Source organism: Lepisma saccharinum, chromosome 17 (assembly GCF_977018435.1).
Source record: "Lepisma saccharinum chromosome 17, izLepSacc3.1, whole genome shotgun sequence".
Lineage (NCBI taxonomy): Eukaryota > Metazoa > Arthropoda > Insecta > Zygentoma > Lepismatidae > Lepisma > Lepisma saccharinum.
Genome location: NC_139245.1, coordinates 8,807,454 through 8,923,431, shown reverse-complemented (window position 1 = coordinate 8,923,431; position 115,978 = coordinate 8,807,454). Strand labels below are relative to the sequence as shown.

The window sequence follows — 115,978 nt, the reverse complement described above, 5'->3', positions numbered from 1 at the left end:
AGGAAGAGGGTATTAGTGTGTGAGTAGTAAAAAACTCAAACATAAGTGACCGTGGAAATACCCATATGAGTAACTGTAAATATAATTTAGTTACTGTTTAGCAAAATATGTGTAAGTCAATTTTTTTTTAAAAAAACTAAATTTTCATTCACTGGGTTACAGTAATAAAAAAAGCAGCAATTTCACCAAATGAGGAAGAAATTAAGTTAAACACATCCTAGTTCAGCTTCTTCCACGCAGAAGACAAACACACTAAACCTAATAATGGAATATCTACTTCACATGCAAAGGTAATAACGAGAAGGGAAACTCGACAGCAATTGACTGTTGGATATGGGGAGGGAAGCAAGTATCAGGGGTGAGTTTTTATGTGATACTTGACTTGATCATTGACTAATGATTATAAAAGAATTATTTTCAAATATAATCATAAATTACTGCATAAATAATACATAATTATAGTACAATTTAATAACACACAAATTGTTCCCAATAACTATCAACTGGACACTAAAGTAGCAACAAGAAATGGTAAATTCCCATAGCCACCAATTGTAGTAGATTTCTACATGAAAATAGTTCAAATTTTACTGTAAGAACTGGCAATGGCCAGTATATTAAACCGAAGTATAGTTTGTCAACAAGTTTTAAATTTCTTGCTTGTCCTTTCTATGTTCAAGAGTCTACTTTTAGTGCACTACGAAGTGTTAGCATTAGTTCAAGGGGGTATCATATCAACCCCAAAGTTTCCGTTTCCAAAGTTCTTCTCAATATCTATAAAATTTTTACATACTTTTAAGAAAATGCTTTAAAAATAACATTGTTCACTCTGTTGTTTTCAGGCAAACTTATGTTGCGCAATATCCCACCAGGATATATGAAGAACAGTTCATTTCACAACTTGAAATTCTAGTCAGCAACAAGCCAGTCAGGTTCATCAAAATTGTTTTTTTATGAATGCATAGTTTTCATCTAATGCAATGCTCATAACTGATTCACTGATTTGTAATGCTACAAAGAATTAATTTGAAACAGACTGTTTGAAGTGAAGCTTCATCTTCATTGTGTGGACATTGCAAAATCTTCCTTACAATTAATGTCCAATTTTCTCAATAATAGTGTACTATTTAAATGTCACCATACACATAGCTGCGAGAAGAATCTTTTCCCATTTACAGGTGTCCAATGGAAAGATATTTTAGCGATTGTTATGCAGGAACTTTAGTTTCAAAATTTTGAAAGGCCCCTGTTGAGTATGAGCTCACAATGTTGCCTTTTGAAGAGATTAATATGAAAACTCCATTGTGCAGTACGTAAAATATTGTTAATATTTCCAATGTTGAATGCATAATTTTTTTGTTTGCATATACCGGGTGGCCAGAATTAAAGTTACCCAACTCAGAGCCCTCTGTAGCCTGTTTGAGGCATCGTAGAACTCTGAAATTTGGTGAATCCACTATGCAGACCATGGGGAAGAGGATGGCGATAAAAAACAATTTTCTGTACTTCCATGATGGGTTGTACAAATAATCACGTTAAGTGATTTAGCTGAGTTATTAATTAGAAAGACATTTGTTAGTGGCTGGAAGTTGGAGAAAATAATCTCTCGTTTATTGCAAGGTAAAGGCAAATTCATAACCAATTGGAGCAGTTTACGTCATTACAACCCATCACGAAATTAGAGCTCCACATTTCAACCTGGTGGCGGAAAATTGAACTATTTTTTTTTTATCATCATCCTCTTCCCCATGGTGTGCATAGTGGATTTACCAAATTTCAGAGTTCTATGATGCCTCAAACAGGTTACAGAGGGCTCTGAGTTGGGTAACTTTAATTCTGTCCACCCGGTATAACAGAAGGAACTCCGTGAAGCTGTTTTCCAAATTGTCAGTTCTAAATTGTGAATTAGATATGTTAATTTTCAATTAAAAACTTTTCTGCATGTGGTTAATATCCCTATTTTATATCTCAGAATTATAATTTTGTTATTACTTACCTACAATTCTGATGCGTGTATATTGCATTGTGTGCTGTTTATGTGCACTTGATAAATTGAAAATTGTAAATAGGGTTTTAATCTTGATTATATCTAGAACAATAAAATCTAAAAGTTAGTATAAAAAATTCCTAAAAGCAGTTACATTGCTGCTTTCAAATGACATATATTTTTTTTAAAAAAAAAGTGCTTGAGAAAGGATAGTAAAAATATTTGCTTACGAAGGAAATAGGAAAAAAATACTTGCAAAATGAAGATGTCATGTTCCAGGGAGTTGGTGCATATTCAGTTATTGTCATAGATTCCATCATAGTGGAAAATGAAATATAGTGGTCTTCAGCTGGTTGCTTTCAGTGGGAAGTGGTTGGGATTTTTCCCCCACGAGAAGGCATATATTGAGACAGCAGTGTTGAGATTGGAAGGTAGATTTGTAGATTTACCAGTATGGAGTTATAAGAAGAGAAGTAGTAGTAATATTGATGAAATGTAGTTTAATATGTATTCATCTTAATTTACATACTTCGATATGTAAGTTGAAATTTTTCTGCAGTGCTTATTCTTCAGAGACAAGGAATACTGAAACAGGTTGAAAGCTGAGAATGTCCAGAAGGGGCTAATGTCTCCTATCAGGACTAATATTGTAATGTGGGTGTTTTGCTGCAGGATTGTGCTAAGTGGTATTCCTGCAAATTGTCACATTATTTTCCTGAAATATCCTTTTTCTTCATGAAACATTTTTCCAAGTTTAAAATTTAAATTTGCAACATTAGAAAGTTCGTCTGTATGATATTGTCATTCATGTTTTACATAGTTATAAATAAAGATTTCTTCACATTGTTCACTATGAATACCACAAATGAAACCAGTGATCTGCCACAAGTAGTAAAAAGTTTCACCATCAGAATATAGGTAACTGTGCTAGCTTTTATGCAAGCTTGAAATTTACTACAAGATTTGTTCTATGGTAATTGCAAAAAGTGTCACTTTGAACTTTAATCTTTTTGTTTGAGTACATATTTCACCTATGTTGTGTTGCCACAGTAAATTGAAACCTTGGCCAAGTTTTGCCATTGAACGTTTTTCATTTGACTCTTGCACCCTCTTCAATTTTATTTGTCCTAGTTTTCATCTTTAGTTAGAGATGAGGAAAAAGTGACACTAACAAAGATCTAAATTTCTTCTTTGTAGTAGTTAAGAATGCAAAATTGTAATAAAGTCTGTCAGCTTCTGTGGCTTCGATGCAAGAGGTCGTGGGTTCAAAATTGACTTGTACACAACATTTTTTAATCTACCCCCAGTGATAAAAATTTCAGGGGGTTTTGGTTTCTTAGGTTGAACACTTCCCGTCTCCTCAAATTTAGTATTCAGAGAGTGGATTGTTTGACGACAAGGAACTTTTACACCTGCGAATCTGGTTTCAAATCACCTTTGAACTTCATGTGCTGATTGAGTTAACACACACGAATCATAAATAAATACATGCTGTACAGTAGAAAACATTTGCCACACAGTATAAAACAAGGACCCTTATCACTTCACAGTCTTGTGTCTACTTTCAGGACCTCCATAAAAACCGGTTTCCATCCCCCCTCGCCAGCTTGCATTAGTGAGTGTCTTAATAAAGATGTATCAAAATGTGTGAGCATTGAAGGTGACTACTTTGAACACCTTCTTTTATAAATGTGGTAAGTAAATCACTTTTTTAAAATAATTATGGAAACTGTTGTCCACTTGCCTCATTGACATACTACAATGCCGACGAATGGCCTCAAGTGCCTCACTTGCCGATAAGGCAAACACCAACATGGTGACCTACACTTCAATGGATTGATTTGTACAATGTAGTTGCAAAAGTATGGTTATAATGCAGTAACAAATGACATACAAGAATAATAGTGCCAAGTTAGAGAATTTCACTTATACTCTTTATATACTCAATCCTCGGAGCCTAATGTTGATAAAATTTGGTACACTCCACATTCAGTGTAGTGATGACAAGCCTGATCCAAAATTGATTCTCTGCAAATTCCTCTTCTATTCCTCCTCCTGCTGTCAATGGTGAATTATGATTTCTTCAGTCCTTGTCCTTGCCTATTTGTTCATTCTTAATTCCATATTCATATTTTCTGCAGATCTATTTGTACGCATCCATTCCACTCACCTGACACTTTGATTTCTCCTTATTGTCACCTATTAGAGTGCTGCATGGGACCATTTTCTCTCGCACAACTCATTTGAGTCTCCCGCATTCGTAGTGGAATGATTAGCAACGTCCCATGTTTCAGAGCCTAATTAACCACTGCCAGCCTAAAATGCATACATGGAAGGAAACCACTGTATGCAATTACAATTCTAAATAATAAATCCGTATATTATGATGTAAGACTCAAATACAATATGGTAAGGATGTCGAATCAACCCTTCTTAATAGAAATATATTTGATACATCGTTGGAAAGGGTATGAATGAAGGATTCCAGAAATGTAAAATATAAGGTGAGGAAATAATTGGAAGTGGAAGAAAAGTAGTATTAATTGCGTAACGAACCTCAGAAGTATTGTCCACCACTGTTTAGGCATTTATCCCATTGTGACACCAGTCGCAAAATGGCATGCTCGTACAACTACTTTGGCTGCTGTTGGAACCAATTGCGCACGTACTCCTTGACGTCATCGTTTGATTGAAATTGTTGTCCCCGCAGTGCTTTTTTGAGCTCACCGAAGATGTGGAAGTCGCACGGGGACAGATCTGGTCTATAGGGGGAAGGGTGGCTCAGGACTTCCCACTTGAATTTTTTCAGACATTCCTTTGTTGCGTTGGCTGTTTGTGGTTTAGCGTTGTCGTGCAATAGTTGGATACCACGAGGAAGGTGACCAGGACGATTCGATTTGATTGCCTTCCCGAGATTTATTAATGTTTCACAATACCACTGGGCATTGACCATAGCTCCATGCTCCAGGAATTCGACGAGGAGCAGTCCCTTGCGATCGAAGAACAAAGGCATGACCTTGCCGTTGACCGGCACTAGTGTGGAGAGTCTTGAACTTTTTTGGTGGAGGGAAATCTGACTGGACACGGCTGCTGCTCGGTTTGCAGCCTTTGCACATACCTTGCCAGACGTGTAATGCCATCTAGCGGGAAAATGCACGCGAATCAGTTTCGTCACCTCCATTTCGGGCCCGTTGACCCATTTCTAACTACCATAGTTTTGGTGTAATATCCTCTGCCTCGTTATTTGTTCACCGAGCCTCATATAATCAACAAACCTTGGCAAGGTTGTAGGAACCTAAGAGTACTACTTTCTAAGATTTTTTTTATATTCAGAGTAGTATGTATATTATGGATGTTACAGGGGCTTTTCAAGTAAGATTTTTTTTGTAAAATTTAAATTTTCTTCTGCTTTTTCATTTTTTCCCCTTTCTTTTGGGAACAGAATACCACTTTTCCCCTTCCCACAAGAGTGCAATACTTGGAGGAAAAAAACAAAATGAACTGTCTACGGTAAATAGTTTACCTTCCATGATTTTTTTTATACATCACAGCAGTACATTTGAAAAGCATGCACTTGAAAACCATTCATCCTGCAACACTTACAAGTTGGAAACGCTCCTGTCCAATAGGTGTGAACATTTCGTCCTTGGCACATTCAGTGAATCTGGTGTTTATTTTATTGGGTGTCAAAGAATGGAACCTTTCATGTACCAAAGAATGATAAAAATGACTACCTTCATGCATGGCTGATCCGTAGAGGCAGTTGTTACAGTGCGAAGGTCGTGGCTTCATTCTCCCGTGGAAAATTTTATTTTCTATACTTTGTTTTTATCGCCTTACAATACAATTATGTTGAAACAAATGTTTTGTCTGTCACACATGAAACTGCAAAAATAAAATTCATCAGTGTTTGGCACAAAATTTGAAAATAAGTACTACAGTATGAAAACTTAATTATATCAAGTTAATTATGGTAGAAACATGAATCATACCTCATGTTTTAATATTGATCCAGCTATAAGGTCATTTCATGAAAGTGAACCCGAACTGAGCTTCAGTATATTTCTGAGGGCCGGTTTTTCAATGTCTCTTCAACTTTTTGGTCGGCCAACCACCAGTTTGAGTTATCCAAAGATTTGCTGCACGTAACAATTGTGAGTTGGCAATGCGTGCGATCACACTGCAATCTAGATGTCTAAATTCAAATCACATTCGCCTGGTGTGAAAAGGTAAAACTACAGTTAAGGCACATGGATTTGTTGAAACTCATTGTTTATGTTGTAAATACAGAACCTAACGTATTGAGTTGCTCCAAAGAAATACATATGAGGAGAAAACACCACAGCTTTTTCGTGAAATAGATCGACTTCACAAAACACAAAATTTTAATATGATATAAATAATTATTATATAATTATTCTTTCTCTTATGGAGCGAAAGAGACATCAAATGCAAATAACTAGCTATAACAACATCAGCAGCAGGACTCGAACTCGCGACATAAAACGGAACACCCACTCCAAGCTACTGCCCTTATCCACTACACCAACTTGCCACTTCGGAACTGGCTTCACAATAGGACAGATGTCTTCAGTGTGTGTACACAAATCAAAGTCTGGCGACCATTTTCTTTTCTTTGTTTTACCTGTTACTACGCACTTATTCGAACTCTGCCAAGAACAACAAGTTTATTTTTACACCAATGTAACTTTTTTATTGAATTATTTCTCGTCCAATGTGCCTGAGAAATCGTCTGGTGAAGATCGATGAGGCAGAGGCAGCCATTTTTGTTCCAAACTACCAGTCATCTTGCTGACCACTGGATGAAGCACGGATCAATTTCAGTGCAACTTAACCTTCAGTTGAGGAGCTGACCACAGATGGAAAAAAACAAATTGCAGTAACCCCTAGTTATTTGCCAACACAAACTTTAATCGTACATTGAAAAACCAGCCCTAAGTTGCATATTAAATGTCAACATTTATGGCCAAAAGTATGATCACTAAAATAGTTACTTGTAAATTTTTTTGCCTGTGTATGTTGATTTTGATTAGTATGAATGGTGAATAGGTGAAATTGATGAAACATTTGCAAAAGAATTTCAAGGTCAGGGTTTGAACCTAGGAACTAAAAATGTCTATTATTTGTAATGATTGTTGGGTTTTCATGAGGTTATTACTGTGTATGTTATTTTAAAAAAATAACTATTGCCGCAGCAATCTATTACGAAACTGTTTTTGTGTGGCTGCCAGGGGCGGATCCAGCATTCAGTTTTTTTTTTTTTTTTTGGGGGGGGCAACAATTTCCAAAAGTGTCCACATAAATACTAATGAAGATTACAGTACTACTTTAAATTAAAGTTTACCATGGTGAAACAAGTCTTTTATACTTTAATATTTCCTTAAGTACCAATTCCAGTCATCTGTACATGTGGCCAAGTTATTAAGAACAAATAAATTTAAAAATTACATTGTAAAAAAAAAACACAATATATTAACAATAGCGTATTCCTCGCGAACACAGAAAGGCACAAGTTACAGAAGTATTTTCATATTATAAACAGTCTGTTTTACTTCATTTCTTAATTCTTTTTTGCTTTATAATTAATTTAATGTATCACCTGAGTCATTTTCAGTAACATGCATGATACATGATAAAGCTGCTAGTAATTTGGACACCAGTTTAACTTTTCAATCGTCAAATAATTGGAACTACTAAAGACATTTACCTCACCCTACAAATACTGTAGCAAGTTTTCGTAAATGTTTCCTTGCAAATATGTCAATAACCTCCTTCGGTTTCACTTGGTATTTGTCTTTATGGATGTTCAGGAGAGCCAACCATTCAATCTTTTCATTACCCATTGTAGCTCTAAGGTAGGTCTTGATTTTTCGCAGATTGGAGAATGAACGCTCAGCTGTAGCCGTTGTGACTGGAATCACACACAGCAGGTGAAGCTAACTTCTAATGTTGGGATACAAGGAAGAAAATTTGTATGCCTCTGATGGATTATCTGGGGTAGATTTTTCCAATAACCAGAATTGTCTCCTTAACTTGAGTTCCCCTTCTAATGCTAAAATAGACTGCACATCGTCTTCATAAAATTTAGCTGCCTCAATTATATCTTTAGCTGGATCATCATCTTCAAAATGAATTTCGGAATTACTTTCTGTAGAGTGCTTAAGGCTTCAATCTGGATCGCACCACCTGCATATAGTGTTGGGTAGGATAATGTGCTTTAAACCTTACTTTCACGGCCTTTGATTCTTTCATGACGGAACAAAGAACAGGGAGAAACTTTCTTTACAAATGATTTATGAAAGAAACATAGTCGATGTTCGAGAGGCACCAACTTTCAATGATGTTCGGGGACATCAACTTCCAATGGTGTATGGGGCGGCACCAACTTTCAACATTGCACAGGTGGCACCTGTTCGGCACTCAGCAATTTTTAACGATATACGGGGTGCACCCCTTTTCAAAAGTACACACAATTAATATTTTTTTTTATTAATTTTGTAAATTACATATTACGAGTATAATTTGCTCGAGCATTTGGGGGGGTTACGTGCCCATGTACTCCCCTCTGGATCTGCCACTTGTGGCTGTCATTCTTAACATGTATTTGAGTGAATGCCCACCAGGAGGCAGTTTTCACCAAATGACAGTGGTAGTGGGAAGGCATTTTAGGTCTTGCATTTCACAAAACTAAGCAGTTTAGTGGCACTTTCATGCATGCAAAGTGAGGAGGCACCTTGAGACAACTCTATAGGGTGACGTTATTCTTATTTTCATTGCATGAGAAGTCTGTGTAAGGGGAAAAGCAGTGGCCGACCCTTACTTTTGGTGGATTGGACACAGAAACGATGACAGAATCTATCCTGAACCTTGTAACCCTGTAACCACACCAGTGGTAACTTTAGGTTTCTTGTTACATTTTTTTTTTAAATAACAGTATCAGTAATAACTTCATCAAACCCCAATAATCATTTTGGAAAGCCCTGTATGATCCGACAGACTACTGAAAAACTTTTAAAGAGAATTTCCCACTGCAGGTAACCACACCGTTTCAATCACAATATTTGAACCATGCAAACAGTAGTTGGGTATTGTGATTTTAACATATATGTTGACTAGGGCATTCTATGACATTTTGTAGAAGTTTACAGATTGAAAGAACATCTTTATGGAAAGGTAACAAGGCAGGCATTTGAAGTTTAGATTTGGTACATGCATCTAGAGCAACACATTATCAGGAAATGTGACACCCACAGTGCGAAATCATTGAAGACTAGTGGACATTTATTATGTTATTCCATATAAAAGTAAATCGCTGAATATTAAAAAAAATATACAGTGTATAAGAGAATTAATATGCCACTTTCATATATACAGGGTGTATCAGAATTCCCTACCACCCCTTGTAAAATCCGCAGTGATGCATTTACATGGAATTTGATATGGGCGATACAAAATAGGCTTAGGAGAACACCTTTTGGAGTATGTCACGCACGGTGACGGCCGCCATCTTGAATTCAACTTTTTTTTATTTAAAATGATAGGTGGGTCATGTGATACATGACCACAGGCTAAAATTTCGTCAGGATGTCAAATCTGAAATCAGATTTCATGTAACTTCATTTGGTGAAAAGTTATTGGCAACTGAAAGTGATGTTTACCTGTTACAGAATGTGCTCCACATGTTCTCTGTGCTGGGCAATGCACGTGTGCAGACGCTTCTCCCAATGTCTGTGAATGCTGAAAAAGGTATCGGGTGAAATTTGCTTCAAGGCAGCCAAGATACGTTGTTCTAGATGACGAAGATCACAAATTTTCACACCATACACCATAGCCTTAACGTGTCCCCAAAGGTAGAAGTCCATTGGAGTTAGGTCTGGTGATCGAGCAGGCCATTCAAGTGGCCCACGTCAACCAATTCATGCCCCAGGAAATTGTTCATCCAGGTACTGACGCACCTGGATGCCATAATGGGGAGGCACACCATCTTGTTGAAGGAACCTGGGAAATGTACATCTTCCAACATCAGAGCTGGCAGTATCCCTAGGTATCGTTCTGCATTTAAATTTCCTTGTGTGAAAAAAGGACTAATTATCCGTGATCCCCATATGCCTGCCCACACCATAATTTTGCCTGCACCGGTCATTTTGGAGGGATCTGTCCATGTGGGGTTGTCATGTGACCAATAGCGCATGTTTTTTCTTTTCACCTCCCCATTTACGTAGAAGTTGGTATCATCGGAATGGAGTATCTGCATAGCAACGTATGGATTTAGCCGTAATTTCGCGATAGGCCATTCGCAAAACTGCACGCAGCGATCTGGATCGTCCTCGGAGAGGTGTTGTTGCATTTACACCTTATACGGATGCCACTTGTGCCTCTGTAGCACCCTGTTCACTGAACTGTGATTCATAGCACATTGCATTGCTATACGGCGTGTGCTTCTTTGCGGTGATGTCGAGAAGGAGGCCAACACTGCCGTAGCTGTTACTTCATCTGTCACTGTCCGTGGTCTGTCCAAGACCGTGCCCGTCTCCTCGAATTTAGTTAATAACTGTGCCACTGCAACATGTGACACAGGGTGACATTCTGGATGATGCAGGTTGAAATCCGCAGCCACTGCTCGGTCACTTCTCCCATCCCACAGTTTGACGATCTGGATGCGTTCCTCAGTTGTTAACAGCATGGTTCAGCACCTGCAACAAACAGGTAAACATCACTTTCAGTTGCCAATAACTTTTCACCAAATGAAGTTACATGAAATATGATTTCAGATTTGACATCCTGACGAAATTCTAGCCTATGGTCATGTATCACATGACCCACCTCTCATTTTAAATAAAAAAGTCGAATTCAAGATGGCAGCTATCACCGTGACATACTCCAAAAGGTGTCCCTAGGCCTATTTTGTATCGCCCATATCAAATTCCATGAAAATACATCACTGCGGATTTTACAAGGGGTGGTAAGGGACTTCTGATACACCCTGTACATTGAAGTGTGGCTCGGTTTAATTAGCTTTGGGATCGTTGAGTCACAAGGGATGTAGCAAATTATGCAATGCGATAGATTTTCATTAAATAACTTAATTTGGCCTATTCTGTCAAGAAGAGGAATACCGGAGCGAAGATCTCACCATACTTACCTAACCTGGCCGTGATGAAGATCGATGTAAAGTCCTGGGTTCGAGGTGCAACTTACTGAGCCATCTCGCACCTTAAGTTATACGCCACCTCGAACTGTCACACTTCCGTACTTGCTATACTTGATGAATTCTTACTAACAATTGAGCCCCAGTTTTACCCTTTAGGATGTTTATACAGCTCTCGTCTCAACATCCTTTGTTTCTGACCCCTCAACGAGAGGTTAAAGCCTCTATCTTCCATGGAAAGTCCCCAGAGGAAGTGAGACCGGGATTACATACTCGGTGGTATGCGGTTAAAAGAATAATCCTATTCTCTGTGGTATGCAGCATTGTCCTTGAATGAGCAGGTTGTTGGTCAGTGTGAAGAGGTGGAAAAGTAGAGCTTTTCCAGATTTTGTTCGGTATCACTCTTCAATATATATATCAGATATTTGGAAATCAGTAAACTAATTCCTTGACCAACTGGTTAGAATATCAATAAATTACAAAATACTTGAAATTATTATTGGTGTAGATCTGTTAATGGTAGAGAGAGCGATTAAGACATTATCTTTCAGCATTTTCTGTACATGTTGCCCTTAGTGAAGTATATTTGAAGTTTAAAGCTACCCTCCCCTGGAAATTTTTAATGGGGTTAGATCCCCTTAACCTGCAGGGCTTTCCACCCTGGGGACCCCTATGTTTTAACTACCTTTCTCACTATAAGACGGTCACGAAAAGTAGAGCTTTCAGATCCTGTGCAATATGGAGAATCTTATCTCTCCCCTTGAGCAGTTAGTATGTTACAGCACCAGTCCTGAGCCACTATTTTCTCCTTCCTCACTGTTGCTAGGTATCCACTCCAAGGGTTGTTTGGAAGCCTTTCCTGTGCTCCTTCGAAATGGTTTTGTTTTATGGTGCAGTTGTCCTGTAACATTACTGAAAATCCTCACCAGTATCTGGCAAAGGATAATTTTCACTCGTCAAAATCCAGATCTGCAGGTTCTTCCAATGTCTGTGGAGAAAGCTATTTGGCAGAGCAAAGCAGTGTGCCTCAAACAGCTGATTGATGCACTTGCTTCCCCTCTCACAAGTTCATTAGTCAAGCCCTCTTGAGTCGCTACTTGCACAGAGACTTGTTTTCGCGTGCTCACTCCAGAGATTCCAGGGACAGAGTATAGTTGACCTCTTCCACCACAAATAAAAATGTTCTATACAGGGTCACACTTGTAAAAGATCAAATGACCGAGCTCCCAAAGAGTTATAGCCTCATTTTAGGTATGTAATTGTACATCACTATACATGAAATTTATTCCCAAATGGCAAATATTTCCTTTAATTCTTAGGTACTATTTTTATGTCTGTATATTTTTGTTGCTCTCTGCATCAACACAATGATACCTGGGCTATGTTAGTTAAAATTTTATTAATAGGTATATGGTGGTATTACTGTTATTTTAAAATAGAAAGCTGTCTCCCCCAACTTCAATAGTCAGCTCTGCACCATAACCCAAATCAAGTGTGAACAATTAACATTAGATGTTTGAAAAAAAAAGACTAGTTCCAGTACACAAGATTATTTTTTAAGAAAATATTTTTTAATGTTCATAAAAGAACTGAAATAACATTTTAATTGCTCTTACATAGTACAGTGGGATCCATGAGTATTACCATGCAAATTGTCCATCATCATGTCCATGCACTTTATTTGACCCAATAAGAGCTTCAAGAATTAAAAGAAAACTCAAAACCAGCTGTTGACAACTTTTGCACCAGCATACATAGAAATCCATTGCTTAAAAACACACAGGATGTAAGAGAAAAAATAATGAAAATAGTTGTGGACAAATTGCTAAGCAATACTAGTGGATCCCCCTGTACAGTGGGATCCATGAGTATTATCGTGCAAATTGTCCATGACTATTTTCATTAAAATTTCTCTTACATCCTATATGTTTTTAAGCGATGGATTTTTATGTATGATGTTGCAGAAGTTGTCAACAGCTTGTTTTGAGTTTTCTTTTAATTCTTGAAGCTCTTATTAGGTCAAATAAAGTGCGTGAACATAGTGATGGACAATTTGCAGGGTAATACTCATGGATCCCACTGTACCATTATATGCATATGTATTGGCCATCCAATATAGGTTAATGTAAAGACACATAATTAAGAAATTGCAACCTCTGTCTGTGGGCAACCATGTAACTTAACAGTTGCTAATTTTTTACTACGTTTCTTTTTACCCTTTTATTATATTTTACTCTATTTTACAATGTGCTTTTAACTTCTTTCCCACTCCTGAGGGGGAAAACATAGCTTTTGAAAATTTTAAGCTTGACTTTATTAGGTGTGTGTCTGTTTAGTTCAAGAATGGATGATACTCAACTTGATGTCATCATGCAGTGCATTGTGGGAATAAATATGCATGATATCCAGCAAACAGATTTACATGTGTTAAGGAAAGTGTATGAGAAGCCTTTTTGCAGAGAGAAATTTGCAATATTTTACATATTCCTCATGATCATGATAATCATACTTTCAATTGCTTCTGCAAAGACCTTTGCATCATTATAGGATTTAGTGCACATTCTATATTTTTGTTCTTATGTAATTGTATTTATTACAATACTTTTTTTTTTTTTTTTTGCACAAACCGTAAATTAAATTCACCTTGTCTAAGTATTCTGCATTATGAGGATGATTAATGTAGAGATGTAAAATTCTTTGTAGCTAAGTGTGTATTTGGATTTAGGTAGAAATCCTTTGATTCTTCCATCTACAGGAGCAATGTCCCTTTTCAAAAGAAGTTATAGTTATCCATCACATGTGGCAACCTGTCCCAAGGATGATTTTCATTCAGTAAGTAAGGACTATGAGTAAGCATTCAAATGCCTTGCATTCTAAGTGAAAATATAATTACTTGAAGTCAGCTGTGTAAAGTTATATATAGCCTATGTTGTAACTTTCATTGAACTGTCAGTACAATTAATTTTCTTTGTCACAGGCCAAATATACGTGGAACACTCCTGCATGAACTAGCTGACACTTCTGTAGATGCAAGGATGAAAGAATAGGTAAGGTTTGGATGAGTTTCAAATAAAAAATTGTTTAAGAAATTGAAGACATTTCTTCCTGTGTGTCAATATGCACACACACAAAGGAAATAGGTAAATGAATTAAGGCTATGAGGGACAATTTCGCACCAGGTCAAAATGTGAACTGCTACTGAAAAAAACGATTGAGGCAAAAGAGAGCATGAAATTTCCCCGATATTGGAACTGGAAGCTGTTTTTTAAGTTAATTATTAAGCCAGATACGATCTGTAAAAAATATGACAAATAAGTACAATTGAACCTGAGTTATATGTATGTCAAGATGAAGAGTAAATAATACATATAACTGAGAATTACTTACAAATAAGATTTAGATATCATGTCATATCATTATTAAAATACTGTAATTGTTTGCATTCTGAGGGACAAGATATATGTCATAAAGTGGTAAATTTATGAATCTAAAAGTTAGATTCTTAAGTTTTATGTGGATTAGTGTCCACTTCCTGTATAAATTTTACTTTACGGTCAAGTGTGTAACATTTCCTCTCTGTTTTCCATGGCCGTCCAGTAGCAACTGAAAATGTTCACTGAAAGAACCGCTGTTCTGTTTTAATTGTGGAACACTACAAACGTCAACTATAGGCATCTTTATAACGTGTGTACTTTTGTATCCAATTATGTACAAAAGAAAATGTGTCTCATGTTCTGAACAACTGCGGCAAATCTTTCTCCTCTTATTTCATGCCTGTCCTTGCCTTCTCTGTAACACCGCCATGCCGCACTCATCTTTCTCGCAACTCGAGACCAACTGCTGGAATGCCCTCCTATCAACACCGAATTACATATAAATGAATTACGTACAAATAACGTTTAAGATACAAGTTTTTAAATTATATTTTGCCAGAACCTACAGTAATTTACATATAAAACAGGATTACGCAGAACTGAGTTACGTATAAAGCAGTCTCAACTGTATTTACAGGATTCCTTATAGAGAGGAAATTTCAAATTAAGTCTAATCAAATGGACATTTCAACTTTGCCACTGGTGACAAAATCTTGAGCCTGCTCTCTTTCCGTACATATGTTTTTTTCTTGTAATCGGAAGTTTTGATATTCCCAAGAGAACAAATAAAATAATACTCCCATAAGCATAATGTATTTCTCTGGCACACATCTCCTCTGCCAAACATGATGCACATAAAAAAAACATGAATTACACTTTAAATGGAGTTAAAACTGACTTTCAAAAAGCTAGATTTTCGAAGGTGTACCTCCTAGGGTAATGTTAGTGGGGGGGGGGGGGGTTGCTGCTATTACCATTAACTTTAAAAAGATGACAATTTGTTGTTAGTTTTCAACGTCTAGATCTCGTGGCATTACCCATCTCACCACCACCGATGGTCATATGAAATCGAAAATAAAGTATTCCTGGATAACAATATTATGACATCTTCCATGAGCCATGGCACTATAAAAAAGTAGTTGAGGAGGTAAGAGGGTGTGGGGTGATGCAGCCAACAGATAATATCACATGCAAAATGTATATTTTATGGCAAAAGTTGGTCTATTTGGGCCAGAGTCAGTGATTGCATCATAGTGGGTGACAATTCACAGCCAAATGAGTGCACAAAAGCCAGATCTGGCTCCAAAAGAGTTAAGTTGGCAATAGTGCTCACAGCTACCATGGAGAGGAGAGCCTCGCAGAAACCCTCCCTCATGCCCTTAAGAGGTACAATAATCTTTCTTTTGCTTTAGGAAATGTAGATTATGCAGAAACTTATGCTCAGGATGAAGACAAAATTCGAGTTCTATTTTACAAGTGTACCCTCCTCTCATTTCTCGTGTTAGGAATATGCAACTTACCAATAGAGAATAGACTTATCTCCAACTTTTTGCATAAATAAAGTATTGATTGTGATCCAGATATGACCTGTGACTTCATAATCCTGAAATTTTTACGCATTGAAATGGAAGGGCTTTGGTTAAAAATTTTCTTGCATCACTTAATCAAGAGGTTGGTTGCAATGCAAAGTGTAATGACATAAAACTACTTTATAATAATAATAATTAAAAAAAACTTTCCAACAGGGTATCGAACATACAATCTCCTGAATGGGCCAGTCTTATGTTTATAATAGTACACAAAAGAAATAAGTATCTGTTATATTGCCGTAAATAAGGAGAGGATTTATTGGGTCCAAACCCCACCCATTAGTTTAATAGACATTTTGCATTAATTGAATAATTGATTTGCTTTATTTTACTTCGCATGAGGTTACGTTACGTGGGTGTGAGGGTAAATTTAGAGCCAAAATGATGACAAATTTGGCCCTTGCAGTGGTGTAGAAGGTATGTTGGGTGTGTGTGGATAAACCACTATCTGCTGGAGTTCTTACTTTGATTTCTTACAACCGTGATATCTTTTTCAGTACTATTCTTAGAGAGTGAAAGTGTTATCACTAGGGAGGAAAAAATATCCCAATGTAACATCTTGCATGCAGTAAAAACATATGTGTTTGTTTAAAATTTCTTCAGTAATCGTGCTTGAGCAGGTACCACATATCTCATCATTTTAGTGCAATTCCAAACAGATAAGAGGCACATGGAAATGTCTACAACACCATCCTAACGATGGACCAACTCAGGATGTCATCTCGGCTGTGACCACCAAAGAGATCATCTCCTTGGATGTCACAGAGGATTGGTGGGTTTTAGAGAAATGAATGCCCAATGCAATGCCAGAAAAGATAAATCAATTATAAAGCTTGGTACCTTTCTTGCATGAACTTATCTTACACCCATACAGTTTCACATTCTCTAGTTATCCTTCATTTCTAATTAAGCAACATTAACTAAAAACACACACTCCACTGCAGGAGCATTCTAGGCCGATGAAGGGCATGGGTTTATCTAGAATTATCCATCTTATGGGATGTAAGATCGATTTTAGAGAGTGTAGAGGCATATGTAGTTCAAAATTAGTAGACTTTTGTGGAAAATTTTAGGGGTTAGGAAAAATTTGAAGAAGTGTGTGGATAAATCACTGGAAAGGGGTAAGTGTATACCAGCCAAAAAATAAGGAAGGCAGTGGTTTATCTACACACCACAACAATTCCCCTAACTTCTTGACAAGGGCCCAATATATGATTTTGGCTATAAAATCACCCTGGGCATATCCAGGAGGTGGGCAAGGATGCTCTTGCTCCCCCTGGAAAATGATAGGTACTGTCTGGCTGCCTTAGCCGAGACCATGAACGGAAGTGCGCAAGCGCCAACCGGACGTGTTCAGTGGCTAAATAGGGGTAACGGCACTTCGGGCAGGAAGCGGGTTCCTTGAAAATCGTCTGCTGTGGAAACAACAATGAAGATTCAACGTAGTAACATCGCCACCAAAATACACGTAGAGAGAGGTTTACGAATAATGTAAAGGTTCAGAAATAAATGAAAGCCCTCCATATACTATATCAGCAAACACAACATATCAGGAAAGTATCCATCATGCCACATTAGTAGATAAACTTGTTTGTAAACCAGTAGCTTTATTTTAGATCATTCAATTAAATTGATCTCAGTAAATATTATAATTAACACAAATGTACACAGCATTAATCAGGATGGTATTCACTAATAATAGTATTATTGTACATAGTATTATAAATATAAATGTAGTAACCGAATGGTTTGTGGCATTCTCTAGTATAACGAGGGTGTTTTGTACAATGTGCAACAGGGACCAAAACGTCCAAATTTCCGTTATTCTACTTTGAAATGGTTTCTTGCGAATTGTAAGAGCCATCACAAACACAACACAGCAAGCGGTAATAAATACAAGTGAAATACCACAGGGTAGTTAGGCAAGTGCTTCTCCCTGCTTCCCCTCTCACATTTGGAATCGTCCTTTCCAGGTAGTTTCATCTTCGTTGGCCGGACTGTAGATTTGGTTTGACTTCACTTTTCTGTCACTTTTTTTGAATTGCAAAGAAGAGGATGAGTGATGATATTGATGATGGGACGCTCACAAAGAACACCCATGCTCAGGCCAGGATTCGAACCTCCTGGAAAACGAATGGTGAAAATTTTCATTCTCTTCATTGTGCTTTTTAAGTAAAATAAATGTTATTCACATTTCACATAAATCAAAATAAAGCACTGCCCTTCCCAGGAAAGTGATGTTTGTCTCCATGGAAAAAAGTCTGGTTACACCCATGCCTTACACATCCCTAAATATGAACTTATATACCTCATGTAGAACCATGGATGTGTGGTTTGCAGGTGATGAGCACACATGTGTGAGCTTAAATGAAACAACAATGATTCAACTCAATTGTTTGTTGGCAAATTGTGATCTTATTTTTAGCATACTGGAAGTGAAATGACAAATGATCTTTGGAACAAAATGACACCAGTGTGAAGTTTTCACATTCACAATTTTGCTATCTCTACATCCGTGCTTCAAGTGTGAACAGTTCAGGCACCACTGCAGTGCTATCTTAGGAATATTGACATTCAAATATCAAATAATAAGTTGAATGCATTAATAGATTTTCACTATGGTGATTACTTTTTCAGCACGAGAACAAACTTTCTCCCTATGGGTGCACATAAGCAGAATAATAATAATAATAATAGAAAAATGTAGTTCTCACTATGTGGAATTGACATTATTAGCATAAATAGTATGTATATATGTACAACTACTCTACTTTGAAACTTTTGTTTATTAATTTTATAAACATTTTTAATGTAAAATGCTTCATGGTGTGTATGGTTGGAGCAGCAAAGTTACATACATGGAGGTGTTATATTTGAAATGTTCATATTTTAATGCTCATATCTGTTTCTAAGTACTGCAGTTTGTGCATAATCCTATTTATATTGATAAGAACAATTCCACATAGTGAGATACTATATATATTTTTTTAGCCATCAGTAATTGGCAACATAAGTAGAAGTTTCGAAATTCTTATGTCTGTGCTCTCAAGTAGCTCAGTCAGTTAAGGCATCGTCCCGGAATGCCAGAGGTCCCAGGTTCAAATCCCGGAGCAGTTGGAGTTTTTGGTTGCTTCTAATTCATCACCTCTTCAAGCCTATCCTTTACCCATTCCTTCTAAGTCCTTTCCAGGTTCTCCGATCGGTGCGGAAGCCAACCACCATTGCCTGTCCTAGGGGGCCGGCGGAAGGTGGAAGCAAGATCACCAAGTCCAAAGACCTGCACCAAGCAAAGGGCTTGGGCCATGGCCTCAAAAGGCAGGATGATCCCCCTTAACTGACTGAGCTACGGGAGAGCCATTTTGCTTTTTGCTCTCCTGGAGTTAGTTCAGAGCTCCACCAATAGATGTCAGGCCATCTAGTGGTGAGGCTCTGAATTACAAGCTTCAAACTTCTGTCCCTAGATGGCAGCACATGTCTGTACACTAGTGTTAGTTCCAAGTCCCACCAATAGATGTCATGCCATGTAGTGGCGAGGCTGTGAATTACAGCTTCAAACTTTTGCTCATAGATGGCAGTACTATGCTTCCTTGTGCTGCTGAACTATATCCATTATTACTTTGAGTCTTATTTTTATCGATTTTTTACACCGCACAAGTCACTACTCGCATGTGGTATAGCGACTTGTTTTGTTTAATACTTATTTTTATTATTAATAGCAATATATTGCCTACTAACTGCAGTTACCCATTTATATATGATTGAATTTATTCCTTTTTTTTTTATCCCTTTTACATTTTTTCTAAATATTAGCTTATTTGTTCATTAAAATTCTAAATGAAAAATGGGAAAAGTTTTAAAATCAAATACACAAAATACATCATTTATACATTTATTTTTTAAAAACTACAAGAGCAATACAAATACAACATATAACCTATTATTATCTTTGAAACAAGATAATATTATTTTTTGGACAATCAAAAAAATATATGTACAAAAATATGTTTACATTTCGTAGCCGAGCGGGTTAAGGCGTTCACTCGTCTTGAGATCGTTCGCTGCGGGACGGCGTAGGTTCGAATCCGGCTCTGGTCGGAATTTATTCGGCCTACGTATAGGGCCGGTGGCAACCCACCATCGTGAGGAAATTGGGGAGCTCCGAGTGAGTGAGCGTAATCCGGTCACGGAGACCTACTATAACGGCTGGGGATACGTCGGGCCGACCCCCCGACTATTCCAATACCGGTTGAAGATCTCCACGCTTAGAGGTGACGAATGAAAGCGTGGGAGGGAGACCGGCAGTCGGTAGGTACGCCTAGGCCCTTCATGGGCTGTTGCGCGACGGATTATTATTTTTTATTATTAGCATACAATGCAATACATTATGATAGCTCTAAATGATAACATACCTTTTTTTAAGCATATAAAACATTTATATTCACACTAAAGTATTTTTTTAGTTCTTAATATACTCTACTTTTTTTCACATCCTCCAAATAAATTTATAGATTTAAAAACAATGATCACAACTAAAAATTTTGCTCTTCTACATCGTCATATTTTACAACTTTTTCTCTGTGTGTATTATGCAGTATAATGTACTACATTAAAAACATAAAATAACAATATATAATAAATAAAATATAGTTTAAACACTCATTGCATTATAATCATCAATGCTGACTGGTACTATTGGTTTAAAAAAAAGAAAACAATAGCATGCACAAGAAATCTAAATTTGGCTTGGCTTGGCTTGGCGATACATGAATTGTGCAACAATAATTTCTTTTTAAACCATTATTGAGCATGTTCAGGATATCAGTTAGGCCTATTTCGAATATGCTTCCAAACTTTCGAGAGCTAACGCCACTCTTATCTTCAGTAGAGATATGGGTGACATTAGCTCTTGGAAGCATATCCGGAACTCACCTAGCAGTATCCCAAGAGGACCTCCTCTTCAGTCACTGCCAAGAAAGCTTCAAGAATTATTTCATTATTTAATATATTTTAAGAATGTGGAAGTTGAAACCAAGACAATCAAAATGAAACTCGTGACTATTAAATGTGCACAATTTCCATTTTTTTTTTTTGCACAAAATTTTGTTTAAAACACATTCATTTAGTAAACACTGCTACTGTAAATAAATTTATACAGAAATAAACCAATATGAAATTGCTATCAATGCCAATAAGTACTGATCTGACATAAAAGTGCAATTGTTCCTTGAAAACTATATATGTAACAAAAGTAATTACACTGAGTTTTATTATAAAGAAAGAAAAAAACTGTATTTGGACATTTACTTCACAAAACCAGAGGTTGTGAATTATATGATTATGAACATAAAAATAACAAAATTGTGGAATTTTGCACCAAATTACAGGCTGTTTATAGATATATCAGTCTTCTATTATTGGTTTGTTCTCTTGGTCGCCGAGGTGACTTCTTCACATCTACCAGAATGGAGGTGATGTTTGAGGATGACAGAGCTGCCACTGGTCTCCGCACTAACTGACAATCCCCTGGCATTCCAATCACCACTCTATTGCAAAAACCTGCAAATGCAATTATGGATCAAGGAACAGGATAATAAGAAAATTGGCACATTTGTATATTAAACTGATTATACATACTTAAACATGAAAGTCTCTGTACTGCAGATGTACTCATATATGATATTTGTATACCAATGTGTACACACTACCAACATCAAATTTGCTAACACTAGTAAATGGTAGTGTACAGTGGGATCCATGAGTATTACCGTGCAAATTGTCCATCACCATGTTCGTGCACTTTATTTGACCCAATTAGAGCTTCAAGAATTAAAAGAAAACTCAAAACAAACTGTTGACAACTTCTGCACCAGCATACATAAAAATCCATAGCTCAAAAACACACAGGATGTAAGAGAAAAATTAATGAAAATAGTCATGGATAATTTGCCAAGCAATACTAGCGGATCCCATTGTACCAATCCAATGAAATGTGACAAACTCTCGGTGGAGAATCTGAATGAAATATTCAGTTTAAAATATAGATATGTGGCCTAGTTCTAAATGGCAGCATGTCACATTTTGACAAAAGTGGGTTTGGGTGCAAAAAGGACCAAATTAAGTGAGTAGTAGTTCATAGTTTCCATCATGCCCACTTAATTTGACCTTCCTTGCACAAGTAAATTAGGATCCAGAAAAACTAAATTAAACTGAAAGCTCAGTTTCTTCACAATGTAAAATTCACACTTTTTGAACCTCTTCCGTGGTTGTTATACAGTAGAATTTTGGTAATTCTGCTTTCACCATTAGGCTGAGACAATATCACCTGAAACCGATATCAATCCTGAGGCTGGTATTCACCATTGTAGCACCTTCAACATGTATCAATCTCGCTAGCATTCTATGGATTCAAAATTACATTTTAAAATGACAAAACTGAATAATGTTACAAAGATAACATTTGTATTAATTTCTTATTGACTTAAATTAGCCTCTTATAACATAACTTTATGTGTGTGTGATTTTTTAAACAGATTTTCTTCTATGTCAGCTAACAAAACATACTATAGATCCACAGGAAGACAACAATAATAAAAAATGAAAGACATTGGATTCAAGAAATTCAACAACATTAAATGGCCATTTTACCACCATTCATTGTCATATTCTGCAAACATTTTTCAAGCAGCATTCCTGCATAACAATTACTTAAATATCTTTCCATTGGACTGTAAATGGGAAAAAATTCTTGGATCTATGAGTTTTATATTACAACAAAATGTGGCATGTAAATGGGTAGCCATTACTGAGAAAATGGCACATTAATTGTAAGGAACATTTTGTAAAATCCAGACAATGATGAAGGAAGTTTTACTTCAAAGCAGGGTGGATAAAAATTATGATTTTTATTTTTTAAAAAAATCATTTCTGTTGATTTTTTTATTTAAATCTTTTATTTTTATTTCTTAAAAAAAGCTTAAAATTGCTTGCATGGTTTTTGGCACCATGTACATTGTTTTTTATAGATTTTGTTTCTTCTAGTAAACAGCCCTGTAAAATATTTGAAGTGTTTAATTAAAGCAAATAAAAAATATACATAAACATGGATATGTTTGTTGTGTGTGTTAATGAAACTAATAATAATTTCACTAACTTTTCTTCCAGTGAAAATAAAACATTCTGGATGTACTCTATAATTGCAACTTAAAATATTAACTTAAATATTTTAATAGTCTTTTTGTAGCTGAATTTTGGAGATTTTTTAATGATAGTAGTTTGAAAAATATCATCTGCCATGTTTATTTACAGTTTAATGATATTGACACTATTTATGGTTTAATATGGTTAGTATTTTGTATATATTTCTACACAAAATGTTTGCTATTTTTGCCCATAAAATTATTGAATTTTAAATCAAAAGAAACCTTGTGTTTACATTTCGTTTCGTATGAGCTTCACACCATCAGTACATATATTATATTTCCTTTATTTTCTTATCTTAGAACCTAATAATCACCATTAAAGGATTACGAGAGTAATGTACTTTCACGAAAAGTGATTGTGATGTCTACAAAATCCTTATAAATTATTTATTTAGAGTGATTTAAATCTCTCCACCCTGCTTCAAAGAGTCTGCTACAAATTACTTTTCTGATGATGCAGTTATTGGCTGTGTATTAGATGAAAATTGAGCCTTCATAAAAACCAACCTTGATGAACTGGATTGGCTTGTTGCTTGCTTGGGAGTACAAGAAACTGAATGAGGAATTCAAGTCATGAAAACAATGGAGTGTACAATTAGAAATCAAATATTATTATTATTATTTAAGTACGAACATTTAAGTGGAAGTACGATGTATAATGTAATTTCTCTTTAATTCTCTTTATTTATTAAAGTCATTCAGATGATATTCGGTAATTTTTAAGCTGAGCCATAAAACCAATACTCTTCCTGATTCTCAGACACCAATTCTTGAAAATTGTAACAATTCAAAGTTGTTCAAAATATTAATGTTATTGTAACATGTAAATATTCCACTGCAATTATGTACATCATTTTACTAGAGTTTTGTCGTTAAATCATCTGAAGTTGTTAGAAAATTATGAAAAGTGAAAATGAAATCAGTTTGGCAGGCTGGGTATTCCTGTTGTAGGGAAACACATGCACATTCTACTTTGTTCTGTTTTTTGCTTACTTTTACTGATTATATTAACAGAAGAACTTATTAAGTATAAATACTGTTTGAATTTACACAAATTACTGTTTAGCTTAGTTGTTTGCTCCATTTTTATCATAGAAAGTTAAATTAATGTAACCTTTAGTTCTCTCTACCTGAAGCTATTGCTTTGCAGACAAATGCTGATCACATCTTTCTAATTCTTCAACTAAATGCCATCTTGACAGGAATAAAGGACTAGGCTTCTTCAAGCACATGGCTGCAGCGAGGATTCTCCACCAGCCCATTCAGTCAATACGTCATTCCTCTTTCCATGTGCCAGTACAGTATGTTGGAAAAAACAAAAAAATATTATAGGTAGTGGGAAGTAAAAAACAAAAGTAAAAAAACATACAGTGTGTTTCGAAAGTCGTTGATCTTTTTGTTGTTGATGAGCTTCTGTTGTGTTTAGTTTTGCAGCATTCCACTAGGTGTGCTGCTGTTGTCACCTCAAATTCACAATTCAACTGGAAAAGCAAGACAAATAGACCTAGCCAACTACCAACTAGCCAACAGACAGATAAATTCATGACCAGTGAACAGAAAACCAAACACAAGCAACCAATATCTTCATGCCATCTCCCACCATCCACCCAAACAAAAGATGAATGTGTGGCTAAGTACTTCTGAAGAGCCTTCTCTTACTGCTTGAGAGATCTGAGGGGAGAGAAGACCCCTGCTTCAGAATATGGTTACACCGAGTTGCAACTATCCCAATGGTGTAGCAAGACTGAAATGCAGGTCAGCAAAAAGAAATCCACCCCACCACCAGACTTTCTAAACACACCAAATTCAATAACTACCAAATATATTCCTAACATTCTGTTGGACACAAAATTTAAAGAAACCCATGCCACTCTACACTTACCACATGAATCAAACATCGACAGTGGACATCACACAACACCTGGATCCCTCTACTGCACCAGTTCACACCAAAGAGTACCAGCCAATGTCAGGCGATCGCAGCATAGCTAGCAGCATGATGCAAACCTAAGGAACAGGAGTGCACCAAGCAACAGTAGAAGTTCTTCAGGGAATAGTGGCAGTATCATAATAAAAAAAAAAAAACAGTTTGATTACCATAAATACTAAGGCTGAACCCACACAATCAGTATCTGGAAATTGGTCAGAATTTATTTACCAGCAGATACTTTTCTGATACCTTGCAGTGTCTGCAAGAATGCTGCACAACAATTTCACAGACTATTATCCTGGAAATTGTGCAAAATTCAAGGTTGATCGTCATTTACTGTACCCCAATTTTGTGAAAACTGGATTTTGAAATGAGGTACTATTTGTCTAGATAGTAAATGCTCTGTTAATGGTAGCGTAAGCAAATATTGAAATATGCAAAAATTTTATGATAAAATGTGTGACTGAACACACTATTCCCACTTCAAGTTGTTTGAAAGTAAGTCCTTCTGGATGAAACTGAGCGAGAAGAAATACAAATCACAAACGAAGCTACTTACATAATAATTAAATGTTTGGCCTGTAATAGGAGGCCTAGTTGAGTGGTCACTATCCTGTCACAGCTTCAGTGGGTTTTTTTTCTAGTTAGTTGGCAATGGGGCTACATCAGTAAACCCATGATGCACTAAGCAGATGATGTAGACCAGGGGTTTCCAACTGGCGGCCCGCGGGCCGCTTAATGTTATGGATTTTTATTAAAATACGTTCTATTTATGAATTTCCTTAAACAACTGGCGTTTCTATCAGATATCACAGGTCATCTGAACGAACTGAACTTGAATCTGCAGGGATGAAACCAGCTGGTAATTGGAAACATAAATGTTTTTCGTAATAAACTGAAGATTTTCAACGTTGCTTTGGAGAGGAATAAACTGGTCCATTTTCCAAGCTGTCGGCGACTAGCAGGAGATGAAGAAACACTGAGCTTTTCTGAATTCAGTGAAAATATTAAAGAAATAATGGATGAGTGTGACTCAGATTTAAAGATTTTGGAGAACTTAAAATCAGCATCCAGCTATTTAGAAATCCTCTTGGCGTTAACATCGAAGAACAAGAAGCTTCTCTACAACTTGAATTGTGCGATTTGCAAGACGATTTCCTTCAAACTAGGCAAGAAAAGGGGCCAGAGTTTTACAAATACCTTTCAAACGTACTTGCAAGCCTGAACTATCGATTTTGAACTAAGTTTTTAAATTATATTAATATTTTTAAGAATTATGATGCGACATGGGTTGGTCGAAACTGCATGGAATGACCCTACTTGAAGTAGTTTCTCAACACCGAGTGAGCGTGCATGCATGCACAAAATTTTATCAATAATATATTTGATGCTCTACAGGTTTCCTGGCAAGCAGCAGTCAGGAATGGAAGTGTACCATATTTTACAGTAAAAACAAAAAGAATGATGGAACTAACTCTCTCGCCTGCTTAAACCCGAAAGTTCATGGCTGCAGCAAGCCAGGCCTCCCATCTTTCCATCTGTCCCTATCCTGAGCAAGATCTATCCTCTCTTTTCCATCCTTACCAATTTCCTTTAGGTCCATCTCAACGTTGTCCCTCCATCTTTGTCTTGGCCTTCCTACAGGTTTCCCACCAACAATCCTGTAAACTCTTCTTTCTTCTTTCCTATCCCATTCGTGCCACATGCCCTGTCCAACTAGGTCTTCTTGCTTTAATTATTCTAATAATATTTGGACATGAATACAAGTTATGTAGTTCTAAATTATGTAAACTTCTCCATTCCCCTGTCTCCTCATCCCTTTTAGGACCAAAGATTTTCCTAAGGATCTTATTTTCAAAGATTTTCCTAAGGATCTTATTTTCAAATACTCTCAATTTATGTTCCTCTCTCAATGTAAGGGATCAAGTTTTACATCCATATAATACTACAGGCAAATTTACCGTTTTGTATATTTTAACTTTTAGTTTCTTAGATATTAAATGAGAAGACAAAAGTTTTGTATACTTTTAAGCATAAAGATATCCATAAATATATCTAGTCTTGTCCAGATGGTAAAACTCATAATCAGATAGATCATATTCTCATTGATAAGAGAAGGTATACTAGTATAATTGATGTTCGTTCACATAGAGGTGCTGACTGTGCCAGTAACCATTATTTAGTAATTGCTAAATTAAGAGAAAGACTCTCTGTGATAAATCATAAGAAACAAGATCTAAAAGCTCTAAAATTTAATACAGGAAAATTTGCTGATGAAAGAATTAAGAAAGATTACCAAATTAAACTGTCAAATACATTTGATGTTTTGCAGGATTTAAATGATGATGAAAATATAAATGAAACAGACGTAAATAAGAATTGGGAGCACATACATAATGCAATAGAATCAGCAGCTAAAGAAAGTTTAGGATACCATAAACCCAAAAAAAGTAAGCCATGATTTGATAATTAATGTCATAATCTAATAGAAATAAGTAGGGCCCGGAACGTTATGTCCTATAAAACTAAAATATGTATGTAATTAAACGTTATGTCCTATAAAACTAAAATATGTATGTAATTATGTCATAAAAATTGAAAAATGTCAGAAAAAGGTAGAAATATTCCCAGTAAATCCAAAAATCTGCACAACAGTACTTTCGAATTTCTCATAATACGGGATTCAGTATCTTCCAGGGCAGATCGACTAGGGTGGGGGTGGAGTATTAAATGAAGCCAGAATCCCGCACAACAATGAGAGAACATTTTCCCTCAATAATGTTTGCATGGCTATTAATTGTCCGCGGGATAAAAAAGAGGGGGTATTATTGTTCTATTTTTAGTTGGTAAGAAAAGACTGCATCTGCTTTTAAATTCTTCGTTCATAATTTCCTTATCCTGGCATTGATAATATGAAGTATCAGTTGTGCTAAATATACGAAGAAAAATTATAAAATAACAGAGTACATGCAAGACAATTGTCTTTCTTTGTGAGCTTGTAACACTAACAAATCAACAGCAAAGGAACATATTTTATCTTTGAATGTGTGTCATGTGGTCCTTTAACATATTTTATCAGCTGATTTTGTAATTCTAAGGTGACACATTTATAATTTACCTGTGCCTGTGTGATTTGAGATGAAAAGACCCTACCTTCCTTTCATAGAAATAAGATGGCCTAGTTGTTCCTTTGCACACCTAATCATAATTCATCCTTGTCTTTGCAATTAGCCTAAACAAATACAAAAACAATGAAAAATATAAACAAATGTTTCATGTAGTATAAACAAAATACATCCATTTAGTTTTCATCTTGGATAACTACAAAATGTTGAAATGAAAAATACTTTTTCAATTTATTTATTTTGCATATACAAAGTGATTGTGTAAAAATAAGATTTTCAATGTAAAACATCAAATACCATGAAGCATGATAACTTATCATTGATAACATAGAACTGGCATTTCTCCAGTCAGGTAATTAAAGCAAATTTTCACATGTAACCCAAAATAAACAAAAAAAATTCAATGCTTCAGGATCAGGATTCCAAATGTAGGTCCTTTCCCACAGTATATGCAGCCACATACATCATTCGTGGTTTGTGCTCCTTGTACCTTTTAATAGCAGTTTCCCTTGCTTCTTCCCAGTTGTATAAATCTCTGCAAATAGATCAGAAAAGTAATTTTAGAAAACGTAAATTTTGTAAAATTTTCAAAAATACATGACTGTTTTAGTTACAATATTAATATGAAAGAAAATGTACAATCATGTTCATTAAGTTAAGGGATAGCGACATCCACTAGAAAAAATTGAATCACTGCGATAATGGATGCACAAAAACATATCCTGGCAACACTGAAACAAGTGCAACTGTAATATGGATAGAAGGTATACAGTCACAATGGAAATTTGGTGTGGTCTATTTCCGCCGGTGGCACACATTTCATGTTGGGTGATGCCAGAACCAGTCAATACAGGGTGTGGTGACCCCGACAGTTTGCACAACGGCTCCCCATACTGTACATCAGGCTGTCCAGCATGTCCTGTGGTAACACACCCCAATGCTGGACAAGCACTCTTCTCAGGTCTACAATGATCCATGGTGGCAGTTAGGGCTGCAATCCTTTTGTCTAGAGCATCCCATGCATGTTCAATCAGATTGAGGTCTGGTGAGTGGATACTCCTCCACCAGGCATGCTTTGTGTGGTCTGGCATTATCATCCATCAGACGGAACCCACGTACATATGCACCACGGAAAAGTCTCACATGCTGTTGCAGGATGTCATACCTACAGACCACAGCCATCACAGTACTCTGTGAAAACACATGAAGTAGGTTACGTGCTACTAACATTATGCCCACCCACCCCAGATGAGAACATTGGCACTGCCATATCGGTCCCTTTCCACAATATTGGTAGAGGCATGTCCCAGGCACCGAGAATTACTCTCCAGGCTAAATCCCAACTCATCCGTGAACAGCACACTACCCCAATGGTACTGGGTCCACTCATGGTGGGCAATACATCGGATAGGTTGCCTTGCATACAGAGTGACCTCTTGAAGCCGACAATACACAGTCTGACGGGAGATGTGTGTCCCAGAGGCTGCTATGAGGTCTCTAGCCAGTGCAGGTGCTGTGGGCATTTAAAGCAGGATAATGATCCAGGCAGGCACTGTGTTGTAGCATGTGGTTGGTCATGCTCATACTGCCGTTGAATATTTCCGTTCATCTGGAAGCATCTACACAGATGAGAAATGACGCTACTGGCAACATTCAACTCCTCACCTACCTCTTGCTGACTTGGCTCAGATGAAAGTGATTGACTTGAACTGTTTCTGTGCCTTGAACAATGCTTTTGTGATCAACTTGTCTTGGTGGACCTGGATGTTGAGATAGAGCATGGGCCACTCCCTTACAGAGTAGAAGTATTAACTGTGTTTATGTCGTCAATTTATTTTTACAGTTTCATTCAAACTATTCTTATGTAGTCGTACATCTACTTCTATGTGCTGATGTAATAACTGCGAGACTGTGTGTACTCGTCGTGGTCCTTGTTAGCCAACAGATGACCATCAGTGTGTGTCACTCACCCACAGGAAAGGGAGCATTTGGCATTCTCCGTAGATCTTCGAAGACATAGGAAACGCATGACCGATACTCATTCCAGCCTCACAGTTTCTTTCGAACTAAATCCGCCTAAAAAAATATATTTTGCAATATTTTTTCTTCATTTACAGCGAATTTTGTGTTGTCAGTTATCCCAGTAAATTGCATGTGTGTTATTTGTGGAATTTGTATGAAAAACATAGGTTTAAAAGTCATACTTAACGGTTGACCAGGTCAGTGCGGTTCAAGCGACTCGAAGGGACTCATTCCGGGTCTTGCGGCAGCTAGCTAATGGTGTGGGAAGAGAGTTCTAGGTGGATGCTGGAAACACCTTCGTCCATTGCTTGACATTAAGAAGTTTTGGAGAGAAGAGAGGGGTTATTTTTGTGGGTACATCAATGTCCGATTTAGACTCTACCAGGTGTAATAAAGAAAAAAATGTGTTCGACATTTTAATCCAGACCAATGTGGAATAATAGGTGGTTGCAGTAGAGCATTAAAACTCTACTGTTGGCTTTGGGTCCCATTTTCAAATGAGTTCTGCTCATAAGCCCACTCCATGCATAGACAGGCTAATCGGGACTGGCCCTACACTTTAAAGTGGGATTGGAACCTCTTATGTGCCTCCACCAGGTATCGAACTCTGTATTCCTTTATTACAAGGCGGCAACATTACCACTCTTATCATCCAGGAGGACCTATTTTCAAATTAAAAGCGTGTGTGGAGCACTTGAGGTTTCGATGACATGAACAATTTACTTAAACATCACAGCTTCATCGGCAAACTCAAATCCGTGCTGAAATTCTCCTGACAACATTTGGAACTATGAGAATATATTCATAATTGGGAAAAGAGAGAGGCGTTAGTATATAAATATGGAAATTAATAAAATGAAGAAGAAAAAACAGTTTTGCAGATAAAGTGAGTACTAATTTCTCCGTATTTATGAGAATATACTTGCAACAAGATCAACAGTGCAAACTGGAGATAATGAATTAAAAATAGAAATTAAAGTTTTTGCAATTAGTTGATAAAAAGAATGCAAAAAATGTTTTCCTGAAGACACTTTCTGTTCTTTGAAATTGAGTTATTGTCAGCATTTGACTTGGCTTGTCACAGACCCGAACTAAGTGTTGCTTATTCCTCAGATGAGTATATCTCTATGGGAGTAAGCCTAATTGTTCAAGTTAAGTTCATTGGTTTAAACAGTTCCCGTGTCTAGGACTAGGGCTAGGAATGCAACCCGTATAAAACTAAAATAAGATCACTCAATAAATCTATTTAATAAACTATTTGCTGAACGATAATTTTCATAATTTCCCCAAATTCACAATGCAGAAATACCAGTAATTGAGAAGAAGCTGCCAAAACTAGTGAAAATGCAGAAGATGAACTCTACAATCTAGTGATAGAAAAATTCATAAAGAAGCCGTTAATAATAATAATGCTTTTTTCTAAATATCTTACGACATGTGCTTCCCTTGCTGTAAAAGTCACGGACCGCCCCTGAGATAGAGGTAATGGAGGTGCACCCACTCCAACATCAAGTTTACAATAGAAATAGTGCCACCCAGACAAATTCATCACCCCTGTGCACAGAAATCAGACATAGGTACTCAGTATAACCACACAAAATACTCTAATGAAAACTTTAGAAATTACCCCATCACAATCAGTTTTCAATTTACTGCTTGGGAGGGGGATGTCCGAATTACTTACCTTGTATCTTCATTCACCGCTCATATGTAAGGATCCAGGTATTCTCCAGAATATAATATTTACATTTATATATGACATACATCATGTTTCCTAAAACAATTTTTTCACTGAATTTGAACAGCCTCCACAACTCACCCCCTTCCCCACGACTTAAATAGGTTGGAAATGGTGCCAAAATATGAGCTGGTATATGCTTCCTTGCTCTCGTGAAAAGTGTTATTTTTAGTCTCGGAGAAAATAATTTTTGAATGTGAAAGATCATCCTTGTAACAAAACAATGTGCCTAACTAATAAAGTAAAATTTTTGGCTGTACTTTGCTCTCTAGCTTGCTTACATTATGTGGCTTCCTCAGGAGGTGGACAAGTCAAGGTTTAAAAAAAAGGTTAGAAAGATAGAAGCCACAAGATGTGGTGAAAGCTAGAGAGCAAAGTAAGTACATGCCAAAAATTGGGTTTATTACTTAGTGAAATGATGGCACGTGGTGTAAGTTATACATTATCTAAAACAATGCGTGTCTGAAAATTAGGGATGGGACAGATTAATCGGTACTCTATCGGTATCAGCCGATATAGGCATATCAGTGTATCAGTTTTATCGGTAAAATTACCAATTATTTTACTGATCCGATATATCAATAAATATCGTGATAATTTAGTGCAACATTCTGCCATTCTGTTATAATTTTTATGGATAATCTCCATACCCTACTTTCTAAAAAAGTAAATGTCTAAATATGCAATTTATTCTGCATTGCAGTCACCTCGAAACACACATTTACTAAGGAGGTCTATGAACCTTTCAAGTTCTTCAAGGACCACTTCTAATTTTATATCGGATCGGTAGAATATCAGTATAGATAAATTATATATCGGTACTTCATCAGTATCAGCCAAAATTTCATATCGGCCCATCCCTACTGAAAATGATTTATCTTGAAAGCTAATGATCACAAAGTTACAAATCATGCCTAAGTTGTTTTCTTTTACTATAAGAGCATGTTCATAATTCATAAGAAGTCGGACCTCCCTTCGCTCTTCAGGCCATGCTTTCCACTAAATTCTGGTATATTGCTGATGTTTTTTTTTCCATTCGTCCTGTAGCCTCGTGAATAGTTCATGTGTGGCTTTTTGGTCGAGTGGGTCTGGCACACAACAGACACTCCAGTTCATCCCAAACATGTTCTATGGGGTTCGAGTCGGGACTTTGAGTGGGCCAACTAAGCACATCCACCAGATTATCCTCAAACCACGAAGCAATGGACCTTGCTTTAGGACAGGGGTCCTAAACTGTTGCCACAGTGTCTAAAATGTCCTCATAAACACCAGTGTTCATGTTACCATTGACCATAACTAATGGTCCAAGCCCAAACCAGGTAAAACAGCCCCCCTTGACTTTTGGCTGTATAGTGTATGGGTGGCATGTATTGTTGTATACAAATATGACAGTACTGGCTGAAAATCAGTGTCAATAAAATGGCTGTGAAGAGAAATTGAATTTTTAATAAGTACCTGAAAATTGGCCGCACAAACTTCATACGCCCTTGTTCTGTCGCAAAAGCCAATGCATCAGCAATCTTTTCAGTCCACTTTGCTTTAATGCAAAGACGGAGCCATCTGCAACATACAAAAATGATAGTAGACACTATACAATGATAAGTTGTACAGTCATGAACACATCTGGGTTGTAACTACACTGTTAGCTTTCAACAGAATCATTACAACTCAGAAGTGTCCACGACTACATTTCAGGACCTCTAAACTATTACAATTAATAATTTGCTTTATAACTAACATAACTTACATTTTTAGAGTTGGGTCTGCATCTTGTAAAAAAGTGCACCTTATTTGCCAATAAATATTGAACTCCAGTCCAGAAAGGCAACATAGTAACTTCATGTAGTCATAAAAAGTTAAAATATAAATATTATACTGCAATCAAACCATGGTACGACTTTTCACTATTCATTAGAGGCACATATTTTTGGTAAATAAAAAAGCAAAATTTCGGTACAAAAACGGAGTGAATTTCGGGTTCAAAAGCGGTAAATAAAATCAAATATCGGTGTTATAGCGGTGAAAAATTGGATGAAAAGTGGTATATAAAAAGACATTTTGGTTTTAAAATTGTGAATATAATCCAAAATTTGATTTAAAAACTACACTTATTCCACAGAATTAACATTTCACTTCTAATAGCACATTTATGTAGTTATCAGAGTATTAAGTTTATTTCTGTGTAAAGGAGTCCACTTTTGCTTCTCCAATATTAACAGCAGAATTAACAAATTTTCCGGGAATTGCATAACTCTCAGGATAATTCCAACCTCAGAGGGTGTCACGGCGGTGAATAAACCATGAATTTCGTGTTTAAGAGTTAATTTCGCTTTTTGCAGTTCATTTCGCATTATTTCATGACAAAACATGGTCACAAAATGCATCTCACACCTTTCAAAAACCTGAAAAATTAACACTACAATGTGTTTTTTCAAATTTCGTTTTTTTGTCAAAAACGAAATATGCATGCCCCTACTATTCATACATTAAACATTATCAAGCAATTCCACATTCTTTAAAGATGATTTTGGTGTGGTGTTAATGTTCAGTAATTTTCCATCTCTCTAAGGATATCTCACCTGTGGTATGATGAATATCATCCAGCATAACGTCATGTAAGAACCAGAGGGACGTAACTCCAATTTATCAAATTTACAGGAGAAGAAATATAGTATTCCTAGGAATATACTTGACTCTTCAAAAGAGTCAGTTAATTGGAGATACGTGACTCCACCTTACAGCTAAGGATTAGAAGTGGAAATGGACTGATCTGACTCCAAATAGATATATGTTAACCAAAACCGAAAACTGCATTTTTGTAGTTATGTTCCTCTGGTTTTCACTCATATGACGATAGTGGTTGAATATTACCAATATTGCCTGTAGATATACATGGATATCTGTGTAGCCCTATCACGCTCACCCAGTAAACAAAATCATAGCTTACAGATCTTTTACATCTTATTATGAGACGAATTTATACAGATTTCGAACTGAAGTGACAAGCAATATACCACTTGATAATCATTAAGAAACAACCTTTCATGCCAGCAAACGAGGCATATTTCCCCTTCAAAAAAACAATCCTTTATTTTGAAGTTATCATGTTCCTGCAATGGCCTTTTATAATTAATAAATTATTAGCACTGAAATGAAATTACATGTATGAAATATATACTTTGGGTTGACATTTATTTTCACCCTTCCAGATGTACATGTTCTCTTGGGTATCATTCATACCCAGCAGTTTTTTTTTCACTAGAACACATGTCATGTTGCATCAGTCTGTCACACATGTTCAGTGGCATGAAGGGGGAAAGGTTACTTAAGTGTATGGAGTTTGATGTGAAGTGTCATATGCAGGAAAATTGCCTAGACCCAAGTTCCAAGTTTCAAAGTTTTAATGTGAGTACAGTTACTATGTATTTGTCTAAGGCCCGCCTTTCTTTGTACTTATTATGTATAAAAAATGCACCCCAAGAAAATAAATCTACACAAACTTCTTGTGATGCAACTGTTTTTATTTAATTTTATGTTGAACTTAGATTTGCCAATGATTGATATTGGGGGTCATGCATTTGTCTTACTGATAATTAGGGATGGGACCCATTAATCGGTACTCTATCGGTATCGGCCGATATGGGCATATCGGTTTATTGGTAAAATTAGATTATTTTACCAATCCAATATTTCAATTATTATCTGATAATTTAGTGTAAAATTCTGCCATTTTGTTGTAATTTTTATGGATAATATCCAAGCACTACTTTCTAAAAAAGTAAATGTCTAAATATACAATATCTCTTGCACTGCAGTCACCTTGAAACACACATTTATTAAAAAGATCAGTGAACCTTTCAGGTTCTTCAAGGACCATTTCAAATATTATATCGGATCGGTTATCGGTATTGGTAAATTTTATATGGGTACTATATCGGTATTGGCCAAAATTTCATATCGGCCCATCCCCACTGATAATGTAAAGTGTGTGTGCTCCCCTGTGCTTTGAACCACATCATGAAAGCATGTACAGGGTGTGGAGTTGGGGCCCCACACTTTCTTCTTGATCATGGCCGAAGGTGGGGGTGATGTGATCAGCACCATGCCCCCCTGATTGCCTTTACCTAACCAGAGTTTCCTCCAGGAACCCACTTTTTACAAAGCTGGCTGGGTGCCGGTGCCGCTTGAACAGGTGGAAAACCCCCAGTTCTCCCCTGTTGAGGATCTAACTGGGGTCTCTCGCATGGTAGTTAGACACCCGACTGAGCTACCGTGGCTCATACTGTTATTGTAACATGTACATAAAATTTTCACAGAAAATAATGTGATGTTACATGTTACTTTGACGTGAAATATACCTGACAGAGAAAAGACTTATCATGACTTATGCTAGTAAATGCTTACCTGCATCTGATCTCGGAATTACTCTGTGAATCCAAATTGTATACTTTGCCAAGGGTTTGAACTTTTTTCAGTGACAAAGGCTCTCCCTCCAACAGCTCAACCAAGAACTCCTTCACCTGCAGTGAACTCATTTGTGCAATGTCTTCCAGTTTGAATGGACATTGTTCATTCTCAGACCAACTGTGCCACCGTTTGCATAAATCAGTGCATACAGTTGCTAGCGTTGCATCATACCTGTTGGTAACAATAAAAAAAATAATTACTTTTAAAAAATAGAAACAAAACAAGATATTGCTTATTAAAAAGTTAGTGAAAATCTGGGATGCATTGTCTGTTAGTACTCTTACCACCTGAGGTACCAAATCAACCCCTGACCTACGAAATCCACAATAACGTAGATACCACTTTCAAAAAAAAAGTTCTGTATAAATTTATGATTTACATTTTGGAAATATGTTTCATGAGCCTAAACAAGTGAAATATCCTGTAGCACACAAAGGATATAATTAGGGATGTGGCGAAGCTGAAAATTTACCGATGCCGATGTACTCACCGATAATTTTTGGAACCGATACCGATGCTGATATTTAACCGATTCCGATACATAAGATTATTAAACAGAAATGGGATGTTATTTTCAGCATGACAAAAATAAATTTGCTATGTACATTTCTATTGCATATCTTATGTATATACATATATATTCTACAGAGATGCTAATGTACATTTGCATCTACAAAATTCCTATTCTGCCAGACTCAACTTCAGAAACACGAGATTTGGAAGCACTTCAGGAAGTAACCTACTTCTTCTCTTATCTCAAATCTGTTCAGCAATACTGAACACTCAATCACTGAATACTGATGCAGCAGATATGCCCAAGTATTTTCTCAGGACTTGATTCAGGTTTGAATATTCATCAGCAGATCCTGCTTCAGCAATGGACTGTTTTATTTCCGATTTATAGGTAGGTTGATCCTCTGAATGAGTTTGCAATAATTTTATTACAAAAACTCTACAATAATGACGAATCATAACCAAATTTTCAATAAATCTTAAAACTAGAATATAAAACTTAGAAGGTAAAAACTCTCGTATAATCTGTACCGGTTTAAATATCGGATTTTTGCCAATTCCGATACCGATGCCGATGTGTCAATTTCGGCCGATTTCCATACATCTGTAATCGGCTTAGGCACATCCCTAGATATAATGTAACTTCCTGTAAGCTCAAGTGCAGATTGAACCAGGGTCCTCTGTATTCAATGTCAATATTCTACTACTGAGCCACAATTTTCACAAAAATGTTTAGTACGTTGTAAGTAGAGCCCAATTTCTTAGCACTACGCACCAGACAAACGACATGCAAAGCTTCAAAAAGCATTGGGAGGGAGATCCAATGTGAATTGGACCTCCCTCCAAAAAAAAAAAAACATGCGCACACCTTTATTTCTGATCCACCACTTACTTTGGAATGATTGGAGGCATTCCCGGAGTATGTAACCAAAGGTTCCAGTCAACAGTCTTTAGTCGTGGGTGGTTGGGAAAATATCCTAGTAAGTAGTTCTTGAAATCATTGGTTTCCAAAGACTTGTACTTGTATTTATCAAGGTACGACCGCAGAAAAGGATCAAACACATCTGAAATGAGTTGAAAACAAAACTAATGCAGTCAAAATTATCATTATTATAGCCGAGCCAATACTGATGCTAACATATAGTATAAGAAGATATCAGTGGGAATTTAATCACATGTATGGGATGATATTTTCAGAGTCTAATCATACTGTAAATTATGCAAAATTAGAAATTTCAATTATTGGAATATTCTGATTAGTATTTACAAAGGAAAACACTATTAAATTGATGTGGTACAACTGAAATAAAATGATTATATGTATATCTACCTGCAATTTTGAAGTATTGATATCAAAGCGAATCAGTAAGTATGGATATCAGTTTAAAGTGGTATCTACTCAGCCCAAATTATTAGCAAGAACAATTTAGGTTTGTTCTTATTGTATAACAAGCAACATGTCAACATATTATTTATAAATTAGGGATGGGATAGTTTAACCCTTAGTTCACCGCCGTAACACATATGTTACAAAAAAAGTATGTCCCTTGTAGCCGCTGTAACACATATGTTACAAACAGCTTTAGATACAATTATCGAGGGTTTGCCACACTTATATTTGTATATTGAGGTTGAAACAATGACAGTTCGTTCGGGAACTTGTTTTCCAATCTTGTTTCGAAAATTTCAAATTCCCCCCCCCCCTTCTTTCTCGGAATATGTCACGTGTTTGGGCTGCTGTTTTCCTCCAAGCTTCCAACGCTGTGATTTAGTACTGATAAGGCACACATTCTTCTTTCTGGTGATCCAGCTGAAGTAGTGGCCAGGGGGGGGGGGGGGCAAGGAGAGAGGGGATTGGATGAGGATTGGCAGGTGTCCGCTTTCTGTCGCCTCTCTGTTAGAAATGCAATGAAGCTTGACGATAGCCAGAGGCCAGAAGCATGAGTCTAAAGCGTGCGTCTATCCAGAAGTATAGACAAAACAAACGATTGCAAAGGCTCCCTTCCCTCCTCTGTTAGGAAAGGCCTCACCAAAAAACAGTTCGTATCATATAACAGCTCATCGATTTCCCTAACGCACAATCCTTTCCTTCCGGACATATTTCCACAAAGAGCAGAGTCAACAGGGAAGAAAGATTTACAGTAACTACACAAGATGCAAGTACGAACGCGAACGAAAAAAAGCAAAAGTTCGGGTTTTCTCCCCAAAGTAGCTGGAGAAGAGGGTGCAAAGTCCACATTTTTATGATTTTTTCATTGAAATTCGGGGGATGCAGCCCCCGCCCGTAAACCCCCCCCCCCCCATGGTTGGGGCATCCAAATTTTACATGGTTGCATGCACTGATCTTCTGCCTGCAAAACAAAAGTTATCCGAAGTAGATTGGTCCCATGGTGTCAGTTATAACAATTTTATGAATAATATGCAAATTGGCTAAAATTCGATGAGTTTTAAGTTTTGCCTTTATTATTCAAATTGTATTGCACCCACGAACATGAATCAAGTTTCATTCTGTTGCGGAAGGTCTATTCTTTGAAAAAAAAAAAGCAAAAGTTCCGGTGCTCCACATTTTTGTTTTTTCATTGAAATTCGGGGGATGCAGCCCCCTCCCGTAACCCCCCTACGGTTGGGGCATCCAAATTTTACATGGTTGCATGCACCGATGTATTGCCTGCAAAACAAAAGTTATCCGAAGTATATTGGTCCCATAGTGCCAGAGTTATTACGATTTTTCTCCATTATGTATACGAATTCAAATTTCCCGCTCAAAGCCTCGGCGACACTGGGCTTACTTTCGTCAGACCGCGCGGCGTACTAAGGGTTAATTGTCACTGTTGGTATCGACTTAATGGTAGATCATTAAAATTGCCAATAAGTTTACTGATACAATATTTTCAATATATGGAAATTTGTTATTATCGTTATGAATATACTAACATCTAAATATGCAGTTTCTTTTTCAAAGCAAAACATAGTGCAATCACCTGATAAAAGACCACTCCCTGGTGCAACAGATCTCTAAGGGCCAGCGCTTGCCAGAGCATTTGGGGGGATGTGATGACTGGTAAGCCTGTCGAGTCCCACAGCCACTGTTTTCTAGCTTTCAAGACTGGAGGCAGCTACTTCATTTCAAGTAGCTCACCAATTGTCCTCGCAGCACTAGTGCCGAAATTTTGGCGACTCCCACCAAGAATCGAACCTGGAACTGCTCGCATCCAAGTCAAGAGCGTTAACCATTTGGCTACACTAGAGCCCTAGTGCAACCATCTGATGGCATACTTTAATTAACGTTCTTCAAGGCACATCACATATTTTATACCAGGTTGGTAGAACATTATTGCTATCAATCAATGAACATTAAATCAATACTTTAGTGGTTCTGGTAAAAATTTCACATCAGTTCATTGCTATATATATATATATACATAAATCAAAGAAGGTAAAAGGAAACACTCACCGGACAGTTGAAAAATTCAAAATTTTCGCTAATTTCATAGCATCATCGGTGTGAGAAGAAATAGATGGAGTGTTTCCTATTACCTTCTTTGATTTATATATATATATATATATATATGTTTCTTCTCACACCGATGATGCTATAAATTAGCGAAAATTTTGAATTTTCCTACTGTCCGGTGAGTGTTTCCTTTTACCTTATTTGATTTTTACTTAGCCCTTTTGGCCCTCCTTGCTTTTATCCATTATATATATATATATATATATAAAAATCAAAGAAGGTAAAAGGAAACACTCACCGGACAGTAGAAAAATTCAAAATTTTCGCTAATTTCATAGCATCATCGGTGTGAGAGGAAATAGACGGAACCGGAAGTTGGGGCACTGCAGAGTTGCCAGGTCCCCATCGAAGAAGAAGCGGTGCGTAGAACGAAAAAAACACTGTTTCGTCACCAGGCTCGTCATAAACTGTGAGTGTGTAGGAAGAGTTGGGCGGGCGGGCGGGAGGGATGGGATGGGATGGGATGGTTTGGGGGGGAAGGTGGGTAAGGGGTGGGCATTACTGGGTGGCCTTGTTCAGGCCAGGTGGAGTGGTTGCACTCATGGCCGATATATAGGCCCTTTCCCATCTTTTGCGAAAAGAGGTGTTGGCTGGTTTGGGTAGGAGATGGATGATCGCTACCCGGAAGCAGTCGTTGAAACTGATGTTGTGGTGGTTGGTGTGGACGGCGACAGTGAAGTCCAGGTTGTGGGTGGAGGAGCGGTCCTACACACTCACAGTTTACGACGAGCCTGGTGACGAAACAGTGTTTTTTTCGTTCTACGCACCGCTTCTTCTTCGATGGGGACCTGGCAACTCTGCAGTGCCCCAACTTCCGGTTCCGTCTATTTCCTCTCACACCGATGATGCTATGAAATTAGCGAAAATTTTGAATTTTTCTACTGTCCGGTGAGTGTTTCCTTTTACCTTCTTTGATTTTTACGTAGCCCTTTTGGCCCTCCTTGCTTTTATCCATTATATATATACACACAAATGATGGAGGAGACAGTAAACACTTACCACACGAAGAGAAATAGTTCTATATTTCGCGACATATGTCGCATTTTCAACGGAGAAGAAAGATAGATCGGCAGAAAGACAGATCCGCGTCACAGAATACTGACCGTAGGGTCTCTATGGTCAGTGTTGCCAGAAAGAGTCGATAGAAAACAGAAGTACTTTCACCAGTGTTTACTACAAGGTGGGTGGGTAGTTTTGGGGAGGAGGAAAGGGTTGCTGGTTGGCTAGGTTGAGTCTGGGGGGGGGGGGGTTAGTGGCATGCATGCCTGCTATATAGGCCCTTTCCCATCGCCTGCGGAAAGACGTGTCAGAGTGGGGGGGGGGGTCAAATATTAAAAGATGGATGATGGCAACATGGAAACAGTTATTAAAGGTGGTGTTATGGCTGTTGGTGTGGATAGCAACAGTGAAATCGGAGTTTTGGGTGGAGGAGCGGTGATTATTGATACTTAGGTTCTAGGGGGTGGAGGTTTTGCCTAGGTAGAATTTGCTGCAGATTTGGCAGATGAGGGTGTAAATCAGGTTGGATGAGTGGCAGGTGCCCTTAGGGTGAAGGGTGAACTCACCTGCAGCTGTGGGATCAGGAGGGTGGGGGAGGTGATAAGTATGGGGCAGGTCTTGCACCTGGGTTTGTTGCACCTCTGAGCTGGGGGAGTGGTGTGGAAGGGGTGAGTGTGTTTTGGTTGGGGGGCGACGGAAGAGGACCCTAGGTTTATCCTGAAAGATGTCCCTGGTGTCAGGATCACTGTGCAGGATGGGGAGGAGGGAGTGAACAGTATGTCTGATTTTCGTAATGTGGGGGTGGTATTGAGTGATCAGAAGTGGAGGGTTGGTTTTGGGTTGTTTGGTTCCATTGTGGGAGGTGGCTCTAGTGATTTGGTTGTTGATGAGGGTTGAGGGGTAGCCACGGTTGGTTAGGGCTTTGTGCAGGCGTAGGTTGTAGTTTTGGTGGGATGAGGCAGATGAGTTGAGGCGCTGGCCTCCACTGTCTGGTGAATGTTTTTCCGTTCTCCGTCTTTGATTTTTATATGTGCGTGCGTGCATGCGTGTGTTTCACAAAAAGTGAAACTTTCAAATTAGACTATTTGCATGTACAAAAAATTATACCATACAGAAATTAACACAATCTCGGGCTGTAACATTTTGCGAACATTGAAGTTTATTACCTGGTCCTCCTACTAACTCTTCCAAATAAAAAAGGAATGTATGGCCTTTTTCATACGGTGCAACAGAAAATGAGTCATCTGGATCAATACCTCGAAGATCTGAAACAAGGCATGTGAGCATATCATTCTCGCCCCTGGCTTTTATCTGGAAAATTGAAACAAAAAATCACTACCAATCACACACTAAAATAAAGTTACATTACACTATGTGGTAATTTAACTCTTTCCTGCCTTTTGCAGTTCTGGAAATTATCCAGTAGGAGGTACTGTCCATTTGCCTTCAACATCAAGTCTGAACTAGTTCTATGAATAAGATTCAATATCATTTTTGTTCTATTATTACTGACAAGTGTAATTAAGAGGAAAAAAGAGATCCTCATAGCTCATTTGTTTCATCTTTGTTGTCTGATGGTTAACGGTGACACAGGTGCAAAGTGATAAAGGTTTGATAACAACTTATGACGAGAAAGAAAAGTGTCTAAGAATGGAGTTGTCCAGAATTTCCCATTTGAAGATGGAATAAAATATCACAAACTTTTAGACATATCAGAAGGCTGGCAAATAAAAATCACTAAGAAATAGTTTGATGATCAGGGGTATAGAATAAGTATAAAATGCATTTCATTAGAGAGTGCGGAATGCAGAAATGTATTTGATTCAGAAGTCCCCAGTCACACATCAAAGAGAATGAAGCAGCCGATGCTGCCACAAAGCACGCTCATGCAGATGGTGATGTTCTGATCCACCAGTGAGAAACCTGCAGAATATTTTTTATTCTCCCGTTCTAGACACAGGGCAGAAAGAGTGGATTGCCGTAATGGGGAAGAATATTCGAGCTATCATGTACAACATTCACACTTGGTGTTCATCATTCAGTCCCTTCTGGCAAAAAGAAGCCAATTTAACTCAACTTCACATTGAACACAGTCATCTTCACGTCTTCATTTGCTGCAATTGTTGGGACCCTCCCATATGTCGTCTATGTAATGTTGTTTTAAATATTTAGCATATTTTTATCGAATGTACCAATCTTAATATCTAGACAAACTTTTAACCTTCCCAACTGTTCATTTTCCATGTTGTGAGATGATGACAATGTTTTATTCAATGTTTTTAGCTATGTGGGAAGTTCAGGAAGGTGCAAAATGGCCAAGTGTGATGACACACCCAAAATTTTTATTTCATTCATACAGCATGAACTAAAAATTATATTTTACAACGAAACAAAATATGGAGGATTATTGAGAAATAATAGCACATCAAAACATCGAACAATTAAAGAAGTTCTCAATATTAGTTGCAAGATGACAATTTCCAGAGATTAAAATACCCGAACTTTTCAAATATTAACAGCTTAGTGCCACTTAAAATTAAAATACTAAACAGATACGGTATAACCTTAAAATCTAACACACCTAAAATCACACAATAGCCTGAATCAAAAAAAAATTCCATGTTTTGTGCTGTTAGGTATTTTTAGTTGCTTTTATAAGTTTTACAGATGACGACTTTGCTAGACAATGTTTCAACTATAGTAAGTAACAACTGACTCACTGTGTCGGCAAGTTCTTTAAGTCCCCCAATGGCACTGAAGTGGCGGTGAAGATTGCCATACATTTTGCTTAAAATCTTCCGCTCTACAAACATAGTGAAACCTTCGTTCAGCCAGAAATGCTCGAAGTTCTTATTTGTAACCAAGTTCCCAGTCCAACTGTGTGCTATCTCATGCGCTACAACATCAGCCAATGAGCGATCACCAGCCTGAAATAAAACACTGTTATTTTCGTTACATTAAGAAGAACAATGGAACACCTAAAATATATTCATAAGACATATTTACTTAACTAATCAATGGAACAATAGAAATACATGTATTAGGTTGATGCACAAGTTTGTAGTTTTTTGTCACAGTGGCAGAAGTTTTTACTTGAGATAACAGACAGTTCTTTTCTCAAATTTTTTTTATGTTTTCGGCTGTCGGCTAATCGGGCCTGTCACAGCCTACATTTGAGTGGTGGGGCTGCCACCTGCGGGTTCTCAGGTACAGTTAGAGAAAGTAGTTTGTGGGCCACGAGACCTACGATATCGTAACATTTTAAAGCCTTGTTGTCTATGCAACCCAAATAACAAAATTGTCGCTTACGTGTGTCTGGTACACCTGGATTCTCGGGAATGACTGAGTATTGACAGCAGCGTGTCATACCCCCAGGCCAAGGCATAACAAACAACAGCTGGGTGCCGTGAGACCTCCAGAAAAAGTTTTCAAGAATTGGTTTCTTAACAACAGCTACTCGTAAGGAAATGTTCTCTTTACGAATATTCGAGTCATTGTCAAGAAAGCTCACTGAAATGGTGGTTTTTATCGAATCATCATCACGCAATACACATGCTGTCATCCCAGAACTCTTTAAAAAAGATGAGAGTTTTGTGATTTTCCCTGCTGCGATTAACTAATTAATGCAACTTAATTAAAACAACCAACCAAAGAAACAAATTAAAACAACCAACCAAAGAAACAATCCACAAAGTGCACCAAAGCAGCGCACATTATAAATAGGTGAACTATGTGATATTAAGCTAATTTAGAATTTAGTAATAAAATAGGAATTGGAATCCAGTTATGTGGCTGAATGATTCATGCACATCTATTATGTAATCACGATATCATCAAATTGTACGAATCGTGTCTACACCTACGTGAAGTGTCAGTCCCAGTGATTGAATATATGGCGCAAAGCCAGGGCTTTAAGATCAAATTTGGTTTGTTATTGTTTTTATTAGAAATTGCCTCAATTTCTTCCTCTGTAGATTAATTATTCATGACGACCCTTTATGATTACATTAAACACATAAATGAACATACACAATGAACCCATTTTGGTCGGGACTTGAACTCGGAACCTTGTTCAACAAGAAATGCAAATTCTTTATAAGGCATTAGTGTTTGATTGGAGATGTTCTACTACAGTCATTTTATCACTAATGTATTTCTTTAATATACAAAAATTAATCACAACTGCCTAAAAATAAATATTATATTGTATTTTAAGATGCAAGTGTTTTTTTTACGGTTAGAGTGCGAACTCTCACCTGCTTCATTTAGATTGTTCTTTATGTTTCGTGTGTAGTTAAAGATAGGAAAAATTTGTGTGGAATCATGAGGGCTATAAGAATTCAGACCATGATGGACTGGTTGGCACAGTGTGCAACGATGTCTGGTGACCTGGGTTCGAATCCTGCCGTGGGTATGAGTGTTCTTTGTGAGTGCCCCTCCATGAGTTTCATCATATCACTGTTCATCATCGTCGGGATTAGCAAAAAGTGACAGAAAAACGACAAAATAAGAAAATAAAAGTGGGCTGTCAGAAGCATTCTTATTTCCGGACGTGTCCTACATTTTAGATTGATTGTTTTTAAGACCACTTTATGCACAGAAAGGCTAATCAGGACTGGACCTACAGTTTAAAGTGGGATCCGAACCACTATGTGCCTCCACCGAGTAACGATCCCGGGACCCCTTGATTTACACGGAGAGGATGCAACCACCGCTCCATAGGGGAGGCCCTACATTTTAGAGTTGTGTAGCCTCCGGAAGGAATTTGAAGGAAATCACAAATGTCTAATATTTTGGGCACCACATAATTTCGAATTAGATGGAGAAACAGAAAATCTGAGGGAAGTCTGAGCCAACTTGGTTCCTTGGAAAAGTATGGTTAAAACAAGGAGTATGCATGGATGGGAATGGATGTTTGAGAAAAAAAAATCCAATCTCATCTCAGAACTTCCAGATTTTTTAGATCCAGAAAAGTCTGGATATTCATATGTATATAAATGTTTACTTTCTAAAGTTTTATCGATACCATAAGTGTCGGTAATTTGTTCAAAGTACCAAGTAACAGTTCGTTATATGGGAGACACATTAAAATCGGATATTTTGTGTTTCGCATGGTTCGTACTTACCAATTGTATATTGCGGAACATAGTTCAAGGTGTCATTATGCCTTTTACACGAAAACAAACACAATCTTTCACATACAGAGTGATTTGTTTCATTCCTTTTGGTAAATATGCAATATCGCCCGGACGGATTTCTTCAGATTTACAGGAACAAGTTTCATTCCAGAAATTACATAACACATCCATTCTTGGAGAAATAAGGAACACAATTCTGTTTTAATAGTTTTTCTTGTATGTACGCATTGCTTGCATGATAGAATTATTTTCCTGTAGTTTACGGTTATTACAAGCATAAGAAAACAGTTTTTTCTTTGTGACGTTTCAGGAGAACACACGCTCCTTTCATCAGACATTTATTTTCATTTTGATTAAAGATACAGTTATAACAATGGTTAGTAATTTTTAAACAAAAAGAATCTGTTATATAATGGATGTTGTCAATGTTACATTGTTGTAATATAGCAACTTAACTGTGAAAAAAACAGTCTATTTTTTAAATTATGAATCCCAAATATCATCAGGTAATTCAAATTCATCATTGTTTTCACAAAGTCTCTTGATGTTTTCTGTTACATTAAATTTTAAAGATGGTGGCTTACTCCATTTGTGAAAAAGAAAACTCCACACTGGATCTATGTTGCCATTTTCATTATTTAATTTATTCCAGTGTTCTTCTGCAATGAACGAGGCTTCCCAGACATTCAACTCTGTGTTTCCCGTTAATCTTTTTAAAACCCTTCTCTTTTTAATCAAATGCTTCTCTTCGATGATATGAGTTGACAAACCTGTTCTTGGGTTTAGATTTATAATGTCCAAATCATGTTCGTGCCATCTTATTGCCATTTTCCTTGCTGTTTGTCCCACATAATCTTTTGAACATGAACAACTTATATTATATATTCCTGTGGTTTCCACATCTGGTAGCGAGTTTCTCATTTTGAATTCATTAAATGTACATTCCAAACTTCTTGGTGATTTAAAAACAATTTTGAAATTAAAACTTCTAAAAATTTTTGCAATTTTATGTGAGAATCCCTTGTGGAATGGAATGCACACAAATTTCTTTTCAACAGATTTTTCATCTTTGTCTGTATTTCTCTTTTCCTTTAGTTTTCTTGCAACTTGTTTTTTGATTTGGTTTATTCTGTTAGTGTGAAAGCCATTTTCTTTTGCTATATTAAAGAGCCTTTCTTCTTCATTTTTGATATCCTCATTATTAGAACATAGTCTTTGTGCTCTCAGGAAAAAATTTAAAAATATGTTATCCATTGTTATACGCGAATGTTCTGATTTGGCATGGATGTATTTTTCCCCCGCTAATTTTTTTCTATGGACTGATGTTTGAATTATTGAGTCAGTTGTCTTAATTTGCAGATCAAGGAAAGAAATTACATTGTTATTCATGGGTTCGCAAGTGAATTTTATGCGACGATGTGATTCATTTAACGATTTAAATACGTCCATGATGGTGTTCTCATTTTTAGCAATAATTAGCACATCATCTACATATCTGATGTAGAGTTTGATATCCGCACCTATCGCATTAACAATTGGAGATTCTATGTAATGAAGGAAAATGCTGGAGATGATTCCGGATACTGGGTTTCCCATTGATAGACCATTATTTTGCTGATAGATTTTGCCATCAAATATAAAGTAATTGTAATTTGCACATACAGTAAACCATCGAACCATTTCCCATGATTCTACTGGGTTAACCTTCATCTCAATAAGCCATCTGTGTAATGCATCTGTGGCACCTTCTATTGGGACACTAGGATATAAATTTTCTACATCAAAACTTGCAATACGATACTCACTATTCCAAACAATATTTTTTAGTTTCTGTTTCACTTCATATGCATTTTTAACACTGAATGGTGTTTGTTGTTTAATTATAGCAAGTCTTTCAACTAAATATTTGGATAGTTTGTATGCAGGATGTGTGAAAGTTGCAATGATGGGTCGTATTGGAGTTCCAGGTTTGTGAGTTTTTGGTAGTCCAAAGGCAATCGGCAGGGTTGAATTTTTGACAATGAGTTTTTTCTTCATTTCTCTTGGTATCGTGATACTGCTTTCAATTACTTTCTTTACCTCATTTATTATTTTAGTTATAGGGTTTCGAGAGGTTTCTGTGAAATTGTTTAATTTGAAACATTCTTCCATTTTTTCTTTATAGTCCTTAATTCGGATAAGGACAGGTTTATTTTCCTTGTCCGATTTTATTAAGAAAATGTCGTTTTCTTTCAACCAGATCTTGAAACCATGAACTTTTTTTCCCAACCTTATATGCTCTTTCTCCCGTTCTGTGTATTTTGGACCTCTGTTAGTTCTTCTGTTGTATTCAAAACTTAAACGTTCATCAAGAGCATCATGTGTGAGACTTCGTAATTTTCTTTTTTCCTCCTCATCATCTAAGAAATTCAGTGCTTTCTCTATTGAAATCACGAAATCTTCCTTGTGTATATAAGCACTACCAACTGAAAATTTCATTCCGAATTGAAAAATTTCTATATACTCATCAGGTACCTCAATATCCGTAAGATTTATAAATAATCTGTTGTCAATGTTCTTAGTTTCTATTTTACCAGTGACATTAACTGCTTCCCTTCTTTCATTGTTGTTGTATATAACTTGTTCTTCTTGAATTAGCTGGTAGAATTTCCTATCAAGTCTCCTTTCTGAAAGCTTGCTGTAGTGTTCTACAACTTGTTCTGTAGCTCTGTTTACTTTATCCCATATGAGTGGGTGCAAAGAATTTGACAATGTTATGTGGAGATCATATGTCTTTCGAGAAAGGCTGTCCAATTCTGAGTACGAGTCCCTGATTAGGCGTCCTATCATTAACATTTGTAGCTTTCCTTTAAAATCACTGGTGTAGGTATTACGAGTTCGAACTTTCCACTTCAAAATGAAAATAAATGTCTGATGAAAGGAGCGTGTGTTCTCCTGAAACGTCACAAAGAAAAAACTGTTTTCTTATGCTTGTAATAACCGTAAACTACAGGAAAACAATTCTGTTTTTTCCCAGTGTATAGAAGTCTTTTACATTTCAATAACAAAGAAGTTCCAGACTTTGTTTAGGAAATTATGAACATTTTCTGTTCAGAATGCATAGATTGTTTCCCCTTCCTGACCCTGTCTCGATAAAAAAAAACATTGCTTCTTGTGTATACAAAAGTTGAAATCACATACGGCCATGCTATTAATTAGAAGTTGGGGAATTTTGAACTCAACAGTTCACTTGAACATTAATGTCTGAGCTGAAGATGTGTCATATTCTCGTTATATGCTAATATGTCGTAGCAGTAGAGGTGATTAGGGGGGGAGGCAGTTGCATTTCCCACTTTTCACCATTTTTGCCTCGCACTATGCTAAACCTTATCTACAAAGGGAAATATATAGTGTCCTTGCCCCTGGTTATGGAACCCAATTGCTGCCACTGTGTCCTAGTAACCTATTACGTACAATTATTGAAAATGCGTTAGTGTCCCAACATTTTGAGACAATATGTCCTAATATTCCCTGAAGAGTGATCTGATAGCCCCATGTATGATGAAAACAATTTTAACTCAATTTCTAACATCATTTATTCGAGCATTTCCTTCAACTTCTATCTGCTTGTTATTACCTCCAATGCTATACACAACTTTTTCTTCGTGCTCGACCTTTGGGTCCACAGCATGTGTGATATAACTCTGGATTGAAACAATACCACCAGCAAACGAGAAAAAATACCTGTTTATATGAATATTGGAACGAGTGCAGGTATGCTGTATGTCACTCTGCCAGAGAAGGTCACAACGAAGGCCTGAGTGCTTGCTACGCCTGATCTCTGCTCAAGGAACCACTGAAATCTTCGTTACGGGTTTTTTTTTTGTTTTGTTTTTCACCAGACTAATGGTGAACATTTACAGGAACGTAAGGAGCAGTATCGTATTCCACTGGAATTAGATTTCGTGACATTTAAAAGATATCATAACAATATGAAAATCTCTTTTGTGACCTACATTGATATTTAATAAGGAAAATTAACATTATAAAGCATAGTTTACCCTCCAATATGTATGAATGTTCAGAATGCTGCCTTCATATCGGTCTATTAAATAATGAAATATTTGTTCTCAATTGGGTAACACCTTAATTGCAATATTCATATATCAAATTTGAATTGATATGCCACTTGCATATGTACGTTATTCTCAAACACTATAGTAAAAATAAGTAACTGAAGTAACACTGTTATCAAAATTATCGAATGACTGGAATCATGATAATAAATAACAGAATCTATTTTCCAGTAAGTACTACTTTCATACTAGGGGTTGTGGTTGTTTTTCAGTTCTTTATGCAGAAGTAGCAAGTAGAAAACAGGAGTAGCTTAGCGAGCTGTAGCTGTAACGAAGCTGCTTTTAAAATGTAGCGTTCTGATCACTGACCATGATCTATATTTTTACATGCAGGGAAAAAATGAAGTAATAAAAATAACAGGTACAAATTAAGCCTGCAATAAAAGTCACAAATAAGTTAATGGTGAAGCAGAAATAAGAATTATCCAAATATTTCAGGAGAAATAATAACATGGTTATGTACACTCCTGTTCAAATTAAGTGGCACACACGTTAATCATACCAAGTGTGTCACTTTATTGACCTACTCAGAGTGTACTTTCTTCACTGTATATTTGAAATAATATCAGCATCAAATTAAAAAATGTGATTAATATGCGTTTCAAATATCAGGAACATGTTACAAGGAGATGATTATCATTATCTTTTCATCATAAAAGCGATCACATTAGGTGATAACTGCAGTAGAGATATAAAGGCACGTCCAGAAAGTAAGTTCCGTTTGGTAATAAAATTAAATTGTGTACAGATACAGAAAAGTTATTTATTGCACAAAATTCTACAACTCTTAAACTACTTTTCCACATAACTGCCGAAATTTTGCAGGCATTTGTCATAGCGTGGCACAAGTTTTTGTGTACCTTCTTCATAGAAATTTGCCGCCTGTGTCTTCAACCAGTTGGAAACAGTTTCTTTCAGCTCGTCGTCAGTGTTGACCGCCAAGGAAAGACTTGAGATGGATGTAAGAACAGATGAAAGTAGCTAGGAGCGAGGTCAGGGCAGTACGGAGGATGGTCAAACACGTCCCAGCCAAATCCCTGTAGGAGGTTTTTCGTCACATTTGCAGTGTGTGGTCGTGCATTGTCGTGAAGAAAAACAACACCTTTTGACAGCAATCCTCGACGCTTATTCTGTATTATTATTATTGCGCAATACAGAATAAGCGTCGAGGATTGCTGTCAAAAGGTGTTGTTTTTCTTCACGACAACGCACGACCACACACTGCAAATGTGACGAAAAACCTCCTACAGGGATTTGGCTGGGACGTGTTTGACCATCCTCCGTACAGCCCTGACCTTGCTCCTAGCGACTTTCATCTGTTCTTACATCTCAAGTCTTTCCTTGGCGGTCAACACTGACGACGAGCTGAAAGAACCTGTTTCCAACTGGTTGAAGACACAGGCGGCAAATTTCTATGAAGAAGGTATACAAAAACTTGTGCCACGCTATGACAAATGCCTGCAAAATTTCGGCAGTTATGTGGAAAAGTAGTTTAAGAGTTGTAGAATTTTGTGCAATAAATAACTTTTCTGTATCTGTACACAATTTAATTTTATTACCAAACGGAACTTACTTTCTGGACGTGCCTTGTAATAACTTTCTGGACGTGCCTTGTAATAATATAAATCAACAGTTTGTATATTACACAGTACGTAAATAATGGTGTACCAGAACTGTAGGTGTTACGAAAGTCAGACATGGATTCTCCATTCCTCCATATGGAAAAGATGGTGGCAGCACAAGCAAATCATAAATTCCCCACACATATGGACCACAAATTTCCTCAGCAGTACTTAACATTTTTTCAGTCTGCAAAAGATAATGTAAAATGAATTAACATTAATGTAATTTATTACGACAATTCTTCAGAGAAAAGCAAACCATAATTTCGCATGATATTAAAGATAATATCAATAAAAAGATACAGATTTTATTAAATATTCTTGCTACACCATACTATCAGTTTCATAAGGTACAAATCTGAATATTAGATGATATGTCCATATGCATTATTGATGGTTAATTATAATTTTTAAGAATGGCATGTTTCAACCACTAACTACTTTTGGTCTACATAAAAGCATGTGCAAAATTCTAGTGAAAAACAAAATGAAAAGGAAACAAAAAATTAGGTTAAACCCTACGAGATCCAAACTGCATGTTTCTGCAAAGTTCAGTCTACCTCAGTTGATAAAAGTATCAACAATTTTCTAAAATAATCTAATACAAACTCAAATACCTCTGCAAACTCATACGCTGCCTTGTCAACATACTCCTTCTCCGACCAGACATGTGAGCGTGGCCCAATTTTCCTAGACTCTAAATGGCCAACAGCTATTGCTATTAGATATGAAGGGATGGGAACCTTCTGATTAAATTTGAACAATTTCTTCTTTCCAGAATCATGAAGAACTGGTTCTCCTTCCCTTGGAGCACTCATTAGCACAACTAATTCTGCAGGTGCAGTAATCTGTAACACAAGTGTATAAATAAGCACATTAGGCAAGAAATCTGACTTCCAAATGACCATGTATACGTTTTGGAAGCAACAGATAAGGTAATCTGCATAATCCAAATGCAGTGAAACCACGATTTTATGTGTTTCTAGCAACAAAAGATAAAACACGAAAGACATTCAAATGCAGATACGGAATGATAGTAAAGTTGATTTCAGAGCTTATAATATATCAAAAGAATTATAATAATGGGGAACAAAATAATATGAAATCCCAAAAGAAAAATCAAGCTGTGTAGTGAAAATCGATGGGGGATTAACACCACCTCTGGTGAGGGGGGAAGGGAGGACAGCTTTTAGCTACTGTTTGTTAGAACAAGCTCTGAGTGGGGTCTGTAGGGTAACAACGTCAAGCACTGTAACATGTTTACTTAGTGTAAATGGGTTGCTTAAAATTAAACTGCAATAAAATGTACTCTATTCACAGATTAGAGGTTGATCACTCTCCTTGATCAATCTCCAAGTGGCCCAAAAGACCAAACGAATGCTTGTAACTTCCAATAAATTACGGAGAAGTAGTAGGCTTGACAAACAATATTTTATATTCATTTATCATACTCTTCCTTAATAGGCAGGTTTTCCACTACAATGTCGACACTTTCTGATCTTGCACTTTACTTAATATTATCTGCTATCTTTTTTTACCAGATCATTCGGCGTTAACCTAGATTCCAGTCATCCCTATTCAGTTTCTTATTTCTTTCCTTGCATATACCGTGCGTTCATTTCGATCTGCAGCCGAGAGATCGGGAGAAGCATGGCGGGCGGCACTCACGGAGATGCCGACATTTGCGGCCTGTAATGCCCGCTTATTTTTATGGACATATGCAGACATTTATATAAATATTGCAAAACGAGCACTAACTTGTGTTATAACACGCAAAGATTCTTCTGTAATTCATCACACAAATCAATACGCTTTAGAAATGATGTTAAGAGCCACAGATAATAAAACATTTTAATCATAGTTTTGACCAGTAACGTCCTGCTTAAGTTCATATACTTGAAAGAGTTTTGTGCCGATGGGGATCGTTTGGAGGTTTCGAATGTGCAACACTGTATCAAGATTACGCTGCAGACGAAACAGTCAAAAGTCAATGGTTTTTGTGAGCTTCCTTGCAATCCGAAATCTCCGAGCTCGAGTTTTTGTTCCTTCACGACTAGATTAAGACAGAGCTGTGAATATAGTGGCGAGCAGATGTATACCAAGAGAGTGTTAATTTCGTACTGTGCGCAAGAGTGTTATTCTTGGTTACTTGTCGTTACTTTTGTTATTGCAGTGTGTGTGTTGTGTCAGTGAGACGATTGGAATGCCAGCTCAAGTTTCACTTTAGAACAAAGAATTTTTATGTATGACACTTACGTGAAAACAGACTCGTGTCGGGAAGTGTGTAGGCAATTTGTACATAAATTCCCAAGCGTTTCACCTCCACATAGAGATACGGTTAGACATCTTGTCCTTAAATTACGATAAACTGGATCGTTAAATTTTAAAACACCTAAGCAAAAACGAGTGATTCTAACCGAAGCAATGTTGTATTACCAACCACGGTAATATGATATACTAAATCAAGTGGGTTCGATTTTATACAAAATTATCATTTAATCCATAACTTAGAATATACATACAACATGGCTAACTCCATGCATAACAATCCAAATCAACAAAACAATTGAACATCAATATTCAAGGATATAATAACATCATAGATGTTTCACAATCTAGCTACTGCAAGCAAAACTCGATGAAATTGGTGCAGCGTTAGAACGTTCTCCAAACAAACCTCTACGCCGTGTTTCACAGGAGATGGGCGTGTCAAAATCATCAGCACATACAGCCACTAAGGTACAAAAATTAAAACCGTACTCTTATAACAAAGGTTAGTGCTAGTTTTGCAATATTTATATAAATGTCTGCATATGTCCATAAAAATAAGCGGGCATTACAGGCCGCAAATGTCGGCATCTCCGTCAGCGCCGCCCGCCACGCTTCTCCCGATCTCTCGGCCGAAGATCGAAATGAACGCACGGTATTAGCAGCCTCATACACGTTTCTATTTATTGGTTTATTTTCTCTTCTAATGAAAATCAAGCTGTTCATGGAAATTTTTATTACATAGAAATTTATAATCAGCAGCAACTATCAAGTTAAACATGAAATAATATAAACATAAATAATAAATAAAAATCCAAGTGCAAAAAATCATGTGCAATAAGTTATTTTCACGGACTCCAGCCCTCTAAAAGAAATAATGCATTTACGTTCCTGTAAAATACTGTAACTTTATGAGGTACAAAATTCAGATTTAGGTTGGTGCATTTTTATTATTCTGAATATTTTAATACCTGTGTAGTTGAGGGAAGAACAGGAGTGAAAAGCATGTAACTAATTGAACACTTCATGTGAAAATTATTTTTAGTGATGCTTTGTTGAAATTTATACAGAATTGGTACCTAGATGTGAAATATAATATAATATGCCAAATAGTTACTAAGACTAAAGGTCCAACTTTGGATAATCATACTTATGTGAACATTGAACACTCTCAGAACTTTAGGAATGAAGAATTAATCAAGTTGGCTACTAAAGAATTCTGATGTCTTCTTAATTATACATTACAGGTCAAATTTAAGTTATGACTTGCTCACTTTTTACTAACAATCAAACTATATGCAAAGAAGAAAGTTTACCAATTAACTGTAAGAAACCTTACCTCTGCAGTATATGTAGCCTTCACAGATGGTGTATCTTGACATGGCACCATCGCTCGACAATGAATTGCCTACGGATATGAAAAATTTATCTAAATTATTATGGTTTAGAGGTAATATAAATTAATTATCACAAACATGTACTTTATGCTTGATTATCATAACTAAATACTGTAATAAATCACATGTACAAAAAGTGCAATGTCATAGTATTTGCAGCACAATGGCACCCAAGTCAGAATGTGGGCTCATCTAACACTTGCAATGCTCAGTTAGTGTGGTTCGGTTGCTTGCCTTAAGTTAAAAAATAAACACATATTTTAAATTCAGAAACATGTTACATGTAAAAATTACTAAATAAACACATACAGTATTTGGAACAATTCTGATAGTCTGATTCTAAAACTGTGTGTAGACTCCTAATTCTGATAGTCCGATTCTAAAACTGTGTGTAGACTAACAAGTAAGTGTCACTTCAGTGAAAATATCGGAACATTTTGAAACCAATTCATATTGTGTTGAGTGTAACACAAAAGATATTGATAAACTTCTATTTTACAATACTTCACCGTTAATATGTTGAACCATCTGATATTCTTCAGTATGCCATATCTAACCCATTTCCAGATGGCAAATCCCACTACACAATATTAGCACCTTTCAATTCCTATATTGTAAACCAGTTTCTTTTAATCACTTTTTAATAATAAAATAATTTCATTTTGCCGTGATTGTAATTGACAATTCAGTAAGAAAAAGTACATAACATTTAAGCACAGAAGAACAGTATTTTTTTTTGTTGTTTTTCCACTTGTCAATGATCTGGTATTTCGTTGCAAATGCTCTCTCTAAATTTGGTTATGATGAAAAATTTGAGTCCAGAAAATTTACACTTGGAATAACTTGCATTAGTGCCTGTACATACGATTAGGACAATATCAAGTTTTCAAGTGACATGATCAAACATATGTAAACTTTAAATTTAAACACAAATCACACATACACAGACTGTTCAATATTCACCTGACACTGACTGAAGACATATGGGTATTTCTGTCCTGCAGTCTGGGTAGCTTCAAGCCACTGTAAAGCACTAGATGTAGGAGAAGTTTCATATGACACACTTAATACACACCTAAAACAGAAAAATGTCGATGTCATAAAATAAAAAGTAATATTCACCTCACAATGACTAAACATATAAGGATGAGTCTTCCCTGCAGTTTGTTCTGCTGTCAACCACTGTAAAGCTGTAGATTTCTCAGAACATTCATAACTTATACTTAACAGACATCTGAAACAAGAAGAGTATAACATTTGTTAAACGAAAGGTGATATTTTACATCAAGTGCAGTCAACACCATTAATTCAGACCATAGTGGTGCTCAGCAAAGATGAGAAAGTCTCTCTGGCGCTGCTGTCCTGTGGGCAACTTGTTTGTTGGATGGTGGGGTCGGGTGGGAGGTGGGGGGTAGAAAGGACTGCTCGATTTCTAACACCCTTTCAATGTTGCCAAACTTACATGGACGAAAGGTCATTGAGTCAGGGCCGGCGCTAGTCATTTTACCACCCTGGGTGGTGGCAGCAGGTGCTGCTCCATTTCAACCCCCCCCCCCCCCCCATCCCCGTCATTACGCAGAAACTGGAAATTGAAAATCGATACATTCCCAAGTAAAACATCAAACTATAAAATAAATATTGAGACTCGTTACGCTATTTCAATACTATTAAGCACAAAAGGATATCTCGCTCGACCACACTCAAACTTGAAAAAATGCCACACTAATTTTGTATCCAGTCAATCAAGCTACTAAGCGAGCTTTCGAGAGCTAACGTCACTCTCATCTTCAGGGATTCCCTTCAATCCCTGAAGATGAGAGTGAGGTTAGCTCTCGAAAGCCTATCCGGAAATCACCTGGCTGATTGCCCAAGAAAACCTCTTCAAATCGTTCTTTCTTTTTAAAATGTAAGCTGTGTGTATATTTGATGGGTTATTTATTTACATAAATATTGTTTATGCGAACCTTGCCCCCACAATTTTTTCTTAAGTTAGCGCCTCTGACCTAGTCCACCAAATCGTTGATTTGAGAGCAGAGGAAAAGAAGGATTTCCCCCAGATTCTCGTGGGCTGCCGTTCACCGGGTCAGAAACAAGTGGGGGTGGATTTTAGTTCGCATATTTTCCGGGGGTTTTCTCTTCTTTGCTGAGCAGTAGCAATATACACATTGGGGGGGGGGGGATAATCTGGGCTTAATACTTTGTTGGACAGTTTATTTGAAAGACATTAATAACATTGGTTAGAACGACTATTCGCAGATAACTACAGGCAGCATATTTTGTTTCTGATGACAACACGAAATGTGAATTATGACATTGTAATGTTCATTTTTCATATATTTGGAAGGTATGAGGTGTATTTTCCTATTATTTTTTGTCATGAAATAATGCAAAATGTGAAATAAACTCAAACACGAAATCGATTTTACATTTTCCCACATTATACATTTGATGGTCTCAGCCTAGGAAAATGTTATAAATTTTCCTGGACTTTATGTTCTCCTGTAGGGCCTCCACGATGGCGCAGTGGCAGCATCTTTGCCTTGTAATCAAGGGGTCCCGGGTTCGATACCCGGTGGAGGCACAAAGTGGTTTGGATCCCACTTTAAACTGTAGGTCCAGTCCCGATTAGCCTTACTGTGCAAAAAGTGTACTTAAAACACTAATTCAATCAATCAATCAATTTATGTTTTCCTGCATTTTAAGTTTCTTCAGCTTGGTCCCATGAAAAATATAAAATTGAGGTTCCACTGTATCCCATTCTAAAACAAATCACAAACCGAGACATTTAACAAATTTCTTGTTTGTTTCTTCAATGTCACATTCTTGTAAGATATACATTGACCTCTGCTTCTTGGAATTCCAGTGGGCCTGAAGATACAAAGGGGAAGTTTGTCATGCATTACCATTTGTTACTTGCTTTATAATATGCTGATGCTTGCGAACACTATACACACATAATACCATGCTGAGAGTTTTCATATCTTCACATCAATCAATATACAGGGTGTGACAATATATCATGAACAAACATTCAAAGGGTGTATACGACGTAACATTGTGCACGTTAAAGGCTCATTTCAACACTATGAGCTTTCGAAAAGCATTTCTAACCTGTACATTTGCAACCATGTGATAAGAGTTTGACAGTTTGAGTACTGAGATGAAGTGATAAAATTTTTAGCAAATTATAAATTGTCAACCAATAAAAAATCATAAATTATGCTATGAAACATGTGTGGCAGGATTTAAGGAGAGGGGAGCTAAATCCTGCAATTTTACACTGCTGGCATCATAATGTTTCCAAGAAGACTTCTCCAACAAAAATAAATGGTGGTAGCAGCCACAAATTTCTATGCATATACTTACTTACTTAATCTGTCCTCTTCTACCTTGAGGTGTAGATGTTTTGCAGAATAATGGCCATCTGTCCCTGTCTTGCACTTCTTTCCAGTCGCTGCCCCTTACTTCCACGGCTCTCACTACATCGTCTTCCCACACTTTTCTAGGTCTTCCTCTTGCTCTTGTCCCCTGCATATTTACTTCGTAAACCTGGCTACGTGCATTCTCTTCATGTGACCAAACAATCTTAGTTGGCTCTGTTCTAGTAAGTGAGGAACTCTCAAACAATTTCTTATGGTTTGATTTCTCACTCGATCTCTTCTTGTCTTTCCTTCTATCTTACGCAACAATCTCATTTCGATTGTCTGTAGTTTACTTTGGTGTTTTGATGTCAATGTCCAGGACTCCCAGCTGTGCAGATTCATGGGAACGTATATGGTTTTATACACTGCTAGTTTTGTTGACTGTTATTTCCTTTTTATTGAGGAAGTTTCTCCTCGAAGGCAATAAATACGTGTCCTGCTGCTTGTATTCTGCTGTTAATTTCATTGTCTATTTTACAATCTTGCTGTAGTGTTGCTCCCAGATATCTGAAGCTATTAACATGTATCTAAATATATCAGTTTGATATTACGTGGAGATAGGTAATTTATTCTGATACACTTACTATTCATTTTTCCGTGGAAGTTTTTATCAGCGATCGATTTCGCCACTCGTCTGGTGGCTTCGTGATCTGTTCACGCCTGACGAAGCCACCAGACGAGTGGCGAAATCGATCGCTCATAAAAACTTACGCAGAAAAATGAATAGTAAGTGTATCAGAGTTAATTAACTATTAACCTGTTAAAATTCTTGATTTCCAAGGTATATTTTATGCTCTATCTCTTCTCTATTATCATGGTCTTCATCTTTTTATTTATTCTCATCCCATATTTTAGGAGTTCTTTATTCCAAATTTTCATGTTATATTGTATTTGGTCTAGGAATTAATTTGTGCGCCTGGACAAGAGATGGCGTAACGAGCGTATCGTCCCACAGTTCCGTGTATCCACACATGCGTTGAAAACTCCTGTCAGCGCGCATCGTTCGTAGTATAGGGCAGTTGATTGACGCGTCAACAACAGCATTTTGTAGTCAACTGAACATGGTGCAGTTCGTGCCAGATAAAGTGTTTTTGCGGGGTGTTCTGCTTCATTACTTTAACATGCAGAAAAGTGCTACCGAAAGTCATCGTATTTTGGTGGAAGTGTATGGTGACCATGCACTAGCTGAGCGAATGTGTCAGAAGTGGTTTGCACGGTTTAGAAGTGGCGATTTCAGCCTGGAAGACCAAGAGCGACCTGGACAGCCAAAAAAATTTGAAGACGAAGAATTGAGAGCATTGCTCGATCAGGATTCGTGTCAAATGCAGGAAGAACTTGCAGAAGCATTAGGCGTTGATCAAACAACAGTTTCCAAACACCTCAAAGCCATGGGAATGATTCAAAAGATGACACATTAGGTTCCACATGAATTGAAAGACAGACGTTGAAAGACGAAAAACCATTTGTGAATTGCTGCTTCAAAGACAGAAAAGAAAGGGGTTTTTGCATCGCATTGTTACTGGCGATGAGAAGTGGATCCATTACGAGAACCCGAAACGAAAAAAGGCCTGGGTGAAGCCAGGTGAACCAGGTCCATCACAACCGAAACTAGATATTCACTGAGTAAAGGTTATGCTGTGCATATGGTGGGATATGAAAGGTGTGGTGTACTATGAGCTGCTGCAACCGGGTGAAACTATTACTATTAATGAAGATATTAATGAAGAACGTTATCGACGACAATTAATGCGTTTGAAGCAAGCTCTGGCCAGGAAATGACCAGAATGGGAGAACAGACATGATAAACTTATTTTTCAACATGATAACGCTCGCCCACATGTCGCAAAACCGGTCAAAACCTATTTAGAAAATGTCGGATGGGAAGTTTTACCCCACCCGCCGTATTCACCACACGTTGCTCTTCGGACTACTACTTGTTCGATTGCATGAATAACGATTTGATTGGACAGCGGTTCACTTCTTCAGAAGATATCGAAAAATGGATCTCTGACTGGATCGCTTCAAAGGATGAGGACTTCTTTCGCCACGGAATCCGTAACTTGCCTGACAGATGGGTGAAAGTGGTGGCTCACAATGGACAATATTTTTCTTAAGGTATTTATGTATTTTGTGTTTGAACTACAGCTTCAATGTGTGCGTAACAACTGCACAAATTAATTCCTAGACCAAATAGATTTATCTCAGAGCTTCCTAAAATTAGGATATCGTGTGAATATGCAAAATGTGACAGTTGTACTGGCCTCATGTCTTTATATTCTAGCTGTAACTTTTTTGACTTTTTTGTTACATTCTTTTATGACTTAATCCACCAATATGATGAAAAGGAGGGAACTGAGTATACATCCTTGTTTCAAACTCCTCTGATTTAGCATTTCCAGTGGTTGCAGGACCTTGTAGTTGGTGGTGGGGCTTGCATGCTCTGAAGCAACCTAACGGTCAACGGCTCCAATGGCGGAAGAAGATGGATGGTCATTACAACGGCAGAGGAGGCGGGTGAACCAGAGGAGTAACACCTCTTTATAAAATATGGTTCAGCTGGCTCCGGCTGATAGTACCATGTAAGGGCCCCTTGCCAGGGTTACGGTGAAGTCCTCAACGGCAGATGCGGCGGAGGAGTCCTTTGGTACGGCACAGATGGCGGAAGAGCCAACCTTCCTCTTGGGGTTTAAAATAAAGAGGGAACCCACTGCCTTGTGGTGAGGTGGGATCACCAAAGGCTAAGGAAGTACACCCTGACAGAAAAACTAGCAGGCCAAGGGCTAGGAGGGGAGACATCTCAAATGGCTTTGGACTCGGGGGGCTGACAACCCACTAGTCCGAGAATATCTTGTTACAAGCAAACAGAAGGATGACGGATGGATGACAACGTTGGCGACCAGGAAAGGGAACAGGATTTTGAAAATTGGAACTTGGAATGTGCGTGGAGTGTATGGTAAAGAGAGAACTTATGAGAGAAATAAATAAAGCAAAACCAGATATACTAGCAATAACCGAAACTAAAAAGAAGGGGAGAGGATGTGAACAGATGATGGAACCAGAAAGTGGGAATAGATATCTTCTATTCTACTCAGGAGTGGACATGAACCAACGAGCTAAAGCAGGAGTAGGCATAATCATACCAGAAAGATATTGATATTATATAAAAGCCTGGCTGCATATATACAGGATAGAAAATGTAGTTTTCAAGGGCTTATAGCATCCAAACAAGGACCTAATGAGTAAAACATTACAAAGAAAAGTTGTTCCTCTTGAAGTCCTCCACTCGCTGTGAAAGTTCTGTTGATGTTGTAGAGTGACACCCTGTGTAAATATGGTAATAATAACAATGATGATAGTAACGATAATAACCAACCTACTTTTTACTCATTACTTCTGGTAACTGAATTTTTAATTTGGAGCCAAATGTACCAACTGGCGGGCTCACGCTGAAGTCCAAACTCTTGTTGGAAGCAAGGCTTATTACATTCTTTATCTTCAGATCTCTTGAATCTAGTATCTGTAAGAAAGAACAATGCATAAGTATCACATGGTTGGATATGATAAATGTTACGTGAACATGTGGAATGAATTTTATTTACAGCAAAAGCTATCAAATCAATATTTTGGAATTCTCAAATCAGCTTCTGAATTTTTACAAGTTCTACCAACTTATTTCACATGAAATCTGATTAAGTATTGGCATTACAGGATAAAACCCAAAAGTTTAGTTTTAAAAGTGGGAAAAAATACACTTGTCATTTATAATCAACATGCTTTTGCAGTCTCTCATTAACTAATATTGTCAACAAAAAACCATAGATTCACCATTTCCACTTTACAGAGTGATAATGAAGTTTTATTCAACCTTGTTTCTGGTTTGAGAACATTATCTTGCTCAAAAGTTGCAGTTTCACTCTATATATATATATTTTTTTTTTTGTAGATACTTACTACATGATTTACACTGTCAACATGCTTCTCCACTGTCAAAATGGCTTTGCCTGACAAGATTTTCTGTTCAAAATTAACATCCAGCAGAAGTTGAATATGTTCCACAGAAACTTCATCTGGAAAATGAAACATTACATTACTTTCATGCATTGTTCCTTAAAGTACTACATTCTTTTTGTGCATCTTACTAGGAATTAAAATTTTCATAAAATTTAGCTTGTTCTTATCTCATTTACTATCTTTCGTGGGAAGCTTGTGAGGATCTTCCAGGAATTTTGTAGTACAGGGCTCTTTTGTTAGGGGAGCGGTTAATATCTGCATTTCACTGTTTCTTCTTTAGATACATTCGACATTTTTGGAGGGAGGGGAGATAGAGGTGCGAGGGAAGAATATCTGCAGCAGACCTTCCTTGAGCAATAATGGTATACAAGAGCATCCTAAATGTTAACCACTTTTCCTATATTTTTACTATAAGAAGGGCTCTGGTGTAGAACATGGTAAGTGACATTTTGGTCATTTCCAAGTTCATTAAGAAAAAAGGTTATTAGAAGCTATACTGTAGATAAATTGTTTTCGTGTTGTGTTTACCAATTCCAGAAGGCTTCACTAAGTCCAATGCAAATTGCATGACATGGCAATTTCACTCGAAAATTGAAGAATGGTACATTGTACTTTGTAATTCAAAAATTACCAAAATGTCACTTACACGTTTTGCACCCGAGCCCTTCATATGAATGTGGTTTCTCAGCAGTATCTGGAGGCACAATGGGAAATACATTGAATAATAACAAGGTGTTCTCTCTCTCTAAAAAATAAGTTAAGCAAGTAGGTTCAATATGAATTATCATTTTAAAAAGTATTACTTTTGATTTACTTTACTTTTGGTTAATTGCGAAGATGGAGATGAGTGAAATAATTAAATTGATGAGGGGACACTCACAAAGAACACACCCATGCCCAGGCTGGAATTTGAACCAGGGACTCCTGATGTCATAGCGAAAGTATTACTTTCTTGATTCCCTTAACCCCCCCTGGCAACTACAGTTTAAATCAAAGTTCTCATGGATTCCAAAAATCAGATTTATGTGCGGGTCACACAATATTAACCTTATGACTAAAATAAGTAATGGCTCCAATTGTTTTATGATTTTTCAAATTCTTCTAGCAGAAAGACTAATTATCGTAGAATTTTGGCAATCATTGTCACATGAAAACTGAGCCTTCCTTAAAGTAATGAGTATTGTTTGGGTTTCGAAAAAAGTTATTCCTGTTGGAAAAAATAAATTAAAATACATTATGCAAGCATGGATGCTTCCTATGGACAAGGCATTCTCCGTTGATAGAAGCAACAGTCAGTATCGTAGACTACTGGTGTAAAGTAAATTAGAACCTTCCTGAAACTAATCAGAACAGTTTTCATTTCGAAAAAGTTTAACTTATAGTCAAAAATAAGATGTCAGAGGTACCTTGCGAGTTTTGCACGAATGACACATTACACAGACTACTACCGCTATTCCACTCTTCCTGAATGTTCGCAGGAGGCTTTCAGGGGTTTTGTGTTTCAGATCAGCAGTAGTGAAATCACTAGTAGAAAGCATTTAGGGATCTTATTTTAATCCTAAGAGAACTAAACCTGACCCACCTAACCAAACCACGAAAGCATTCAATGAACAAAATCTTCAAACATTTTTGCTGCAAGAAGAAAGTACACATCTGACCACCACATGGCAAATGAACACATTCTGTGAAGAGATACCAGAAACCCCTTCATATCTCACAAGTGACCTAGGTATGTGGGGTAGTTCATAACTAAGATGAAGGTACACGAATGGCTGTTGATTAAGTACAGAAGTATGTAAAAAATGCATATGTAGCATGATGAAATTGCAATAAAACAAGAGGAACTTAGGCCCTAAAATATTACTCTTAATTATAAAGATTGTTCTTGAAAGAAACATGTACAAGTTAATAACAAAACAGAATAACTGTGTGTTTCAGTATACTAACCATTTGAAATGTAAGAATATAATGAAAACAGTTGTGCTGGAAATTGTAAAGACCGCCATGTTAGCCAAATTGCACTTGTATATTGGAATATATCTTATTCGTAAGTTAAGAACTTGGATTAAATTAATTATACTTAATTGTTTTCATAATTCATGTATATTTATGTCTTATCTTATGTTATTATATTATTTGCATATTTTGCAGTATTTAATTTTATAGGCTAACAATTATCCCAAATAGTATATGCAACATTTTCATTATTTCTATCTTTCACGTAGAACTTGTTTGATTGATTGATTGATTTAGTTTATTTTACTTCGCGTTTTGTGCCTCTTGGCTAATTTGCGAAGATGGGGATGAGTGATGAAATGATGAAATTGATGAATGGACATTCACAAACAACCAAGCTCGACCGGGACCCTTGGCATCGCAGCACGATGTGCTAACCACTCGGCCACAGGGTCGGGCATGTAGAAATTGTTGTTTTAGCACATATCACATGTTGTTGTTGTTGGTGTTTTAAGTCCACTTTATGCACGGTATGGCTAATCGGGACTGGACCTACAGCTTACAGTGGGATCCGAACCACTTGTGCCTCCCCCGGGTATCGAAGCCGGGCCCCCTTGATTACAAGGCAACGACGCTACCACTGCGCCATGGGGGAGGCCCTTTAGCACATATCACATACAGGTAATGGACAAAATAATATGAACACCAATGCAATTGCAGAAAACTTGCATTAGTAGGGGGGTTGCCCCCCCCCCCCCCCGCCTGAATGACTTGTATCCTATGTGGGATAGACAAATAAAGATCCTGTACAGTGTGAACTGGAATACGTAGCCACTCCTCGCACAAAACAGTCAAGTTCCGAAAGTGTCATTGGAGGTGGAAACCGATTACGCACTTTGGCCTCCAAAATACCCCACAAGGGCTCAATGATGTTAAGATCGAGGGACTGTGGACACCAGATGAGATGTTCTACCTCATCACTGTGCTCATCAAACCATGCATCAAAGCACCTAGCAGTGTGAATAGGGGCGTTATCATCTTGGAAGATGGGGCATGCATCGGGAAACAAAGTCTGAACCATGGGATGGAGGTGGTCACCTAGGATGGTGCAGTACTTCTCTGCGTTTGATTCTCCCACGGAGGACAACAAGTGGGCCAACACCATTCCCAGATATAGCCCCCAAACCATCACAGACCCCCCCCCCCCCACCATGTTTCACTAAGCAGTCAATATAAAATGCTTCAGCAGGAGTTCTCCACACATAAACACGTCCTGTGGTCTTAAATAATGTGAAAGACGATTCGTCTGACCATATCACATGTTTCCATTGCTGCTGTGTCCAATTCTTGTGCTCTTGGCACCACCTTCTTCGTGTCACTGCATTACGTGGAGTCACCAACGGTTTGGGGATGGCAACTCTGCCATGAATGTTCACAGAATGCAGCTCCCTTTGAATGGTTTTCGTTGATACAGGGTCCTGGAGGTGATTGTTCATCTCTGCGGTTATCTGGGACAGACGTTGTCTTTCCATGTTGTCTGTAGGCTGTCAGAACAGTTGACACTGTGCTCCGTGCTACACCAACATGTGTAGCTGTTTTTGTCACAGATGCTCCAGCCAGGCGGGGATAGCTGGATCAGGATAGCTGACTGCTCGCATGCAACTCTCACACCAGCTTCTGATAAGACTGATATGTTTGCTTTCATCGCCACTAGATGGTTGAAATCTCTGCTGAGCGTTGTTCCTTTTCCACGACAGCGTATATAGGCCTTTGCAAACCAAGGTGTTCATATTATTTTGTCCATTACCTGTAGGTTTCTTCTTAATATCAATTTTTGTTCAACAATGGACAAGATTGAAGTAATTTAGTCTTAGTTATATATCTGTAAACTAAATCTTTATTTAATCATTTTATGTGCAAGGGCAAATATGTATTATTTTATAAAATCAGTTTTTATTTGTTGTCCTAGTTTAATATTATAACATTATAGCAAAGCAATTCTCTCTCACTTTCAATAAATTAATGTTATCCTTTTGGCTCTTTATTTTAGGAGTGGGGAATGACACTTCGTGTATTTAGCAACTTCAAAAGTTCCACGTTGGCATTCTTATTTGTTGCCAACTTTGACCAAAGCTTACTATCGCTAATTAGCATTAATCTGACATATACATTATCAGCTTTTCCTGTGTTGTTTTCATGTTGAGTTGCTGGCATTGTATAAAAGAACAATCTGTTATGCTGTGTCTCCCGATTGGGGTAAGAAGTTAAGGTCTTGCATATTCTGTCGTGACAAATTTTACTAATCACTGCCTTCGAGTAAGCAAGACGCAACATATCATTTGTTTTATTTGTGCAAATAAGTATGAAACCCGATACGGCCATTAAAGTTATTTTTGACATTGTAATCTTGAAATATTTGAATTTTATTTGTTGTGACGTGTCGCAATTCGGTGGTTACCTTCCTGGAGGAATGGGGATCGTCTTAATCCCAATCCCTGGGTGAGAACTGTTGCTTCCAACTGTCTAGCCGGAGCAAGGAGCAGTGTGTTGCCAATTTGTGGCACCATGCCCTGGAGTTATGAATTTATGAATGTGTGTGGCACGTTACAATATTCATTCAACTGGTTAATCGAAATTTATAATACTGTTTGACCAGCTTTTAGAGCATGACCAAAGTAGCCGAGTCCAGTTGTAAATTGGGGGAGTTCGCGGAGCCGCTTCTCTGAAACGCAAGTGTCATGTGGGGAAAGAGATCAATGTTGCCAACCGGAGAATATTGGCACACAAGATATTGGAAGTGCTCTGGCCGTGGGGAGGCGTGTTTGCAACAAAACGCGGAAAGACGTGAAGTTTGTTCGTGTGCGTAGTGTGTTTGTGGGGAGTTCTGTATGTGCTTTTGTAATGATGGAGACAGGACCATCAAAACGTTCTGGTGTTAAACCACTATGCAGCACGTGCAAACAGATGGTGCACAATGTGCTTGCATTCTGCCCCCTGCTGTGGGGGCATCCTGAAATTTTATATAATAGCAGAAATTTCACAGTTAATGTCCCTTACAAAAAAAAGAAAAAAATTATTTGCGAAACAGAAATCTGGTTCCCAGTAACATCATGTAACGACGTCTGCAATAATAAGCAGTGAAGTATTGTCTCAGCCAAAGGGGCCGGAGTAACTTGTCATATGGATCCCCTCTGAAATGAAGAATTAACTTACTTGCTCCGCAGATCGATAGGAAAATATCCCTCATCTCATACCATTATAGCTACGCAGTTTGTCGTAAACTTAGTGTAGTATGTCAGTTGTCTACGGTTATGAATCCTGTAGAAGATTCAGCTGCTCAACCAGTAGATTCCTTATTGCTACACAATAAACATCAAACTCTGTAATCCATGACCTTTTACCGCTAATATTAGTGTTACACGTAATATTTAAAATTTAACATCACATTATATGTATATTTTCAAGGGGGCCCCTTGCTTTTTCATATTGTAATACGAGTTGAAATTAATTTCCCACATTGTCTACACTTGTTAAGTTTTACTTCAAAGGGGCCCAAAAACCCAGTAGGAGTTGGGGGCCCCAGGGGCAATTACCACCTTGCCCTGATGGCCATTATCCCTTCCTCGGTCATATACAACGTATAAATTAAATGTGTCCATTATTTTGTGAAGTTCATTTTTCTTACATATTGAAATTATGTGGACATTCTTGTCAAACCAGTTTTTCTTTTCCAATGTGTTACGATTTTCTGATCTGCAGTGTTCGAAGTGAAAATTCCTGTCTACGAATTTCCTTCTTCAGAGTTTGGGGATAGAAGGAAGGATCCTTGCATGGATCAACTTGAAGACAATGCAGTATGTATGAAGGAGGATGCTTATGCAAATTCGAGCACTGATGATTTATTAATAAAACTGGTATTGTTTCATTAAAAAGTATTTACGAAATATATGATCAATGGTCTATCGAAAAGAAGTGGCAGCGTTAAAATTATGAATAATGATATTGAGGTTGAACTTTTATTTGGTGAGGGGAGTGGTTCAGTCCTTCCAAGCGGCAAATTTCCAGTGAATAACAGTCCTATCGCAGCTTGATCTCCCAAGACCAGAGACCGCGACCATTTTTTCGTACCAGATAGCAATTGACTTTGTGTGATGTTAGGTCACCACCGAAAATCAAGAGGTCCGGTTCAACCCCCTAAACTGCAGTGATAAGTTTGCTTGAGTATATTAGTCACTACGTATAAGTATTAGAAGGCTAATGTGAGAGACTCCTACGTTGAATCTTGGTCTGGCCACCCACCAAAAAGTCCATGAAAAGAGTGCTTACTATCCCTTAACAATTCCCCCAAACCAGTATTTTTTTTAAATATCTGTGTATTATATATAACCTCATTAAAAATGTTTCAAGCAAAAAAAGACAAATGATCACGAACACAATATTTGGCAGTGTGAAGCTTTCCCCTCCTCCAAAAAAAGATTCCTGGCAGTGTCGCTGCGTTTAAATACGAGCAAAGATTTCCAGATTCTTCTTCGTTATTTATCAGATTTTGAGACCATCCTGATTGTTTCAAGGAGATAATAACTTATATATAAGTTGATAACAAAAAAGAGAGAGTATTTGGGGTAAAAGTTAATTTCTTGGACTACTTGGGGGGGGGGGGTTAAGGGGGACTAGCAAACAATTGTATGTCCGTCCCACTCCAGCATCATCATTTTTTTGTCAGTAAGGGGGCTACAGAGAGGTACGCTACGCCACTGGCGTTGGCGAGTTATTTCTCTTGAAAAATACATGATTTCCTAGTCAAATATATTCCATGATGAAAGAAAATACCTCGACGAATGTTGGAAAGCTTGCGGAAACTCATTTCCGTAATTAGTTTCTTGTGTAAAAATGAAGACATGTCTCTCCGATATTCCGAACTTGGTAAATTTCCAATATCAGGAAAATGGATTTCTTCAAATTTACAGGAGAAACTACTTACCGAAAGCAGTTTCTTTATAGTTGTGGAAGTTCGGGGAAGTGTTTTCTCGCATCGTTCATTGAATTGTGCTGGTAAATCATCTATTTTTCGATATAAATGTGTGACCGATGCACGAAAGCTGTTGCATCCATTTCCTTCCCGCCGGATATTGCCTGTGTGTGATGACGTAATCCCAGTCAGTGTTTCCAAACACGTGTTTTTGCAGCTGAAGAAGGTACGTTTCCGCAAATGGTTCGTGGGGGTGGTGTCAATGGTTTGTGAGGCTATGCAAGAATGGTGTGTGGGGCTATGCATTTTTTTTCTAAATCAATTTTTACCTATTCTAACCTAACCATGACCCAACCTAACCTAACCTTACTGGAAATGGTTCGTGGGGCTATGCGTCAATGGTGTGTGGGGCTACGTAGGAATTTTTTTTTGGTGGAGTGGGGTGAAAACACTGCATGCCGACTATCGTAGTGAAAATGTGACCGCCATTTAGCATGTTACCGAAAGGAAAAAAAACGAAGAAAACTTACTCGATATGTCACAAATAGAGCTTCTTTCCGAGAAATTATCTAAATGCCACCTTCAACAATGTTTCTCAATGCAGAATACGTAACTGTAACTACACAAATTAAATGAACTAGCAAATTTCAGCCGTTTTCCGTATGTGGGAAATTTACCCTGAACTTTTAGTTGTTTTTTCAGTAATTTTTATGTTGTTTTTCAACATAAATGACTTTTTCGAAATCCAAATAGTGCTCATTACTTTAAAGAAGGTAATTGTTACCATCATTTCCCTTCGCATCAACTGACCTACCTTAAAAAAAAAATGTCTGATACATGTAAATGAAGTACCAAAAAAAATGTCTGATACATGTAAATGAAGTACCAGTATTAATGTATAAATATTATCTTAAAAAGTTATAAACTGACCCCAAACCCCGTTTGATATAACAAATTCCCAGGAAGATCCTTGGTAGCAATAAAAAAGGCGAGGGGAGGCCTCGTTGGTTTACAAATTCAAGTGGGTAATCCAACACATTCTTCTTCTGACAGTAAGTCTATGGTAGCGTGATGACACGTCTACTTTAGTGCGTTATCTGTTGTAACAGTTACAAACTTGTAATTACATTTGAAGATTAGATAAATTCAGTGAACTCCATTCATCATGCAAAGGTACAAACGGGTTATTGGCCTTGTATTTATAGTAGTAAAATAAATCGGTGCATAACAAACATTCAGAAAAACATGTGATAAATGTGCGTTTTGTTGTTGCAATAAACATTAAGTCATACCATATATCGCGATATTATCTCACCTGGCCTGGAAAAAGAATCTGGATCACCAGGACTCAAACCGGTCTTCTCCATTTGGTTTCCTTCTTTACTTTTCTTCAGAAGAACTTGCAGCTAGTTTCAACGTGGCTGTTTGTTAGATGTTAACCACAATCCAACTTGAAGCAATAATATCTTATCGGGTACTTAAAAATAATTCTCTGAATCTGAAACAAAGGCGTGAAAACAACGATCAGTGTTGCAAAGGTTGCAACTTGCCAAGGAATATAGAAGTATTTTAGGAAGAGCATTCCGAGACACGGAGCTCTCCCATTGGCCAGAAGCCGCAACGAGCTCTGACGTGACCAAGGGGATCTGTCAAGGGGCGTGGCTCGCGTAGCAATGGAAGCTTACGGGAAATATTTTCATTTTTTATTGTCCATATCTTGGTTCTATTAACCATTTGCAGCAGAATAATAAGCAAAACGCAAGGAATAAGACCTAGGCAATAATATGAAGAAGTTTACAGCACGCAATTACAATAAATGGCGTTATACAAATCAAACAAAAAGTAATCACGACTATCCTCTCATATCGCCCCTACATTGAAATCTGAAGTTGCGTATGGGTAAATAAATACAATTTTACGTATTAAATATTTCGCTACCACACCAATACTTATTATCCTTCATACCTTCAAATTTTCACAGATGTTTGTTATTAATAATTTGTTCATTATAATTTATATATGTAGTATACATAGGACGTCGCTTTTCTACGTATTTAGGGTAACCGCAACAATAAAAATGAATGAATGATGAAATGATAAATTTGATGGGCTAGATGAGTGTGGCAAGCACTGGTGTACGCAGGGGAGGGGGGCTTAAGGGGCTGCAGCCCGCCGAAATTCTTAGAAAATAAAAAAATCAAATGAAGACAGTAATGAAGTAAAAAAAAACAACTTTAAAATGACCCCCAATAACTATTTTTGTGTTTCAATAACTTTTAAAACGAAGGATTAAAATGGTAATTGGAGCTCGTATCTAATGAAAATAGAACAGCGACAACGGGATATCAGCGAAATTGATTTTCGGCGATACATTCTTTGAACCAATCTCATTCTGTTCAGTAAAGGTTAGATTCATGGCACTGAACCCGCGTACAATTTGAATTGAATTAACATAATCCTTGAGTGAGGTGGAAATGGGTTTTGGATATTTTTTTTTTTTTTGTAGATGTGAAAATCTTTAACTAGTGATGCAAACATGCTTTCGCTTACATTAAAGTTTACACTATGGTAAAATTGCAGAAATATTCTACCTAAACTGATTTGTGTTTGAAAAACTGTAACATCAAAATATGTCTTTTAAAAATTAATAAATAAATAATAAATGGATAAAATGCAATGTCGTGGGAAAGCGTAATCCCTTAATAAATTCAAGGAAATTCGTGTCAGCTCGATGGCGAATCTGGTCAACCGCGTGTTCGACTTTGAATCCCATCACTGAAGTTCCCGACTTGGAGTCACGTCGTGGGCATTGATGTTCTTTGTGCCTGCCCTTTCATCAATTTTATGTGATCAACACTCATCACCGCGATTAACCAAAAGTGCTAAAAAAGCGACGTCAAATAACAAATACATGAACACTAGGCCTGGCCTCTGTCTTGGTTTAGCAATGTGATTTGTTAATCACTATACGGTGGAGGCCGAGGCGGAAATAAATATCAGTAAGAATAAAAATTCATTACAACTTACCCTTCCTGGAGACACATATGATTTTGAAGACGATGCTACCCACTGTCGTCTTTTTCTCGCTGCACTTGCTTCCATGGACTTGAATTTCATTAGTTTATTCAAATGTCGAATTCTAATAAAAGTTCTTGTTCTGACATACAGGGAAATAATATTTTCGTTAACTTCAGGAAATTTTGACTGAAGTACTGTTTTTAGAGTGTCCATAACTTTATGTTGCTTGGAAACAGTTGACCCATGGAAGGATGCAAACACAATCTCAAATTGAATAACTCTTTCCATATACGAACCACTACGTGCCTCCACCGGGTACCGAACCGGAATCCCTCGATTATAAGGCAATGATGCCACCACTACGCCATCGGGGAGGCCCTCAAAATAGAAATAGATGTGGTGCCAGATTCCTTACAGCCCCAATTGGTACACTCTGCAACAGCACAAGAATGTTTACCTTTGGCACGCTTATTCATGGTACAGACACCGAATACACGTAATACGACCTAAAATTACTCGTTTTAATATTCAAGACAAACAGCACAAGCACTTCTGTAAAAGAATACCTGATCGCTACTACTGGACCTGCAGATTTTTCTGACATCTGGGAGAAATCTGTGCCTCGAAGTTGGCTTATACCGAACAATGAAAGCCATGTCGCTTTCGGAAACTGGAAGAAATTACTTTCCATTTGAATGTTCCCAACTGCAGGTATGAACCCCCTCGGTGTACGTCAAATCGTCTATCGAATATCCCTTACCTGGAGGAATCGCTAGCGTAACGCTCTATGAACTCAGAAGCGAACCTTGGTTGAGGTATGGGTGTGTATCATTGTGTGTCTTATCTATTTCATCTTTCATTTTCATTTCATTGCCCTAGTTTGCTCTATATGTAAAAAAGCGACGTGAAATAATAAAACAGATTGATTGAATTGGCGTTTTAAGTCCAGTTTATGTACATTGAGGCTAATTGTACCTACAGTTTAAAGTGGGATCCGAACCACTACGTGCCTCCACCGGTTACCGAACCCGGGATCCCTCGATTATAAGGCGATGACGCCACCACTACGCCATCCGGGAGGCCCTCAAAATAGAAATAGATGAGAACGTTAATTGGTTCAGTAACGATCTCGCTACCCAGCGAAGGTTTAAGGCTCGAGTCCCGCCTGGACATTGTGTCCCTCTATTTCATCTATTCATTACTCATCCTCGCCTTCCAATTAGGTAAAAGTTACAGGAAAGCAACCCAAAAATAACATTAAGAAAAAAATATTTGCCTCGTAATGACGCAATTTGACAAGGACGCCCGCAAGATGTTTTCACAGGAGAGGCAGCAGTGCTCAAAGAGGGAAAGGTTTTGGAATGCTATCTCTCTAGTTAAGAATATCCTCTTAAAGAAAATTCCCCCACTAGGATAAATTGCATAGACATCCTCCATCCACTGCATTTTGTCTATGATTTTGCAATATACTCGTACTTATTATGTTATGCAGCAGTAACTTCAATTAATTCTTGTCAACAATAAGTCGCCCCTGCAAAGAAGTTGCTGAAATTCTACTGGTGGAAATTTTTAAAATACAACACTACCTGAATATATGTACAATATATTGACATAATTTGATGCATGTTTCTTCCGTATAAAAAAAAACACTACGTGTTAAATAAAAATTAAATAAGAAGGATACTGTTATAGACATTCGTATTATTGAAACTGATGGCAATATTTGCATTCATACGGCTTAGACGTTTATTATTGCGTAACTGTAACTTCATAATAATAATAGTTTTATTCACACGCACACAACACCGAAATTTTGGAGCTTCCCATGGATGCAACTCGACAGGACTCATACCACTGCATTTTACATACTAGTGACTAGCGAGGCTCTGGCGACTGGACTCGTGGCCATTATAATCCTTGGTGGGGCTCGTATTGTGTTGTCCTTACATGTTTATGATTGTCCCTTCATCCGCCTCATCTTATCACCATTCATCCTCATCTTCGCGATTAGCCAGAAGTAGCAGAAAAACGAAATAATAATAAATCAATACGTATGTATGTGTCGTTCATTTAAAGGCGAATTTCTACTGGGTTGATCGCTACTATGAGGATGAATGATGAACTAATTAGTGGAGAATGAGACAAACATTGCTATATGCCTTACTATGGTTCAAACTGGGGCCTCTGGCTTCCTAAAGCGTTATGCTGTCATGGAGACCCGTTATATACATGTAGAGGGACTTACTTAATCCTTTCCGTTCAATCTTACTCTCTCGATCCTGTTGCAGTTATGTCCACGCTATAATTAATTAAGTTAGTAATCTATTTGCATGAAAATATGCGCACTAGACTCTACTCCCACCCCCATCCAGCACACACAGGCATTTCAAATTGTTTCACTTTACGATTTTTCGGGTGTTCTCTATTGTGCTCGTCTCAAGATGAGACTCTCATGTAATAATCATTTAACTCCATTGCTGTGTCTCGTCAAGGGGTCCCGGGGTCGATACCCGGTGAAGGCACACGGTGGTTCGGATTCCACTTTAACCTGTAGGTCCAGTCCCGATTAGCCTTACTGTGCATAAAGTGGACTTAAAACACCAAATCAACCAATCAACCAACCAACCAACTTTATTGCTGCGTGTAGAAGTGTAGACAAATAGTGTTAAAGAACCAAAGACATTGATTCCCTTTTTGCTGAATTCAGCATGAATTTCTTCGTTTGCCATCCTCAGTTAACTTGAGAAGGTACGGAAAAGCAGTGAAGATGAACTACATGTTATAAACATTGCTTCCCAAGAGTTATAATCGCCTCTATGAGGCGATAAACTTGCATGATTTTACATGTTATTAAGCGGCCCGCAGCTGAGGGATCCCCTTTTTGACGTCACTCTAGCAGAAGACGTTCACGTGCCGCCGTAGCGCGGGAAGCCGGAATAGCACCCCCTGGCAACTTGCATTCCGAGGCACGGCGCTCTCCCATTGGCCAGGAGCCGCAACGAGCTCTGACGTGGCCAAGGGGATCTGTCAAGTGGCGAGGCTCGCGTAGCAATGGAAGCTTACGGGAAATATTTTCATTTTTAATTGTCCATATCTTAGTTCTATTAACCATTTGCATTAGAATAATAAGCAAAACCCAAGGAATAAGACCTAGGCAATAATATGAAGAAGTTTACAGCACGCAATTACAATAAATGGCGTTATACAAATCAAAACAAAAAGTAATCACGACTATCCTCTTATATCACCGCTACATTGAAATCTGAAGTTGCGTATGGGTAAATAAATACAATTTTACGTATTAAATATTTCGCTACCACACCAATACTTATTATCCTTCATACCTTCAAATTTACAGATGTTTGTTATTAATAATTTGTTCATTATAATTTATAAATCTAGTATACATAGGATGTCGCTGTCGCTGTTGTTATATGACGTCACTTTTCAACGTTTTTAGGGTAACCGCAACAATAAAAATGAATGATGAAATGATAAATTTGATGGAAGCGTATGCTAAGCCCTGCGTCAGGTCAACCTTGCAGCAGGTTTTAGCATATGTAGATCCAAACGTGCGCGCAAGAATATAGTTCCACTGAGACGGGTTCTATTCCGACACAACTGCATACTTGCAAGAAAACAGTTATTTAATTTGTAATATACAGACAAAATAATACATTGATTAGCAGGTATGGACTTAATTGGTTGCAATCACTGTGCAGACGAACTTAGAACCGCAGATTCGCCAACTCGAATCTGTAATGCGTTGAAGAGACATTGAAACTTTAGAGCGAGTCGAGCGAGACTGAATGCGTTGCAGAGCGCGTGAAATCGCTGATACCAGTGTTGCACCTCCCACTATTTTAACCCTATGTTTATTGTAGAGCGGCGAGAATGGCTGAATCTCCTGTTCAGCGCGCGGTTTTACCCGAATGTTATTTTGGGCTTCATCCGAAAGGAAATGTTCTTCAAAGTCAAGCAAGTTGTTTTAAATGCATAATCCTCCTTGCGGCAACAAGATCAAAGTAAAACAGGGCGTGAGGTGATTTGCCGTCAATGTGCACACGAATTGTATCACGGGTGTTGAATGATTTGCGGTTTGAGTTTAGCAAGAGGAAACGATTGTTTGTTGTTTGACGACAAAAGAATCTCCGCGGTATTAAAATATATCGCAGTGAGAAGAAACATGTTTATTATTTGGACGAGACGTCCTTCAACTCGGTGGGTGGGGGAAGGGGTAATAAAACATGGAAGGATACCACCATGCAAAACCACCGCCAGGGCTGAAGACACCGACGATGAGGGGAAGGGGGAGGCTTATTGTTTCACCCACTGGCGGCAATGAAAGCTTTGTTGAAGGCGCATATTTACTGTTCCGCGCAAAGAAAGGGAAGGGTGATTATCAGCAAGAAATGGACAGACCAAGATTTGAATCCTGGTTTAGTGAAGTGATTCATAAATTGAAACCAGAGTAATAGCGACAGACAATGCACCTGATTGTATATATATCACCAATAACAAATCATGCTTTTTTGGTGGTACAACTTGAAGTGCGTGTGTCTTACAGTAACGGATGTATTGCGAACGAAGCAACCAAGTTTTTCATAAATCTATTTCTTTCTAAACCAAAAACAATAATTTGTCATTAAATTCAAGAGGAGCCTATCGTTGTTTACTTTTATCTTTGTTTATTTTTATTTTTGCGTGCTCGAAATATACACACATGCTCTCATGTTTAGAAGTTGTTTCGCTCTTATATTAATGACACATTTATTAAATAATATATGCGCAGAAAGTACTTTTAAAATGTTATGTTTCAGGAGACAAAGAGAAGCAAAAATACAATCCACTTGACATGCATGCGGGTTTTGATGTGTTGTGCGGTTGGCAATACTGTAGATTTTCTCAGTGTCTCCGATGTAAGCAGCTCGGCGGTTGAGGAAAGACTGGCACGGAAGATTCTGAGCTCAGTTCTCGCGCGGATTGATACATAAAACCTGCTGCAAGGTTAACCTGACGCTTGGCTTAGATGAGTGTGGCAAGCACTGGTGTACGTAGGGGCCCGCTTAAGGAGCTGCAGCCCGCCGAAATTCTTCGAAAATAAAAAAAAATCAAATGAAAAACAGTAATGAAGTAAAGAAAAAGACCTTAAAATGACCCCCGATAACTATTTTTGTGTTTGAATAACTTTTGAAACGAAGGATTAAAATGGTAATTGGAGCTCGTATCTAATGAAAATAGAACAGCGACAACGGGATATCAGCGAAATTGATTTTTGGCGATACATTCTATGAACCAATCTCATTCTGTTCAGTAAAGGTTACATTCATGGCACTGAACCCACGTTCACATTCAGCTGTAAATATTGGTACAATTTGAATTGAATTAACATAATCCTTGAGTGAGGTGGAAATGGGTTTTGGATACTTTTTTTTTTGTAGATGTGAAAATCTTTAACTAGTGATGCACACACGCTTTCGCTTACCTTTAAGTTTACACTATGGTAAAATTGCAGAAATATTCAACCTAAACTGATTTGTGTTTAAAAAACCGTAACATCAAAATATGTTTTTTAGAAATTAATAAAAAAATAATAAATTGATAAAATGCAATGTCGTTGGAAAGCGTAACCCCTTAATAAATTCAAAGAAACTCGTGCCAGCTCGATGGCGAATCTGGTCAACCGCGTGTCTGAGCAATGATTACGAGTCAAACTCATCGCTATTTCGAGGAACGAATTCAAAGAATTAGAAATCTGTACAACGACTTATTATTTAAACCTTTGTCACACCCGTTTCGTCTTGAAGGACAGTTGCATGACCAAGTACATCCTTGTTGCGCCAATACAACATGTGAAAAAGTCGCACATACGTATATACCAGGTGGTTATAATTAAAGTGACGGTGTTCAGAGTGGTACAGCACGGGCTGTAATGAGAGTAGCAGTCTGAAACTTCGTAGATATGATAATGAAGCAATGCGCTCGCGAATTATGCAAAAAAAAAAATAGTTCCAATTCTCGCCACCAGGGTAAAAATGGCGCTGTAAACAGTCAAAACGTGGAATTTTCCGTAACTCTGACGTCAAAGTCGTTGACATTGCCTAACCATTGTGTGAGCTCCCTGGTTGTTGTTGGTGACGCTTGTTGCTTTTTTTTTCCTTTAGTGATGTGAATGTTCGCCGAACATTAAAAGTTTGATTTTATCCTTACCACAATATGTCACACTGTTTTACAAAAAGTTTGATATTGATAGGTACATTCCCTTGATTAAACAGTGCACTAATTGTTTTTATTATGGGCACTTCAGGGCTAATTGCAAAAGTAAATTAAAATGCAAACGCTGTGGTGAGAATCACGAATCGTCCTCTTGCACAAATAAGATCAAGTGTTTCCATTGTAATCAGGAGCACACTGCAATTGACAAAAACTGTCCTGAAAAACAACGCCAAAAGGAAATAATCAAAATTATGACAGTTCAGAATGTTACGTTTAACGAAGCTATGAAGAAAGTCCCAAAAATTAACTATATGTATGGATATGAACAGATATCTACTGGCCATGTTCAGGAAATAGAAAATACAGTAATGCCATTTACATATGCTTCGATATCTAACAATTCGAGTAGCACCTCATATCATAATAATATAACACAAGATCAATACAGTGTATCTAATAAAAGGCCATTGTACAGTTCAAAGAAAGCTGGAAAATATTTGGAAGAGACTGAGTCTTCTCAAGGAAAACGCCAGAAATCTTCTCAAACATTGAAACCATTTGGACAAAATGAATATAAAAAGAGAATGACAAACCCTGATTATTCTTTGTCAGGATCTCGAAAAGACAATGCTCCGGATTTGTCGACAACATGCCAACAAAATAAATTATTTGTTCTTGCAGAGGCGGCTCAAGCTATCCAGCCAAATCGGGCACAAGAACAAAATTCTACAAAATTCCTAAATAATTTTTCATTATTTATAGAACAATTATGTAGCCTAGCAGGGACTTCGACATTGAACGTTAACCAGGACTGGACTTGCATTGCTACAAGTATTTTACAATACTTATTTCAACAACCAGCATGCCAGACAAAGTCTTGAAAATATTACAATGGAATATACGAAGTTTAATTCCTAATAGACATAATTTACAAAATATTTTATCTTATTTTTCTGCAGATGTCCTTCTTATACAAGAAACGTGGTTGAAAACTGACTCAACATTGAAGTTTAAAGGTTACAATTGGATAAGAGATGATCGTTTAGATGGATACGGTGGTTCAGCTATAGGTGTTAAAAGAAATATACAGTATGACATTATTTTGTTTCAAAATATAAACAGTCAAATTCAGATTACAGGTGTTCGGATTGCTGATACGTCTTATGTATCAATTTACTGCCCTCCCACAGTGCACCTCCCTGTTACAGTGTGGCAGAATATCGTTGGGCAGCTTCCACCAAACACTTCATTTGTGCTGGCAGGGGACATTAATGCACACCACCCTATGTGGGGCTGTTCTCTAACTGATCGATCAGGTAAAGATTTGTATAATTACTTGCAAGATTCCTCAGCTGTATTACTCAACGACGGAACACCTACAATAATCTCAAGACCTAATGAACAGCCGAGTGCTCCAGACATAACTATTACCTCAAATGATATAGCTTCAAAAATCCATTGGAGTGTATTAGAGAAGTGTTACAACAGTAATCACATGCCAATTATGATAAGCTTTCAACATAATAAAAATATAACGTGGTTTACTATGCGCTCTGAACAAAACAATAGTCAATATATATCAAGAAGGGTTGAATGGCAGAAATTCTCCGGAAATGTAAACAATGCAATAAAGAATGAATTGCTGAAACAAGAAGTATCGTATGACACATTGGTGTCTCTCATTCGACAAGAACAAATAAATGCAACAGTATCTAATTTTGGATCTAGAAGAAAAGTGACTCCGTGGTGGACAACGGATTGCCAGAAATGGGTAAACGAACGACAAAAAGCATACATAAATTATAAGGAGAATCCTACCATCAATCATTTTATTAGATATAAAGTAATTGCAGCAAAAACTCAGAGGTTCCTAAAGAAATCAAAATCATACTTTTGGAAGTCATTTTGCTCTACATTAACTAAAGATTCTTCTATTTCAGTGACTTGGAAAATAATAAGAAGTATGTCCAATAATAATACTTGTCATTATTTTGGAGGAGATATCAATTCAGCCTGGATAAAAGAATTTCACCGCAAGTTGACACCAGATACGGTTGAAACTAATCTTTGTCAATTGTTAAACTCTATGAAATATCCAGAAACATCCACGTTAGAATCGCTATTCACTATGGAGGAATTAGAATATGTTGTTCACAAACGAAAGAAAACGTCTCCGGGTTTAGATGGTATTACATACGAATGTATTCAACACTGGCCTTTGAATGGATATGAAATTTTACTAAATACATACAATTCAATATGGAATAGTGGAGAAATTCCATCACAGTGGAAAGAAGTGGTGATAATACCCATATTAAAACCAGGTAAACAATCAGGAATACATACGAACTATAGACCTATTGCAATGTCATCATGCCTTGCTAAATTATATGAACATTTAATACTGAACAGACTCACATGGTGGGTCGAATATAATCAGAAATTATCGAAACATCAGATGGGATTTAGGAAAGGAACTGGAACAGTAGATGTATTAGCAACACTAATTTTAGATATATGGCTATCTTTCATACGGCGGGAATTTTGTATCGTAGTTTTTCTCGATCTAAGTAGCGCCTATGATTCTGTCCTTCCAAATTTACTGTTACCAAAATTGGAGAAAATGAACGTTCCACGTAATTTTATAAAAAGTATTCTTGGATTATTATTGGCACGTAAGTTGTACATTCGATATGGAGGACAGTTATCCACCGCACGTTATACACATAAAGGTCTACCACAAGGCGCAGTGCTGAGTCCCATGCTATTTAATATGTACACGGCAGATTTAGGCTCAAAAATTCTTCAACACACTCGTCTATTACAATATGCAGATGATATTGTTATATACACTAGTAGTAAAAATATTCAAGAAGGGGCTCAAAAAATTCAAAAATCTCTGGATGAATTATCATCATGGTGTGATATCAATGGAATTGAAGTAAATCCAGATAAGTCTTCGGTGGTAGTTTTTAATAAGAAGAGATCTCATTCATGCATATCAATAAATATAAACGGAAAACCTATTAGTCAACAAAGAAGTCATAAATTTTTGGGACTTATATTAGATGAAAAACTTAAATGGAAGTCACAAGTAGAACTGGCACAATGTAAGGGATCTCAAGTGTTTAACATAATAAAAATGTTGACAGTTAAGAAAAAGTGGGGTGCTGATCCTAAATTATTACATCAGATCCATAAACAGATGCTAAACTCAAGACTAGAGTATGGTTCCTTTATGTACAATGATAATTTAAGTTGGGCTTTTAACACGCTATCTTCTATCCAATATAGCAGTTTATCCAGGATTTATGGCCTTTGGAAAGGAACTCCAAAACAAGCAACTTTCGTAGAAGTGGGAGATCCACCATACAAACTTAGAGTTAAATATCTTGCGAGCAAATTTTTACTTAAGAAAATTGCCAACACGACATCTCCGATCATACCAAAACTTCAATTGTTAGACTCTTTGATGCTCAACAGACGTACAGCAAAATATAAATCCAGATTACCTATACTATATTATGCTTATAAGGACATTAATAAATTTCAAGCTAATGTTATTCGTTTACCTAATGCACCATGCTTCATGACAGACTACTTTAATATGATATCTCCCATGAGGATTCATTTTCCTGCCTACCCAAGTAGAGTTTTCAGGAAGACAATCCCTACAATTTCAAATAATATATATCAAGATTACATACATTCAAAATTACAATGTGAATATCACATATATACAGATGCTTCAAAATCAACGTCTGGAAAAACAGGAGCAGCATTTTACTGTGATAATTCTGCAGAATTCAAAATTTTTCCTTTGCCATCGTATCTGTCCATTTACACTGCAGAAGCTTTTGCAATACGACAGGCATTGCTTTATGTACAAAAGAAGAAGTTAAATTCAGTTCTAATTGCAACCGATTCAGCCTCTGTGCTAAATTCTTTACAGTTTGCATCATGGTCATGTCATACGGAATGGTACATTGTTAACATAAGAATACTCACACTGAAATTAACGAGATTGGGATATGATATCAACTTTATTTGGACACCTGGACATTCTTTAATAGAAGGGAACAATATAGCAGATACTTTGGCAAAATATGCAGCGAATCAAACAATCCAACGGCCGCTTTCAATAAAGATTCCGTCCGTAGTTTTGGAATCACACACTAGAAAAATACTATTTACTGACTGGCAAAGCTTGTGGACAAATACTGGCACTCAATGCGGTAAGGCCTACTATGCTATACAAGAAAGAATTCCAAAGGAATGTTGGTTTAAACAGATTCAACTCTCCCGGAGTTCCCTCACAACTATAATGCGCTGCAGGTTAAATCACACTATCGCCGCAGCTCACCTTTACAAGAAGAATTTAGTGACTTCACCAGTTTGTTTGTGCAATGAATATACTGCAACTCCAAACCACATTATATTTCAATGCAAACTTTATGAAACTTACAGAGAACCATTTTTACAGGAATTGTACAGGAGTGGACATCAAGCGCCACTGACACTGCCTTGTTTACTGACTTCACCTTCATCCTCGGTAATTTATATTCTTACAAATTATCTTAATCAGTCTAATATAATTCTGTAAAAGTGTAATGAAATTTGGAAAGTATTTATTATGAAAGGAATAATTGTGAGTAAATATTATGTGCATACATGTATATAATACCAATTGATAAATTGTTAACTGGTGCATGGATTTTGTCCACAACCAATAAATATTTTATATATATAAAAAAAAAAAGTTTGATTTTTCCCGTGTAAAAAGCAATGGCTATTGCGAAGAAAGACCGTGCACTGCTAGTGAAGTTGTTTTACCAGAATGGGAGCAATAGTAACGCTGCACTGCGGAAATATCGCCAACAGAAAGGGCTGAGAAGAGGGCCCATGTCAATTAATGGGCTGAAGAAGATGATGAAGAAATTCGAGGAAACAGGTGAATTGGGTGTTGCACCAGGGAGAGGAAGGCGGCCCATCCCCGTGGAAGTTGTGGACGAAGTTACTGTAGCTGTAGCTGACCGTGCAGCACATGCCTCAACTTCTGCAACCAGTGCTAGAGCTGTGCCACGTGAATTGTCACTCCCCTGGTCAACAGTTCGCAAGGTATTGCGGTGCATTTTACACTGGTATCCCTACAAGATTCAAATTGTGCACCAATTGAAACCCCAAGATATTCCACAACGCCGTGAGTTTGCCCATCGGTTTTTGGCACGCATGGAAGTGGATGACATGTGGCCGGGGAATATTCTGTGGACTGACGAGGCGCATTTTACTCTGGTCGGTACAGTGAATACTCAGAACTGTCGCATATGGGGTTCCACTCGTCCACATGTTGTGCAGGAACAACCATTGCATTCAGTTTACGTGACTGCTTGGTGTGGATTCACTAGCTCCTTCATTCTTGGTCCGTTTTTCTTTGAGGAGATGACACCTCGAGGGCCTGTTAGGTGTACAGTGACATCTGCACGTTATAGGGACCTCCTTGTGCAACACGTGATTCCAGCTTTGCAAGAACGGAACTGTGAACACACCACCATTTTCATGCAAGATGGGGCAACACCACATGTCGCTCGCCACGTGAAAGATTTGCTGCGAGAAACCTTCACTAATGACCGCATCATCTCTAGGCAGTTTCCAGATGATTGGCCTTCCAGATCCCCCGACCTTAATCCATGTGACTTCTGGCTGTGGGGATATTTAAAAGATCGTGTCTATCAGGGACATGTCCGGTCTCTGCCTGATCTGAAAGCTAGCATACAACGACATGTCGCTCAGATTTCACCAGACATGCTGCGAGCAACTGTCGACCATGCCGTGTTACGAATGCAGCATGTTGCTGAATTGGGAGGCCATATTGAACAGTTCTTGTAACCATAGTTCCTAATAAACATGCCAGAATCATTGTTCTCGTGTGTTTGATCTTTCCTGCCTATTTCCTGTAACTATACCACGTTTTGACTGCTTACAGCGCCATTTTTTACCCTGGTGGCGAGAATTGGAACTTTTTTTTTTTTTTTTTTTTTCATAATTCGCGAGCGCATTGCTTCATTAGCATATCTACGAAGTTTCAGACTGCTACTCTCATTACAGCCCGTGCTGTACCACTCTGAACACCGTCACTGAAGTCTCAACTATAACGACAACGACATCAAGAGATTAACACGCCGAATATTATGTAGTCTCGATTGTACACAGGTCTGTTTCGTATCGACAGATTGGGATGTGTGTATGCTGGTTATTTTCGTCGCAGTTACAGCTCTCGGGCTAACCGCAACGATGAGGATGAATGTTGATCAGTTCAATCAGATGAAATAATGACAGAACAAACAAAATGTTCGATGTATGCTTTGACCCAGTTCCGAACCTGGCACCTCTGGTTTTCAGCGAGTGACGCTGACCACTCTCAACAGAGGCAGCCAGCGTATATGTATGTATGTGTGTATGTGCGTGTGTATCAAAATTTGTCTATGAGCATAAAGAATTTAACTCATACTAATTTTAGAGCACTTTTCTGCAATAAAATTTTAAATCATAATTCATTATTTAGAAAGTGCGAAAAAAAATTAACCTTTGATCTACAGCCCTTGAAGGGCCTATGCAGATCTCCCGACTGCCAGTCTCTCTCCCACAATCTTGCCTAGAGGTGTGGAGTTCTTCAACCGGTAATCGGGTGACGTGTGTATGTGCCCTCAGCCGTTATAGGAGATTTCTGAAACCGGGTTACGCTACTCACTCGTAGCTCCCTAATTTCCTCACGATGTTGGGTTGCCTCCGGTCCTATACACAGGCCGAAAACTAAGAGACTGAACCCAGGCGGACTCGAACTCATGTCGTCTCGCAGTCGGAGCCCAAAGAACAGCCCCGCACGGCCATGGAGGAGGTCAAAGAGAGTAAGAACCAAGTCGTAAATATTCTGACTGCCATATAACTTCAGTAAATGTAGATACAAGTAATGGACAAAATAATATGAACACCAATGCAATTGCAGAAAACTTGTATTAGTAGGGGGTTGATCCCCACCTTGCCTGAATGACAGCTTGTATCCTACGTGGGATAGACAAATAAAGGTCCTGTAGAGTGTGAACTGGAATACGTAGCCACTCCTCGCACAAAACAGTCTCAAGTTCCGAAAGTGTCATTGGAGGTGGAAACCGATTACGCACTTTGGCCTCCAAAATACCCCACAAAGGCTCAATGATGTTAAGATCGGGGGACTGTGGACACCAGATGAGATGTTCTACCTCATCACTGTGCTCATCAAACCATGCATCAACGCACCTAGCAGTGTGAATAGGGGCGTTATCATCTTGGAAGATGGGGCATGCATCGGGAAACAAAGTCTGAACCATGGGATGGAGGTGGTCACCCAGGATGGTGCAGTACTTCTCTGCGTTTGATTCTCCCACGGAGGACAACAAGTGGGCCAACACCATTCCCAGATATAGCCCCCAAACCATCACAGACCCCCCCCCCATACCATGTTTCACTAAGCAGTCAATATAAAATGCTTCAGCAGGAGTTCTCCACACATAAACACGTCCTGTGGTCTTAAATAATGTGAAAGACGATTCGTCTGACCATATCACATGTTCCCATTGCTGCTGTGTCCAATTCTTGTGCTCTTGGCACCACCTTCTTCGTGTCACTGCATTACGTGGAGTCACCAACGGTTTGGGGATGGCAACTCTGCCATGAATGTTCACAGAATGCAGCTCCCTTTGAATGGTTTTCGTTGATACAGGGTCCTGGAGATGATTGTTCATCTCTGCGGTTTTCTGGGACAGTGTTGTCTTGTGCTTTCGAGTCACTATTCGCTTCAACACACGTCGATCCCTGTCGGATAACTTTGTTTTTCGCCCACTATTCTCCTTTGCAGACGTTGTCTTTCCATGTTGTCTGTAGGCTGTCAGAACATTTGACACTGTGCTCCGTGCTACACCAACAAGTGTAGCTGTTTTTTGTCACAGATGCTCCAGCCAGGCGGGCTCCTATGATCATGCCTCTTTTGAAGTCTGAAAGGTCGGACATACCTGCATTTGACGGATAGCTGACTGCTCGCATGCAACTCTCACACCAGCTTCTGATAGACTGATATGTTTGCTTTCATCGCTACTAGATGGTTGAAATCTCTGCTGAGTGTTGTTCCTTTTCCACGACGGCGTATATAGGCCTTTGCAAACCAAGGTGTTCATATTATTTTGTCCATTACCTGTACTTTTTGCTGAAACTTTTAGTGCAGCAGATACTTGAAGTCTACTTTCCTTATCTTGAAGTATTGGTCTCAATTTATTTTACTTACATTGGTCAATCGAAGAAGAGTCCCCAGCATTAGTGTAATATGAGTAGTTACAGACAATTTAATACATCCCTTTAAGTGATTTCATTTCCTAGAGAGATTTTTTTTTTATTTGCGGACAACTAAATGAGTACCAAGTCGGATAATCAATACAAATTGCATAAACAGGGACGGGCTCAAGCAAGTAAAGTATTTGGGGGGGGGATGAGGTATATTTCCTCCCCATTATAGAATGACATCCTCAAAAACGCCCCCTGAATTTGAAGTTATCATGTTCGGTGCTGAAGGTTTTGGACATTCCTGTAGAGGCTTGGGATGCAATATTAGTCTTTCACACCACCGACAAGTTGGATGCAGAATCTAGGCAACAGTGGGAACTTTCACTGAAGAATGCAGAAGTGCCTAAGTTCGAGGACCTGACTACGTTCCTGGATGTGCGTGCCAGAGTTCTTGCAGCGTCTTCGGTGACCTCTAGCCTCCCAATGTCCAGCAAACCCCCTCCCAGGGCCAATGATCGTCAAGTGAAGAACAATGTAAATTCGTATCACACAGGTGCTGAAACTGTGTGTGTTAAATGCCAAGGACACCACAGGTTGCATACTTGTCAGAAGTATCAACAAATGTCTGTGAAAGATCGGTACTATTTCGTGAAAACTAATGATCTGTGCTACAACTGTTTGAAATCTAATTGTAACGTCGGAAAGTGTACTTCGCGCACGTGTATGGTGTGCTTTAGAAAGCACCACACATCCCTTCACTTCTCTCCTAGTGAAAATCCCAGTTCTACGCAGCAAGTAACGTCCCACATCGCCAACAAGAAGAAAGCCATTCCATTGCAGGAAGTTCCCTTGTCTACAGCCAGCGTGGGCGTTAGGGTTAGACACAACAACGTACAGCATTTTCGTCCACTCTTAGATAAGGGCTCCGAGTGTACATTTGTCACGGAAGACTGTAGTCAGCAATTAGGCCTTCGAAAGAAACACATCAGTGTTGCCATATCCAGTATTTCAGCAACCGGTATCGGTACTTCTCGTTCCATGGTGGACCTACAGTTTAGGTCAAAAGCGGGCAACGAAACGTACACCACCAAAGCCATGGTTGTGAAGAAGATCACAAATAATTTGCCCAAGCAGCACGCCAGTGGACACACCTACATAACCTTGATCTTGCCGACCCGTCCTTCAACAAACCAGGGAAAATAGACATTTTATTTGGTGCGGATATTGTTCCCTTACTTTTAAGACCTGAGAAAGCCGCAGGTCCAGTATGTACACCAACGGCCATAAGTACTTCACTTGGGTGGATTCTTATGGGCAGAATTAACGTTCCGCGCAATAAACGCGCAGTGTCATCACATCATGCGTCATGCAGTGATCTGGACGCTACCCTACATCGCTTTTGGGAAATAGAGACTGTGCCAACGGTAAAACTGTACAACGAAGAAGAAAACTTTTGTGAACAGTATTTTCGAAACACACACGAACGTGACATCAACGGACGTTATGTTGTGAGATTGCCCTTCCGAGAACAAAGCGGTGTTCTGGGAGCTTCACGTCGGAAGGGAGCTTTTCGGAAGGGAGAGGAGTTACGCATACTATTTTTGGTGGTCACTGGTCAGTCCTGATTTTGCCATTTTTTTCCTGTCTTTGATGTTCTTCTTCTTCTTCTTTTTTTTTAAAAAAAAGGAATACTGGGTCAAATCATTACCTTCTCTATATGAAAGCCTCATGGCTTGGTCCGGTCACGTGACTAAGCGTCATCAACTGGAGGCGAGATAGCCGCCATGTTTCATTTGCTTCTTCGGAATCGATGTTGGACCTTTTTAATGAATATGGAATTGCATTGCAAATTTAAAAACTGTAATCGAGTGTACATGACGTGTAAATATGCTTAAATGTGCAAGAGGTATGGTGTATAAGTGTTGTGTGCTCAATTGCAAAGGCAATTATGATGAAAAATGTAAGAGTAACGTTCACATTTCTTCGAGGTGTTGCTGAAAATGAGAAATGTTTAGGGAAATTCCAAGTGATTCGGTCCCTACGAAAAGATACAAGTTAAGTAACATGATTCGGTCCCTACGAAAAGATACAAGTTCAGTAACAAAGGTTTTATACTCATAAATAAATAAGAGGAATCGTTTGACGTAAAGATTTCATGTATACGGAATAGGCATCTAATATACTCTTAAATGTAGTCAGGTTTTATCTTTCGTCAACAATCTTTTTTTAGAAATATACATAATTTACCCTGAATTAGCTACAAACATTGGTTAACGTTAAGATACGTTGTTGCGTATGATCGCAAAATTATTTAATTCAAGATTTAGTCAACGTTTAAAATATTACGATCGTGTCTATCAAAGCAGTTTGTTAGTGTAAATTTTACGCAAGCATTCGATAACATATTCATATTATTTACACAAATTTTCAGTTTCAAAATATGCTTAATGAAAAAAAGCTATACAACTGGGCAAAGTTGATAATTGTGTACATTTACATTCTTATTTACCCCGCTTTTATGCTTCTTTAGGCTAATCGGAGGCTAATGGAAGATACGAGGTTATGCATTCAAATACTAGGATACGATGTACAACAAGAACTTCGATGAAATATTCGTGTGTAAAATTATCCAACAATATATTACTTATGTTTCAAACACAAATGTTTTCACACAGAAAGCATTTTGTTACCTAGCTATGTTAATATGAACTACAAATGTATTAAATTTTATAAAACTGTTACACATGAACCGCTTTTTATTTTTTGTCTTTGTGAAGCTTCAGTGTTCGTAACTTTGATTATTAAATCAGTGATAATGTTTACTGTTTCATAATTTATTAACATTCTTCACGATATTATTAACATAGTGTAAAAACAGTATAAGTAAATATTCCAAATGTTTATTTCTCAAGTGAACGCTAAGATAAAAATATTAATCTGCCTTTTTTCAATGAAAATGTTGAAACTCTTAAGTTATTGTCACAGATCTTACTAACGACAATGAAAAGATTCAATTTTTTTATTATCTTTCGTTCAATAAACTCAATAGGTTCTAAATTACAATGTGACAAATGAGTTAGGTTTAATCTTTATTCACAGAAATGAAACATTGCCCTTCTACCAATTTCTTTCGCTTTTGCTGCAAGGATATAGAAATTAAGTTTTTGTATTGAGATTCTACAGCTACACAGAATATCTGCATTATCTGGTTGATTAATTTTGGGTAGTTAGACAATTTAATGATTAGGTAACTTGGAAAGTTTACGGTCATCCTAACATGCAGGATTTTGATTTAAATCAATTGATTTTTACATACAAAAGTTCATACAAAAGCTGTTCCGAGTTTTACTTTAGCTGACAAATATTCCCGATAATATTTTTCAAGGACATACAATGTTTAAAATTTTCCACCATGAAGTTTCTAACGGTTTTCAACTCTTTCTTTGTGTTATGGTAGAAATTTTTGTGGTGGTCATAGTTGCTTCCTGAATGAAATTGTTGCTGTAAATATTCAATATTATACTTTTTTCTTCTAACTATATTCGTCGAGAGGGTAAATGTCAATATTTAACTTCATAAAATAAAGAAATATACCTTAATTATCTACGGTAAAATTACGTCAAGGAGTTTACAGCGTTAAGACGATCGCCTCCAGATGGTGACGTCTTGACTGAGCGCTGTGGCCTGAACCTCAAGATGGTCTTGGTCAAATGGGATTATGACCTCACCAACCCTTCCTTGGGCACGTCACTGGAGATAAATGAATAAGCATTTGATCATACTGGGTGACGAAACATTAGATGTGTTGGAAACGGAAGGGTTTTCATTGTGCATTAATTGTTTCGTGATCCAGCTGCATTCGAGAAGACTTCCTTTGTTTCGTGCCGATATATGACAAGACAGCGGAAGCTGTGACAGGCATTTTTGAATACTTGTGAGTGCTAAGGCCTGAATCTGAACAATTTGGTGGGTTTCGGCTTTTATAAGAGCTGCAAACATGGGAGGACAGGACAAGACACGTTAGTGTGTTTAGGCTCGAATCAGATATACATATTCGAGAGCTGTCTGCGTCCAGTTTGCAGCTCACAATTTAAATCTCGCGTTGTCGAGTGGATTGTGGATTGTCCATCCCATGCATGTGTAACAGCTTCGTAAAAACACTCAAAGACACCATAGGTGTTTTTTATGCCTGATGAGAAGAAATGGACAAACACACATACTGAGATGGTTCCGGCACACAATGTTAATGCATGGAAACAGAATAGTCGAGTGGTAAAAAATGTTCCGATTTCACTTTCTGATTAAAATGACAGCCTTACAGTGGCGACGCTTTAAGGGATAGTTGCTCCCCATTTTTTTGCCTTAACATTATGGCCTCTTAATTTTAAGCCTTGTCTACCAAGACAAAGTAAACTTCCCTTGCACCGTACTCCCCCCCCCCCTGTTTTGGAACCCAATTGCCAGCACTGGTCTTAAACATACAATTGTGAGGTTCTTACTATACCCCTTAAAAAATGGCGTTGAGCCCCCCCCCCCCCCCGAAAGGAATTCCTGGATACGTGCCTGGTGTACGACGTCAGTGCGAAGACGACGACAGGAGTTTCCCTCAACGATAAGTTGCTTGTAGGCCCCAAGATACAAGACGACATAATGCCTTTGTTGCTACGTTTTCGTACGTATCAAATTGCCCTTACTTCGGACGTTGTCAAAATGTTTCGACAGGTGAAAATACACCCAGATGATGCAGAATATCATCGCATTGTGTGGAGGAAGTCACCGAAAGAAGAGATACGAGACTTCAGATTAGAGACACTGACGTTTGGTAAGGCTAGTGCTCCTTTCTTAGCCACCAGGTGTTTACAACAGCTGGCCCGCGACGAAGAGTCAGACTTCGCTGAAGCAGCGGCGATTACATTGAGAGACTTTTTTGTAGACAATCTAGTGACTGGCAGTGATACAGTAACACAAGCTATCGCGTTACAAAAACAAATAAATGGACTTCTACAAAGAGGTGGTTTCGAATTGCGAAAATGGTGCTCGAACAATTCAGAAGTATTGAATGAAATACCTGTACATTTGCGAGAAACGAACTTTCCATTGGATGTGAGCATAAATGAACATATAAAGGCACTCGAGATCGAATGGCATCCAGCGAGTGACGAATTTGCAGTATCAGTGACGCAACCCACAACTCGTGAGCAATTGACCAAGCGCATATTGTTATCAGACCGCGAAAATTTGACCCCTCAGGTGGATATCTCCATTAAATGTCAAAGCAAAGATCTTCATGCAAACACTTTGGCAAGTTAAACTTGATTGGGACGATGTACTTCGACCACGTTCAGAAGACACAATGGGCTCTTATGGGCAATGCTTTTCTTATGGGAAATACGAGCGCGCTGTTGTGAAATTTCTGGATTTACAAATTTAGCTTAAGTAAAATCGGTACCTGCAGTTTTGCAGGAAATTTTGTAGAGAATACGATGGTGAACACAAAAAACTGGTAACTTGCTTACATAATTTTAGATAAATTAAAAACGCAAATTTTCCGTGAAAACACAATTTTTGCATTGTTTTCATTCCTAACGTTGAAACATGCCGTAAAATTGAAGCATTCATTATTAAAAAAATTGACACTGTTTTTTAATTGTCATAGGTGATGGTGGTACTCAGAATTTATCAATACTTTAAAGCATATTCGCATTAAAAAATATTCAAATAAAGTATGTGGAGATTTTTTATATTCGTGCAGTAGAAAATGTCGTCGCTGGCCATTTTTTGTTCTGTAATTCCAAGTAAAAACTTCCAGCGACAAAGTTGTGGAGAAAATAATGAAATTATTTTTTATAACCACTCAAAGGTTCCCAGAAATATTACTTCCATGCATTTGGAGTTTCTTTTTAACCCGAACCGTGCGCGAAGTAAGGAGACGTTGTCTGGCCATCTTGAGCCTACTCACCGCAGCATTCCGGCTATCACCACCAAGTTTTCGAGTTGTTATTTTATTTCCATTCAGTAAAAATATGAACTTTATGCAGTTTGTTATAATAGAACTGAAATTACTTAAATTTAATAATTGACAATTATTTCCAATGCTGCTGTTGTGAGCAACATTAGTGCTGTCGCAAATACACGTTGTTTTCGTTTACATTACTGTCGACATTAATACTGAAATGAAGATCACCTTTCAGTTTCCAACGTACACATAAATTCATATACACCATATTAACCTTTGAAAGGCTTTCCAACACGTGACAAAATATGGGGCTTCAAGATAGAAATATGACATGCCTTGCTTGAGTCATTCACGTCTTGTCAGTTCACGTGGGCCATAACTCATTTGTTTGTTTGGGTTGCAACTTGAATTTAACCCATGTGCCAGGTTCCCCTTACTTGAGTGAGAGATCTACTTTGGTCTGTTTAGACTTTTTCCCTCTCTCGAAAAAGTGTTTTCAGTTGTGTGAGCTCTCAGTGATTTTTACTTTTTTAAGTGATTTCTGAAGTGTCATATTCGTGCATTACACTCGCGTGTGTAGTGATCGCAATGGATCATAGTAAAAAGGGTAACTGTAACGTTCACAGCATAATATTAATATTAATAATTACATATAATTATCATTATATATACAAAATATGTAACACCTTCATTGTGAAGGAAGGTCATCATTTCCCGGCGACATGAGCTAGCGCTGTATTGGCAACACTGTGCGGTTTCTCCATAAGCGCTGTTGTGTCTTCTGAACATGAAAACGACTTCGGGCGGAGTTGCATAAGTTGCAGGATATTAAGGTGCCTAGGCGCATCGTGTCTTCAAAACCCCTACCGTGCGAACTGATAGGCTTTTGTGGCAGTTCCGAGCGGGCCTATGCGGCCACTGCCTATTTACGTTCTACATGCAGCGACGGTAGTGTTGAAGTGCATCTCGTAGCAAGCAAAACGAGAGTCGCGCCTCTTAAGAAAGTGACTCTCCCGAGACTCGAACTCTGTTCTGCAGTGTTACTCATACGTTTGCTGCAGACAATAAAGGAAGCTCGTCATTTGAACATTACAGATATGCTTGCATTTACTGACTCAACAATAGTGTTGTGTTGGATAAACTCTTCTCCTTCTAATTGGCGTACATTTATTGCCAACAGAGTTGCTAAAATACACGCCGTTCTCCCTGCAGAGAATTGGTTGCACGTGTGCAGTGAAGAGAATCCAGCTGATTTGGTGACGAGGAATTTCTCCCTCAACCCTGCTGGAACGTGATATTTGGTTCTTCGGCCCACAGTGGTTACGTAATCAGTCCTTCAATCGTACACGCACGGTCAACGCAGCAGGAACACCTGAGGTATTTAGAGAGAGAGAGAAAAAAAAGGGTCTTCTCGTGTTACAGTCTTCGGTCGAGATGGAGGAGTTATTAGTAAACAAGTATTCAACTTTATCAAAGCTCCAACTAGTAGTGGCTTGGTGCTTCAGATTTATGCATAACACCATGCGAAGTGTTAATGAACGTCAGTTTGGACCCCTCTCAGCACGCGAACTTAATCACACGTTGATTGTGTTAGTGAAACAAGCACAAATTTTCAGCATTCCCTACAGAAATGAAGCATTTGAAAGAAGGGAATCCTTTGCCTTCGAACAACCCATTACTCAATTTGACTCCTTTCCTGGATCAGGAGGGAATTCTGAGAGTAGGTGGACGTTTACACAATGCACAAATGACAATTGACAAGAAACATCCCATTCTGTTACCTCGTGAACATAAACTTACAGAGCTCATCGTGAAACATGAACATTTGAAACATTTACATGCGGGACCACAATTGCTTCTTGCTGTCCTACAGCAACGTTTTTGGATTATACAAGGGAGGGACTTAATTCGAAAAATTACGTTTAAGTGCAAAGAATGTTTTAAGGAAATCAGTTGACAGCATCTCAACTCATGGGTAGTTTGCCAGCCCCTCGCGTTAATCCAGGCCGAGTATTTGCAAATACAGGTGTAGATTACCGCGGCCCATTTTCGATAAAGAGTTGCCAACTCAGGTCTTCAAAAATCACCAAAGGATACGTCGCTCTTTTCGTGTGTCTTGCAACCAAAGCAATTCACTTGGAAGCGGTAAATGATGCATCAACGCCTACATTCATTGCTGCATTACGTAGGTTTGTGGCCAGACGTGGCAAACCTAACCAGATCTTCAGCGATTGCGGAACGAACTTCGTAGGGCCAAACAGAGAATTGAAAAAGCTACTTCAATTCATGCGACAAAAAGAGCACGTCCAATCGGTGTCGGATGTTACGGCCTCTCAAGGCATACAATGGAATTTCAATCCACCGGGAGCAGCACACTGGGGTCGAGTATGGGAAATTTCAGTGAAGGCAGTGAAATATCAATTGAAAAGAGTTATGGGCTCAACATTACTCACTTACATAGGCGCCGACTCCATGGGGCTTGGGGGGGCTCGAGCCCCTCCAATGTTAACGATGTGGGGGCAGAGCCCCCAAATAATTCTTTTTAAGAGAATCTAATGTATTATTTTGCTTCTCTTGTAAAGTTTACTGTGAATTGTGCCACATGAACTTAACTTTAAATACACATCTGAAATGTTCTAGACCATCAACGTTTGTTGGGCTATGACCAGAGACTGCAAAACATGACTTATTACTATATACTAAGTATATAATTATGAGTATTGTTAACATTTTTACTAAAAAGAGTTTCAAAAGACGATGTGCATGAACTAGGGGACTGGATGGGAGTTTGTGCTGCAAATGGCTCTCACATGACATTCAGAACGAGATCATTGATATATTAGGGAGATCTGTTTTGGGCTCCGTGGTAGCAGATATTAAAAGTCGGGAATATTTTGCTACGTATTATGGTTGACGAATCTTGTGACATACCCATCCGTGAACAATTGACATTCTGCATTTGAACTGTGAATGAAAATTTTGATATTTTTAAGAAATTCATTGGCTTTTACGAAATTCCGAACGCTGAGGCCAAAACTTAAAAAAGGGAGGGAGGGAGTCATTCATTAATTTATTTCAGTGATCATAGCCCCCCCAATAATTTTGACAAGTCGGCGCCCCTGCTCACTTATGAGCAGTTCATCACGTTATTGACACAAATAGAGGCTTGTCTTAACTCGAGGCCATTAACGGAGTTAAGTAGTGATCCAAATGACCTAACGGCACTCGGTAAATCGTTACTGGCTGTAACACAAGCAGACTTTACGTCATTCACGTCAAATTGTTTAAGTGGCATTTGATCCAAAAAATGACGCAACATTTTTGGAAACGGTGGGCAACAGAGTACTTGTCCAGACTCCAGCAACGGCCCAAATGGATGGAGAAGGAAAATCTACAGATATGAGATCTGGTGTTGTTGAAAGAAACTACCCCTCCACAGCAATGGAAGCTAGGAAGAGTAGTGAAAGTTCATCCAGGACCAGACAAGTTAGTACGATCCGTGACAGTGCGAACAGCAGATGGACAATACAGACGTCCAATTGTGAAACTTGCTCCTCTCCCCTATTCTAAGGAGACATAAGGGTGCTACATTGAAATTATTGATTGTGGTTGAAATTAATATTTCAACTGGGGGGAGTGTGTTCGGTGAACAATGTATATAATTAGTGTTTTTATCTTATTTTCCTTTTTTGTGTATATGCATCAGCATCACACATCAGCATCAAGTGAAACATGATTTTATATAATGTGTGAAGTGTGTGGGAGTAAGAAACTGCGAAACCTCCCGCATACTTGATTACGGGAACTTACAACCACAAGCAAATTCGGGAATGTCCCGAAAGGTGAGCCAGGCTCTTGGCTTGCGCGTTGCCAGGAGAAAAGAACAGTCATCATCAGAGAGCAAGGTAGATAGAGATTAGGTAAAGCCACCCGAAGATTGCCGATCTTGCACGAACGCGTGACGTCACCGGAGAAGCAGTGATCTCTGCTGAAGCAGACGGCCCCTAGCATTTATATGGCAGATTCGTAGAGCGAAAGTATATTATTACTTATATTGAGGCATACTTTTAATGATTAGTAACATAATTGAAAACGTGCTACTTTTAAAAGGGGGCAAAGTACATGTGAAAAAATGTATATGGAAAATCCATATTCCTTAAACTTTCTGACCGATGCGCTACAAAGAAAATTACGTGTTCTTTAGAATTTCGTCATTTTACAAATCGTAATATAATTTTAACAAAAACGTGGCATGCTAAGGAACAATTAAAGAGTTAAAAAAAATTGATTAATAGACTTAGTTTATTTTACTTCGCTTATCTGTCACACATGGCTAATCGCAAAGATGAGGATGCGTGATGATATGATGAAATTGAAGAAAGGAGAGTAGACCCATGCCCGGGCGGGGATTCGAACCTGGGGGCCCTTGACATCGTAAAGCGTTGTGCTAATCACTTCGCCACGGAGGTCAGCATTACAAGGACATAAACAGAAAATGGCATCTATGTTTTAATATGTGAGAAACATTTGCGAGGAGATTATTGAAGTAACAAATAATTATTACAAGACGTTGTGATGAAAATTATTAATATATCTGAAATATCGAGAGTTGACCTTGCAGTCTCTAAATGTACTTTTAGAGTTACGTAAAACCTTTACTCAAAATTGCTAGTGTAAATTTATAAGCTATTAAAATTTAAAACTTATTCCTGTTCGAAAAAAAGAAACTGCCAAGTCAAATTAATATTTCGTAGAAATACATATTTTTTTCTTTCATGAGGCCAAGAGAGTATTTGGAGGGGACGGTGGCTTGGGAAGGCTATAGCCCCGGATCTCGATCTGCAAAGGGGCTTCCAGTGGGAAAACATTGTTATGAAATAGTCCAGAAGAAGGGACGAAATGATTTTTTTAAAATGGCTCAAGAATACAAAGATATAAGTGGACATTTGACAAGCTTAGTCTAAAACTTACAACTGAAATCGTACGTGTGTGTGTGGGGGGGGGGGGTGGCTACGTGAGGTAACACAGTGGAATATGATTCACAATACTAAAATTAAAATAAATAAGTGGGAACAATAGAAATCAAAATATGTTGTAGCTAGTGACGGCGCAATAGTAAAGATGGAGGGGTAAGTCATATTTTCCCGGGGCAATCATGTTTATTATTCCGTTACATACGACACAAAAATGCATATTTGGCTAAAAGTGCATTCATTCATTTATTTATTTTTGTCGTTTTACCGGGGGCAGATAAGATAGAGAGAGATAAATTGTCGAACGAGAATAGGGGAGCGTTCCTGCCCCCCCCTGTAGTGTGGTCACTGCCTATAGCTATGCTGGAGATGAATGCACCAATTAATACGCTATTAAATAAAACAGATACTTTTAAAACTTTTAATCAAATTATTTGTGAACTATGATTTAAATGTAGAGAGAGCACATACTTGTTTAATTTAATTTGGATGAGTTAACTTCTGAAGCCTGCCATATCCGAGCCTTCTTCCGGTGTAACTGCACTGCACTTTGAGCCATAGCTGCTGCGTTCAGGTGGCGCAACGAGCAGAATACTAAGTAAAACAAATATGTGACAAATACATATATAAAAAAACAACGTGTTGAAGCTATTGACGGCGCCAGAGAAAATACAGAAGAGAAACGTGGAGAGTGCAGTGATATTTTACGGGAAGCAGTCACGTTTATTACACCCTTACATTTACATACAATATTAAAAAGTTCTGCTTTTAGATCTCGCACAATGCTTTTTTCACAAAAATGGGCAATCCCGCATTTTTTATATCAATCAAGCTGTGATATTTTAGATTTCTTCCGTTAGTTTTCTGATAATAGTTTTCACAGCTTTCCATAGCATTTAGGCATGATTTAAGTTGACAAGAACAAAATAATCGTATTTCAAAACATACAGCAAAAAGAAATCCAACGCGCTTAAGTTAAAACTCCCTTACATTGGAAGCCTGGAGAGAACAAAACAGGGGTTCCTTTGTAACACGATTTCTTGAAAACCATTTTACACATTTGAATCAACTTTGTGATAAATTGATTAGAAAGGATGAATCTTAACAGTGAAAGTTGTAAGTTTTCCCCTGCTACTATATTTTAGAAGATATTCGTTGTCAAATATCTCAATATTTGCATAAGGAACCAGCCTTTTCCGTGCCGAGCCGAGTGTTTCGACGATGACGTCATGCATTCACGGACAACTGCGCATACGATCTGCGCCGCCGAATGAGCACCCCCTAGCATCAGAGAGTCGTCGTGAGAGGAACCGTGACATGACACACGCGCACGGCTAGAAGTGCGCTGTAGAGACGGTCTACAGCCGAATAGACAGTCCTTCGTGTATATTGTATAGTCCTTCGTATATGTGTATTATAGACATTAAATGTATGTATATATCGTCTTTGTGCGTCTGTTACTTAACCAGACACCGTGCGGGTACCGACGCAGTTAGGATAATTCGGGCCAGGGTGAGTTCAGATAGTTAGCCAATGTAGTGCGGGGCTTTCTGGAAATTGACACTCAACAATGTTCCTGTAATGCTCTTTCCATATTTAACATAAATTACTGTGACCGAAATGAAATTATATGTGTGAAATATATAATGTTATGCTTACGTTCATTTTCCAGGGCGGGGCCGTGGCTTCCCTCCCCCTTTCCAGACGTCCATGACCACAACATCCAGAACTGGTATTGAAAGAAAGTGTTAATATGATATATCAGTAAAATTTGAGTGAAATACTAAAGTATCCAAAAGAATGTTGATGAATGTGATTTTTTGTCATACTGTTCTCGCGTTCAATTTACAGAACAGCAGGAGAGAAAAATCGTCTTTTAAAAAATCACAATTTATCAGTTAAACAAGTGTATAGTACTCTAAAAAAACTCACGTACCTGATTCGTGTTTCCACTTGAGCTTGAACAGGCAGAGGCATCTCCGTCCCAATTTGGAATACATTGAAATGGCACAGCATCTGAACGCAGAAATTTCCTTGTCGGTAAACCAAGTAGTTCGTTTTTCATATCCGTGTCATAATCACTAGTAAGAAAATGTTTAGAGCACACTCGAGTATTATTTACAAGGTAGAATCAAAAAGTAAGGTAACAAGTTTTTTTTTTCCCCACAGAAACCTTTATGTCGTGGTTGCCTAAACTGTGACAGGGTATACATGACACTGCACACTAACATTCCACATAGTCAGCATATTTGTCTAAGCACGTGTTCCAGCGGGTGACCAGTGCATCAATGCCACGAGTGAAGAAATCAGTGTCAAGGCTGTCCAACCAGGTTTTCACTGCATCCTGTGCCTCTTGCACTGTGTTGAAGCGTCGTCCTCGAAGATGCTTCTTCATTGGTCCGAACAGATGGAAATCGCTGGGTGCAAGATCAGGGCTGTATGCGGGGTGTTCCAAAACCTCCCAGTGGAAACGTGTGACATGGTCACGGGTGAGCTGCGCTGTGTGAGGTCGAGCGTTGTCGTGTAACAACAATACACCCTCCCTGAGTGCTCCAGGTCGTTTCCGACGTATGGCCTCTCTCAATCTGCGACGTATGGCCTCTCTCAATCTGTCCAATGTCTGGCAGTAGGTCACAGCATTGACAGTGGTACCATGTGGAAGGAATTCCAGGTGAATCACACCAAGGTGGTCCCAAAAGATCGTGGCCATTATTTTCCTTGCACATGTTACTGTTTTAAACTTTATGGGTATGGGCGATGATGGATGTTTCCACATCATGGAGGAACGTTTGGATTCCGGTGTCCACAATGGCACAGGTGTCTCATCACCCGTAATGATGCAATACAGAAATGACGATCCTTCTTGTTGATAACGGATCAGGTGGTTCAGACTCATGCCCATTCGTCTGCCTTTGTCATAATCAGTGAGATTTCTTGGTACCCAATGTGCACACACTTTGCGGTAGCCAAGCGTGTTGTGCACAGTACTGTGCACAGAACCATACGAAATGTTCAGTGCATCTGCAATGTGTGACAGTGTGATTCGCCTATCCTCCCTAATCATTCCCTCCACCTGACAAATGTTCTGGTCGGTAGCTGAAGTTGACGGTCTGCCACTTCGCTGATCATCATTAATGTCAGTCCTACAATTTTCAAACTTCTTACACCAACACCACACTTGTTTCCTGGATAACACGTTGTTTCCATACACCTCCACAAGTTCCCGATGGATCTCGGCTGGTTTCTTCCCCTTCGCATGCAAAAACCTGATCACACTTCCACATTTGACCATGTTTCCAGTAACCCTGCCATCTTCGAACTGCGATTCTCTGCAACTGTGTCACCGTGCTGCTCTCTAGCGGTCACCAGGGATACTATCCATCAATACCTACAACACACACACACACACACAAAAAAAAAACAGTTACTAGCATATCGTTGTACATTTTCAGGGCACTTGTTACCTTACTTTTTGATTCTACCTTGTACATTAAATTCATCAGATCGTTTACAGTATGAAATCCACATGCGCTTCAACTCTTCATGTTTTGGAAACGTATGGTATGTGGTACCAGATTCCTTAAAGCCCCAATTAGTACACACTGCAACAATACAAGAATGTTTACCTTTGGTACGTTTATTCATGGTACAGACACCGAATAAACGTAATACGACCTAAAATTACTCGCTTTCAATATTCAAGACAAACAGCACACGCACTTCTGTAAACGAATACCTGATCGCTACTACTGGACCTGCAGATCAAAGAGAGATTTTTCTGACATCTGGGAGAAATCTGTGCCTCGAAGTTGGCTTATACTGAACAATGAAAGCCATGTCGCTTTCGGAAAGTGGAAGCAATTACTTTCCATTTGAATGTTCCCAACTGCAGGTACGAGCACCCTCGGTGTACGTCAAATCGGCTATCGTCTATCCCTTACGTGGAGGAATGGCTAGCGTAACGCTCTATGAACTCAGAAGCGAACCCTGGTTGAGGCATGGGTGTGTATCATTGTGTATCTTATCTATTTCATTTTTCATTTCATTGCCCTAATTTGCTCTATATGTCAAAAAGCGACGTGAAATAGTTATTAAACAGATTGATTGATTGATTGAAATGGCGTTTTAAGTCCAGTTTATGCACATTGAGGCTAATTGGGACTGGACCTACAGCTTAAAGTGGGATCCGAACCATTATGTGCCTCCACCGGGCATCGAACCCAGGATCCCTTGATTATAAGGCGATGACGACACAACTACGCCATCGGGGAGGCCCTCAAAATAGAAATAGATGAGAACGTTAATTGGTTCAGTAACCATCTCGCTACCCAGCGAAGGTTTAAGGCTCGAGTCGCACCTGGACATTCTGTCCCTTTGCGGGTGTCCATTAATTTCATCTATTCATTACTCATCCTCGCCCATAGGCGCCGACTCCATGTGGCTTAGGGGGGCTCGAGCCCCCCCAATGTTAATGATGTGGGGGCAGAGCCCCCCCAATGTTAATGCTGTGGGGGCAGAGCCCTCCCAAATAATTTTGCTTTAGAGGATCTAATGTATTATTTTGCTTCTCTTGTAAAGTTTACTCTGAATTGTGCCACATGAACTTAACTTTAAATACACATTTGAAATGTTCTAGACCATCAACTTTGGGAGGACTGAGACCGCTAAACCATCAACTTTGGGGGGGCTATGACCGGAGACAGCAAAACACATGACTTATAACTAGGGAACGGAACTTTATGTGCTAAAAAACTCAGAAATATTTATTTTTTATGTGTCATAAATGTTGAAAATATGTGATAAAAACAGGAAAATATGTGACAAAAATAAAAACATTTGGTAACAAAAACAAACTATAACATGCATTTTAAACACCTGAAATTAGTTTCTAAATGATTACCTCTTAGCGAGCTATTTTTTGGAAGAGTTGCAGTGGATCACCATAGTTCTTTCCAAATTCTCCATTGTAAATCTGTGACGATTATCTCTAAAAAGCATCTTATATTGTGAGAAAGATGGCTCCACGTCACAAGAAACAATTCTTGCATATTTGAAGCACGAAATGTTACTAACGCTGAAGTTTTCCAAAGCTTCCTCTTCCTCTACTTCACCTCCTTCCAAAACACATGCAATTTGGCACAATGTTTGAAAACCTTGGTTTTTCCCCAAAAATTCTGTACATTTAGACATTTAGATCCAGTGAGTTCTTTCAGTTTCGTTTCTACTATACGGACTTTAACAATGGAAGCTGCCAAAGTGTTCGCGGACGATTCAAGCTTTCATATGGAATTAGAGAGAATGGACAGGTTTGTTGAGATGTATGCCAATTCGACTTTTAAGGAGGGCTCCATCAACAGTTCTTGCAGAATTCTTCTTTGTCGAGATCATTTACAACAGATACAATTTTTTTCAAAGTTCTGGGCATAACATCTGCATCGCGTAACTACAGGTGTAGGGGGAAGGGGAACCTCAGGACATTTTTGTTTAAAAATGTCTATTCTTCTAGGCGACTTGATAAAAACTTTCTTCCCATTTGAAACCAGTTTATCGACATTGGGATAAAGAGCTCTTATCTTTTCACATATTCTATGCAACGCATGCGCCACACATGTAACGTGCACCATTTTGGGGTAGCTAACGGCAAGACCACTGCATGTAAGCTGCAGCATCTGTCAAGAGAAGAACATTGTCAAATTTTATGTCTTCTGGCCACAATAGCTGCATTGCTTCATTAAAAAGCCTTGCTATCGTTACGTGTAGCCAGCCCCAGCTACTTACAGCTATTTTCTCCCGATAGGATCGTAGGCGAGGTGCCAGAAGTCTGCCAGCGAGCGTTTTCAAAGACAAAACAAACCTAGCACTCTCGATATGAAAGAGGTGCGGAGAATAAACATTTTTCCTTGGAGGATTTCGAGGTAGATGAAGTCAACGAGCGATTTTATGTATTTAAAATGAAAATTCGCAAAATATGTATTTACATACGGAAAACTGGAAAATATGTGTTTTTATGTAAAATAAAATTTGCTGTGTTGACATATAAGGCTATGATAAGAATTTTGGCAAAAATGAGGGTCTCTATCTTATCGCAGAAAAAACATTTATTTACCTAAAGTTCCTTTCCCTACTTATAACTATATACTAAGTATACCATTATTATTTACTATTATACATATATTAATCAGAGACATAATGAATTTAGCCAACGACTTGTTAAAGACTGTTTGGGAATCCCCTAAAAGAATGCAAATATTTAGGAATATTATTGATGTGAATGAGAAGGCTGGCCATACTGGACTGCGACCACTTTGCCCTCGTCGGTGGGCGTTGAGAGCCTCCAGTATGCAACAGATCTTAAGGAACTATGAAAACCTTCTCAATTTTCTTGAGAAATTTTCTGAAGAAGACTCTACTGACGCAACATTAAAATGTGCTGGATATCTGGAGACAATGCTTCACTTCAAGACATTTTTCTTTCTCTCCCTCTACTGCCATGTGATGGGTCCAATAGAAGAGGTAAACTGTAAGATTCAGTTTCCACGCATTGGTGCTACAGAAGTGGAATCAAAAGTGTTTTGAGCAGTTCTGGCTGAAATGCACAGAGGGCAAACCGAGCCTCGTTGAGCCAGAATTGCCCCGGCAACGTCACGTCCCTAAGAGACTTGAAAATCCTGATGCTGCCAAACATCACAAGTTCTACACTCCAAAATAGTATTATAAATCAATATACACTGACGTGTGTGACACAGCAAAATCATGTGTTAAACAAGGACATGAATCTACAGGACTACAAAAAGTAACAGCCGTAGAGAAAGAATGCATCTCAGCTGTGAACAGTTGCACAACAAACTTTCAGCAAACGCGAGAATTCTTTCGCAAAGATTTGGATGCCGATGGGCTCTCCTTACACATGTCCATGCTTGGTGATATCTCCAAACAGAAGAAAGTGGTTCTAACTACCATGCGTGACATAAGGAAGTTTCTTTTGGAAGACAGCACACTCCAGGAGCCAAATTCATGATGGTCCTCCGCACTGTGCCAGTGACGACAGCCACAGTCGAAAGGTCATTCAGTGCTATTAGCCGACTAAAGACATATTTGAGATCTACAATGAGGCAGAAGAGACTATGCAGCTTAGCGGTAGTCCAAATACATCAAACTGTGCTTGATAATTTGGACCTGAGACCGCTCGTTAATGAGTTCATAAAAAAATAACCCAGTGCGTAGAGCAACATTTGATTTATTTTTAAATCATGTTCATATGTTTTTGTTGTGTATGTCACTTTATCTCTTAGTGTAAATGCTATTTTTTTATTATTCCAAAATTCAATTTAAAAAGTAAAATATTATAGCAAGAACAAAAAAGTAAAATTATTTTCCTGCGATTTGTGTTAGCATTTATGTAAATAATTAAATAAAACTGTTAAATATTGTAAATATTCGTTATTTTATGGGTTATTTGCAACCCATCACATGTCTGTTGCGGACATTAAAACACACCCATGCCCTCGCCGGGACTCGAACCCGAGACCTCTGGATCAAAGCGGGTTGAGTCGACCACCCAACACATTCGGGAACCGAGGCCGGCAAAAAACTGTTAGGGTTGGTCTCTTAATGTAAATACATACTTTTCAATAAAAATGTTAATTATTATCTAAAAAACAAATGAGCAGACACAATAGACATAAACGTTTTTCATGTTAAATTTCATTTGCATGAGGAATATAATAGCTGCTTAAAAACTGCTATACGAAGACGTAATTTTTATTTTTTAAAAAAAGAGGGAGTGAGTCATTCATTAATTTATTTCAGTGATCAGAGCCCCCCCAATAATTTTGACAAGTCGGCGCCCCTCGCCTTCCAATTAGGTAAAAGTTACAGGAAAGCAACCCAAAAATAAGAAAAATATTTGCCTCGTAATGACGCAATTTGACAAGGACGCCCGCAAGATTTTTTCACAGGAGAGGCAGCAGTGCTCAAAGAGGGAAAGGTTTTTGGAATGTTATCTCTCTAGTTAAGAAAATCCTCTTAAAGAAAATTCCCCCACTAGGATAATTTGCACAGCCATCCTCTACCCACTGCATTTTCTCTTATGATTTTGCAATATACTCGTACTTATTATGTTATGCAGCAGTAACTTCAATTAATTCTTGTCAACAATAAGTCGCCCCCGCAAAGAAGTTGCTGAAATTCTACTGCTGGAAATTTTTAAAATACAACACTATATGTACTACAATATATTGACATAATTTGATGCATGTTTCTTCGGTATAAAAAGAAAAAACCCACTACGTGTTAAATAAAAATTAAATGTAAGAAGAATACTGTTATAGACATTCGTATTATTGAAACTGATGGCAATATTTGCATTCATACGGCTTAGAAGTTTATTATTGCGTAACTGTAACTTCATAATAATAATAGTTTTACTCGCACGCACACAACACTGACATTTTGGAGCTTCCCGTGGATGCAACTCGACAGGACTCATACCAAAGACTACAAAAAAGCCTAAATATAGGGTCGTTACACACACCACCCAATTGTATTAATTTCCACGTAGTACACCCTGGACTGCATTTTACATACCAGTGACTAGCGAGCCTCTGGCGTCTGGACTCGTGGCCATTATAATCCTTGGTGGGGCTCGTATTGTGTTGGCCTTACATGTTATGATTGTCCCTTCAACCACCTCATCTTATCACCATTCATCCTCATCTTCGCGATTAGCCAGAAGTAGCAGAAAAGCGAAATAATAACAAATCAATATGTATGTATGTGTCGTTCATTTAAAGACGAATTTCTACCTCTTGGGTTGATCGCTACTATGAGGATGAATGATGAACTAATGAGTGGAAAATGAGACAAACATTGCTATATGCCTTACTATGGTTCAAACTGGGGCCTCTGGCTTCCTAAAGCGTTATGCTGTCATGGAGACCGGTTATATACATGTAGAGGGACTTGCTTAATCCTTTCCGTCCAATCTTACTCTCTCGATCCTGTTGCAGTTATGTCCATGGTATAATTAATTAAGTTAGTAATCTATTTGCATGAAAATATGCGCACGAGACTCTACCCCCACCCCTCTCCAGCACACACAGGCATTTAAAATTGTTTCACTTTACAATTTTTCGGGTGTTCTATCTATTGTGCTCGTCTCAAGATGAGACTCTCATCTAATAATCATTTAACTTCATTACTGTGTCTCGTAATCAAGGGGTCACGGGGTCGATACCCGGTGAAGGCACATGGTGGTTCGGATTCCACTTTAACCTGTAGGTCCAGTCCCGATTAGCCTTACTGTGCATAAAGTGGACTTAAAACACCAAATCAACCAATCAACCAACCAACCAACCAACTTTATTGCTGCGTATAGAAGTGTAGACAAATAGCGTTAAAGACATTGCTGAATTCAGCATGAATTTGTTCGTTTGCCATCCGCAGTTAACTTGAGAAGGTACGAGAAAACAGTGAAGAAGAACTAATTGTTACGAGGAAATGGACATTCGCTCAATTTACTAATTTAGATCAGATATCCACGACTCATTAACTGAATTTCAACTTTGCCTGGTAACGCTGGTGACGCGTACAGATCGCTGGAGATTAAAATTTTATACCTTCGGATTTCAAATAGGATTTCAAATAATTTACAACTAACAATAACCCCTTTTCATAGCAACAGCATTGACCCAAATTACACATGTGAAATTCCCCCCTTCTGAAAGAGAAGAATTAATCATTTAAACATTTTCATAAACATCAAATACAAATGGAAGAAAATGTTTTAGCACGTAAATATGAACACCAGAAACAGTAAACTTGTTTATTGTTTTCAATTTAACACATATTACCTGCGTATGAATGCATCGACAATTTGTCCTTATTAAGTTAAGAAACATAAAATAAAGACTGTCGATACATGAACGAAAATTTACCCATCAAAGTCATTTAACATGCACCATTAATACCATATAAGGAATTACAAAAATCCTAATTACCTTTTATTTTGACATTGAACCAATTTTGGAACATGTTCCTATCATATTTTGACTAGAGCTGTGCGTTTCTTGCACGAAAATAAATCGTTTTACGTGTGCACAGAGCCCTTATCAAACATGGCGTCGATGGCCATTTTGTAGATAACGCATGGTCTGTGACGTGTACTAGTACCGTTTCCCGTAAAATTCAACACACGCGAGATAGCTATCTCATAAACAACTTTGCTTAAACGTTGTAACACGATCTTCGAGAATTTTCTTTCTCTCAAAGTCACTTAAGATAATAAATTTCCTCACCTGGTGTGTCGGGAACGACGAGTCCAGTACGCACGAGTCCACTCTTACCTCTCTCTTTCCGAGAGCTCCATTCCTTTCCAACACTTATTTTTGCGATGTGCTTTCACTTCATACCATTAACTGCCGTTTTGTCCTAACTGCAGATATGAGATTCCTCCCTAAAGCACGGAAACAATTCTCATTTCCTTCACTGTAGTCACATTGCTTTGTTCACTCCATGTTTTTCTTCCGGAAGTCCATCTCCACCGCTGCACACCCCTATCGATCACTGTTCGTCATATTTGCAGAGCACATTTGTCTTTACCAAACAACAATTTTTTATGATTTAAATACCACACGATAACAGATATATATATATGCGTTAAAGAACCCAGAGTAATGCTCAATAAGATAAACTTTTTGCTGATAATTAACCAAAGGCATCTCGATCAAAACGCTGTATATTTTATGATTTTGCGCCATAACAGCGAATTGCCCATGCGTGCAGTGACCGACACATCAAAATGTCCTTGTGCATAAGGAAACCGCGAGAAAATCGGGTCTCAAACAAAGGAATTTACAATTCAACTGCGCACAACGGTCAGAGCCATCTAGCGATTCTTCGCGTAACTATTAAAGCAACAAAGTTTTCATATTGCATAGGCATTCCACCTATCGTGAATTCTTTGCACTAGACGAGTTCATCGTCTTTGGACCTGAGTTGGGCTATTTTACCCCAGCAACACACACGAAACTTAAGTTTCCAGTATACCTTATGACAGTTCGTCATAAATGGCGCCCAACATAGGGCTGAACCCTCACATAATACTTTTGTTACAATACTAAAATTAGACTTTCATCAAATAAACATTCATATTCTACATATCCACTAATATACATATTTAATATATACAGACATATTACTTTATTGTTTACAATATAAAACATCCCGGATCACCAACTCTGGTGACTACATCATACTCCAGAAAGAAGGAACCCCGCATGTGTTTTGGCGTCTTGTAGAACATAGTGGCTTGTATATTTTTGGTTGGAGCAGGAAACAAATGAATGCCTAGGCCCACCGCAACATTATACTTACTTGACTATTAGCCCGCCGCAAGCATAACCTAACTTGACCTTTACCGCATCATACCTGCCCTCACCCGCAAACTAAACATAGCCCCCATGGAACTACCTAAACAACTTTTTATTTTGCTTCTGGATTCATTCTATCTGAGCTAAAAACTATTGTAAATGTTTCACCTTATTTTGGAGCAATCAGGAAGATTTCAGGCTCATCTCGCATGCTAGTACGCCGCAGAAATTTCACCTACTTGGTCAACTCGCCCGCCGCAGGCTCAATCTCACTTTACCCATACGAGAAAATTTAACCTTGCACTTCCCCTACCCCATCTTTATTTACACTGTCCTTAACTACAACGTCTGATTCACAGCTAAACCCCATCGTCTGTAACATTTCATCCACACCTTCCAAATTCAAATCTAGTAATCTCTTCACCCACATTTTTACCTTGTCCTCTGAACATTTCCAAACTTTACAATTTTCTATCGACTGGTGATCCAATTTTTCTCCTGTCACACAATCTATCAATGAAAGCGTGGAATCTTTACTGTTCTTAACACAAAGATAAGGGCCGACAAAGAGGTCACAATATTTCCTTATCACCTTATCTCCGGTGCCACTTAAGATCTGATTCTTAACGAAGACTAGCATACCCTCTCCCACTACAGGTTTCACATCCATCTTAGCATTTTGTTGCTTCAGTTTATTTTGCCTTTTACTGAGGCTAGACAAATTCGCCATAACTAGCTTGTCATTCCAAGTGACATTGTTAGCATCGACCCCCAGAGTCGGTATATCGGTCAAACTCTTTGTCATGTTTAATCTCAACTCCATTGGAGAATATCCTGTTTGTGACGAAATGGAGCCATTCAGAAGGCGCAGAGCTTCAGGTACTCTTTCCGGCCATTTGTTATGATTGGAATTACAGAGTATTCTCATCAAACGGTTCAACTCCGAATGATAGCGCTCTACCCAATTTGAGCTCGGATGGTACACCGGAGTGTAAACAAGTTGTACCCCCCATGTTTTCATTGCACTCTGAAAAATTTTCGACTTAAATTGTGGTCCATTATCAGAAACTATCCTCTGAGGAATTCCCAAATGAACAAAGTACACTTTTGACAATTTATTCACAATGGTATTAGCATTGCTATTAACCACCGGGTATGCCACCAAATACCTTGTTGCTGCATCTAATACCGTAAACAAAAATCTTTCTCGCTTAGGCCCCAGCGCAAACGGACCCTGCAGATCAATAAACAAAATCTGCCCTGGCATATCTGTGAAATGAGACCTTGCCACAATTTTAGCCGGATGTTTGTTCGGTTTTGTACGCTGACACAGCTCACAGTTTTTTACATACGACTTAATATCAGACTTCATCCCTTGCCAATAGAAAACCCGATATAAGTGAGATAAAGTTTTAGCAACACCGAAGTGTCCCATGTCATCATGTCCAGCCACCAAAACTTTATCTATCAATTTGACAGGAATACATATCCTGTGACGCGAAACATCATGGAAGTCTTTAATATAAAGAACATCCTCATTTAAGCAGTATGCTCGATTCCAAGATCTTGAGCGAGAATTGATCCTTTGACTTACTCCCTTAAGATGATCAATAATTTCTCTCAAACTCACGTCCTCACTCTGTAAATCAATCAACTCCTCCTTGGTGAAAATTGTCTGATTTAAATGCGTAACTACAGAAACATTTACCAGAAATTGGGAATCAGGTGTATCTGGAAAGTTTCTACTAAGGGTGTCTGCCAAGAGGTTGTCCGAACCCTTGCAATATTGCACAACGAATGAATACTGTTGGATCTGTATAAACCATCTTGTCAGCCTGGCATTCCAAGAATGTGCAGATTCTAACCACGTGAGTGATTTGTGGTCAGTGACAACAACAAATTGTCTACCCTTAAGAAATGTGGAAAATTTTTCGATCGTATACAGTATAGCCAAAACTTCGATCTCAGTTGACGTATATGACTTTTCGTACGTTCTAAGCAACCTGCTGACGAATCCTAAGGGTTTCATTTCCCCATCCGTAATCTGGTAACAAAAGCCCCCTATCCCCACAAGAGATGCATCCGTTTGAATATAGAACGTTTTCTCAAAATCTGGAAAGTTAAGGGTCACTTCATGGACTACCAACGCCTTCAGGTGCATAAAAGCTTGTTCAGCTTGTGTGGTCCAATGCCACTTCGTCTTAAGTTTCAATAGTTCATATAACGGTTGTGCCACCATGGCATAATTAGGAATATACTTCGCTAACCAGTTGAAACATCCCAGAACCCTTTGCAACTGTTTCAAGTTCTCAGGTTTGTGTAGGTTGACAATGCTTTCGACGTAGGAAGGATCTTTCTGGAAACCCTGTGTCGTGATTATATGTCCCAAAAACTTCAACTCTTGCACCGCAAACCTACATTTTTCTAACTTCAACGTAAAACCCGCGCATTTTAATCTTTCCAAGACCAGACTGACGTGCCTTAGATGTGAATCAAAATCTTTAGATTTGATGATGATATCATCTACGTACACCACAACAAAATCTAAAAATGATCCAAGTACCCTATTCATGACATCCACGAACACAGCCGTGCCGTTCACCGAACCAAACACCACTCTCTTAAATTGATACAGAATACCCTCAAATGCAAATGCCGTGAATTTACGACTGTCGGTATGTAAAGATACCTGCCAATAAGCGTTTCCTAAGTCCAGCGAGGTGAAGAATTTACAGCCTAAAAATGAAGTCAACAGATCGTTAATCTTCATTGGCGTAAGTTGCATGAGTTTAACGTGTTGATTAACCTTTTTCAAATCTACACATAATCGTATCCCACCATTTGGTTTTGGAACCACAAGTAGAGGCGAACGATATTCGGACTGTGAAAGCTCAATCACCCCCCAAGCCAACATTTGGTTCAAATGATCCCTAACCTTATCCCGGTAAGCATAAGGAATGGGGTAATTCCTCGCCACGATTGGTTCAACAGTGTCCAATTCCATCCGATGTTCATACTCTCTACATAATCCCGGTATGTCAGTAAACATCTGTTCAAAGGCGCTTAACATGTCTATGAATCGAGAATTTAAATTTTCTTCTAAGTTCAGCGAACCCTTCACTTTGTGCATGAAAGACGACTGTTCATTTGCTGAAAGATCTATATTCATTGAAACGTTCATCAAAGACAAGTCCGGACCCAAAGAATCTACTTCTCTAAGAGGTGTGAACTTCAAAAGTGCTTTACCATTGGGAGTATGATAAAAGAAAGCATCTACGTCAAAGTTTAGTTCACCATGAACCCCATATATCACATCTAAACCTAGCAAAACGGGTACATTTAGTTTTTTCACCACTAGAAACTGTACATAATAATCATGCCCCCCCAAATTGATCATCAACTTCGTGATACCTTCCACAGATTTAGACCTCGAACCAGTATAATCTACTAATTTAATATTGGATGCTGGTTCCAATCTTGGTCTCGAAATCAACGACGAAATCGATTTCCAAGTGTTAACTTCGAGGAGAGACACCTCGGCACCACTATCACAGAGAGCATTAAAAACTTTACCCAATATGGTAATTTTAATCATAGCAGACGTATGTCGTTGGTAACCCACATTAACAGGTACTGTTGAATTCATTGCATCAAGAAAATCACTCTCCTCTTCCCACGTATCATTTATATTTACAAACTGTATAGCAGGAAATTTTACCTCACCCTCACCCCCTGCCCGTTGGTAAGAGCTCCTCTCCCGTTTTCCGACCTGATTGGTCCATTGGAAGTCTCTTCGACAGCATGTATCTCTGCCTCGACTACAATCTGAGAACTAGGTTCAGGACTACCACGACCCGCCATGGTAAAAATGCCCTTTTTTCTCAGGAAATTCAACACCTGAACCATTCCTTCCCTATTCCAATGAATGAGATCAGTTCTTCCCCGCGAAGGATTACCCAGATACTCTTCATATAAATCAATGCGTAAACCACCTTGACTGTTAAAAAATATGGGCGAAATATCATGCACCTTGACGTTTCTACCGTTATGGAACGATACAATGTATTCGTTAATTCCTCGCCATTTCAACCATACGTTAGAACTCACACTTCGCATTATTCTTGCTAATGGAGGTAAGGTTAACCAATGAATTTCCTTTGTTTTTTCCGACAAAAGTTCCAATGTTTCCAGCAGGTTGCGTTTAATAGTTTCCTCCGACTGAAAGTTCAGAATATCATTTGTTCCTATCATTATGACTACCGAATCAGCTAATTTAGAGCTCAATCTAAGCCTATTACACAACTGTTCTGTGGTTTGTCCACTTACAGATAACCCTATTCTCCGATTACCTTGCTCGTCAATGCAAAGTTGGTAATTACCAAACCTTTGCGCAAGTCTGACAAACATGCTGTCACCTACTAATTGTTTCCCTTCCAATAAAGGATCAAGAGTATTAAACCAGCCTTTACCCCTTGGATGGTTATAAGGTAATACGGAAGTGTCTTTATTTACGGGAGGATTATTCAAGGTCAAACCCACATCACCTCCTACGATGTGGGTAGAATCTCGTTTCCCAACGAGGAATCTTCTGTAGAATTTTTTCTATTTCGTAAGCGTCGCTTCGAATTTGGACTTACGTAAGCCTCTTTCCTTACGCTCGTCGGTGAAGTGATCATTTCCCGTGACCCTGGTCTAAGTTTCTCTTCAGAGACCTCAGATGTGACTGAGACTTTGCTCACCCCACCCTTAAACCCTTTGCCTTTAGGAAGTGGAGCGGCGTCTCGTTTAACATTTACATCCTGTAAAGACTCATAGTTTTCTATTATGTGTATCGCCTCCGCGAAGGACGAAACATCCTGCATCACGATGTGTTCCCTCAACTTATAAGGCAAGAGCGTGCCAATTTGAGCCACGATATGAGAGTCCTCCGCCTTAGGTTGAATGGAACGTAACAACTTAAAGTTCCTTGAGAAGAATTGTAATACACTCTCCTCCGAGGTCCTTTGATAGGGCGAGTTCAATACCTTAGCAAGACAGGAGCTACGCCATCTGGAACTCTCGTAATGGTTAATGAATTCAGTTTTGAATAATTCGTAAGTGACTAAGTGAGCTTTCCGCTCCGAAAACCAAAGTTTCGCGCTATCCGTTAATAATTTCGGAACATACTTTATGTATTGCATCGGGTCTATACCATATAATTCTAACAGTTCCTCAACCTTTTCCAAAAATTCAGATGGAGTTACCGTGGTGATCAACCCATTGAATTTCGGAAATTTCAACAAGTCTTGAGGCTTTATGCTGTACACTTTGGTACGAACCGGGTCCTGATTCTGGTTACGATCAGACCGTTCTTTGACAACTTCTAACACCTTCCCCTCACTCTCGGCTTTTACTAGAGACCCCAAAACTTTAGCTCTTTTGTGCCTAGTCTTAATGTAGCTTTTCTTGCTGAAAGTGGAATTGACTTTCCATGGTTTTTCAGCATCAGATGTAGATTCGGTGCTCACCACATCATGACAAGGAAATGATTTAGTCCTGCTATTCTGTTTAACAGTAACAACGTCTGAGTCGTCCGTTGAGGTAGCTTTATCTACACAATCCACCCTTTCGAA

The 115,978-nt window shown here is 38.1% G+C and overlaps 2 protein-coding genes across 2 annotated transcripts; one reads left to right on the top strand and one right to left on the bottom strand.

Moving 5' to 3' along the window:
- Positions 1-28,592: 28,592 nt before the first annotated feature.
- LOC146001508 (leukotriene A-4 hydrolase) lies at positions 28,593-72,072 on the bottom strand. Its single transcript, XM_083138896.1, has 13 exons — positions 71,840-72,072; positions 63,540-63,655; positions 62,966-63,105; positions 57,130-57,241; positions 56,109-56,177; positions 53,119-53,349; positions 52,548-52,688; positions 44,347-44,553; positions 42,793-42,937; positions 38,006-38,177; positions 36,538-36,771; positions 33,589-33,693; positions 28,593-28,908 (listed from the first exon to the last, which is right to left on the bottom strand). The coding sequence occupies exons 1-13, from the start codon at positions 71,889-71,891 to the stop codon at positions 28,788-28,790; spliced, it is 1,845 nt and encodes a 614-aa protein (XP_082995022.1). The 5' UTR covers positions 71,892-72,072; the 3' UTR covers positions 28,593-28,787.
- A 14,572-nt stretch (positions 72,073-86,644) lies between these two features.
- On the top strand, positions 86,645-89,271 carry LOC146001780 (uncharacterized). The gene is made up of 2 exons (XM_083139500.1): positions 86,645-86,677; positions 88,336-89,271. Exons 1-2 carry the CDS (start codon positions 86,645-86,647, stop codon positions 89,269-89,271), a joined length of 969 nt encoding a protein of 322 aa, XP_082995626.1.
- The last annotated feature ends 26,707 nt before the right edge of the window (positions 89,272-115,978 follow it).

Coding starts and splice junctions, on each gene's coding strand:
- LOC146001508 (XM_083138896.1), bottom strand. CDS start 71,891: ATGGAGAAGACCGGTTTGAGTCCTGGTGATCCAGATTCTTTTTCCAGG. Junction 53,350..56,108: donor AGGCTACATATACTGCAGAG/GTAAGGTTTCTT, acceptor CTTGTGTTACAG/ATTACTGCACCTGCAGAATT. Junction 33,694..36,537: donor AATTCCGAGATCAGATGCAG/GTAAGCATTTAC, acceptor TGTATGTTGCAG/ATGGCTCCGTCTTTGCATTA.
- LOC146001780 (XM_083139500.1), top strand. CDS start 86,645: ATGGAGGAGGTCAAAGAGAGTAAGAACCAAGTC. Junction 86,678..88,335: donor AAGAGAGTAAGAACCAAGTC/GTAAATATTCTG, acceptor CTGAATTTGAAG/TTATCATGTTCGGTGCTGAA.